This window comes from Heloderma suspectum, chromosome 4 (genome assembly GCF_057233095.1).
Source record: "Heloderma suspectum isolate Gila_16-S chromosome 4, 16-S_ref, whole genome shotgun sequence".
Taxonomy (NCBI): domain Eukaryota; kingdom Metazoa; phylum Chordata; class Lepidosauria; order Squamata; family Helodermatidae; genus Heloderma; species Heloderma suspectum.
Genome location: NC_139461.1, coordinates 271,549,848 through 271,676,530, shown reverse-complemented (window position 1 = coordinate 271,676,530; position 126,683 = coordinate 271,549,848). Strand labels below are relative to the sequence as shown.

The window sequence follows — 126,683 nt, the reverse complement described above, 5'->3', positions numbered from 1 at the left end:
CATGGTGGGTTGCAGCGCATGCCATGCGACTTTTGAGTATTCAAGCCATGACGTCTAAACCCGGTGAGGGTGGTTTATTGACAAGCTATGAATATGACAAGCTATGAATATCCGAAATGGCCACCCACACGTGCTGCAGTCCACCATGGCTTAAATATGCCAGGGTGGGCTGCTTGATCGTGCAACCTGGCCCACTGTGTGATCTATATGCAGATGCTTGACAGTCTGCTCCAACTTTGGGCAGCATAAATCTTAGGTGGTTGCAAAGATCACTTCCCCCCCTCCCCCCAAAAAAAACTTGTGCTAGCCTGGTAAAAGTCTGAACCAGGACTGTGGGAAAACTAAAGATGTCTCTCTGCCATGTTCTGTCTATTTCAGCCTTCCCTAACCTGGTGTCCTCCAGATGTGTTGGACAACAACTCCCATCATTCCCAGCCAGCATGCCCAATGGCCATGGTGATTGGGAATAATGGGATTTGTAGTCCAACACATCTGGAGGGCATCAGGTTGGCGACTGCCGGTTTATTTCATCAAGACTGAGCCTGACCCTAACTCCATACAAATGCCTGTGCATTTTCTTTCCTCGGTACTGTGATGCCTCGTTATAGATTGGTCTGTGTGGAATCATGCTGTCCAGTTCAGAACCACAACTACATAAATCAAGTATTTCTTTCCCCACACCCCGATTTTGGTGAAACCCAGAGTGACTTTAGTCTCTGTACTCTGAATTACAACTTACAATGTTCTAAACCTAGCTGAGCATTTGGTTCTGACTCGAGACAGATTCATAGCTTTGTTTTGTCTGTAGGCTCTAGTCTGAAACTTGATATCAAGTAAAAGGATCCAAGTTTGGGAGCAATTTTGCAATACTGTGATGAAATTAAATCTCAGTTTGAGGAGTTGTCAGGAAGCATCTATTTTACCTTAAGGAGTTGACGAAAGTATTTTGTAAATCTTGCTTGGGTGCTCTAAATTTCAATAATGGGTTTGAAAATGTCTTCGTGCGGAGGAAAAAGTGTTTTGACCTTTAAGGGGAAATAGACTTTAATAGTAGTTAAAAATACAGCAACTCCTGAAATGGAGCAAAACCCCTCCAGTTCAGTTAAAGCCTTTCTACTGCCATTGCTGAAAAATGCCCTACACATTATGAAGAGCATGACTGAGCTTGTCTCTGGGCACTTCCATACTAGAGCTCTTTAGTGCTGTTCATGCATTCCTTCTCCAGAATCAGCTGGAAACAGAACTAAAATGGTGGCTCCATTCCTCATAAAAATCTGGCAATGCCCATCTCCATTGACAAGATCTTACTATGAGTATTTGTAAATGCACTGTGGTCAGCAAAGGTCCCACTCCTTCCTGCATCTGTCCCTTTAATTAGTAGCTTCCCTTTACCTATTTCTTAAAATGTTTTCTGCTTCTTGGCTTCTGCCACTGTAACTCCTTACAGTTAGAACAATTGTTCATTAGGTCCCCCTTCCCCAGATCAAAGTCAGTATGGTGATTAGGGTGTCAGACTAGGACGTGGAGAGATGGGAGTTCAAATCCCTATGCAGCCATGAAACTCACTAGGTGATCTTCAGCCAGTCGTCCTTTTTCAGCCGAACCTATCACAAGGTTTTGGGGAGGATTAAATGGCAGGGGTGGGGCAGAGAGCAAGGGTGGCCCTAGCATAAGGCAGGGTGTGGCAACTGTCTCAGGCAGCAGATATGGGATGGCAGCAGCAAGATGTTCAAGGAGAGAACAGAGAACTTGCAGCCTACTCTGTGTCCCCTAAGCTAGCCTGCTGCCTTCAAGTTCAGCGGAGAACATTATCCCGTTGTTAGTGTTGAAGACAGTTTCATCTGCCAGTCCAGTCAGCTTTTGTACATGGAATGGGACAGGGCACCATCTTGCCCTTTGCCTCAGGCAGCAAAATGTCTTGGGCTGGCCCTGGCGGAGAGAGAACCATGTATGCCACCCTGAGCTTTTACAAAGGGTGGAATGCAAATGCAGCAATTAAATGAGTGCAATAATAAAAATGAATGAACAGTTAAGGAAGATGAAGGGCCAGTTCAGGAAAACTGGCCATGTGAATGAACATGAAGAAATAATTACAATAGCAGAAACTGTTTCAAAAGAAAGGGGTAAGGAAAATAATTAAAGGAGCAGGAACTTTCAATGAATATAAAGTTAAGGGCTGGAGTGATTTAAATTACTAGCATATGGCTGAGCGTTATCCTGCAGTATGCTTTAGAACAAGAAAGGGCTTGTAATCACGCACTGTCCAGATACACAGGAGCTCTGTATCTTCTCATGGAAACTTCCCAAAATATTGTTATTGGCCATAATTTAAATGAGCAAGGGTAGATGGCAAGGGTAGATGGCAGCACCCCTTCATGGATCACTGCCTTGTTGTGGTGAAGGGGCTTGCGTAACTCAATGAAGCCATAAGCTATGCCGTGCAGGGCCACCCAAGACGGACAGGTCATGGCAGAGAGTTCTGACAAAATGTGGTCCACTGGAGAAGGAAATGGCAACCCACTCCAGTATTCTTGCCAAGAAAACCCCATGGAATGTATCACAAGGCTAAAAGAGATGACGCCGGAAGATGAGCCCCTCAGGTCGGAAGGTGTCCAATATGCTACTGGGGAAGAGCAGAGGGTATTTCCAAGTAGCGCCAGAAAGAGTGAAGCGGCTGGGCCAAAGCCGAAAGGACACTCAGCTGTGGATGTGTCTGGTGGTGAAAAGAAAATCCGATGCTGTAAAGAACAATATTGTTTAGGAACCTGGAATGTCAGATCAATGAATCAAGGTAAGCTGGAGGTGGTCAAACATGAGATGGCAAGATTGAACATCGACATCTTGGGAATCAGCGAACTAAAATGGACAGGCATGGGCGAATTTAATTCAGGTGACTATCATAGGTCAAATCAGTCCATCCTAAAGGAAATCAACCCTGACTGCTCATTGGAAGGACAGATAATGAAGCTGAAGCTCCAATATTTTGGCCACCTAATGCGAAGAGAAAACTCCCTGGAAAAGACCCTGATGCTGGGAAAGACTGAAGGCAAAAGGAGAAGGGGACGGCAGAGGATGAGATGGCTAGATAGCATCACGGATGCAATGAATATGAACTTGAGCACGCTCCGGGAGAGAGCGCAGGACAGGAAGGCCTGGCGTGCTATGGTCCATGGGGTCACGAAGAGTCGGACACGACTGAACGACTGAACAACAACAACAACAGATGGCAGCAACCCTCCCCCTGCCCACTGACTCACATTCAGGAGCGAGAGATGGGCACGGGGCTCTGTAATCCCCTCTTCTCCAGTATTGCTATCAACTCAGGTTTGGGCAGCACCTCCCTGTAATGCAAACAGCCCTCTCCTGGTCCCAATTTAAAAAGGATGCTGAGTTGGCTGAAGTTGCTCAAACCTCCCCCCACAACACACACACATGGCATCCTAAACAGCTTCCTTTTTGAAAACCTGCCACTTGGGTGATAATGTTAACACACCAGAGATCTGTGGTTTTGGCAGGTGCTGTGCTGGTATGGGAACGCTAAAACACGTAGCAGCTGAAACTTCAAGCAACAGCACAGGTGAGCATTTTTTTGTCCTACTGTTGCCGTGTTTACATCAGGCCTTAAGGTGAGCAGCTGAGGTGTGTAATATAGTTAAGTATTCTGTCCATGCCTCAGTTGCTGATCACACTGTGGAGGAGAACGGGTGGGTGGGTTAAAAAGCTCTTTCCCGGAGTCTTTCCCCTGCCAGTGTCACGTTTCCGTTGGGCCCCCTCTTTCCTGATGCACTCTCACACACAAATAGAGAGGCCTCAGTCTCAGTCCTTTAATTCATTATCAACAGGTTCATTACAGATGCAAATCCTCGAAGACTCTCAAGCTACACAGGAATGCCTCCAGGGGATTCAAATGGGAACTTCAAATGGAAGTTTGAAGTGAGGCTTGCTGGCTAGACTAACTTAGGGAGGGATGTCCCGCCCTTCCAGTGATGCTTCCCTATGTCGCCTCTCACGCATAGCTAACCGGGTTGACCGTCTGAGCTCCGCCCCTGACGTTTCCCTCTTAGCTCTGCGCCGCACTCCAGCATCTCTTAGGTCACAGCCCCCACCTCCTCCTCCTCCTCCTCCTCCTCCTCCTCCCAGCTTCTCACAGAGGGGGGCAATGGGGGTGGGGCTTCAGGCCCGGCCATCTGGGAGTTAGTATCCCAAGAAGCATGCCTACCCATATCTGAACTGGCTTGGGAAAATGCTTCCCTGGTTCTGGCTGTTCCTCTTCTGAATCTGAGCTGCTATCTATCTCCCTGTGCTCAGAATCAATCCTGACATCCAGCATGGAAGCTGCTGTGCTGCAGCTTCTTACTGCCCCTCTGGGACAATATGAGAAGCTCCAGCTCATGTGGGAAGACCTACGGTAGGTCTCCTCCACGCATCACCCACAATTTCTCAGGCAACACAGATGGGATGAGCCGCACTGTGCCCCCCCTTGAGACCCTCGCATGTCTCTGTTGTCCTGTGTGTTGCCCCAGCCTTAGGCATCAAACTCTTAATTTAGAGGTGCCAAGACAGTGATACATCAGATCCAAAGGTTTACCCACAAGGAGACTTTATCGGGTAACGTACAGCACACAGGCGTACCCAATGGTTGGATCAGACAGCTTCTCTGAGCCACGAGCCATTGGGTCCAGTGGGTTTTATACCATACATGTCGGCAATGAGGCAGCTCGACACTAGCAAGCGCCCCTGGCGTTCATTCCCAGCACAGGCTAGAAGCATTTGGTTCTCAAGCACAGCCCCCTGCAGCTCAGCATAAACACACAGCTTCACTTCTCAGGCACGGCCTGATGAGGCTTTCCACTCATTAGCGAGGGATGCGCTGAGGAGGCTGTTAGCCTCTTGACTCATCTGCACATGCTCAGAGGCTTACTGGCATGGGAATTGCACCAATAATGAACTTAAGCAAGCATCATGGGTCTCTAGGCCCCTCTAACACTACAAATGACTTAGCTACGCTCCCGGGGCCAATACATCCTGACATCATGGGAATAAGCTCTACTTCAGAGGCTCCTTTGCTGGCAGGGTAATATAAAGAACAGGGCTGCCAGTGGGTGCATAATAAGAGTGAGGGGAGTATCTTTTGGGTGAGGGGTATGCATGGGATTGAGGGGGCCTCTGACCAATGGACTGAGCTACTAGACAGCCTGTTGTCTATATGTTAAATAGTTAGGAATTAAAAGACTCCGGAGGGCTTGTTTCTTTTTTAGGGTCTGTCTTAGTGCTGGAGTGCTAGCTTAAGTGGATAGAAGACCCTCCTAGCCACTGCCACCTCCTGTGCTTCCACACACAGAGCCAGGTTGCACACTTGGTCCTCAGAACCAGTTGCAAGCCTCTGTCCAGATGAGCTGGCTTCCTACCCACAGCACTTCTGACTTGCCTGAATTAAGTTTCAGCTGCTTCACCTTCATGGATCCTAAAACCGACTCGAGAGTTCCATAGCCTCCCTGGGATTTGTAGATGGAAAAGAGAGGTAGAGCTGCATATTGCCCACATGGTGGTGGTACCACAGCTCAAGCCTCCATGTGACTTTCCCCAGCAGCTTCACATAGATATGAAGCAGCATGGAGCCTTGAGGCACCTCAGTGCCAAAGACAATGGGGGCAGATCAGAAGTCTCTAAGCACATCTTTCTGGGCTCATCCCTATAGGAAGACTGTGGCCACTCATTACTGTGTCTCTCGGGCCAGCCAGGTGACCCAGAACACTCGCATGACATTGGTCAATGATACTGAAAGCCTCCGAGAGTTTCAGGAGAACCAAGAGGGTTACTCCCCACATCAGTTCCCCAATGTAAGGCATCCACCTGGGTGATCAAGGCTGTTTCCTTCCCAAAACAAAGCCTAATACCAGATTGGAATGGATCCAAATAGTATTCTCCAGACCACCCAGATTTTAGAGGCCACCTGCTCTAACTTCTTGCTCCAAAATGGAAGATTGGAGACTGGTCAGTAATTAGGGTCCAGGCTAAGAGGTTTCTGTTTTGTTGCCTTAAAGGTGGCAACAATGAGTCCCTCTCCCAAGGAAGCATTTACTATTTCTGAGATCCATACCTCCAGCCCAGCTCTGGCAGATTTCAACAGCCAAGAAGGGCAAGTGTCTAGTCTAGAGCATGTGTGGTAGGCTTCAGTCCTCAAAAGTAGCCTGTCCATATCCTCAGGTCACACAAACAAAAAAGTATCCATAACAGAACCACACAGTGTCCTAGCTGCTTCCATCTATGGCTCTATCAAGTTGGCATGGATGTGAGAAGTTTTACCTGCAAAATGTAATGCAAATGGGTCACAGTGGGCCTTCAAGGCTTCTACCACCTGAACCCTAGGACCTGCATTAAATATGTCTCTTGCCACCTGAAAAAGCTCTGCTGATTGTCATTGTGCAAACACAGTGGTGGCAGAGAAGTAAGATTTCTTCACTGCCTCTGAATAAGCCCAAAGATGGGTTCTCAATTGTATGTCGTCATATGTGTGACAAGTCTTCTGCCAGTCCAAGCATGTCATCTTCAGTTGTCAGTCCAAGTGTGTCATATTCAGCTCCTCAGAATATCAAGGAGCTGACATGGCTATACAGCTTGGTCAAGGATGTTCAGGAGTGATTGTATTGATATCCTGCGTCATTCCCACATTTCAAGAGCCGACAAGAGCCTCAGCAGGACTGACAGCTAAAACTGCAGGAAAATCTCCTAGGGTGTCAGAAAACCTTCCCGATACATCTGGGGGAGGATGATAGAAATTGGTCCTCCACCCATTACAGGGAGCCTGAAGGTCAAACTAATAATTTGTTTATAACTATGAAGTCATCATCTCTAGTCCATTACAGAAAACCAGGTCAGACATACGCACTTCCACATCTGTTGGGCCCGATATATCTTGAGATGGACCCACAGTTATAATGGGGGCCATGAAGTCCCGAACTGCTCCAAACAAGGAAGCCTTGGAATGAATGTTGAAGTCCTGCAAGGCCATCCACACCACATCCAAGACTACCTCCATCACTTGTATGACGGTGGTTGGGGAGCCTGTTGAGCAATGGGGTGGATGGTGCACTAATAGATTCTCAATCCTGTCTTATATTTCTTTAAAACAAAAATGTAATCTGTAAAAATGGCCCTAAAGCAATTTTGTTAGGCTAGAATAGAAGCGGATTCACGTGTGTGAGGATATTGCTTGAGTCCATCATTTCACAGCTTGAATGAAGACAAATGAAGCTGTGCCCACCTGTAATGATGCCGATGCTTTTGTGGAAGATGAATGAGGTGTGCAGGACAGCTCTGCACTGATGCTATGAGAATAAGGTATGGTCCCATTGCACCTGATTATTGTAACAAAAACACATGGCTTTTGTGCATGGAGGAGAAAGGCAGGACGTCTGAATTAGGGTGTTTGGACCAGAGCATCCATTTGTGAAAATAGTTCTCCCAGACATTGCCTTAGCATTCTTCTCTTTCTTAACTTTCCTTTGTAATTTTAGTAAGTGGAAAGCAAACATTCTTGACACTTGATCTGCATTAGGTGGTGACTTGGGAACCATCTGTGAAGATACTCAACTGCCTTGAAAGCAAGGCCAGCTTGCAGCACCCAAACGTACTGCCACTACCTCTGGATTCGCCTGAACTCCTGAGCACACGGAACTCAAAGAGTTGTAGGTTAATTTTCAAGCTGGGAGGGGGTAACTATGAGTGAACTCGCCAGTCATCACTGAGTGAGTTCAACCTATTTTCCCCTTATGTCCCTTGGTCAAAATGTATAGTGTGAAAGGGCCACCTGGCACACAGCCACAGGGCCAAGGGGAGGGATCCTTGGGTTGTCAAAAGAAAAGTAAACAGTCAAAACACAGGTCCAAAATTAAGAAGCTTTGCTAGGATTAGGCAAGGCCAGCAGCAGTGGTCAGCATCATTGGGCACTTGCCAATGGCCCATGATCTCAGGAGGGCCCACTGCAGACCCTGCTTTCAGATTCCATCAATGGCTACTAGTCCTGATGGCTATATGCTACCTCCGGTACCAGAGGAAGTGAGCCTATGTACACCAGTTGCTGGGGAACATGGGGGGGGGGAGGGCATTGTTGCGCTCATGCCCTGCTTGTGGGTTTTCCGTGGGCAGCTGGTTGGCCACTGTGTGAACAGAATGCTGGACTAGATGGACCCTTGGTCTGATCCAGCATGGCTCTTCTTATGTTCTCCTGACCTGCCTGTGGCAGTCTGAAAGCAACAGTCCAGAGGCGAGCCTGTGGGGCCTTGGTGGGGGAAGTCCCCTTCCTTCCAGGCAGTGTCAGGTGGTGACGTACTCCTGGCATATAATCCATGGGCATCTGGAAAAGCCACTGGACATCCCCAGTGCCAGCAGGGACTCAACGTACTCTCCAGTGAGGAAAGGTGTGGCTACAGCAGCTCTTCAAAATGCCACCAATCAGCTGGCAGCTGATGTGAAACAAGCAGCAAGAAAAATAGAGAGGACAAAGATGGCAAGGCAAGGAGTGCGGAGGGACAAGATTGCAAGTGCATTCGTTCACCCCGGCCACTGGGGCAACTGCAGCCTTTTCCCCTCAATGAGTGCAAGGCCAGGGAAGGTGGCGAGGGGAGAAGTGTGTGTGAGCACAGCCTTTGAGCATTCTGATCCTAATCAATCAAATCCCCTTGAGAAAGGAAAGGGCAGGGGGAGGAGTAACAGATATTAAAACTACAGGGTGACTCATCTTGTCTGGACAGCACATTTCCTGGCTGACATGGAGAAACCACTTTTACATACCTGAAGACAGAAGTGAGAGCAGCCCATAGAAATCAATGGAGAAATCCATGATGGTAATGTAGGTATGATGGGACACCAATGTCCTGTTTCCCCCACTCAGGTAGCAAAATAGAAAGGAGCAACTGCTCTTTCCCATTTTGGTCTTATTAAATCTAAAACATTTCTTTTTATATTTTCAACTGGTTAGCCTTCCTAATTTAAGTGCCAAGGCAAATGCAGTTTATTGGCAGTTTCCAAGCAAAATATAAAGTGCTGGTTCTTACCTTTAAGGCCTTACATGCTTTAGGTTCAAGGTACTTTGGGGAGCACCTTCTCCCTTACGTCCCAGTCCGCCATCTAAAGTCCTCTGAGGGCTCTCTGCTGCAGCTGCCTAATTTGAGACTGGCAGCCACACGCAAGAGGAACTTTTCCTTCGCTGCCCCTCAGGTATGGAATGACCTGCCGGTTGAAATGCGCCTGCTGACCTCGTTGAAGGTTATTAAGCAGGAAGGCCTTCCCTTTTCAGAACTCTTGTTCCTCTTGCTGACTCTTGTATACTGTTTTCAAGCTGTGTTGTTTTTCTTGTTGGATTTTTGTGGTTAAATCATTTTTAACTTTGTGCGCCACCTACAGTATTCATATACAGGCTGGTTATAAATTGAATAAATAAATAATTCCCAAATTGCAGGTTGGAAGGTCAGTGCCGACTCCAGGACTTTGGGGGCCATGGGCAAGACATCCTCAGCAGGGCCCCTCCCTCAGTGAGTCTACCTTCTCACTGCCATTTTCACAAGCTGCTATCACTCCTCATCCTCTCTCTCATCATGGCTACCAATTGCTTGCTTGACAGGCAGAGAGCCATGGAGTGAGTAGGCAGTGGCATCTACTGCTCCTCCTTCTCACCACCGCAGTTGTCTGGGCCAGAGCAAGAGGCAGGTAAAGAAGCAGGTTGCAATAATGAAGAGGAGGAGCAAGTCCAGGAGGTTCTTATCAGTGGACCCCTGCTGGGTTATGCACTCCCAGCAGGTGCCAGACCATGCCTCCCTTCGATGCTGGCCCTGCATTCATTCATTCATTCATTCATTCATTCATTCATTCATTCATTCTATGACCCTATCAGTCACCAACTCTCCTACTTGCAGTGGAAAGCAGAACTCTAGATATGATGCCCAGCAAGCAGAGGATGGAGGACAAGTCTAGAGAAGGAATGTTTGGATGACAGGATTGGAGAAGGAACTTATGCCAAAAAAAAAGTTGTGGCCACCTCCTCTCCTTCTGCATTGTGGGATTTAAAATAAGTTACAGATACAGGAATTCCCATAAAATACTTCTTTGCTAGCAATCAGGCATATTTTTTGCTGTAGTTATTTGGTATCTATTTTTAGTTATTGTGATGGTTCTTCTAATCTAGTCTCTCTCTTTTCACTCTCACCCCCCGCCCCTGTAACTTTATGTGCCTCTCTTTTCTTTTTGTTATAATGCAGCTAACATCTGTTTGGAAAATGCTGCCCAACTTCATCTGCTTGAAATCATGTCTAATATGGGATACATGTGATGTTTTTAAATTTGGAAGATGAAATCCTGCTACAGTCTCACCTGCTCCCCACCTTTCCTGCTTTAAAAATATCAAGTCTTCTTGGAGAGGCAGAACATCTTGAGAAAATGAGGTCCAAGTCTTACAACTTTGGTTATGCAAGTGGTTACCTTCCCCTCCCCTCTGCTCCTTAAGCCCCCTTTTCCTATCTCATTCACTTCCCACAAGGAGAATCTGCCTTGTCTCTCAGCTTTCCTGAAATAAAAACTGGGATAGGTCTTGCTACCTTTCTTGATAGGTGGGGATGACTGAGCAGGTGTAGATGTGATTGTACAAGGAATGGAGTAATCATGAAAACAAGGCAAGCCTGGAAGAGACAACTGAGTGGGGCCTTGCATCAGGTCGGACCGACCATTAAAAGGTAAAGGTAAAGGTGTCCCCAACCAGTTGTGTCCAACTCTAGGGTGCAGTGCTCATCCCCGTTTCTAAGCCGAAGAGCCAGCGCTGTCCGAAGACGCTTCCGTGGTCATGTGGCCGGCATGACTGAACACCAAGGTGCATGGAACGCTGTTACCTTTCCCGCCGAAGCGGTACCTATTTATCTACTTCCAATTTCTTGCTTTCGAACTGCTAGGTTGGCAGAAGCTGGGACTGAAGACAGGAGCTCACTCCGTCACGCAGCACTTGGGTCTCGAACTGTTGTCCTGTTGACCTTCTGGTCTGCAATTCAGCGTCTTAACCACTAAGCCACTGCGACCCCTTAGTCGCCACCGCGACTAAGCCACCGCGACCGACCATTACTCATTCTTAAATGGCCATAGCACGACTTCAACTTGTGCCCTTGCTATGTGAGGGGGAAGAGAGCAAACTAGAGGAACACCTTGGATATGCAATAACACAATTCAGTACTTGTGTCTTCCATTCAGAAATCCCCTGTACCAAGGCATAGATACTCTATGCTTATGGACCTGAGTTTCAGAGAAATGAATCTCTCCAGGAAGGAAGCAGGAGGGAGAAATAACAAGGCAAAGTGTTGATGAGAAGCATGTGCATTGGTTAGGGGTCATCAGGAGGAGGTGACAGTCTCTCAGTGCTTTTTAAGTAATGGTGTAATCTTAGTTAAAAGGATCAGACTGTGTTTAATTTTCAGATGAAACGGTGGTATTTTCCAACAGCCGCACCAGTGATAAAGCGGTAAGTAAGGGGGATGCAAAACTGGCAAATGTAGTTCAATGTACATAAGAGTAAAGTGATTACTGTTGGGGCAAAAAATCCTAACTTCACATATATGCCGATGGGGTTTGGTGGGCGGTGACTGACCAGGAAAGTGTCCTGCTCTAAACTGAGTCCTGGTTCTTTGCTAAACAAATTCAGGGATGTATACAATAGTGTAGTCAATTTAGCAGGCAAATGGTCAAGCACAGTTTTACCAGACACAGAGGGGGTTTTCCAGAGTGAGGTAGAAGTCCAGAGATCAGCAGCACGGAGGACCAAACGCAAATCCAAATCCTTGGATTTAGATGGAAACAAGGTAGAGTTGGTTCTCATCAGCATACTGGTGATTCCGAACCCCAAAATTCCAGATAACCTCTCCTTGTGGGTTCATATATATATGTTAAATAGCATGGAGGACAAGATGGAACTCTGAGAGACACCTCAGACCAAGGGCCACACCATCGAACAGAAATCCCTTAGCACTACCTTCTGAAGTTCCCCTGACAAGGATTAGAGTCACCATAAAACAATACCTCCCAGCCCCATCTCAGACAGATGCCTTAGAAGGATATAGTGGTCGATAGTATTGAAAGCCACTGAGACGTCCAGCAGAACCAAGGGGGATACACTCCTCACTGGTCCAGTTCCCAGCATAGATTGTCCATCAAGGCAATCAAAGCAGTCTCTACCCCATAACCAGGGCTGAAGCCAGATCGAAATGGATTTAAATAATCCATCTCATCCAGAAACCACCGGAGCTGAGAAACCACCACATGCCCCAGAATCTTGGCCAAGAAGGGAATACTGGAGATCAGCAGGACATTATCCAATATGGTGGGGTTTAGGGAGGGTTCTTTGAGCGGAGGTCTTACCACTGCCTCCTTTAGGCAAGCTGTAAAGAGAGATTCACCACTATCCTTACCCACTCAGCCCATTGACCAGATAATATGTTATTATCATATGGGATTCAGAGCAGGGTACTCACGCATTGCACAGACAAGCCTGGGTCCATTTTATAAGAAACAAAACTTGTTTCTGGTTTGGCACTTTGGATGCTCATGGCAGGCCAACTTAATAGGTCTGTATTTAGAAAAGTGCTGCAATTAACTACAAGTAGATTTTAACAGCGGTAGACATTCTATCTAAATGATATGGCTGGCCTCTGGCCTAAAAGATACGACTGGTAGGTAAGTATACAAATCCTTTAAATGCAGGTACAGAATTATCATGGAGAAATTTTTGAAATAAATTTACGAGCAGCCTCTTAAAAGAAAAACAAGTTCATCACTTTGTCACCAATCATGACGTCAAAGTAGGCCCTATAGAGCAGTTTGACAGTGTTCAAATAAAAAAATGTGGAGGTATTTTGCAGCTCTTCAGCAAAGGAGATCATTACCTTGTCGTGGTGCTGGAGCTTGAGCACCTCAATGACATCATGAGCTAAACCGTGAAGGGACACCCAAGACAGGACGGTCATGGCAGGGAGGTCAGACTAAATACGATCCCTGGGGAAGGAAATGGCAACCCACCCCAGTATTCTTGCCATGAAAACTAAATGGATCAGTACAACCAGAGATATGTTGGTATACCATCGGAAGATGGGACTCCCAGGTCAGAAGATGGTCAAAATGCTACTGGGGAGGAACAGAGGATAAGTTCAACTAGCCCCAGATGTGATGACTCAGCTAGCTCAAAGCCGAAAGGACGGCTAGCAGCCGATGGTGCTGGTGGTGAACGACGAATCCGATGTTCTAAAGATCAACACACCATAGGAACCTGGAATGTAAGATCTATGAGCCAGGGCAAATTGGATGTGGTTATTGGGGAGATGTCAAGATGAAATATAGACATTTTGGGTGTCAGTGAACTGAAATGGACTGGAATGGGCCACTTCACATCAAATGACCACCAGATCTACTACTGTGGACAAGAGGACTACAGAAGAAATGGAGTAGCCTTCATAATTAATAATAAAGTGGCTAAAGCAGTGCTTGGATACAATCCAAAAAATGACAGAATGATCTCAATTCATGATCTCAATTCAAATTCAGGGTAAGCCATTTAACATCACAGTGATCCAAATATACACCCCAACCACAGATGCTGAAGAAGCAGAAGTAGATCAGTTCTATGAGGATCTGCAGCACCTACTGGATAGTATGCCAAAAAAAGATGTTATTTTCATTACAGGGGACTGGAATGTTAAGGTGGGTAGTCAAACGACACCTGGAATTACAGGCAAGCATGGTCTGGGAGAACAAAATGAAGCAGGACATAGGCTGATAGAATTTTGCCAAGACAACTCACTGCGCATAACAAACACTCTCTTCCAACAACCTAAGAGACGACTTTATACATGGACTTCACCAGACGGTCGACACCGAAATCAGATTGACTATATCCTTTGTAGCCAAAGGGGGCGGACATCTATGCAGTCAGTAAAAACAAGACCTGGAGCTGATTGTAGTTCAGATCACGAACTTCTTCTTGCACAATTTAGAATCAGAATAAAGAGAATAGGGAAGACCCACAGATCAGTTAGATATGAGCTCACTAATGTTCCTCATGAATATGCAGTGGAGGTGAAGAATAGATTTAAGGGACTAGATTTAGTAGATAGGGTCCCGGAAGAACTATGGACAGAAGTTCGCAACATTGTTCAGGAGGCGGCAACAAAAAACGTCCCAAAGAAAAAGAAAACCAAGAAGGCAAGATGGCTGTCTGCTGAGACACTGGAAGCAACCCAAGAAAGAAGGAAAGCAAAAAGCAACAGTGATAGGGGGAGATATGCCCAATTAAATGCAAAATTCCAGAGGGTAGCCAGAAGAGATAAGGAATTATTTTTAAACAAGCAATGTGCGGAAGCGGAAGAAGATAATAGAATAGGAAGGACAAGAGACCTCTTCCAGAAAATTAGAAACGTCGGAGGTAAATTCCAGGCAAAAATGGGTATGGTCAAAAACAAAGATGGCAAGGACCTAACAGAAGCAGAAGAGATCAAGAAAAGGTGGCAAGAATATACAGAAGATCTGTATAGGAAGGATAATAATATTGGGGATAGATTTGATGGTGTGGTCAGTGAGCTAGAGCCAGACATCCTGAAGAGTGAGGTTGAATGGGCCTTAAGAAGCATTGCTAATAACAAGGCAGCAGGAGATGATGGCATTCCAGCTGAACTGCTCTTGCAAGATGATGCATGCCATATGCCTGCAAATTTGGAAAACACAAGAATGGCCAACACATTGGAAAAAATCAACTTATATCCCCATAACAAAAAAGGGAAGCACCAAAGAATGTTCAAACTATCGAACAGTGGCACTTATTATACAAAACCAGCCAAGGAATTGTAGATGGCAACAGTATGAAAGGAAACAAGGAAGGTAAGGTGATGTGCAGTTTTACGTGTAATCCTATACATGTCCACCCAGAGGAAAGGCCCACTGAATTCAATGGAATTTACTTCCAGCACTATGTTTCCACAAAAACAGAAGGAGAAGCTAATCAAAGAGTACCGGATTTTTTAAAAGAAATTGGCTTTGCTGTGAGCAGGGCTCCACGAGCAGACTCTCTGGACCAGTAAAAATCGCTTCACAGAACATACTTCCTGGTGGGGATGGGGGTTGGAGTGAATGTCTTCTGACTAGCAGGGGCTGCTCAACTAATAAGAGAGGCTTCCCCCCACTCCCCCCCTTTCTCCTTTTCCCTGAAAGTCCAGTTGCACCTGCATTTCAGGAGCAAGCCTCATTAAGCACAATGGGAGTTACTTCTGAGTAGACACACATATGCTTGTGCTGGGAAAGGGGTGGGGAGAACACAAAGACAGAAACCAGCCCCCATTTTAACCCGCAGGGCCTCATTGACCACAACGGGAGTTACTTCTGAAGAGACGCTAATGGGTTTGTTGTGGGAAAGAGACAGAAATGCCAGCCCCCATTTTAACGCACAGGATCTCTATAAGGAAGCTGTGAAGCAGTTCCCAAAGCAATGAATCGGAGGCTCCAGTTCACACTTAATCGCACTTCAAGAATTGGGCTTTAAAATGTGCCATGTCAATTCAGGGGGATCTTTGTAATTTCTGTGATCATTCAGAGGGCGAGCCTCATTCAGCACAATGGGAGGAAACACCCCTTGACTGGGGTCACAGTGACAGGCACACCCCTGGGCAGGGCTAGCATACCTGAGCTAAATGTGGGGCTTGGGGCATACAACAACCATACCGGGGAGAACCCGACTTAAGGAAAAGAATCGGACTTTAAGCAGTCTCAGGAAATCTGGTTTTCCCCTGACAAGCTCCGGGGTGGCTGCTGGATGGCCATGACGTCATCTATCCCTAACAACCTCAACGCATAGCCGGCTTGGAGTAAATCACTGGTGGAAACACCCCCTGGTAAGTGTATATAGGATTGCAGATTAAGAAACAAGTGCTGAAGGATGATGGGGTCGTATCCAACTGTGTCTGTCTTGCCAACGGAATGCACACTGTTGGCAGAATTCAATCCCTCTCTCCCTTATAGTTCTGGGCACATGTCTGAAATCTGCTCTGGAGGGTCGGGGGACTGTCTGGAGCAGATTTGGGAGTAAGTGGGGGCTACAGGGGGATGAGGGGAAGGGAAGTACCATTGCATTAGTGGACGTCTGCTTGTAGGACATTGAATTTTGCCCAGAGACAATGCAGAGGGGCTAAATGAATTATTTTAATTGGCCTTCACTGTGGGGGATCTTGGAAAGATATCTGCATCTGCATGGTTCGGGAGAAGTTCATCTGAGTAGCTATGATAAACAGAGGTGACCAAAAAAAAGAGGTTTCAGAGCTCATTGACAAATTACAAATTAGAAAGTCACTAAGGCCAAACAGTATTGATTTGCCAGTCCTTCAGCAATTTCACAAAAATATGCAACTTCATTAAAATCAATCTCCTCAGCAGAGGATTGGGAGGTAGGCACTATGATACCAATAGTTAAAAAAGGGATTATGGTAGAATCTGAGAAATTATGGATTTGACACTCTAATTCCTGTCCCAGGTAAATCATTAGAAAGCATGATTTAAGCTATAATTGTTAAACACATAGAAGAATAAGGCTTGCTGAGCATGAATCAGCATGGCTTCTGTAAAGGAACATCCTGCCTCACCAACCTGTTTTGTATTTTGAGCATATCAGTAACCTTGTAGACGGGCGTAGTCCAGTTGACATTATATACATCGGCTTCCAACAAGCTTTTGATAATGTCTGTCAGTAGAGGCTCCTAAGTAAGCCTGGCAGTCATGGGATAAGCAAGAGGCAAGAGCATAAAGAAGGAGGAAGTAGGTCAGTAGCTCTGATACCTAAGAGTATCAGTCTAGCATTAGAAGGAAGGTCAGCACAGACCAGAGGACAGTCTAGGAAGCTTGGAGATACTCTATGTATTTCCTTTCCATGCAGACACATCGGCCTTTTTCTTTTCTTTTTTAAGCTGGCTGAGTTTCACCCACACTTCCAACAGGTTCTGCCTCTGGTTACTTTTGGGGTGATGCATTTCCCTACTGAGTGTTGGGAGAATGCAGTATCCCTACTATAGAAGCACAGCCATAGGATTTCTCATCTCTTGCAACAAATGAGTAACTATTACACAGTTACATTTAAAAAACAAACAAAAATAAACTGGAAAGAAATCCAGATTTGAATGCTATGATTCCATGTTGTTCTGTTTATTCAAGGGTAATTCTTATCTATGACAGATGGAGATATCACATCTAGTTAATCTGTGACTGAACCAGTGATGACTGTAATAAAATACAACGTGCATCAAGGTTTCGGAGGAGGTTGTATATGTGATACCTGGATCCATGACTTTTGTTCTAATACAATCAATCTGAGTGTATCTCATCTATATGTGTCATGAGTCTGCACTGTAGATTCTACCACCACAAAAAATATTTTTGTATCTATGCCCTTATTCTCAGTTAATTGGTAAATAGCCATCCAAATCAGTCACTAGAGAAACACAATTTCTAGAAACTAACCGATGTTGGGGAAAGGGGTGATGCAATGAGAGAGACTGCCATTTTAACTTCTTGTGGTAACACTTGGCACCTGGCTACTGTGGTAATGAGAACTAGGTGAGAAGATTAATCTTATTGAGGCTGCCTTTTCCTTCCCAAGGACCTTCCACATTTTATAAATGGTTTCCATCTGCAGGATGATTGGGGAATTGGCCAGTTTTCTTCCAAGATCAAAGGATATTTCAAGATCAAAAGAAGCTTCTTGTTATATGTGAATACACACTTTCTGTTTCTTTGGTTTGGGTTGAATTGGAAAGATTTGTGGCCCTAGTTGGGGTGGTGGCAGTGAATAAACGCTTCCAGTAAATAAACATTTTGAAATGGGTCTGTGCTACACCCATTCCTACAGTATCTGAAATTATATCAGTGGGAGCTGGTGGCTCTGATTTCGGTGGGACTGTAAATCCATTCTGGGTTTCGGTCAGAACCAGCCAGAACTCTGAAGTACCTATCCAAGGTGCTGAGTCCTAGCCCCAACATAGGTTCAGCATCTTGAATAGCTCCTTCAGAGTTCTGGCTAGTTCTGACTGAAACCCAGAATGGATTCACAGCCCCACCAAAATTGGAGCCATCAGCCTCTACTGAATTATAACACTATATAGACAAACTTGAGGTGCTTCCAGACAGAGGGCTTGAGGTGCTACCAATCAACAGGCATTGTGCAGCTTTTCCATCTTTTCCTCAACAGATTTTCTGTGGTAAGAGAAAAGACAAAAGCAGTGGTGGGAAAGCACAGGAGGGCTATCAATTGAAGACATCGTCATCTGGAACCCATATACAATTCCATGTTTGGGGTAGAGAGATTGCACTATAATAGCCTCATCTGGAAGCACCCTTGGCCAGGACACAGGATATGGTATGGGTCACACAAGCTACATACGGCCTTTCAACATGGGACATTTTCATGCAAAAATAGGCACATTTTTGTCAAGACCTAGAAGGGTAATAGATATAAATGTTTCCCCCCTTTTACAGATTAATATGCAACATATTAGTGTGTACTCTTTCACAATGTGTTGGTGTGTGGTCTAGTATTTAGAAGGCTTAGTTATTTGCATTCATATCAGTTATTAGACCATAGTGTTGCCTCAGTGACCCTAGATTCTTAATAGCTTATAGAACAGCCTTTTCCAACCGGGTGCCCTCCAGATATGTTTCAGTAACCCCACCCGGTAGCATGGCTGATGGATACTGGGAGTTGTAGTCCAACACATCTGGAGTGCACCAGGTTGGCGAAGGCTGTTGTAGTACTTAAGAACATCTGAACATAGGAAGAGCGATGCTGGACCAGACCAAGGGTCCATCTAGTCCAGTATTCTGTTCACACAGTGGCCAACCAGCTGTTGAATGGGAATCCACAAGCAGAACACAAGTGCAACAGCACCCTCCCGCCCATGTTCCCCAGCAACTGTTGTACATAGGCATACCACCTCTGATGCTGGAGCTAGCACAAAGCCATCAGGACTAGTAGCCATGGATAGACTTCTCCAGGAATTTGTGTAACCTCCTTTTAAAGCCATCCAAATTGGTGGCCATCACTACATCTTGGGGTAGTGAATTCCATAATTTAATTATGCACGGTGTGAAGAATTACTTGCTTTTATCTGCCTGAATCTCCCACCAACCAGCTTCATGGAATGACCCCAGGTTCTACTATTATGAGAAAGGGAGAAAAAGGTCTCCCTATCCACATTCTCCACACCATGCATAATTTTGTAGACATCTATTATGCTGCCCCTTACCCTCCTTTTTTCCAAGCTAAACAATCCCACCTGTTGTAACCTTCCCTCATAGGGGAAATGCTCCAGTCCCTTGATCATTTTAGTTGCCCTTTTCTGCACTTTTTCCAGCTCTATAGCATCTTTTTTTAGGTGTGGTGACCAGACCTGTACACATTATTCTAAGTGTGGTTGCACCAAAGTTTTGTATAAAGGCAGTAAGGTATCGGCAGTTTTATTATCAATTCCTTTTCTAATTATGTCGAACATGGAGTTTGCCTTTTTTAGAGTGGCCACACACTGGGTTGACATTTTCATTGAACTGTCCACCATAACCACAGGTTCTCTTTCTTGGTTGATCTCCGCTAGCTCAGATCCCATCAGGTTATATTTGAAGTTGGGATTTTTTGCCTCAACATTCATCACTTTAGATTTGCATACATTGAACCGCATTTGTCATTTGGATGCCCATTCTCCCAGTTTGGAGAGAGCCTTTTGGAGCTCCTCACAATTCCTTTCTTAAAAAACACACACACCACCCTAAATAGTTTGGCGTCATCAGCAAACTTGGCCACTTCACTGCTTACTCCTAGTTCCAGATCATTTATGAACAAGTTGAAAAGCATTGGTCACAATACAGATCCCTGTGGGACCCCACTGTTCATATCCCTCCATTGGGAGCATTCACCATTTATTCCTACTCTTTGCTTTCTTGGTTACTAGGGTGGTTTTTAACTTTGAAAACCTTAAGTTCCATGCCTCTTTAATAGGGTAATGGGGATCTTACGGGATTTTCAATCAGACCGAGATTGCTTCAAGATGAGGCTTTTATTGTATGTTTGCCTTGCCCCATTCATGGAATTTTACTGTGAGTCCAGACATCATCATCCAATCGTAACTCTCCTGCATTTCCCCAGCACTTCTTCTGTCTTTGACTTCTACTTTTACCACTGACAACTCATTAGAGAGGGAAAGACAGAATAGCTGCATAATGTATTTTGATTGGATAGGATCCATCTGTCTGGAAGCACCCTAAAAGTCGTCACAACACTTTCTCATTTTATTACTCCTTTTCATGTGTCTTTCATGAACTGAAAAATGGAGATGGACCTATCTTCACAGAGTGCTCTGTGTCAGATTAATCCAATAGAATTAGGATCCAGCACCTTTCTACTGCCAAAGTCAACACCCTGAGTACATCACAACATTAACAAACTGGCCATGACTTGTGCTAACAGAATCCCTGCCAAAATCCCTTTCATCAGAATCTATCTATTTTCCGCAGTTGTTCTTCAGTGGCTGTGTACTTCAATTTACGAACTTTCTCTACCATCGTGGAAAGTGACAGGCATGCCTTCCCAATTCAATATCCTTTTAAACACAAGAAGCATTCTTTTTGGATAAATGCTTTATTGGTTTCCATACTCTGTAAATGATCACACAATATGAGCCATTGCTGAGAAGTTAAACAAGGTATAAGATGGTTTCACAGTGCTGACTGTATATTATCTTTTGTGCTATTAATTGCCATGATAATGTTCAACAGAAAACATAACAAAAATGTATCCTACTGAGACAACATCTTGCATGCTGTTGTATCTAAATAACTGTAAAATAGCAGTAGCAACAGAAAACCATATGGGTGAATGGAAAAAGAGGCATAATTACTCCTTGATTTATTTCAGTGTTGTAACAAATTAATTAAAAAAGAGCCAAACAAGATGTGAGGTCATTTGGGTGAAAACAATGAATGTGTACAGCTTTAAAAAAATTAAAATGGCCAGTACTGGGAGGGAGAGCAGAACTGGGGTCATGGCAGGCTGGGAAGTTTTGTTTTTCACCACTTTGAAATCAACTTTGAAATCAACTTTTGTCATCAACTTTGGTGATGTTCCTCATCACCACTTTGGTTCCAATGAAATTGGCCCTCTGAAACATCCAATGTGAGCTTCCCTCCAGGGTTAACTGCAGGTTTGGGGGGGGGGATTTTTGTTGGGAGCATGGTGCAGGTGAAAGGGTTAAACCCCCTTCCTGTGCACCATGGAGGGATGTTGGAAAAATCCACGATGGATTTTTCCAACATCTGTATTTTGAATTTTGAAGTCTGTATTTATTGCAGTAATCTGAATGCACATGAAAAGGGGATATTGGCCAGGGCGAATCAATGGGGTGGGTTTAAAACTTCTCATACCCACCTGTTCTCTCCTACAAATCCATCATCTCCCCTACAAATGGCCCTCCTGGCCATTTCCCCTTCAGTTGGGCTTACTTCCCATTTTGGAGCCCAGCTGGGGAAAGACACAATTAAAAACAGCTGGGAAAGGCATTTGCAGGAGGAAATTGGCTAGTGGGGAAAGGTGTGAGCAGCCTCTTTCACTTGCTGATTATTTCCTGCAAGTGCCCTAGCCCTTTTATTTGCTTTATGAGACCAACATGAGTTTGAGGACTCTTAAGATGTTCTCCCTTAAGATGGAATGTCAAGACTCTACCATCAGGGTAGTACATTGATTTCATTTTTATTGTAGCATTCAGCAGTCTTATGACATGTTAAAGATATTTAAGTCCCATTGATTTCAACAGGAGAGAGAACTAGGTTCTTAAATATCTCCATTGAAACTGGTGGCACTTTAAAGATCTTGCTTTTGACTGGCTGGTGCCCATAGTCGAATGACTTTTATTCTAACACAGGATTTCTTCTTTTCAGTGTTCATCACTATCATTTGTCTACTTCTTCATCTAAAGGAGGGGGATGGAATCTTTTTGTATTTTTTCTTGTCAAGGGCCACATTCCCTCAAGGGGAGGGGTGCATGCCTGCACTGGGTTGAAGCCAGTGATGGGTGGGGCCAGATCTAAGGTTAGTGGAGCCACTTCTCTTTCACCCTCTTCTCTCTCTTTCTCCCTCCCTCCCTCTTCCTCCACACCTAGCAGTCACCCAGGGGAGAGGCATCTTGCCAGAGGTCTGAACTGATTACTTGCAGAGGGTCTTTAAAAATTAGACAGAGGGCTCACATATGGACCTAAGACTGCACATTGTGCAACCCTGACCTAAAGATTCCCATGTTTCTTCTTGTCTTTCCTAATCATCTCTATACAACTGTCCAATTTCCTTCATTTTAATGTGATAATCTTATTACTTTTTTCAAAGAAGTGCAACTGGCAGATGAGCCCTCACAGCTGGGTTTTTAAGATGTTTGCTGAACAAACCTTGTTACAAGGTTTTGCTGTTTTTAAGCTCCAGTCAATTTTAAAAAACAGATTGCCGCTGTTTTGCAGAATTAAATAAAAGCCCCCCCTTTGTATGCCTGCAAATAATCAGACTCATTGGGTTGGGGCCAAGTTGGTTCATTTTTGCTCTGTCAGCACATTTATATTACAGCCAACAGGGTGAACAGTCTGCATTAAGAATCGAAATTCTATTTTTGGAGAATATTATTGCAAATTTGGAAATAACCTAACTGCTTCAACCCTCATATCTGAATTGCATTGGCTGAACCTAACCTTCTTTATGGTATGGACAATTCCTTCTCATCTCTTTCTTCCTAAGCAAATTAATTACAGATTCTCAACCCTGTAGTCCTGATTAAAAGTAAGAGTTATGAGCATTCTAACAGAATCCAACCTTGAAAGATGTATGGCAACTCATACAACATGTTAAGGGAGAGGAACGTGCGTTGGGGTTTTGTCTGTCACTGCTTAGACTCTCTCTTGGATTTTCTTTCTCCTAACTTCATAGAAGGTTGAACTGAGAGACCTGCCATTCACTCCTTGTTAACATCTGGCCTTTCTCTTGAATGCTGCCCTTTCTTTGGGAGGGGAAATAAAGAGCAAAGGTGCAAAAACCAATGTTTCCAGGCCCACTTCACAGAGTGCATTTACAGGGCGTCTTTGTTCACTTTGTTCTCAAAGTGTGAGGACATTTCTCTCTAAGGAAGCCCAGGTTTGCAAGTTATTCCTAGCAGGCCTCAGAAAGCCAAGTCCTAACTAATGTGCTTCCACACAGCCATGGAAACACATTACAGAAAAGCAGTTCCCATATGCCTGGGGGTGGGGTGGGGTGGGGTGGGTTGAAGGGCACCTGAGCACATTCCAACTGGATGTAGACATTCTACACATTAGACAGAATGAGGTGGTAGAATTTTGGATTGTCAGTACGCTATGAAAAATCTCTTCCATGCTGGCTAACTACGTAACTTAAAAGTGTTCTCACTATTTTGTGATGTTTTGATTGGTTCTAAAGATGGTATTTGGGGATATTTTTCTGTAGATCAGTGTCTGCTTTTTGTAATAAAAAACATTATTTTTTTTTTAAAAAGAGGAAGCATTCAAAATATGACCTCCCACAGCAAACTGAAGTGATACAGTTCAGAATGCTACCATCTTCGTCTACTGCCTCATAAGAATCTAGGAAGAGCCCTGCTGGATTGGAACAGAAATGAATCTGATCTAGTAGGGCTGGCCTGAGACTTTTTGCTACCGGAGGTAGAGCAGCAAATGTCCCCACCCCAGTCAAGAGGCATGGTACCTGAAGCTAGTCAACACTCATGCCACCAATACTCTCAATAAACACTTTCAATAAAAATTTGAGGAGGAGAAGGCACCAATGAGAAAGAAAAGGGAGACTTCTACAGCATACTGGCAATGTGTAGACCCAATGCATTTTGGTGAAGACTCTTTGTCATAAATCAAAGCAACCTTTTCTATTACTTGTGTTCTGTATTCTTTGTTGCAAAGTCATACAGGTAGTATAGAAGGCTGCCTTAGCCCTATTCAGGTGTTCTGAACCTGAATAGGGCAAACACGTGAGAAGCGCTCCAGTCCCACCCTTCTCCTTTGTCATGTTCGTCATAATCAAATCATAGAGGGTGACTGTCTGAAGATGAAAGCCTCCTCTATTTGTGGAGGCTCTCTATGCAAACCAGAAAAATGGATTTTCCAGCATTCTTGCTCACATGGAGACCCTCCAGGGATTCAGGCTTCAGACAGTCACCCTCCACAAGTTGAGGGCAACACATGAAACAAAGGAGAGGGGTGGGGTTGGAGCACTCCTTCTCACCTGTTTAGCCTGTTCAAGTTCAGAATCCCTGAATAGGGCTTTTGCTGTGCCTCAAATGAGGACAGCCCTACCATTAGTCAGAGTGACACAGCTGCCTCAGGTAGCTGATTTTGAGTGTCATGAAAGGGCAACAAATAATTATTTGTGCGTTGGATCCAGAGTACTGCTTAGCAGAGTTCTGCTCATGCTTGAGGAAGGGGGCAGAGAGGCAAGGTTCACAATTCCGCCTATCTCCCTGCAGCCCCAGTGTCTCCTGTAAAGCTGCTCTGGAAGGCTGGGGAATCTTTGGACCAGCATGACAGGTGACACAGGTGGCTGCAGGGGGGAGGGAAAATTGGTGAATATTGCCTCCCCATCCACTTCCTTCAGTGGGCAGCCTCCACTAGATCCTGGTGTCTTCCATGAATAGAAGAAGCCCTTCCGTTCAAGGACTGGATAATCTGAATCCAATTCATAGTTTTTACTGCCACGGAGAAGAGCTTTTTGTGGGATTTTCTGCCTCATGTGCCCAAATAACTTGACTGGCCTTGGGTACTATGCACCTTCTCTTGTGGGGAGTGCCATTTGCTGTCCTGCCCTCAGGCAGCAAAATGTCTTGGGTTGGCCCTGCTAATAAACTATGCATTTCTAGTACACTACAGTTTCCTACAGTCTTTTTTCTTCTGTAATAAATCTAATTTCTTTTACATATATATATGCCATGAACATTTTCTCTTCACTTTTTGGCAGTCTCATACTTGCTTTTTAAAATTTATTAATTTATTAAATTTATTTATTACATTTATATCCCGCCTTTTTTCCTCCTTAAGGAACCCAAGGCGGCGTACATAGCCCTCCTCCTCCTCCTGCATGTTATCCTCACAACAACAACCCTATGAGGTGGGTTGGGCTGAGAGTCTGTGACTGGCCCAAAGTCACCCAGTGAGCTTCCATGGCTGAGTGGGGACTAGAACCCGGATCTCCCGACGCCCAGCACAACACTAAGCAATCTTATTTTCCCCAGTTATCTTCAGCCTGTTGTATGAACTTTCCATAGAGTTTTTTCTAATCTTTATGTTCTGTATGACTTTTTTTTCCTTCTAGAAATGTTCCCTTCCCCACCCCCTGTTTAATCCCCCCCCCCATCTTTGTCATTCTGCATTGGGCTATTTATTTATTAAAGCATTGATGTCTTAACTTGAAGTAAACTTTAAATACTTTTCCTTATTACTGCTTTTGCTTAATTTTCCACTTTCTTGTTATAAGAACAATATTGCTTATGCTTTCCTGGACGGCTCATAGATTTTTCACTTTTTTAATGGTGTATTTCTACAGTGCTTCCTTCTGCTTCCCTTCACTATACTTCTATATTATTGATACTTTTCTCTGTTGGACAATCTATATATATTTACTTTTTTTGGATTCCCCCACCCTTCCACTGATTACATGGTTTTCCATATTTCTCTATGGGTTACTGCTTGTTATATTACTTTGCTGCTGTTTTGTTCCTCAGTCTCAGAAATTTGTCTATGGTTCAGCCTGTTATACTCCTTTCTCCCACAGGTCTATAACAATTTTGGACAGCTGCAGTTTTTCAGACCCATGGGGCTCCTTCACATGGAGCTTTTATCCTGCGACTGAGATTGCTCCTTCACAGAAGTTTGCAGGCTCTTTACATGATGCCGTGACCCTCCAGGGCATGTCCTGCACTAAATGCCCTTTGTTCTGTTTTTAAATAGATCGCAGATAATGAACCATCGAATTACCCGCTTGTGTTCTGCTTGAGTTTCCTCCGTGAAAAGAGGAAAAGCGGCAAGAAGAGGAGCGAGACCAATGAAAGAGAATGGAAGACTCACATATGGGGAGAAAGGGAGTGGGGAAAGGAAGTGCATGTAAAGGGAGTCAGTTGTGATCCTGCATTTAAAACGGAAGCCGAAAGACCTGTTTTAAATGCAGGATTTTAGGCTGGTATAGAGATGCCCATGGCCACAGTGAACCATAGCCAACTGTCTCCCAGATTCTAGTTCCTGCACCTGCGTAATCACGGTCATGTTCTGTTTGTATGGAACAGCTTAGCTCATATGTGACTCTTTTGAAGAAGTATTTTCTGTCCCCCCCTCCTTTTTTTTTTTTACAAAGTAAAAGTAATATTTTCTGCATTCTTGAGCAGTCCTCCAACCATGCAGAAAGTTCTACCTTGTCTGTAGGTGGCTCTGTTTCACCACCCTGCTGATTGGCATGGGACCATCAAGTTCACTAATGGTATAGGACAAGTGGAGGCTGGCAAAAAAATCTCTAGTGCCAACATGAATGCTCCTGTCCAAGGCTCTAGCCACAGCAGAAAAAGAGCATTATTCAGGGGCTCACTGGGGGTGGGAGGGTGGAGAGGGGAGGCTTCATGAGAAACATTTTTCTTTCCCACTCTCCTGAAACCTTTCCTCACTGTGTTATGAAGTGCTAAAGGGCTTAGATTTAGGACTTCAATATATTTATATCCTGCCTTTCTTCCAACACATAACTCAAGGTGGCACACGTGGGTTTCCCAGGCAGGCTGCAGCCATTAGTTGCATGATCAAAGTGAATACAAAGCAGGTGTGGGGCCACACACTGAACCCCATCTTTGAGGCCTCATAGGTCCTTCCAGCCCCTCATGCGTCGAGGGATAAAGGTGTTGAAGAATAACTTCAGCAGTGGGGAGCCTACAGAGATAGAAAAAGCCCCCCCCCAACAGAAGTTATCCCTCCACACTTGGGGGGCCAGGAGGAGCCACACGACCTCAGGGGTACAGCTAAATGTATGGTCCCACAGCCTCTTTGTACTTACATTGACCAACTGCATGACTAACACCTGCATAAGACTTATATAGATACTGTGTGTATATGTCTAGGTTTCTGGAGAGTGGGAAATGGGAAAGGTAATCCTTTTTCCTTTCTTTCCTTCTGAAGCCTCTTGAAATAGTTCAAAGATGGAGGGGGGTGGCTGAGCCCATGGAATGCATCCATCCAAACCTAATCTCCTGCTCCATGTTACTATAAATTGTTACAGTCTCAAGCAGGCACATGCTCTCCCTTTCCTTTTTTCCAACTGACACCCTCAACATTCCATAGTTCCTGGAAGTCACTGAGATTATGTCCTCGTCTTATCTTTTGGGGTTTTCCGCAATTGTGCTTTTTCTTCTATTTTACAAACAAATATACTTCTGCATATCTATGGAGTCCCCTGAGTATGTAGAAAAAAATCTACCTTATTTTTGGGCTGTCCTGTTTTGTTTCCAAACAGCTACTTGAGTTTGATGTTAGAGGAATGATTACGGTACTGCTCTAAACATGGAGGTTTCATGACTGATAATTATTGATAAAGTCTTCTTCCATATCTTGTGGCTGTAGATTCTATAAGCTTATGTTATACCTCATTTTGCAATATGTCTAGAATGGCTCTTGAGCATAACGTGTGTGTGTGTGTGCGTGCGTGCGTATTCCTTCTTAATTATGTAGTGCTTTTTCTGTTCAGAGTGCTTCACATATATTTTTCAGTGATCCTTATAATAACCCTGTATTATTACTTCCATATTACAGATTTGGGGTGGGAAGCCTGACTGCCATATAGTGGCTTGCCTAAGGTGAGAGTTCTATCTATATAGGAGTTCTGTGAAAACACAGGTACGGAATATACATTTTATTGGGTGCAGAGTTTAGCATCCTAATATTCTGAACTTTCATTTTTAAAAACAAATGTCTAAGCTTCGTGGCTGCAAATATAAGCTTGAAGATGGGGAGGCAACGTCCAGTGAAATCTGCAAAGTCAGGGGGCACTCAGTAAGATTTGTAATGATTGGGGTCGGGGATGAGTCTTCAGAATACTGCAGGGCTCCTTGTTGCTACCCAGACTAGCCAAAAAAATAAAATAAAAATGCAACAACTCTTGTTGGGATAGAGTTTGAATTAATTTGGTACAGAATTTTTTTAAAAAATATATATATATATATACACATACATACATACACACACACACACACACACACACACATTTAGCACACCCCTTGGCTAAAGCTAGTGATGGAGAATAACCTTGTTGCAGTGGGTTTTTTTTTTAAATGGAGAAATGTGTTTTAGGCTTTATTGCAGGGGTGGAGAACCTCTGGCCTACGGGCCACGCATGGCCCACCAGGCCAGCCCACTGGCCTCTACCCAAGCCCTGCCCACTCTCCTCAATCCTGCTGCCACAGTCTTGTTTTCCACGCTTCTCAGTTGAGCAGCACTGGGATGGGGGGAGATCAGAGAAGAGGCTTTCATCCCTCAGCATGGAAGCTAAGCAATCTGGCAATGCAGGAAGAGATAACTCTTCTTGCATCACCAGGTCGTCCTGCCCCCTACACAGCTCTGATTTGGGGAGAGAGAAGTTAGAGAGAGAGAGAATAGAGAGAGAGCAAGAGAAAGGGACACAGAAAGAGAAGGGGGCAGAGATAGAGAATGTTGCTTTGGCCATACCTACCACAGGCATGCAGCCCCCAGAAGTGTATGCAGAAATGTTTCTAGCCCTTGGACTAGAAACAGTTCCCTGCTTTGCTTTTTCCACTACCTTAGATAAGAGAGGTAACTATATAGAACTGAGCAATAACTTGTCTGACATGCTCTATATCATTTTGTTAGGTCTTTTTATTGTTACAGACCAACCTGACTACTTTTCTGGAATGTGACTTTTGTAGTCAATGGCCCGTATTTCTCGTTCAGATCTGTAAAGTGTGGTAAACTGCCATTTCTGAAGGGGGTCATAAATCCTTTTTAACATGCAAGCTGCTTCCCTTTACCTCTCTTGTAAATACCCTTTCAGCCTGTCAGCCTCTACCTCACTTCCTCCCATTTCCTGTCATGCTTGCTATGGCAGTGGCTTTCTGGTTTATGACAGCATTAACCCCATGATATATATCCCATAATTCATGCAGTTTTGGAGGGAGTCAAAGCCTGCCAGCCAGCTTCAAAGGCTCTTGGCTTCCTTTGAAATATACATGGGACAAATAGGCCTAGAAGCTACACCGAGGAGTCTAATGAGAGACAAGGTCCCAGTTTAGGTTTAGGTATAGCAGTTTGGGTTCCCCATTCGGCAGTAGCAGACTGTCTGAAATAGTCGGCAGTAACAAAAGGCACAGAAATCACAGCAGGGACGAGATGGTGGCTTGCAGCTTGCCCAGGTAGCCACACAGTTTGGAGCAGGCGATGGTCTTGTTCGGGGAGGCTTTTTCTGTTGGGCCTTTTTCTGAGGAGAAAAACACACACCAAAAAGATGAAAAGCTTAATCGATCCTGGAAATGCAAAAGCATAGTGTGGCCACTTATAGTGTGGTGATATGAGGCCATAGTGTGGCGAGGTGGAAGCCATCTGGTGGATTATTGTAGGGCAGCTAGAGAGAAAAGAGATTTGAAAACACAATCTGAGTCATAGACCAAGACCATGATGCCTTTCCATGACTGAATCCTCTTCCTGGGCTCTTAACTCTGGAGGACAAGGGGTTGGAATCCTCTAAGGATGAGGGTACATGGTCTTGGTCTATGACTCAGATTGTGTTTTCAAATCTCTTTTCTCTCTAGCTGCCCTACAATAATCCACCAGATGGCTTCCAGTCTCTGCTACATTATACATGTCTGTGGGGCTTTGGTCTGTCTCTAGCGAACTTCATCAAGCCCTGTAGGCTTCAAGCAACCATTACAGAACACTTACACTTTATCTTAAGTACCAAGTGTTTGGCTGTGATCACACACCAGATCTGATCCAGCTAGTTGTGCTAACCTTCCACTGAAATCAATAGGATAAGTTAGTCATTATTAACTTAAATAATTTCAATGGGACTTAAGCATGGCTGCTTTTATTTCGATCATAGCTAGCTACTATAATTAGTGTGAGAGAGAATTTTATTTGGATCACATTTTTAAGAAAACTGACCTAATTCTCATTTCCTGGAGTAATATGAGGATTGGATCACAATTATCCTTCGGATTGTTCACTTCTCTTAATTTATGCATTGTACCTCTCAGCTCAAAAATTGTGTACAAAAATACATATATTAAGGAAAGTTGCATGTAAAATGTGTATATTGGAAACACATACAGAAATGGGTAAATTACGGAGAGTTGCATACAAAAATAAACGTGAATGTTTGGTTGTCCTTTAATTGCAAACTAATGAGGAAATTGGACAGAACGGACTTATGATTAAATTCTAGCAAAACTGACACAGACCAGAAATGAACCAATTCACCCATCCTTAACTATAATGAACATTGGAAATATCTCCTGTGCTCGGGTAGACATTGAGCAGTTACCTCCCTCCTGTACTGTTTCTCATACTCAATAGCAGGGCTTCAGTGGGTGTGTTGTAACCCTCAACTGGATCATATTGTGTAGGATCCTAAACAACTGGAAATGCAAGTTTCTGGAAGGGGCAGGTCGGACCTCCCAGAAATGAGCATTTCTGGTCGTTTTGGGGCCTACCCCTAGAAGCATATGTCACCAGTGCTGGTCGTAGGGGCTGCACGTGCACCCGGATTGGCTGTGCTGGCTGCCAGTGGTAGGGCACCATTGGACCATATCCATTGTGACCTAAGGTGGGTTGCACTACCTCCACTTTCTTCTTGGAGAGACTGTAAGAGAGAGGGTGCAAGATGGGCATATATGAACAAATTAAAAGTGGGGTCCATGTTTGGGTTCTATGTTAGTGAGGATTCTGGGTCAGAATTTTTTTTAAAGATTAATGGCAATTGTCTCAGAAAAATAATTTATGAGAACTGAGTAAAGGAGACTATTATTGATCCTAGATATTTGAACACCTGACATTGCTACTGAGATGTTGCAGCCATAGGGCAGAACTACACCTTGCAATCACTTGAACTTAATTTAGTCACGACTAACTTAAGTCCCATTGGGTAAAATCCAATGTACATCCTAGTTAGAGTAGACCCAATTAAATGAATGGGACTTAATCTAACATAAGTCCCATTAATTTCAATGGGTATACTATAAGTAGGGCTTATATTGAATTCTACCCATTGATTTTTAATGAGCTTGTTCTGCATGTGACTAAATCTAGATCCAAACTGTTACGTATAGTTCCGTGAATCCTTCTGGGGACTTTTGAAAACTACAGTTCAACCACTGAAGCTGTAATGTGAAGAGAAAGAGTGTGTCTTAACCCTTTTCCCTTACACTGTTTTTGTGACAGAAAGTGCTTCCCTCAAGTTATTTTACCACACTGGGAAAAGGATACTAGGGCCCATATCTTTCCCCCAGTTGGTTTAAAAGCAGCTGGGGTTGAGGTGGATTTCCACCAAAAAATAGAGTGAAGAAAAAACACTGAAAATGTTTGTTTGTTTGTTTATTTAAAGGATTAATAACCTGCCTTTCAAAACCTTTCCCAAGTTCAGTCACACAATGCAGCAAAAAGAATCATGAAACACTAAAATACACATAAAACCAACTTATAGAACTAAAACATCAGTAGCAAAATAGCATTAAAAAGAACATCAGAAATCAAACTTACATTTGAAATGCCTGGGCAAATTAAAAAAAAGTGACCACTCACCACAAAGTAGGTGCTAGCTAGGCTTCTCAGGGGAAAGCACTTGAAACTGTAGCCTCAATGGCTGAATTGTTGTTGTTTTTTAAATTCCACCCTCAAAGATTCAAAGAACTGCACCTAATGTGGAGTTCTGCCCTGTGTTACCACTTTGAAGCGGACACTGCTGTTGCATAGTGTTGCAGACTAACATTATGGGTGTATCTACCCTACTGACTTAAACTTGAAATACTTTTGAACACAATCTTATGCATGTTTAGACAGAAAAAAATCCCACAAGTCCCAGTATTCCCCAGACAGCTATATTGGCTGAGAAATGTTGGAAGTTGTAGGACATTTTTCTTGCCTAAATATGCATAGATTGCACCCTTACAATGGCAGCTCCTTCTCTCCAAGAAACCCTGTGATTTGTAGTGAGGGGATGTGTGGCGATTTCCAATGAAGAATTCCTCACCAAATCACAATTCCCAGAATTCTTCAGGGAAGTCATGACAGTTAAACTCATCTAAGTCAAATATAAGCTGGTACTGCAGATATGCCCTATTAACAACAGAAGTGTAAAAGTTAAGAGGTCCTACAAATCGTTGTTGCTGACAACTTGAACTACTTTAATCATGCTGGCATTTTGAGAACCATCACTTACCTTCATAGATTTCTTTATTTCAGCTTCTTTCCTGCTGAGCTTCAGGGATGTTTTGGTTAAATCTTTAGAGAACAAAGACAAAGAAAGTCATAGACATGGCTTCCATTTTTTTTAAACAAAGAAAGCATCAAGGCTGTGTCACATGCATCTGTGGGTAAAGTTTAGTTTAGCCCCAATAACTGGGATTAATTAGATGTTACAAGAGACATGGAGCTGCTGAGACTGCTGATCTCTTTTGCTCAATTCCCATCTCAGCCTTTCCCCAACCTGATGTCCTTCGGATGTTTTGGACTACAACCAGGGATGTATGGACTGTGTAAAATCCATTCTGTCTATGTTTCACTGATTATCAGGTGCCTTTCATTCCATTGTCCGCCCGTCCACAGAATCGTTTCCCCCATTTCTGAATCTGTGCAAATTTGCACATACGAAAATGCACCAATTCCCCCCAAATGCTTATTTTCACACTTTAGCCTATAGGCTAAAGTGTGAAATGTGTATTTTTGGCTGGCTCTTTTTATTTTGCATATTTTTCAATGCTGAAAGTTGCGCAAAATTTGGGAAAGTTAGAAAACCGGCCTGCGAGTCTGCCTGACAGACAAAAAACTGGTCTGCTGCAGAATCTGTGGGTGGGATTCATGAAAATCCAAACTCATTTGGTTGCATTGTGGATTTCTCCAACATCCTTAACTACAGCTGCAGCCACTGTTCATTATGAACCAAGTCTAATATTTACACTCCACCTGGGTATGAAGTGATATGGAACTGATCCTTCCAAGTTTCAGCCATTCCAGGCAGATATGATTTAGGGTGAAGCCGTATGTCAGAGATGGGGAATCTCAGGCCTGTGGGCCAAGTCCAGCCCACCTGACATCCCAATCCACACCTCTGAGGTTCCCCAGGTGGGCATGCCGCTCCCCCTGGCCCCACCCCCTTTCCCCCAACTGGTGATTGTCACCAATTGTTTGGTGGTTTCCCGGCTTTTGCCATTTTTTCTCCCCATTCTAATAGGTACCCCTCCTAGGGCATAGTTTCTGGAAGTAAATACATACGGGAGGGGGTGCTGAACTCTTCCCCAGCTATGCTCTCCCCCCTGAAACCACTTCTTCCTAACTGCTTTCTAGGCCAAAAATAACCTCAGTCTCACCGGAAGGAAAATGACTGGGAAGAAGTGGTTCTCTTTGGGGGTAGGGGAGAAGTTCCCTCTTCCCTACTCAGGTGCACTTTAAATGCACTTTCATTTTATAAGAACTGGGTACAGCCTATGGCAGGTCATCTAGTTTGTCCCTCAGTAATCTCATGTAATTACATGTGACCTCATGTAGCATAACAGATAATACCCCTTTTGTGTTTTAAAAACAGGCACTGCAGAGCCTTGGTCTGCTTGCTCCTTTTTTCTCGTGGGAGGATGTAATTGGAAAGGCCTGTCAAAAGACAGCTCAAGCTTTCTGTCAGCGCTGATTTCAGCACTTTCATGAACATTTGTTCTTACCTTGCACCTTTTCATCTTCTGAAATATGTTTACAGCTTCTAAGCCTTCGATTGCATCCTGATTTGCTTCACATGCTCTCTGTAACTGATGATCAACCAAGAGCAGAGTAACTTTTTCTAAGTAAGCCTGATGACCATTAATCAATGCTGATAGAAAGTGTGAAGTATCTTTTCACAGGTCTTTTCAATTTCATCCTCCAGGCATTTCCCATACATCTTACACATACCTTTGCTTCTAATATAAGCAAGTTCAGTTAGAGAAAGCAGTCCTATGGATCCTAGACAGTGTCTGGGGGCCATAGGGTAGTTCAGATTCCTGGATCCAAGGTTGGAGACAGCGCTCCAACTTCGAACCCAGGAGTCCAAGCTCCCCAACCCCTCCCCCTCGCAGATGGTGTGGAAAGAACTGTGCCAGAGTCCTCAGAGAGGAGGGAAAGGAGGCGGTTTTGTGGGTGGGGAGGGGACTGGGAAGGCCAGCTTATGAAGACTCCTCCGGCCTCCCCAGCCTCCTTCCCTCCCACTCTGCAGAGCCCCAGCTAGATGGGTGAAAAAGCCCATTTAGCAAAAATGTAGAGCAGGAAGATCACCTCCACTGTCCTCCTACTCTGCACAGGATGCCTGTCACAGCCTCCCAGTTCGGAGGCTGACGGGCGTCCTGACACGATTACACCCTTTTACCCTTCTGTAGCCTAGTGAGTTATGTTTTTTTTTTTAAATAAAGACACTTAAAATATATACATATATGTATATACAGGACTAAGCCAGGGGTGGGCAAACTGTGGTCTTATGCAACCTAATTTCATAGGGCCTTTCGCCCTCTGCACATGATCAGTTCAGACCTCTGGCAAGCGCAATCTGTCCCTCTCTTGGAAGAATGAAGGAAGCAGGGCAGTGGGGGAGGGGGAGGGGGGAGATGGGAATGTCAAAAAGGGAGAGAGAAAAGGGATGGCCATGTCCAATTTTGCTCTGGCTCTGCCCACTGCTGGCATGAATCCCCCAACATGTTGCTCCCTGCCTAGACTGCATTTGGAGATAATATCATAGAATCATAGAATAGTAGGGTTGGAAGGGGCCTACAAGGCCATCGAGTCCAACCCCCTGCTCAATGCAGGAATCCAAGTCAGAGCATCCCTGACAGATGGCTGTCCAGCCTCATCTTGAATGCCTCCAGTGTGCGAGAGCCCACCACCTCCCTAGGTCATTGGTTCCATTGTCGTATTGCTCTAACAGTCAGGAAGTTTTTCCTGATGTTCAGCCGGAATCTGGCTTCCTGTCACTTGAGCCCATTATTCCGTGTCCTGCACTCTGGGATGATCAAGAAGAGATCCTGGCCTTCTTCTCTGTGACAACCTTTCAAGTACTTGAAGAGTGCTATCATATCTCCCCTCAGTCTTCTCTTCTCAAGGCTAAACATCCCCAGTTCTTTCAGTCTCTCTTCATAGGGCTTTGTTTCCAGTCCTCTGACCATCTTTGTTGCCCTCCTCTGAACCCTCTCCAGTTTGTCTGCATCCTTCTTAAAGTGTGTTGCCCAGAACTGGACAAAGTACTCCAGATGAGGCCTAACCAGTGCTAAGTAGAGGGGAACTAGTACTTCCTGGGATTTGGAAGCTATGCTTCTATTAATGCAGCCGAAAATAGCATTTGCCCTTTTTGCAGCCACATCACATTGTTGGCTCATATTCAGCTTGTGATCGACAACAATTCCAAGATCTTTCTCGCTTGTAGTGTTGTTGAGCCACGTATCCCCATCTTGTAACTGTGCATTTGGTTTCTTTTTCCTACGTGCAGAACTTGGCATTTATCCCTATTAAATGTCATTCTGTTGTTTTCTGCCCAGCGCTCCAGTCTATCCAGATCACTTTGAATTTTGTTTCTGTCTTCCAAAGTATTAGCTATCCCACCCAATTTGGTGTCATCTGCAAATCTGATCAGCATTCCCTGCACCTCCTCCTCCAAGTCATTCATAAAAATGTTGAAGAGCACTGGGCCCAGGACTGAGCCCTGCAGTACCCCACTTGTTACCTCTCCCCAGTTTTAGAAGGTCCCATTGATAAGCACTCTTTGAATCCAATTCTGTAGCCAACTGTGGATCCACCAGATCGTTGTTTCATCTAGCCCACTTTGAGCTAGTTTGCTCATCAGGATATCATGGCGCACTTTATCAACTTCAGGTCAGTTATGAAACCCATATTTTGCTTAAATGCTGGATTTACTTTACTCTCAATTTGATTTAATTGGTTATTTATGAACAGCAAATGTATTCCCATTAATCGTAGCATGCCTATGAAGTGCCTTTATAAAAATTAGCCTTGATGTTTTGATTGACTCATCTCGTAGCTCGGTGATGTGGTGAAGTTCATATGGGTTCAGTTTGAGTAGCACTGGAAAGCTTTATGCTTCTTTTAAAAATGACAGAGGCATGAGTGAGATTGTCGTGGTTTGGGCTGCAAGTACTAGGGATGGACGGACTCACCCTATCCGCACTTGCTGGATGCTCACTGAACCGCCACTTCCTGCCCGGCAGCCTGCCTGCCGCCTCTGGATGGCTGGACGAGCATCCAGTGAGCTCTGTCTGGCTGCCCAGTCCCCTAGCGAGCCACCATTTTGTGTAAAAATGGTGGCTCGTTATTCTGTGTAAAAGGTCTCTTACACAAATGGCGGCTGTAAAGTTGTCATTTACTCAGTATTAGAGGTGTGACTGGTCCAGTCATGCCTCTAATCTTGCGTAAAGGGCGACTTGCTAGGGGACCTGGCAGCTGCGTGGAGCTCACCAGGCCATCCAGCGGCTCACGCGATGAGTGGGGGTGGGCAGCCAAGCGGTGTCTGCAGACCCCAGTCCAGCAAGCTGAACCGGGGGGTGGAGGGAGTCCATCGGACTCCACCCCTGTGTTGGGTGCCTGTGACATCCCTATCATAGAAAAAAGGCTGTTGATTTTAGAAATCAACTGAGTTTGTCATGTGTTCCTTTCTTTCGCTGCTTAACCCAAATGGCTAGTATTTAAACCAAAACAAAACAAAGTGGAAGGGCTGGATTCAATACTAGGTTAAATATACTTTAGAACTGTTGTCCAGGTAAACTGGCAGCCCTGCTATGTTTTAATGATCTACAGATATTTTTGTGAGGAGCCTGAACCTATCCTGCTCTGTCCTTGGCACTTTTAAAAATCCTTCACGCTCAGTCCTATGGATCTTGTTTCCTTAGTATATGACATCATATGAAGCAGTGTCCAGGTTCCTATTATTGACTCATATTTCAATTATTTCAGTGTCTGTATTCCATCTTTCCATCTAAAAGGAAATGCAAAGCAGCTAACATACCAAAACAATAATTTCAAACACAGCAACCAATAATATAAGTCAATAACATTTCAATTCAATACTTAAGGGGGAAAAATTCAATTAATAAACATAATAGAAAATGCATAAACATTAAAGCAATACATCACTGCAGTACAATACATTTCAATAATAACAAGGGGCAGACATACTTTGGTTAAAAATACACACTTTCATCAGCCAGTATACCAAAATATTAGATATACCATTAAAGGTCAATCTTATGGTCCTGGGATGGGGCCATTAGATGCTATGGACCTCTCCTTCCACAGGTGGAGAGGAAGGTCTGTCCATGGAGGTCCTCTTGATGTCATCCAACAATGGGGAGATTTGAGGGTGTGTCAGGGGTGGCTGAGGATTCACAGGATCCTTGGCTCCCTCATTCCCCTAACAGAGCAGGAAACTACACCAGCTCAAGAGCTGATGAGGGAAATTCCCTCCCATCTTCCTCTCTGGGTGGCGCGAGCTAGCAGGGCTTAGGAAGTGGTGGTTCCTCCACCAACGAGCCTCCTCCCCAGCTTAGGAGTGCTCCGTACAGCAGGCTAACCCAGCCCAGAGCCATAAGGAAATAAAGTGAAGAAGCAAGTTATCACAGGACTCTTCAACTGAGCACGCACACACTAATAAGGCAAAAGTGGGAGCCACCATACTCCCAAGCCCCTATGTCAAACCTGCCCTTGCATAACAGATTTAAAACAGAGGCAGACAAAAGCCCAGGGAGCTCTTCCACATCTGCTATGAGCAGGGAGGGGTATTTACTTGTATAACATCTTTTCTGTGCATGCAGGCAGAGGAGGCCGTGTGGCATATAGGTTACAGAAACGAGGCTCCATGTTCTTTTTATCTAGGCCTTTGTGATACAGGTCTTCCTTTCACTATGTTTATAATGGGAACACATTGTATTTTCCCATTAGAGCTGTTTTAAATATAGAAATGGTTGAATTAAAGCACTGGAACAAAATGAAAATGGCCACCTTGAAACAATTAGTTTACTGTTCAAATCTTTTACTGTGAAAAAAATTCTGCCGTGATTTAAAGCCTCTGTTGACGAGAGAAAATAAAATTGTCAAAATCATTAGATTTGTGTCTAGTTTTCTTGAAACCCTTTCATTTTTTTCCTCTTAGGGCAGAACTAGATTGGAGGTGCAATGAATATGAACCTGAGCACACTCCGGGAGAGTGCGCAGGACAGGAAGGCCTGGCGTGCTATGGTCCATGGGGTCACGAAGAGTCGGACACGACTGAACGACTGAACAACAACAACAACAACAACAACAACAAGACTGGAGGTAGTTGTGTGATAGCTGTCCAAACCTGCAGCCTTCATCTCCTCCTCCTGTTCCTCTCTGTCCATTAACAAGTAGCAAAATAAAACTCATGATGTGGACCCTACTCCATTTCATAGGATGCCACTGGTGGAAGGGAAACTCAGAAGTATGACAACGTTATGTCACACTTTTTGGGAATGGACGGAGAGGAGGAGATGCGTGGCTTCTACTTTCAGCAGTAGTTATGTGGCTCCAAGTTCTCCCCTTAGGGTGTCCCTACATTAAGCAACCCCCCCACAAAAAAACACATCCTTTCCGGAGCTTCCTGCTTTCGGTTTCTTTGCAGGATTAGGAAGGGCTCCTTTCCACGGCAGCCACCTGGCTTGAACTGAGGGAGTGCCTCCCTCCCTCCCTGGCATGTGTGCAAAGGAGGGGGTGGGGAGTCTTGTTTTCGTAGCTTAACTTCTGCTGTACTGTCTTCTCGCAGCCCCAGGAAACCTCTGACGTACTTCTGAGTAGACATAAAATGTAAGCTTGTGCTGCCAGTCTGCAGTCCTTGGCACACTTATGTGGGAGTAAGCTGCATTGAACTCAATGGGACTTACTTCTGAGTAGCCATAAGATCACCCTATAAGTCTGCAGCCCTCGGCACACTTACTTTGGAGTAAGTCCCACTGAACTTAATAGGGTGCTCTGAAAAACAGTGGACATTGCTTCTGAGCTTGGTGGGGTGGGGATCAGATGCGTCTCCCTTCCTTGCAGGGAGGCATTTTACCCGCTTCTCCCTCCAACTGAGAAATGCAGAGGCAGGAGTCGCAATCTGCAGGCGATTCTTGCTCTCTCGCCTGTCCAACCTGCTCGGGTCTCCTTCTGTGCAACCCCGCTCCCATCATCCTCAGTGCCTTCGTCATCCTGACTGCGCCCCCAACAACTGAAAACAAACGGCCACAGCAGCAGACACAGCAGTTTCTTCTGCTATTGGAGAATTTCACGGGGAGGTTATGGTGCCCCTGTTCTGTGGGCTGGGAAAAATACCACATTTTTTGTGTTTGGGGAAAACACGAGATAGGCTGGGGGAAATGGTGGGAGGCGCCTTGGATGTTAGCAATGTCATGTAATGAGCCCACAAACGTCGGAGAGAGAGCCATCTCAGTAGCAGGATAAAAGCTCCATATGATGACCCCCCTAAAATTCCAAATGGTTGATTTTTACTGACCTACTATAGAGATGGGTTGGAGATCTGGGAACTTGATTTTGTTATTATTTGCCATACTGTTGTCCATGTTCTGCTTTTCCTCTAATATCATGTAAGAATAGCTGACCGTAAGCAAAGTGCAGCACAGAAGGAAGCCAAGGAGAAGATTCCTATATTCCATTCTGGGGGTGGGGGAGAAAGAAAATACATCTTATGGTTTGTATCACAGATATCTGAAGAAAAAAGGGCAGTGCATATAAAGGTGGAGTTATTTTTTTTCATACATTCTGTAAGTAAGTTCTACTACATTGCAGCTTAAAAAGACCTCAAACCAACCCAATCACCTTGTGTTGAAATTAAGTTGCAATGTCCCTAATATCCAATGTTTGGAGATGTTAGGTTATAGCTATGGAATGATCTGCAGTAACTTTGCAATCAAATAACTCTGCATCATATTTGAGGACTGGTACATATTAGAAGAAATACAGTTGAAATCTCTTGCTTATGCTTTGTGGAACATTTCATGGTGAAAAACAACATTTTCCCCAAGAAAAAGACTTGGAGGAAGGTTCCAAGAACAAGTGAACTCTATTGACCACCTCTGCTAAGAAAAAGACTGTAATTTGGTGTAACATTCAAATGTTACGCTAAATTAATACTTTTTATGAAATGTGCCTCCTTTGATTCATTCATTTATTATTTATTAATGTTAAAACCACACCACACTGAACATAATGTATATGTTACTCCAGAAACAGAGTTTTTTTAAAAAATGAATCAGAACAATAGTCAATACATATAATTGTTCCATTCTTTCTCCATCTAGCCCTTTACGCAATACACAACACCAGAACAAATCTTACATACTGTAATCCATATGCATTACTTGGTAACGATCAATCACATTTAAGTGTGCAGAAGCCCCCTGAAATCAAAGCGCTCAAGTGCATTTCATTCTGTGCAACATTGTGGCCATTAATTTGTTATAGAAACACCATGCCAAATTAATTAAATAGAACAAAATATCTCAGCCAAACCCTTTTGTTTTGCAAACATACCATAAATGACATATCTCAGGAAAATCAGAGTACTATTCATTATTCATATTATTCAATTACTCCAGATGACCGTGATATCTAAATACATATGGTTTAATAGTTACCTTCTCTGGAGCTGTTCATTCCAATGCATTTGTAAAGAGCAATCAGTCTGTTCATTGGTGTTCAGCATTAATCTTAAAACTTGCTGATAAAACAAAATAACAAAATAAAAAACACTACAGAGCAAAGTTTGACCAGTAGACTCCCTTCTAGGAAGCATGCAGTGTAAGTCCGTGCTTCAGCCTCATTACCAACATAAAACTCTTTTTGGTCTGTTTTTATACATCTTGGAAAATTCTCTGGCAAAATGCCACATGTTAAAATAGACCATAGCCTGGACCAGCTGATTGGTCCTGTTGAGGCCTTATCTATTTTTTTTTTTTAATGCACTAGTTATTAAACAAAGTGTCAAATTAAATTAATTGTGCAAATCCCTAATTCAGGCTCACCTGAATGAGTTGAACTCTTGCTGAAAACCATTTGGTCATGCACAGTGTCTAAGCCATCTCTGTGAGTTAGCTGGTTGTGTTAGCATTTTAAAAACTTTAGAACAACAGGTTTACCATAACCAAAATAAACGAACAACTGCTTCAGGCAGAAGGAATTAGTTATTTTTGAATGAAGGAGGGAATGTTCTTCCCCCCCTTTTCTGCTTTGCAGTTACCTGCAGTTACATGGTATTGATCTCAGATTTTGTATTATGTAACAATTACTGGTTCCGTGTAGGAATTCAAACATCAGGCTAATTTTCTTTTAGTAAGGGCCATAATGATTGTTTATATTTTCTCCTACCGAAGAAAACCAGATTGGTCAAGATGCATTTGGGACATTGGTATTGTATACACGTACAGCATTGGATTTGGAAATTGTTATTGTGACAAGGGCTGCTGTTACGTTAAAAAAAACAACACCCTGTCCTCCTGTTATGGAGCCTTTCCATCCGGCTCCCAGATGCTGACCACACGGTGGCTGAGAGGGGAAGTTTTTAATTTTCAAGATTCCATAGAGATCAATGAAACAGCACCATCTAGTGTCTGTTTTAATAGCGTAACAATCAGACTTAAATAGTTCATTATTTCCAAATCTTGTTGAGATTGAATAACCCGGAAATATCTCTGTATGTGTTCTGGAGGTTGATGACATTATGAAAAGGACCCACAACCTTCTGCGAGTGAGCACTCTCACTAGCAGGATAGACGCTCCATGTGAAGAAGCCCTGTGTACAGCTTATGTATGTGATGTATTGATCGGCGTTTTTTGACTGCTAGTCAGCTGTTTTAATTTTGTGTGAGATATTAGTATTTATATTAAAATTTTGTTATATGTTTGTTATAAGTTATTTTTGTTATATATACATATCTTTCCTTCAACCTATTATTTTTTTGTGATTGTAAGTGGTGAAGGACAGAACCAGTTTATTGGTATATCAATTTGCTTTAAGTCAAAGATGCACAGATCAGTTTAGAAAGACCAATGTGTTGGGTAAACTGGTCTAAAACAGCCTGACCCTGCGATAAGGTCTGAGCATGACAGTTTGACCTTGGCCTGCAGTTTAAATTATATAAAGATGTATGAGCTGAAGGCTAAATAGAACATATGCATCCAGAGCAGTGCTAAGTTATCCATTAGACAGGTAGAACATTTGTTCTGGATGCTAGTGCTGGAAAGGGTGGCAGGTAGGCAGTTCTCCGGTGCATCTTCTGCTGCCCCCAGGCATGGCAAGGATGCTCATGTACTTCTTCTGCCTTCCAGAATTCCGGTTGGCATTTTGCTAAGTCGGAGTACAGTGTTCATTGGGAAGTTTATCTCAGTATGGATGACTTAATCACCTCTTATCTAGGATGACAATTCCCCTGAGAAGGCTGAGAAGCCGCAAATCACTGAGATTACATTCTGGCTGAGCAAAGACTTGAACTTGAGTCTTGCACACGCAGACCAAACTGACCACATTAGGCACAACAGTTCACTGTTTCCTGCCATACATCCATTTGAAGTCTTAGAGACTTCAAAATGCTTTGTATATTAAAAGGGGATATAAATGTGATAAATATTAATTCCTGTGCTAATTAAGGGGACAGCAACATCAGGGAGCGTTATGGGAATGTTATTGTGTTGCATCATGTGCAGAGATGTCTACCTCTAATATAGCTTGCTAATGAGTGCTGATGGCTAGAAGACATATTCCTTTGATAAATACCGATGACTGGTAGCTGCAAGCTATTGGGCACACCTACCAGCTGCATTAATGTAGCTAGAAGGAAAGCTTGAAGTTAGAATGCAGCTAGTGAAGGAGACCAAACCTTGAATACCCACAGCTAGCTGTGGTATTCCAAGCACATGCTGTTTGCTTTGTGGGGGAACTAATTTGTTGTGAACCACCCAGAGAGCTTCAGCTGCTGGTCGGTATCGAAATGTAATAAATAAATGAATGAATGCTGCTTTAAAGAGTAGCACTGTATGTCTGGGTGTTTGCCTGCTAGCCCACACTCACCTTGCATGTGTGTGTAAAAATATAGAGAGATTACAAAAAAGCAGCAAGTCCCCAGATTCTCTCCTCATAAATGTCCTATAAATGGCTGTCACCCTGAAACACCCTACCAACTGGGGAAGTGGGAAGCTGAGATTCACTAGTAATGGAAATGCCAACCCTATGAGTGGGAGAGTGTGTCGTGCTTGGGGTATGAGGAGAACAGGTCATTGTGCAGCCTACGCCAATGTCTAGGTTGGCTACTTATTAAAACTTTGTGCTTTAACAGGCTCCAATAAAACACTCGTGCAAATTAAAATGAAGAAATTAAGGTACAGACATATTCTTTGGAACAATAACATACAGTCAATTTTCAAGCCTTTCTGTTTGCTTGCTTGCTTGCTTGCTTTCTTTCTTTCTTTCTTTCTTTCTTTCTTTCTTTCTTTCTTTCAGTTATATCCCACCTTCTTTTAAGGAACCCAAGGTGGTGTACATAATCCTCTTCCTCCTAAATTTACAACCATTTAGGCCTTTTAAGAGAGATGCTTAAGGAATCTGATCTTTGTGAGCTCCAATACAAACTGACCTTATCCGCACCTCCAGGACCAGTGCACAAGTTAGTTACCTGTCTGCTTTCACACATCTGGAATGTTCTGACATAATTCTCAGTTCAAAGAAGTATCAAAATGTGTTTTAAATGTGTATTTTGAAAGAAAATATGTCTAGAAATGTGTATTTAGGGAGGAAAACATGTTCAGAAATGTGTTTTTAAATATCTACTCAAATGTGAATTTTCATGCAGATATTGTGTCTGTGTGTGTTTGTGTGTGTATAAAATTACAGATTAACGCAGAAATGGGTTAGAATAGATTTATGAGTGAACACATGTGAAAGTGACCTGGACCAACTCATCCATCCCCAGATTATTTTAATTTGAGGTTTCACCCTGCATGTAAGATTCTATCATTTTAATACAGTTGACTTCATATGGGACATTTTAGTCCTATTTTACAACAGGGAATTGCCACTGAAACAATGCCTGCTGCTGCTTTGATATCTACACCTCACTATCATCAGCTTAATGTCTGTAAATAGGGCTGAGGGAACAAGGGATGTTTGAGCATGCCCAAATTCTCTGAACTTCACTTTGGAGGTCAGTTCGACTCACTCCTGTTTTCATTTGTAACATGTTTTTTTGGTTTGTTCCAACAGGAAAAGTGAAGATTTCAAATGGGAGAAGTGCATACTTCTGAAAAATGTGCGCAGAAATGTGTATTTTTTGAATGCAGTTACAAGTTCTGGAATGTGAGAACATTTTTTGAAAAAATGCATTCTCATTTGGGGTTGGGAACAGAGCAAGTTCAGATTATTTGCAAAACGAAACACAATTCTTGTACCTGGGGACTGGAAACAAAGCCCTATGAGGAGAGACTGAAAGAACTGGGCATGTTTAGCCTTGAGAAGACTGAGGGGAGATAGGATAGTGCTCTTCAAGTACTTGAAAGGTGGTCACAGAGAGGAATGCCAGGATCTCTTCTTGATCATCCCAGAGTTCAGGACACGGCATAATGGGCTCAAGTTACAGGAAGCCAGATTCCGGCTGAACATCAGGAAAAACTTCCTGAGTGTTAGAGCAATACGACAATGGAACCAATGACCCAGGGAGGTGGTGGGCTCTCCCACACTGGAGCGATTCAAGATGAAGCTGGACAGCCATCTGTCAAGGATACTTTGACTTAGATTCCTGCATTGAGCAGGGGGTTGGACTTGATGGTCTTATAGGCCCCTTCCAACCTTACTATTCTATGATTCTGTGACCTCTGTATCTGTAAATTCATGACAATAACAAGCTCCAAGGGCTGCCATATAGTGTTAGAAAAAGACAATGCCTGCAAAATGGGGTCCGAGTTCAAGGCCTGCCGCCTTGAAAGAGGCTGTAGTGCACCCTCTCCTGAAGAGGACCTACCTGGACCCAGAGGTATGTGATAACTATCACCCCATCGCTAATATCCCCTTTTGGGGAACGGTGCTTGAGCATGTGGTGGTTGGGCAGCTTCAGATGTTCTTGGAGGAAATTGATTATTTCAGTCTGGTTTCAGGCCAGGGTACGGCACTGAAATGGCCTTGATTGCTCTGACTGACCTATAGGGATGGCCGCAAAATCTGCCACGGACTCAAATGAGGCCGAATTCCAGTGACTTTGGCCCCCCAGAGTCCATGGCGGAACAAATTTACTTACCCCTGCCACCCTGGATGCAACAGGCCAAATCTCCCCTCCCGGCCGATTCTGTTCCGCTGTCCTGAGCAGAACCAGGAAGTGATTGGATGCAAATGGTATCCACTATGCCATTTACCTCCCCGTTTCTTCTCGTGATAGGCTACGCATCTTTATTTACATACTTACATAGCCTATCACGTGAAAAAACAGGGACACAAACGACGTAGTGGACACCATTTGTGTCCCTGTTTTTTTTCTTCACATGATAGGCTACGTAAATATCTATGCAAATAAAGATGCGTAGCCTATCGCGAGAAGAAACGGGGACGCAAATGGCGTAGCAGACGCCATTTGCATCCGGATCACTTCCTCTTTCCACTCAGACAGCGATACGGACTGCAATGGCAGCCGTATTGCTTGTGGAACGGAGCTGGCTGGTGGCTCTGCAGACTTGCCACGGAGTGGAGCCGGCCAGCAAGGATTCCGAAGGGGAGGAGCGGATCGCCTCCCCCCCCCCCCCGTGGACCCCCGGCAGACTGGAGGTGAGGGATTTCGTACATCCCTACTGACCTACTCTGTGTGAAAGACGGGGAGTGCTACCCTGTTGATTTTCCTGGATCTCTCAGCAGCTTTTGACACCATTGATCATGGTGCCTTACTGGATCGGCTCTGCAGGATGGGAGTTGGGGGCACTGTGCTGCAGTGGTTCCACTCCTACTTGCAGGGCCGATTCCAGGGAGTGGTATTGGGGGATTCCTGTTCTACCCCATGGCAATTAAGCTGTGGGGTGCCACAGGGTTCTGTTCGTTCCCCCATGCTGTTCAACATCTATATGAAGCTGTTGGGAGAGGTCATTAGGAGTTTCAGGGTGGAGTGTCACCAGAGTAGTGATGATACTCAGCTGATGATACTCAGCTCTATTTCTCCTTGTCGTTGGAATCGGCTGAGGCAGTGAAGGTGATGGACCAGTGTCTGGAGGCTATAATGGGCCAGATAAGGGCCAATAAACTGAAGCTGAATCTTGATAAGATGGAAGCTCTGTGGATTGGTGGTTCCCGAGTCCAGGAATTGGGTAAGCGACCTGTCCTGGACGGGGTTGCACTCCCCCTGAAGGAGCAGGTGTGTAGCTTGGGAGTACTCCTAGATCCATCCCTGTCACTGGAGCCCCAGGTGGACTCCGTGGCCTGGAGTACTGGGGGCCAGCTTCAGCTGATCCACCAGCTACAGCTTTTCCTGGACAGGGATAACCTAGCCACAGTAGTACACACACTGGTAACTTCCCGATTAGACTACTGTAATGCACTTTATGTGGGGCTGCCCTTGAAGATGACTCGGAAGTTGCAGCTAGTGCAAAATGCAGCAGCTAGATTGCTGACTGGAACACCTCATAAAAACCATATAACACTAGTTTTAAAGGAATTGCACTGGCTGCCAATACACTTCTGGTCGGAATTCAAGGTTCTGGTGATGACATTTAAAGCCCTAAGAGGCTTGGGACCTTGATATTTGAGAGAGCACCTCCCCCTATATATTCCTGCCCAAGGACTGAGATCTGTTGGAGGGGCCCTCCTCTGCATCCCACCAGTGCGAGACATATACTATGGTGGGATGTGGGAGGGGGCCTTCTCTGTTGTGGCACCCCAGTTGTGGAATGCCCTCCCCTTGAAGGCCTAATTGGCGCAGACATTGGTTTAATTTCATCGCTAAGTAAAAACATGGCCTTTTTACCAAAGCTTTTGAGGGCTAAATGCATTCCCTAAAGTAGCACGCAATTTAAACTATTTTATTGTTTTAGATTTTAATTGGTATTAGCTTGTTTAATGTTTAATATGTTTTAGCTGTTTACATTATTGTATTATAGTGTTTAAATTGATTTTATTTGTATGCCACCCTGAGATCTTAATGATATAGGGCGGGATACCAATGTTTTAAATAAAATAAATAAATAAATAAATAAGTAAGTAAGTTGGCCATCGTAGGGATTCAAAAGTTCAGGCCAATTCAAAAGTTCAGGCCAATGTCATTTCAAAAATCAAACATGATGTAGCCTTGTACAGATTCTCTTCAGCTACATATGTATGTGGATATATTGTGTGGTGGCTATATTGTGCTGACTAGTAGGATTTACATCCTAATCTTGACAGTTATCATAAACACAGGGTGAAAGGAAATCAGTGGAGAAGCGGAATACTTGTTTCAAATTTCTTAGGGAGTTTTTCTGCTGCCTCCCACAAGGCCTGCAAAAGGGCTGTGAACAGATGCTAAGGTAGAAAGGAAGTTTTGTTCACAGGAATGTTAATGCTTTTTTCTGTACAAGCTGAAATTATGCATGTCAAAGAGCTGCAGTCATTATCCTGGACTGGGTATAAGAACATAAGAAGAGCTGGATCAAACCAAGGGTCCATCTAGGCCACCATTGTGTTCACACAGTGTCCAACCAGCTGTTGACCAGGGACCCACAAGCAGGGCATGAGTGCAACAGCACCCTCCCACCCATGTTCCCCAGCAACTTGTTTATATAGGCTCACTGCCTCTGGCACTGGAAGTAGCACATAGCCATCAAGACTAGTAGCCCCTGCCCTGATAGCCTTTTCCTCCAGGAATTTGTCTAACCCCCTTTTAAAGCCATCCAAACTGGTGGCCATCACTACTTCCTGTGGTAGCGAATTCCACAGTTTAACTATGCACTATTTGAAGAAGTACTTCCTTTTATCTGTCCTGAATCTCCCACCAATCAGCTTCATAGGATGACCCTGGGTTCTAGTATTTTGAGCAAGGGAGAAAAATGTCTCCATATCCACGTTCTCCACACCATGCATAATTTGGTAGACTTCTAACATGTCTCCCCTTATCCTCCTCTTTCCCAAGCTAAAGAATCCCAGCTGGTGTAACCTTCCCTCATAGGAGAGATGCTCCAGCCCCTTGATCATTTTAGTTGCCCTTTTCTGCACTTTTCCAGCTCTACAACATCTTTTTTAGGTGTGGTGACCAGAACTGTACACAGTATTCCAAGTGTGGTTGCACCATAGATTTGTATAGGGGCAGTATGATGTTGGCAGTTTTATTCTCAGTCCCTTTTCTAATTATGCCTAACATGGAGTTTGCCTTTTTTTCAGCGGCTGCACACTGGGTTGACATCTTCATTGAGCTGTCCATCACAACTCCAAGATCTCTGTCTTGGTCAGTTACCACTAGCTCAGATCCTATCAGGCTATACTTGAAGTTGGGATTTTTTTGCCCCAACGTGCATCACTTTACACTTGCTTACACTGAACCGCATTTGCCATTTAGTTGCCCATTCTCCCAGTTTGGAGAGATCCTTTTGGAGCTCTCCAGAATCCCTTTTTGTTTTAACCACCCTAAATAATTTGGTGTCATCCGCAAACTTGGCCACTTCACTGCTCACTCCTAATTCCAGATAATTTATGAACAGGTTGAAAAGCATTGGTCCTAATACAGATCTCTGTGGGAACCCGTGGGTATGATGTGTAGGGCACAGAATACAGAAGGCCAAAAGCCCTCTTTGGGCATTCAATCCACACAATCACATTTCTGCTTGTCCTGCCCCCCTCATCCACATGTGTGTGTGGGGATGTATGTTGAAGGAAGTAGGAGGTACATCAGTAGGCTCCACCCATGATGTGGAGCCCTGAATGAATCAGGATTCCACATAATGGGGAGAGATTACACATGTACAGCAGGCTCCCCTTTACAGACATTTCCTTCCACCACTCAGGTGGTAGAAGGGTGGGGCCAACAGGGACATGATGGTGGGGGTGGAACCAGCATGCACAGCCCCACTCTCTAGTCCATGCAGTTAATTGTGTGGACTGAACACCTGATTAAGGCTATGGGAATCAAAAAATCAGTCAAGTTCATTGATTTCAAATCAGACCTCACTCTCTTCCTGGTAATTCGATCAGAACCTCTGCTGGTTTTCTGACTGGGCCAACCTGATCAATGGAATTGGTGAAGGAATCATTTGCAAGGCACCTGTTTGCGTGCCAAGCTCCTCATCTAGTCAGAGAGATTTGCTCAGAAATTTGCTTCCATGGACATACGCTTCTTAGCAAGACTGGGGCATGAACCAAGTGTCTTTTTGCAGCTAACTAAAAACACACAAGATACAGGAATGCTAAAAGAATGCGTGTTCATTTATACAGATTTATGCATACAGGTATGTGTAAATGTAGCACTGAGGCAATCTCATCTGTAGATTGTAACAGCTGGTATTTGGTTGTTCTAAGAACAATAGCAATGTGCCAGACAAGCCATCAGTCTGCTCCCTTAAGCATTTAGTTTAGTTAAAAAAAAGACAGCCACATATTATGATCAAACCATTGTTTAGGAGGCTTAGCCATAATCACCATGGTGTAACTTTTCATGACCAAATAACCAATATCAAAATTTTCTGAACATACCCAATCCAATTACTTGAATTGGACCTGGAAGCAAAATGGATGTCAAGCAGTTGATACAGAGAGCTATAATAGTGTGGCCTTAAAGTTTATAGGTGTTTGTGATGGGGTGAAATTCATGGAGAGAAGGATCATGGATAGATGGATGTAGGAGTAAGACACTCTCCAAACTACATTAGCACATGTATGTTGGGATTAGTGGGCTAAATCCAATGTTATGCTTGTGCAATAGGACTTTCCCTGCCACTTCTTCCCCCTCCAACCCCCACTCCCAACTCTGCTCTGGAGATCCCCCAACCCTCTGGAGCAGATATGGGGGACTGCAGGTGAGAGGGGAAATTCTACCTGCTGGTGGAAGGACACCATTGGATACAACCCATAATCAATAAAACAAGTTTTAAAAATGAAGCCTCTGGCAATGTTTGGCTTAATTGTGCTAATACCGCAGATAGATGAGTTAAGCCAGTGTTGTCAGATGTGTAAGAATTCACATATATATACAAGGTGCTAAAGCACTGGTTATTGTAAAAAGCTTGCGTACAGTTCTGTTCAATGATTTAAAAAACCCTGCCAGTTTAAGACCATAGTTAAGGCTATCTCATGTTGACTCAAGCTCCACAAAACTGGGAAACTGGAAGTTTAGGCTGATGCCTTAACAGACGTGCCCCATGATCAGTGATGATGTTGTGTAATGTCACAAATTGTGCTTCCTTACAACTTACCCTCTATGCCCCCACATTTTTCCTGGGTCTTTCAGGCCAAATCCAGATGGGGAGGATGGAGCGCCTGGGACCAGCAAAGATGCCCCATGTTGTCATGGCCTTGTATTGCTTTATGAAGCATCTGAGCCTTACTGTTGTTTTTTAAAAAAATCTTTTTATTTTTATAATTATTTATTACATTTCTATACTGCCCAATAGCTGAAGCTCTCTGGATGGTTCACAAGCTCTCCGGGCAATTATTTGCAACACAACAATAACAACTGTTTGTTGTTGAGCCTGTTTTGTTAGAGGAATGCTCTTGTAAGTTGACCCACGCCCGTTTGTTGCTTACTTCAGTAGCTGGCAAGATGGGTTAAGCAGTGAGAGAGAGCCCTCTTCTATCAGTAAGGCTAGATGCTTCATAATGCAGTACGGGACCAAGACAACGTGAAGCCTCCTTGTTGACCAAGGAAAAGTGTGGGTGTGTAGAGGGTAAGGTGTAAGCAAGGACAATTTGTGACATTGCACAGCATCATCACTGATCAGGGAACACATCAGTTAAATAGAACAGAGTAATGTGATGTTTTCCCCCTTTTATATTACACTTCCTGTCGGCAAATCAGGCTTCTCAAGAATATCAGTATCTGGCAGCAGCGCAAACACAATGGATTCTTGATGTAGGCAGATATTTTCTTGCCTTCTGGTGACACATGCTTGCTTGCTCTTTACACACATTTGAATTAGTTTCAATCAGCATCGTCTTCAATGATGGCCTCTAGCAGTAGAGGAGATGCATGGAATATTTGTACTAATTTTATAATACTTTGTAATACTTACAACATAAGCCTGGGGAGAATCTTTAAACTTGTATGCAAAAGCTAGAAACATTTCTTCAGTTGTGCCAAAAGGACAGTGAGTTACAAGCATATGAATCAAATCAAGTCGGCACTATTACTTAGGGTCGAAGTAGGTGACATGCTGAATGTACTCTCTGTGTCTCAAATCTGGACTGGGACTATGATGCAGGGAAAGGCTTAAAAAAATAGGATGGAGATAATATGTTCCAGTTTACAACAGGATTGCTGTTTTCGTAATATGGTCATGAAACCTGGTGGAAGTTTATCTGACAGCAATATTAACAATCTCAGATGTGGAACTAGTAACTTTAAATTGCACCGGTCAATTTTCAACATGACAACTGGCAGTTTACTGTAACAGATTGTTCCATGCAAAAGATAGGAATGGAAATCTCATAAAACTTTATGCACTAAAATTCACAGTAGTGCACAGATCAATATTCCATGCAAGGGAATAGCTTATTCAGCATAAAATGTGTGTAACATGGGCATAAAAGTCTCTCTACTAGGCCAAATTTTTCCTTACAGTATAACTATAATTGCATTGTGTCAAAACCAGCAACAAACTGAGCCAATCTGTAATACACTGCATTACAATCTTATACAATGCAATATTGCTTCTTCATAATGCTAAGCGGTTATTGCAGTCACCACCACATTGACATAATCCAGTACACAGTAGTCCACTTTTAGTGCATTCGCATTTCACTGACCCATCGTCCTCCTCCTGGTCACCTTGGGAGGCCTTCTTGGCATTACAACATAAGAGCTTGACACAGAAGGCCATTGCTTCTGGAAGAGTTGTTCATAAAGATGGCCAGCAACCACTGTCTTACAACAGCCCCATTCACTTGGACAAAGTAAGTGTGGACACAAGCCTAAAGCTTGTCCCCAGATATGTCTAGTTTGATAGGCTGCCCTTTTGGAATGCTGAAGGAGTGCTTGCTTGGATGGGTTGGTAAATCAGCAGTGCTTTCCCTCTCACTGTCATGCCCCCAGTGGAGGAATCTTCCTCACAGGAGGAGCTAGAGCTCCCAGAGATCAAGAGGACTCCATATCAGCCAATGTCAGAAGCCCAGGAGGAGCCTGGGCCCTCGGGGGAGATGGCCACAGGTCCACCCCAGCAAGAAGCAAGGGGCTTTGCCTCTGAGGCAGAGGCTGAGCAACCCCCTGGCCTACATGAGTGTCATTGCCTCTAGAGGTAGGCCAGTAGAGCTCCCTTGAGAAGGAGTGTTTGCTTGCAGAGAGGGACTCCTTAAGAGGAAACAACTCAAGAGTAGGACTCTTGCCAGAGGGCTATAAAGAACTACAGCTGAGCCCTGCATGGGGCTCAGGGGACTCTGGCGACATACTTAGCCAGTGCTTGAAACAATGCCATCCTGTTCAGCTTCTTGCTATGCAAACACATGCACACAGTTAATTGCAATGGAGGAGTCAATTAAGCAGGCCAAGAGCAAAGCAGAATTTTTACTGGCAAATAAGTATTGTTGAGAGATAAGTCAGGAATGTAGTCAAGGTCAAGTGCATAGGATAGCAGGCAAGTATAATCAGAATCCAGAGGCAGTGTCAAGCAGAGGTCCAAGGTCGATAATATAGAGGTCCAAGCACGAGTCAAGGTCATGGAAACAAGGCATTAGGAGCTGAAGAAACAGCATTGTTACTAGGCTGGCTAGGCTGAAACTGAAGGCTTATATTGTCAGGGCTTCCTGGGCCCTATCCAGGGCTCAGCTGTAGTTTATTTGATTATATGTTTGATGAGATATGAATTTTCCTCTGGAGGGAATTCAATTTGGCAGCCATTTTATTGCCACACTGACATTGGAGCCATCAGCCTCCACTGATTAGAACCCCTTCCCTAAAAGTTACAATGTCAAAGACATGAGAGCAAAGGAGATGTGTTGATTTTTACTATTAGTCTGGGCAAGATGGACATTTTGCATAACAACTGAAGAGGAATCCTGCTGGATCAGACCAAAGCTACATCTATCTAGTCCACAATATTGCTTTCCATGCTGGCCAGCCACATGCCTCCTGGAACCCCTTATGCAGGGCATGAAAGCCATAGACCTCTCCTGCTAGTGCTCCCTAGCAATCAATATTCTGCCTCTAGATCTAGAGGTTTCACATGGTCACTATGTCATTGATCGATCCATCCTCCATGAATTTGTCCAATCTCCTTTTAAAGCCATCCAAGCTAGAGGCCATCATTGAAGACCATGCTGACTGAAACTAATTCAAATGTATATAAAGAGCAAACAAGCATGTGTCACCAGAAGGCAAGAAAACATCATCTATCTACATCAAGAATTCATTGTGTTTGCGCTGCTGCCAGATACTGATATTCTTGAGAAGCCTGATTTACCGATGGGAAATGTAATATACAAGGGGGAAAACATCACATTACTCTGCAGGAATTGTGGTGGTGGGAGGAATGATTTATGGTATTATGTGGATGTAAATCACACCCTTTAAATGCTCAGGGCTGCTCACAAAATAAAATTAAGAGCACAATAAAACACTCAAAAACATAAGACACTAAAGATGAAAAGCAGTGGGATCCAAAATTTAAAACATCAGTGTAAGAACCTTAAGAAGATAAAGTGGTTTAGTTTTATGAAAAATAAAAAGGTCTTCACCTGGTGCTAAAATTATACCAACATAGGGGCCAAGTGAGTTTCCCGGGTGAAAACTTTCTACAACCAGGGCACCAGTACTGAGAAGGTCCTTTTCCCAGTTGTTGTTGTTCAGTCGTTCAGTCGTGTCCGACTCTTCGTGACCCCATGGACCATAGCACACCAGGCCTTCCTGTCCTGCGCACTCTCCCGGGAGCGTGCTCAGGTTCATATTCATTGCATCGGTGATGCTATCTAGCCATCTCATCCTCTGCCGTCCCCTTCTCCTTTTGCCTTCAGTCTTTCCCAGCATCAGGGTCTTTTCCAGAGAGTTTTCTCTTCGCATTAGGTGGCCAAAATATTTGAGCTTCAGCTTCAGTATCTGTCCTTCCAATGAGCACTCAGGGTTGATTTCCTTTAGGATGGACTGATTTGACCTCCTTGCAGTCCAGGGGACTCGTAAGAGTCTTCTCCAGCACCACAGTTCGAAAGCATCAATTCTTCGGCGCTCAGCCTTCCTTATAGTCCAGCTCTCACAGCCATACATTACTACTGGGAAAACCATAGCTTTGATTAGACGGACCTTTGTTGGCAAGGTGATGTCTCTCCTTCTTACTATGCTGTCTAGGTTTGCCATAGCTTTCCTCCCAAGGAGCAAGCGTCTTTTAATTTCATGGCTACAGTCACCGTCTGCGGTGATCTTGGAGCCCAAGAAAGTAAAATCTGTCACTGCTTCCATTTCTTCCCCTTCTATATGCCAGGAAGTGATAGGGCCAGATGCCATGATCTTAGTTTTTTTAATGTTGATTTTCAAACCAGCTTTTGCACTCTCCTCTTTCACCCTCAACAAGAGGCTCTTTAGATCCTCTTCACTTTCTGCCATTAGGGTGGTATCGTCTGCATATCGGAGGTTGTTGATAATTCTCCCGGCAATCTTAATTCCGACCTGTGATTCATCCAACCCGGCATTTCCCATGATGTACTCTGCATATAAGTTAAATAAGCAGGGTGACAATATGCAGCCTTGTCGTACTCCTTTCCCAATTTTGAACCACTCGGTTGTTCCATGTCCGGTTCTTACTGTTGCTTCTTGACCCTCATACAGGTTTCTCAGGAGACAGGTAAGGTGGTCTGGTACTCCCATCACTTTAAGAATTTGCCACAGTTCGTTGTGATCCACACAATCAAAGGCTTTAGCGTAGTCAATGAAGCAGAAATAGACGTTTTTCTGGAATTCTCTTGCTTTCTCCATGATGCAGCGAATGTTGGCGATTTGATCTCTAGTTCCTCTGCCTCTTCGAAACCCAGCTTGTACTTCCGGTAGTTCTCGGTTTGCATACTGCTGAAGCCTAGCTTGTAGGATTTTGAGCATCACCTTGCTGGCATGTGAAATGAGCGCAATTGTGCGGTAGTTTGAACACTCTTTGGCATTGCCCTTCTTTGGAATTGGAATGTAAACTGACCTTTTCCAGTCTTGCGGCCATTACTGAGTGTTCCAGATTTGTTGGCATATTGAATGCAGCACTTTAACAGCATCATCTTTTAGGATTTTAAATAGCTCAGCTGGAATACTGTCATCTCCGCTAGCTTTGTTGTTACTAATGCTTCCTAAGGCCCACTTGACTTCACTCTCGAGGATGTCCGGCTCAAGTTGTGTGACCGCACTATCATGGCTATCAAGGACATTACTATCATGGCTATCAGGGACATTAAGATCTTTCCTGTATAGTTCTTCTGTGTATTCTTGCCACCTCTTCTTAATCTCATCTGCTTCTGTGAGGTCCCTGCCTTCTTTGTCCTTTATCATGCCTGTCTTTGCACAAAACGTTCCCTTGAGATCTCCAATTTTCTTGAAGAGATCTCGAGTCTTTCCCATTCTGTTGTTTTCCTCGATTTCCTTGCATTGTTCATTTAAGAAGGCCTTCTTGTCTCTCCTTGCTATTCTCTGGAACTCTGCATTCAGTTGGATATATCTTTCCCTTTCTCCCTTGATTTTTGCTTCCCTTCTTTCCTCAGCTACTTGTAAAGCCTCATCAGACAGCCACTTTGCTTTCTTGCATTTCTTTTTCTTTGGGATGGATTGAGTTGCTGCCTCCTGAACAATGTTACGGACCTCCGTCCATAGTTCCTCAGGCACTCTGTCTATCAGGTCTAATCCCTGAAATCTATTCCTCACCTCCACTGTATATTCATAAGGGATATGATTTAGGTCATACCTGAATGGTTTAGTCGTTTTCCCTACGTTCTTCAATTTCAGCTGAAATTTTGCAAGAAGCAGCTCATGATCTGAGCCACAGTCAGCTCCAGGTCTTGTTTTTACTGACTGTATGGAGCTTCTCCATCTTTGGCTGCAAAGGACATAATCAATCTGATTTCGATATTGACCATCTGGTGATGTCCATGTGTAGAGTCGTCTCTTGTGCTGTTGGAAAAGAGTGTTTGCTATGATCAGCGTGTTCTCTTGGCAAAACTCTATTAACTTTTGTCCTGCTTCATTTTGTACCCCAAGGCCATGCCTGCCTGTTATCCCGGTGATTTCTTGACTTCCTACTTTAGCATTCCAGTCCCCTATGATGAAGAGGACATCTTTTTTTGGTGTTAGTTCTAGAAGGTGTTGGAGGTCTTCATAGAACCGATCAACCTCAGCTTCTTCGGCATCAGTGGTTGGGGCATAGACTTGAATTACTGTGATGTTGAATGGTTTGCCTTGGATTCGTACTGAGATCATTCTATCATTTTTAAGATTGTACCTCAGTACTGCTTTTCCCACCCTTTTGTTGACTATGAGTGCTACTCCATTTCTTCTAAGGGATTCGTGGCCACAATAGTAGATATGATGGTCACATGAATTAAATTCGCCCATTCCTATCCATTTTAGTTCGCTGATTCCCAAGATGTCGATGTTCAATATTGCCATCTCATGTTTGACCACCTCCAGCTTACCTTGATTCATTGATCTAACATTCCAGGTTCCTAAACAATATTGATCTTTACAGCATCGGATTTTCTTTTCACCACCAGACACATCCACAGCTGAGTGTCCTTTCGGGTTTGGCCCAGCCGCTTCACTCTTTCTGGCGCTACTTGGAAATACCCTCTGCTCTTCCCCAGTAGTATATTGGACACCTTCCGACCTGAGGGGCTCATCTTCCGGCGTCATCTCTTTTAGCCTTGTGATACGTTCCATGGGGTTTTCTTGGCAAGAATACTGGAGTGGGTTGCCATTTCCTTCTCCAGTGGACCACATTTTGTCAGAACTCTCTGCCATGACCTGTCCATCTTGGGTGGCCCTGCACGGCATAGCTTATGGCTTCACTGAGTTACGCAAGCCCCTTTGCCACAACAAGGCAGTGATCCATGAAGGGGCTTTTCCCAGTAGTCACCTACAAATCTTCCAAAGGTTGTTAGAGTAGTATTTTGATGGCAGACCAATTCTTAAAAGAAGGTAGCCTTCACATCACTTTGAACATTCACTGGTGCATTACTATGGCTGAGCAAAAGTGGCCTCCCCAAATTCTCCATTCTGTTTATAGGCAGACATATTGGGAGTGGGCGTTTCGCTGAATATTCTCGTGGGGTGGGTGGAGAGATGAATTTTCCCAACAGTTTGGATAGGGGTGAAAAAGCAAACTCTCGGAAAATTTCTCAAAATAATCTCTTCTGAAAAATGTAAACTCACTTAAGACTGAATAAAACCCTGTTGTGACTGGTAGATGGAGATAGCAATGAGGAACTAAGAAAGGAGGATTGGAAGGAGTAGGGCCCAGGCAGCCCATTGCTTCCTTCAATATGATTAAAATACCAAACAATATTAGAACTGGATACACAGTTGTATATAAAACTCTCCGCCCTATTTGTGAAAGGCGAAATTGGGGAGGCCATTTTGCTGAATATTTTCCACAGAAGGACTGAAATTCTCCAATTTATTTATTTATTAAATTTATTAATCGCCCATCTGACTGGTCACCCAGCCACTCTGGGCGATGTACAACCCACCATAAACAATTTAAAACAATAAAATTTTACCATAATTTTTTTTTTAAAATACCCTAACCCACCCCAAATGCCTGCCTGAACAACCACGTTTTTAATGCACGACGGAAGCTCATTAAAGATGCGCTTTGTTCAGGAGGCGCTCAAATTGTTCAGGAGGCGCTCAAAAAAGAAAAAGTTAAAATATTTGTCAGAAATTTATCAGCCCTGATTCATACATAGAGTTGCAGGGAGGGATCGCATAACTTGATGGCTGTATGCCTATCAGCAGGGGAATGGAACACAGTTGCCCACAGACAAGGTAGTCGCATCTGCATTCTTGGGGGCTTCCCAGGTACACAGAAAAATATTCATCTGTAAATATTTTCAAAGACCTCATCCCCAGAAGACAGCCTGATAGTCATTCACCCAGATTATTTTTCTTTCCCTTTCTATCCCTCTTCTAACTACTGGAGCTATGGATGAGAAAACTATCTGGGCCCCAAAGTTCTTGAGTTTACTTCTCAAAGCTTCAAAGTCTGACGTGATTTCTCCGTAGCTCCGCTTGGCTATGAAGAAATCACATGGATGAGAAGAAAGGGATACCTGTCAGTGGGCTTTATGAGTGCAGGCAACTTTTCAGTCACGTCTCTAATCCGTCCTCCTAGGAGACAACATACCTGGCGAGTCCACGGGTCTTCGCAACATACTTGGGTCTCGATCCCATGCAGCAAGGAGTCTCCCACTACTACCACTCTTCTCTTCTTCTTGTTGTAGGCCTGGGTTTCATCACCTCTGTTTGATTGACCTTCAGCCTCTTGCTCACTCTCATGTAGGTTCCCCTGTGATTCTTGCTCTACAGGCTGCCCTCCAGTCTCATCCGCAAGTACCTGGAATCGGTTCCACAGCTTCACTGCTTCCACTGGTGCAGAGTGGCGTCTAGTTCTTCTTCTCCTAACTGTCACCCTTTTCCAAGGAGTATCTTCTACTTTTCTTCCCCTCAGCATTTCCCACTTCTGCCTCATCTTGCTGTTGCTCTTCAAGCTTCTGGTCTTCCCTTTGCTGCTGTAGTTCTCCCAGTCTGTCCAAGAACTCTTCGTGTTCTCTTATTCCCTGGAGGGTCGACAGTCGCCGCTCCAGTCCACTTACTTTTTCTTCCAGCAGCGTGATCAACTTGCACTTGTTGCAGGTGTAGGCCATGTTTTTCTCAGGCAAGAAAACAAACATTGCACACATCTTGCAGGTCACCACCACTGGAGAGTTTTGTCCTTCCATAGCCTCTATTCCCTTTTTGTGTCTAGCTTTGTGATTATTCTTGACTAGCCTGTGCCTGCTCCTCTACTCAGTAGAGGTTAAAAGCAGAGTCCCACTGGTGTGGAAGTGTGTGTTACAAGACAAATAAATGAAAGAAAAAGTTAGTTAAAAAAGAAAAAAAAATGTTAGGGGCCTCCCCCTTGACCTCCCCTGCCGAACTCCCCTGGCCAACTCCTGTTTGCTCCCCCTGTTTGCTCATTCTGGTCGCTCTCTCTCTGGGAGCTCACTTGCTTCTGTAGTCCCTGGACCAGCTGGAGCAGCTTGCTCTGCTCTGCTCAGCTGGGAGGCGGGAAACAGACAGCAAAATAAATGAAAATAATGTATTTAGGTTCTTCAACAGTTTGGAGATAAAAGGGACCTTCAGAAATATTAATGCTCAATTAGATAGGCAGGTTTCAAATGTTCTATCTGTGGGAAATACTTTTGACCTCAACTTGACTACACAGAAATTCCTAAATACTGCAGAGAATTCTGGGGTATATTCCGAAGGTCACACTCGTATATGGTGCCAGGCAGGCCTGTTGGAACTTACCATGACTCTGCACATATGCAAGAACACAGTCAGGACTCCCTTCCAGCTGGGCATAGCAACAGAGGCTGCCTTTCACTGAAGACTGTCTCCATTGTTGGTCTTCCCCCTGGGAGAAGCCCTGCCTGATAAGCTTCCAAGGAAACGCAGGATACCCTAGAGCACATTTTGAAAAGCACTGCTCTTGAGCATTGGAAATCGTTCCAACGCATAATTTGCTAACATACAGTTTTAAACAAACTACGTCAACTTTTGAAAGTAGACCTCCCTCTTGATAGGCACTATGCTCTTTACCTCATTCAGGACTGGGTGGAAGGAAAGGCCATTTTTGCAGAAGAGCAGTCTGGTTTTAGGAAAGGACTATCTACCCTGGGTAACTGTTATATTTTACACCATCTCATAACTAAGTATTCCGTTAAGGGTGGACAGCTTTTTGCAGCTTTCATAGATTTAAGTGAAGCTTCTGATTGCATAAACAGATGCCGTCTTTGAGAAAAGTTGGCAAATACAAATATAGATTTGAGGCTTTTATGATTAATAAAAGCACTTTACTTAGAAACCTATTTTAAGGTGAGAACAGGTTCAAATTTTGCCATTACAGATCTCATTCCATAAAGGAGTCCATCAAGGTTGCATCTTACCACCATTTCTTTTCAATTTTTATATTAATGACATGGTGGCATTTTTACATAATCACAGTTATCATATGCCCCAAATTTTAAACAGAGAAGTAAACATATTATTGTATGCTGATGACATGATTTTATATTCAACGTCTCATGTGGGCCTGAGAAGACTCCTGAGACAGCCCAGTCTATAGTGTAAAGAAAATGACCTACTCATCAATAATAATAAATCTAAAGTGGTAGTATTTGGAAAAAAGAGAAAAAATCATAGATGGTTGAAAGAGTTAGAGCAGGCAAAACCCTACTGTTGTTTCAGTATTCATTTCTCAGCATCAGGATCCTGGGCGCTACAAATAAAGAAAAATGAATTGAAAACAGTTGCTAGTTTACAGTCCTTAAATAGACTATTGAATCATAGTTAGCCAGGTACATTAAGCCCAACTTTAAAAATTTTCAAAGCAAAAGTAATACATATGCTAATCTATGGTGCAGAAATTTGGGGCTTTGCAGATCTTATGAAAACTGAAAGTGTTCAAAGTTGCTTTCTGCCCCTGATTCTGCGGGTTTCCAGATCTACCCCAGCATATTTAATGACACCTGAAATGGGCATCGAAAAGATCTCTGGATTGATATATGTAAGGAAGGTAAATTATTGGTGCAGAATAACTAACTTAACAGAAGAAGGACTTCCTAAGATCTGTTTGGAGGAACAGAGATTATTTGTGCATGGAAAGTTTTGGTTGCAAAAACTCTTTAATTTCTTTCCCCAAATTTTGGATTCTCTGACCAGGCACTAAATCCAAGGTTGGAAGCTAGCAGCAATATTTTAAAACAAAGAGTGTTTGATGTAGGAGCACAAACTGATATAATAGCTCTTACATCATCAGAAACTGTGAAATGGTTAGCTAGTACAAAACAACTGCACTGATATGAGAAATATTTGTCAGTTCCGATGAAAATGGAATATCGGAAAGCTTTTACAAATTTAAGATATGAACAAATGGATACTATGATGAAATGGGGTAGATTTCATGGTATACCAGTAGAAGATAGGTTGAGTGTTTGTGGAGGGCTTAGCTCATTATGTAACTGAGTGTCAATTATATAGAGACATAAGAGAAAGTTATTTAGAGCCTCCCCTAAAGAAAGTGAAATACAGGGGTGTAAAAGAGAAATTGAGTTATTTATTACAGTTGACCAACCCGTACGTAATTCAGAGGGTCGTGGTATTTGCAGTGAAAGTCACTAGATGTAGAGCAAAGTTTTTGGATACTATCAGTGTGAATTGTTATAAAGATTCAGAGATATGAATGTAAGATGATTGAATTATTATTATTATAATTATATTTATAGCCCACCTTTTCCCCAATACTGGGAGTCAAGGTGGCTTTACAACATTAAAAACTTTTACAATTAAAACATATAAATAAAAATATACAAAAGTTAAAAATATAAACTCATCAATGATATTAAAATTGTATAATATATCAGTATTTTAAAAGACAGCAACAACATAAACCACAGTATCAATCCATCATATTCTCACAGGTCCAGGCTATCTATCCCCAAAGGCCTGCTGGAACAAAAAAGGTTTTGCCTGCCTACAGAAACACACCAAGGAGGGTGCCACTCTCGCCTCCCTGGGGAGAGGGTTCCAGAGCCTTGGGGCGGCCACCAAGAAAGCCCATTCCCACATTCCCACCAGGTGAGCCTGTGATACTAAAGGTTCCTTTATGCCATATTATTGTTGCATATCCACCCTATTTTAACTTTAGTAAAGACTTGATATGTATCTTACAGTTTTGTTGTTTTAACTTCATGTGCAATTTTGTTGTTATTGTATAATAGCATTTTAAATTTTAAGTTTGTATCTTTTGCAATGATCTTTGGATCGTGCAATAAATGCATTACTTACTACTTTACCTCATTCACCAGCTTCACTCTCAGCAGCTTTTTAAAGTTTTGCTGTAGGACTCAGCCCTGGAACCGGTCTTGAACTAGATTTGCCAAGTGAGATTTGCATCTCTCTTTAACATCATTGTAGCTGCAAAAGGATACAACTGCAGCATCTCACAGTTCATTTTCTCTTCCCCCACACTTGCTGGAGTAAGCGAGACTTTTGTTTTGCCCTAAATTATGTGGGAGGTGAGATTGGGCAACAGGACTAGAGGAGAAATGGCGTCCCCCTTTTCAGCTGCAGATTTGTTAAAAGACTTTGGACTTTGCCTCCCCAGCCCAGTAGCTCCCACTGTTGCTTTAATTTGCCAAGTCAACAGACATCTAATGAAATGTGTGAAATAATGTTCAAATGCTTGGAAAGAAGCCCCATTCAGACTTCAAGAGTGATTACTGGGATCTTTGGATGGAAAGATTCCAGCAAATGGTCCACAGCTTCAGAATTCCCCCTACAGGTTCATCGAAACCCATTTTGGGGCGAATTGATGGAAGACATTTTTCTTATTTGAGTATCTGAATATCGGGTCATTTGAACAGTGTTGTTCAGTACATTTTATCTTCATATGCTTTATATTTTAAAATATTTTGCAATACCATAAACTACCCTGGGCCAGGGAAGCAATACATAGCCATAATTAAAAGCAATGTTTTGCTAACCAAAAGAAGCCACCTATATAAAGAAGCAGAGTCCTGTGGCACTTAGTAGATTTATTGTGGCATAAGCTTTCATGGACTAGAGCCCGCTTTATCAGCTGCTTGAAAACACTCTCCTCCATTGTCAGATAGATAGATACATAGATAGATGTAGGGATGGCCAAATCAATTTTAATTTTCCTCAGTATCTCATTTTTCCAGTCTTAAATTCAATTCATCCTGAGCTGGGGTGTGTGTATTGTTGTTTAAAGTTAAATTTGCATGTATTTTTCTATACATTTTTGCCTTACGTACACATTTTTGCAAGCAATTTTCCTAAGCCTTTATTTGTAGGCTTTGTTGGTTTAAGTGGGAGAGAATTCTGAATATGCTTAACTCTCCCTTTGACTTCAATGGGACATTTACTAGATTTCCCCCCATCCAACATGGCTACCTAGTTTTAACTTTTGGTAAGACTTCATTTGAATTCCAGACATAGAGAAAACTGTATTCACAACTGGGTGTCATTTTATGCATATACTTATGTCAATTTTATTTAAATAAATCACATTCTTTTCCATAGGACTAGTTCAAATTGCACTATTATTTTCCTTTTTAATTTTTTAATTGAATTAAACATGACCTCTGTCCAAGGATATAAGATTACAATGTTCATTCTAATACCTAATAAATGGTGTGCGCTCATCTATCAATGACACTGGCCCCATCACTTCCTGGCATATAGAAGGGGAAGAAATGGAAGCAGTGACAGATTTTATTTTCTTGGGCTCCAAGATCACCGCAGACGGTGACTGTAGCCATGAAATTAAAAGACGCTTGCTCCTTGGGAGGAAAGCTATGGCCAACCTAGACAGCATAGTAAGAAGCAGAGACATCACCTTGCCGACAAAGGTCTGCATAATCAAAGCTATGGTTTTCCCAGTAGTAACGTATGGCTGTGAGAGCTGGACTATAAGGAAGGCTGAGCGCTGAAGAATCGATGCTTTCGAACTGTGGTGCTGAAGAAGACTCTTACAAGTCCCCTGGACTGCAAGGAGGTCAAATCAGTCCATCCTAAAGGAAATCAAGCCTGAGTGCTCATTGGAAGGACAGATACTGAAGCTGAAGCTCAAATATTTTGGCCACCTAATGCAAAGAGAAAAGTCACTGGAAAAGACGCTGATGCTAGGAAAGATTGAAGGCAAAAGGAGAAGAGGACGGCAGAGGATGAGATGGCTAGATAGTGTCACCGATGCAATGAATATGAACCTGAGCACACTCCGGGAGAGAGCGGAGGACAGGAAGGCCTGGCGTGCTATGGTCCATGGGGTCACGAAGAGTCGGACACGACTTAATGACTGAACAACAACAACAACAAGTTAATTTCTTCTTCAAATGTTCAACACTTTGTCCATTTATGCTATTTTTCCTTATTTTTTCACAATGAATTACATCCAAGTTCTTGAACTAATAGTCTGCATAAGCCTTCAAACTGCTTTCATTGTTTTCCCAGGACAAATAATACATTTTTCTATGGGGAAAAAAAACACATCATTACTCACTATATAAAGTAACATATTTTGATTTTTTGCAGACCGTTTACCATTTTTCCTCTATTTTGGAAACTTTGTTTTCTCCTTCCTGCCAAAAACTGCAGGAGGAGAAGAAACAATTTAAGATGGCAGAAAAAGTATAGTTTAAATAATTGCAAACATTATCTTACCTTTTTAAACAACAAGAAGTCATCTGTTGGAGCGAAAGGCAAATCCTATGGAACCGTATAGACTATTTCAAAATGCTAATATTTCCTCTCCTCTCAACAGCCAAGCAAACAAAAAACACAAAATAATATTGTCCCTGATGGCTGAAACTGTTACTCAGTTTTTATTAACTTCCCCTGTAAATACTCAGACATAGGAATAATAATTCTTGATATCTCAAACAAGAACATTTCTACCCAAAGGTTCAAAAATACATTATCTACAGTAAACTCTCATTGATCTGAAGATATGCAGAAATGTGCTGAAAGCATCAGGAAAGTTATTAATGAATTAGAATTTCCTTTTCTATAGAACAACTTTAAACTTGATATAGATAAAAGGAAAGAAAGACATATGTGCATTCAGGGATTAATAAAACAGAAACCACTGTATTAAAAGAGAAAATAAATAATGAATTTCATTGAACTGGAAACCAAAATTCACAATGTTAATATGCAATACAATTATTCTAAGAATATGGAAGAATTCCATTAATACAGAATATTATGTTGCCATTAATACAGAATATAAGAACAAAAGAAAACTGGGTAGGGAAGGAAAAGTCACTGCTGTCATCATGAGGTAACATTGTCACCTTCAGAATAAATAAATAAATTTAATGCTCAATATATACAGCCTCCATCTCAACAACTCCTAAAAATGCAGATACTAAATGTATGCAGCTGAAATACAAAAACAAAAAAAACACACAAACTAACAAGGACATAACAAAGCAAAGGAAACACAAAGCCAAAGGAAAGCTTGGAAGTTGCGAGAAACAAAAGTGGTAACAAGGTTAATGAAGCAAGGCATTATGCAACATAATCAAAGATAACAAATATTTGTTTTAAATGTAAAAAGAAGAGAAAATAGAATAAAATATCTGACTTTTAAGAAGATTTGACTAGTTAGTTATTGGTTTTGATTTCTTGATCTTAAAAGCCAACGTTTTTGGTTTAGATGGAGGAAGAAAACAGAAACGTTTTGTTGCTATTTCAACCTAAAATGCAAACATATTTCCAGGATGGTGTTAGAATGCAGAGAAGGAATGATTGGTAGAGAAATTAGTTAATTTAATCCTACCTAAGTAGCAAGTGGCTATTGCATTCATCACTCACTAGTGCAAATCAGAGCAGCTTTTCTCTTCGTCCAGGTCTGTACTCTGAACAGAGTACAGGCAATGCTCCTAGAGTTTTTGCTACCAACCTCCTCTGGGACTGCTGAAAAGCATTTCTTTTGTGTTCTCTAACCTCCTTGAAGAAACCTACGCAGAATCTGTTGCAGCCAGCTCCATCAGCGTACCTGCTATGGCTCATTTCTTTACCCAGTCCTAAAATTTACTGTATATGGTCAGGTATTTATTCTTCCTCCTTCCTCTCACTCTGCTGTTTTTCTGACCATATTCAAAATATATATAGAAGCTCCCCCCCCCCCCGCAGTTTGCAAACAGAAAAAGAGCATTCTTGAGTTTGATCCTGTGTCATTTTGATTCATGGAAAACATTCTGTTGACTTCAATGGGAAAGTCACCAGCTGCAAACCAGACACAAATATTTAAAAGGTGCGTTAGTGAAATGTTCAGCCCTGAAGTCCTTGAGTAAGGACCTATTCCTGTCTAATGCCTAGGAAGCAAACTGTTATAGGCTTAGATTTAATAATTTGCAGCCACCACTTATACATTTTACAACTGTGCTATTTGCTGCTTCTATGTTGGTTTACTGACACTTCATGGTATTTATTACAACTTATCTTCTTAAGTATTGAGCCAAAAATTGGACCTTCCAAGGTCCCATTTGCAGGCAGCAAAATTGGGCCGGTGTTTTGACAATTTCTTGGGAGGTGTCAGGGCAAATTCTAGAAATATTAAGGAGCCGGAGTGTTTACCACAACAAGCTGTAGTGGCAGCTTTTTCCCCACCTTGTTTTTCAAAACAAAACAGAGGCTACCACCACCACAAGCAGAGATGGCCCCACTATCATAGGAACATAGGAAGCTGCCTTATGCTGGCCTGGTTCACACGTAGTAACAATCTATGGGTAACAAACTGTGGGTTGTTGAGAAGACAAGCGAGAGAGCCTGCCCGCTCCCACTGCAATAACCCTGGGATGCTTCGTCATCCAAACCCAGAACTTTGGGTTGTTGAGGAACAAACAACCCAGAGTTCGAACCATGGTCCCTGGGTTGTTTACTGCAGGAATGGGTGAGCCTGTGGGAAACAGCATGCAAGCTCAATCCCACTTGTTTTCTCAACAACCCATGATTTATTAACCATGAGTTGTTATAGCGTGCGAACCATGGCCCTTGGTCTATCTAGCCCAATATTGTCCACACTGAGTGGCAGTATCTGTCCAGGATTTCAGGCAGGAATTTTTCCTGCATGACCAGGAGATGCTGGAGAGTGAACCTGGGACCATCTGCATGCTAAGCAGGTGCTCTATCACTGAGCTATGGTTCTTCCCTATATCAGCAGTCCCTATATCATCATCCCTCACAATGCCTCACTTGGAATGACACTATGTCATGATGTAGCATTAGTCCAGAGGCATTGTTGGGGGGAAGGATGGAAGCCCCCACTTCCATTCACCCAGCAAAGCTTCTACAATCCTTCCCATCCACCCCCTGAAAATTCCTAGATTTCTTTCTCCCTTTCGCCATTTTTGAAAAAATAAAATAAAATTCTGAAACAGAACTCTTGGCTCAGTTATAATAACTTAGACGTTTCTTGTGGATTTAGCTAGATACAGCTGAATGATGTCCGAGTATGCAGGGCTGGCTTCAGAGGGTAGAGAAGTCAGGCATTTGCTATGGGCCAGACACCAGCAAATACCCCACCACGCCCACAAAATGGCTATTTTCACTTTGCAAGGAGCATGCACACAAATCAGAGGCAGCATGGTAGAATTCATGGTCTGCCCCTTCTCTCTGGGAGGATGAGCCTGGAATCTGGACTGTATCATCAGCATCTGCCTGGGGTGAGAAGACTCTCCCATACATACCCCCACACATCCCTATTAAAATCATATATTTGTGTGAATTTTAACTGTAAGCCATTTATATTGTAGTAAAATAAAAGGCAAGCCTCACCTCTTCAAGGTTAAGGTGTCCACTAAGGGTGGTTTTCTTATTCAGGCCCTCGCAAAACCTGAGGAGTACTGAAAGAATATTACTTGCTCATCCATGTATATTTGTAGCCTGATAGCCCTCCTTTTTGATTTGAAAGCCAATTTTGGAGGGTGCAAGTAACAGTGAGAAATGGCAAGGAAGAAGAGAGCGCTTAACCCTTTCCCCACCAGCTGGGTTTTTTTTTTGCTCCAAATTGCCCTATAGCTTCTCCCCTCTGCTAGCCCTCAAGCAGAGAAAAAGCTGCTAATTTCTTTTTATCATGACATTTTAATTTATTTCAAAATAAATTTAACAAAATAAAGGCAACAAAAAAGACGAATGTACATAATAATAATAAATGAAAATCACTAAAGAAACCAAGGAATTCACTAATTACAAATCTTAGTCTATAACTGGTATGCTTTTGGAACATCCACAGTAAAACAGCCTAAATAGGAGCTCAATGCTTAATGAAAGTAAAAATACAAGCTATACAACATATAAAAGGAGTGTGTGCAAGTGTATGGTGTTTTGTGTGTATTAATCAGAAAAAAATATAGGCAACTGTACATGGTTGGAAGTTTATCAGATGTTTGGGCTAATTTCTATTGGAATAATGGCAGACAGGGATAAGGTTAAGAACCTCTTGTCCCTGCTGCTTCTCTGCACCTGCATCTTGCAGAAACAGCTTTAAAAAATAAAATATAAAGGATCACTAGGCTAGAGTAAAATGGAGTAACTGTGTGGCCCTATGTCACTCTACTGACCATGATCCTCTCTCCACTCTTTTAAGGGCCCATGTCACTTACAGAAAAGGGGGGCTGGTTTCTGTTGTGTTTTCAGAATTGGTGGCCATAATTTTCACACCTGCCTCTTGGCATAACAGTCAAAGTGCTTTCTATATGAACAGCTTTCAGCTTTATAGATGCAAGTCTGCATCACCTTCTTCAGAACCCTCTCTGTTCCCTGCGCTTCTCCCTCCCTTTTAATTCTGAACATTCCCCCACCTCTCTTAACAAAGCGTTCTATGCAAATATAAACTTTTTAACACCAGCTGGAACAAATAAAAAGGTGGTGGCCAACATCCACAGAACGAAGCAACTAGTTTCATGTGTCTCAGAAAGTATGAAAATGTGTTTGTTTGAAAAGCAGCCTGATATGCCATACTGCAAACTGCTTTTGAAAGCAAGAGATCTTTCAGAAGTAGTTTCTGATATGGCATGGGGGTGGTGGGCTGCTGTTCAAAGAAAAAAAAAATACAGAGAACTCCCAAGTCCTTGAGAACACGACATCCTATTTGTAACAAAGTGGGAAACTGTGGTCTAATTTCGGTTTATTGACAGGATCTGAAACCACTCAGACACGCAAAGGGAGGGTGGAAGGAGAGAGGTGACGGAGGAGCGCATGGGACAGATCCGTGTTCCAGGTTCCCTGAACAATGGTTGGTGAAGCTAGGATTGTTACTCCCAAACCAATCCATTTTCTTTCTGCATGTATGTTGAGCCTAATCTGAAGTGCTGAGAAAGGCCAAGTGTAAGGACCCATCAACTCACATCATCCCATCTTCTCTGCCCCAGATAAGCATCCCTTATTTATATAAAAGAACTTCTACCCAGCCCTTCTAGGGCAAACACATTGCTCAAGGCAGCTTAAAATTCTGATCACAACAACATAATCCTAAACTACAATATCAAACAAAAGGCAATGCAAAGGAGGCAGGCATAACCAATAAAGCTGGTCTAACTTGCTCTTCAAGCAAGACTATCTCAGTGGGGCTTCCGCAGTGGACTCAAGTAAGCAGTGGTCCATGAGGATAATAAATAAATAAGCAAATAAATATTACTGGATAACCTCTTGCTTAATTCGCCCTTTCTTAGGTCCTAATGTATGCAGTGCCAATGCAAAATGAAGAAAAAAGCAAAGAATACAGATAATAGTATTTTTGCTCTTCTTTTTTCTGCCAGTTTATAAACTTTGCCAAGTCTTTCAGTAATGCCTCTTAAATTTTTCATAACTTGCACAAAACCACACCATTTTTGGCATAATATACAGACACAGCTAGTTTAAAAAATACAATAAAATAAAAACACAAGGCCCCAAAGGCTGGCAATAAAGGCAATGGAGTAAGCCAAACCCCTTCATGGATCACTGCCTTGTTGTGGCGAAGGGGCTTGCGTAACTCAGTGAAGCCATAAGCTATGCCGTGCAGGGCCACCCAAGACGGACAGGTCATGGCAGAGAGTTCTGACAAAATGTGGTCCACTGGAGAAGGAAATGGCAACCCACTCCAGTATTCTTGCCAAGAAAACCCCATGGAACGTATCACAAGGCTAAAAGAGATGACGCCGGAAGATGAGCCCCTCAGGTCGGAAGGTGTCCAATATGCTACTGGGGAAGAGCAGAGGGTATTTCCAAGTAGCGCCAGAAAGAGTGAAGCGGCTGGGCCAAACCCGAAAGGACACTCAGCTGTGGACGTGTCTGGTGGTGAAAAGAAAATCCGTTGCTGTAAAGAACAATATTGTTTAGGAACCTGGAATGTCAGATCAATGAATCAAGGTAAGCTGGAGGTGGTCAAACATGAGATGGCAAGATTGAACATCGACATCTTGGGAATCAGCGAACTAAAATGGACAGGCATGGGCGAATTTAATTCAGGTGACCATCATATCTACTATTGTGGGCAAGAATCCCTTAGAAGAAATGGAGTAGCACTCATAGTCAACAAAAGGGTGGGAAAAGCAGTACTGGGGTACAATCTTAAAAATGATAGAATGATCTCAGTACGAATCCAAGGCAAACCATTCAACATCACAGTAATTCAAGTCTATGCCCCAACCACTGAGGCCGAAGAAGCTGAGGTTGATCGGTTCTATGAAGACCTCCAACACCTTCTAGAACTAACACCAAAAAAAGATGTCCTCTTCATCATAGGGGATTGGAATGCTAAAGTAGGAAGTCAAGAAATCACCGGGATAACAGGCAGGCATGGCCTTGGTGTACAAAATGAAGCAGGACAAAAGCTAATAGAGTTTTGCCAAGAGAACATGCTGATCATAGCAAACACTCTTTTCCAACAGCACAAGAGGCGACTCTACACATGGACGTCACCAGATGGTCAATATCGAAATCAGATTGATTATGTCCTTTGCAGCCAAAGATGGAGAAGCTCCATACAGTCAGTAAAAACAAGACCTGGAGCTGACTGTGGCTCAGATCATGAGCTGCTTCTTGCAAAATTTCGGCTTAAATTGAAGAACGTCGGGAAAACCACTAAACCGTTCAGGTATGACCTAAATCATATCCCTGATGAATATACAGTGGAGGTGAGGAATAGATTTCAGGGATTAGACCTGATAGACAGAGTGCCTGAGGAACTATGGACGGAGGTCCGTAACATTGTTCAGGAGGCAGCAACTCAATCCATCCCAAAGAAAAAGAAATGCAAGAAAGCAAAGTGGCTGTCTGATGAGGCTTTACAAGTAGCTCACGAAAGAAGGGAAGCGAAAAGCAAGGGAGAAAGGGGAAGATATATCCAACTGAATGCAGAGTTCCAGAGAATAGCAAGGAAAGACAAGAAGGCCTTCTTAAATGAACAATGCAAAGAAATCGAGGAAAACAACAGAATGGGAAAGACTAGAGATCTTTTCAAGAACATCGGAGATCTCAAGGGAACGTTTTGTGCAAAGACAGGCATGATAAAGGACAAAGAAGGCAGGGACCTAACAGAAGCAGATGAGATTAAGAAGAGGTGGCAAGAATACACAGAAGAACTATACAGGAAAGATCTTAATGTCCTTGATAGCCATGATAGTAATGTCCTTGATAGCCATGATAGTGCGGTCACTCAACTTGAGCCGGACATCCTCGAGAGTGAAGTCAAGTGGGCCTTAGGAAGCATTAGTAACAACAAAGCTAGTGGAGATGACAGTATTCCAGCTGAGCTATTTAAAATCCTAAAAGATGATGCTGTTAAAGTGCTGCATTCAATATGCCAACAAATCTGGAACACTCAACAGTGGCCACAAGACTGGAAAAGGTCAGTTTACATTCCAATTCCAAAGAAGGGCAACGCCAAAGAGTGTTCAAACTACTGCACAATTGCGCTCATTTCACATGCCAGCAAGGTGATGCTCAAAATCCTACAAGCTAGGCTTCAGCAGTATGCGAACCGAGAACTACCGGAAGCTGGGTTTAGAAGAGGCAGAGGAACTAGAGATCAAATCGCCAACATTCGCTGCATCATGGAGAAAGCAAGAGAATTCCAGAAAAACGTCTATTTCTGCTTCATTGACTACGCTAAAGCCTTTGATTGTGTGGATCACAACAAACTGTGGCAAATTCTTAAAGTGATGGGTGTACCAGACCACCTTACCTGTCTCCTGAGAAACCTGTACGAGGGTCAAGAAGCAACAGTAAGAACCAGACATGGAACAACCGATTGGTTCAAAATTGGGAAAGGAGTACGACAAGGCTGCATATTGTCACCTTGCTTATTTAACTTATATGCAGAGTACATCATGAGAAATGCCGGGTTGGATGAATCAGAGGTCGGAATTAAGATTGCCGGGAGAATTATCAACAACCTCCGATGTGCAGACGATACCACCCTAATCGCAGAAAGCGAAGAGGATCTAAAGAGCCTCTTGTTGAGGGTGAAAGAGGAGAATGCAAAAGCTGGTTTGAAACTCAACATTAAAAAAACGAAGATCATGGCATCTGGCCCCATCACTTCCTGGCATATAGAAGGGGAAGAAATGGAAGCAGTGACAGATTTTATTTTCTTGGGCTCCAAGATCACCGCAAGACGGTGACTGTAGCCATGAAATTAAAAGACGCTTGCTCCTTGGGAGGAAAGCTATGGCCAACCTAGACAGCATAGTAAGAAGCAGAGACATCACCTTGCCGACAAACGTCTGCATAATCAAAGCTATGGTTTTCCCAGTAGTAACGTATGGCTGTGAGAGCTGGACTATAAGGAAGGCTGAGCGCTGAAGAATCGATGCTTTCGAACTGTGGTGCTGAAGAAGACTCTTACAAGTCCCCTGGACTGCAAGGAGGTCAAATCAGTCCATCCTAAAGGAAATCAAGCCTGAGTGCTCATTGGAAGGACAGATACTGAAGCTGAAGCTCAAATATTTTGGCCACCTAATGCAAAGAGAAAAGTCACTGGAAAAGACGCTGATGCTAGGAAAGATTGAAGGCAAAAGGAGAAGAGGACGGCAGAGGATGAGATGGCTAGATAGTGTCACCGATGCAATGAATATGAACCTGAGCACACTCCGGGAGAGAGCGGAGGACAGGAAGGCCTGGCGTGCTATGGTCCATGGGGTCACGAAGAGTCGGACACGACTTAATGACTGAACAACAACAACAACAAGTTAATTTCTTCTTCAAATGTTCAACACTTTGTCCATTTATGCTATTTTTCCTTATTTTTTCACAATGAATTACATCCAAGTTCTTGAACTAATAGTCTGCATAAGCCTTCAAACTGCTTTCATTGTTTTCCCAGGACAAATAATACATTTTTCTATGGGGAAAAAAAACACATCATTACTCACTATATAAAGTAACATATTTTGATTTTTTGCAGACCGTTTACCATTTTTCCTCTATTTTGGAAACTTTGTTTTCTCCTTCCTGCCAAAAACTGCAGGAGGAGAAGAAACAATTTAAGATGGCAGAAAAAGTATAGTTTAAATAATTGCAAACATTATCTTACCTTTTTAAACAACAAGAAGTCATCTGTTGGAGCGAAAGGCAAATCCTATGGAACCGTATAGACTATTTCAAAATGCTAATATTTCCTCTCCTCTCAACAGCCAAGCAAACAAAAAACACAAAATAATATTGTCCCTGATGGCTGAAACTGTTACTCAGTTTTTATTAACTTCCCCTGTAAATACTCAGACATAGGAATAATAATTCTTGATATCTCAAACAAGAACATTTCTACCCAAAGGTTCAAAAATACATTATCTACAGTAAACTCTCATTGATCTGAAGATATGCAGAAATGTGCTGAAAGCATCAGGAAAGTTATTAATGAATTAGAATTTCCTTTTCTATAGAACAACTTTAAACTTGATATAGATAAAAGGAAAGAAAGACATATGTGCATTCAGGGATTAATAAAACAGAAACCACTGTATTAAAAGAGAAAATAAATAATGAATTTCATTGAACTGGAAACCAAAATTCACAATGTTAATATGCAATACAATTATTCTAAGAATATGGAAGAATTCCATTAATACAGAATATTATGTTGCCATTAATACAGAATATAAGAACAAAAGAAAACTGGGTAGGGAAGGAAAAGTCACTGCTGTCATCATGAGGTAACATTGTCACCTTCAGAATAAATAAATAAATTTAATGCTCAATATATACAGCCTCCATCTCAACAACTCCTAAAAATGCAGATACTAAATGTATGCAGCTGAAATACAAAAACAAAAAAAACACACAAACTAACAAGGACATAACAAAGCAAAGGAAACACAAAGCCAAAGGAAAGCTTGGAAGTTGCGAGAAACAAAAGTGGTAACAAGGTTAATGAAGCAAGGCATTATGCAACATAATCAAAGATAACAAATATTTGTTTTAAATGTAAAAAGAAGAGAAAATAGAATAAAATATCTGACTTTTAAGAAGATTTGACTAGTTAGTTATTGGTTTTGATTTCTTGATCTTAAAAGCCAACGTTTTTGGTTTAGATGGAGGAAGAAAACAGAAACGTTTTGTTGCTATTTCAACCTAAAATGCAAACATATTTCCAGGATGGTGTTAGAATGCAGAGAAGGAATGATTGGTAGAGAAATTAGTTAATTTAATCCTACCTAAGTAGCAAGTGGCTATTGCATTCATCACTCACTAGTGCAAATCAGAGCAGCTTTTCTCTTCGTCCAGGTCTGTACTCTGAACAGAGTACAGGCAATGCTCCTAGAGTTTTTGCTACCAACCTCCTCTGGGACTGCTGAAAAGCATTTCTTTTGTGTTCTCTAACCTCCTTGAAGAAACCTACGCAGAATCTGTTGCAGCCAGCTCCATCAGCGTACCTGCTATGGCTCATTTCTTTACCCAGTCCTAAAATTTACTGTATATGGTCAGGTATTTATTCTTCCTCCTTCCTCTCACTCTGCTGTTTTTCTGACCATATTCAAAATATATATAGAAGCTCCCCCCCCCCCCCGCAGTTTGCAAACAGAAAAAGAGCATTCTTGAGTTTGATCCTGTGTCATTTTGATTCATGGAAAACATTCTGTTGACTTCAATGAGAAAGTCACCAGCTGCAAACCAGACACAAATATTTAAAAGGTGCGTTAGTGAAATGTTCAGCCCTGAAGTCCTTGAGTAAGGACCTATTCCTGTCTAATGCCTAGGAAGCAAACTGTTATAGGCTTAGATTTAATAATTTGCAGCCACCACTTATACATTTTACAACTGTGCTATTTGCTGCTTCTATGTTGGTTTACTGACACTTCATGGTATTTATTACAACTTATCTTCTTAAGCATTGAGCCAAAAATTGGACCTTCCAAGGTCCCATTTGCAGGCAGCAAAATTGGGCCGGTGTTTTGACAATTTCTTGGGAGGTGTCAGGGCAAATTCTAGAAATATTAAGGAGCCGGAGTGTTTACCACAACAAGCTGTAGTGGCAGCTTTTTCCCCACCTTGTTTTTCAAAACAAAACAGAGGCTACCACCACCACAAGCAGAGATGGCCCCACTATCATAGGAACATAGGAAGCTGCCTAATGCTGGCCTGGTTCACACGTAGTAACAATCTATGGGTAACAAACTGTGGGTTGTTGAGAAGACAAGCGAGAGTGCCTGCCCGCTCCCACTGCAATAACCCTGGGATGCTTCGTCATCCAACCCAGAACTTTGGGTTGTTGAGGAACAAACAACCCAGAGTTCGAACCATGGTCCCTGGGTTGTTTACTGCAGGAATGGGTGAGCCTGTGGGAAACAGCATGCAAGCTCAATCCCACTTGTTTTCTCAACAACCCATTATTTATTAACCATGAGTTGTTATAGCGTGCGAACCATGGCCCTTGGTCTATCTAGCCCAATATTGTCCACACTGAGTGGCAGTATCTGTCCAGGATTTCAGGCAGGAATTTTTCCTGCATGACCAGGAGATGCTGGAGAGTGAACCTGGGACCATCTGCATGCTAAGCAGGTGCTCTATCACTGAGCTATGGTTCTTCCCTATATCAGCAGTCCCTATATCATCATCCCTCACAATGCCTCACTTGGAATGACACTATGTCATGATGTAGCATTAGTCCAGAGGCATTGTTGGGGGGAAGGATGGAAGCCCCCACTTCCATTCACCCAGCAAAGCTTCTACAATCCTTCTCATCCACCCCCTGAAAATTCCTAGATTTCTTTCTCCCTTTCGCCATTTTTGAAAAAATAAAATAAAATTCTGAAACAGAACTCTTGGCTCAGTTATAATAACTTAGACGTTTCTTGTGGATTTAGCTAGATACAGCTGAATGATGTCCGAGTATGCAGGGCTGGCTTCAGAGGGTAGAGAAGTCAGGCATTTGCTATGGGCCAGACACCAGCAAATACCCCACCACGCCCACAAAATGGCTATTTTCACTTTGCAAGGAGCATGCACACAAATCAGAGGCAGCATGGTAGAATTCATGGTCTGCCCCTTCTCTCTGGGAGGATGAGCCTGGAATCTGGACTGTATCATCAGCATCTGCCTGGGGTGAGAAGACTCTCCCATACATACCCCCACACATCCCTATTAAAATCATATATTTGTGTGAATTTTAACTGTAAGCCATTTATATTGTAGTAAAATAAAAGGCAAGCCTCACCTCTTCAAGGTTAAGGTGTCCACTAAGGGTGGTTTTCTTATTCAGGCCCTCGCAAAACCTGAGGAGTACTGAAAGAATATTACTTGCTCATCCATGTATATTTGTAGCCTGATAGCCCTCCTTTTTGATTTGAAAGCCAATTTTGGAGGGTGCAAGTAACAGTGAGAAATGGCAAGGAAGAAGAGAGCGCTTAACCCTTTCCCCACCAGCTGGGTTTTTTTTTTGCTCCAAATTGCCCCATAGCTTCTCCCCTCTGCTAGCCCTCAAGCAGAGAAAAAGCTGCTAATTTCTTTTTATCATGACATTTTAATTTATTTCAAAATAAATTTAACAAAATAAAGGCAACAAAAAAGACGAATGTACATAATAATAATAAATGAAAATCACTAAAGAAACCAAGGAATTCACTAATTACAAATCTTAGTCTATAACTGGTATGCTTTTGGAACATCTACAGTAAAACAGCCTAAATAGGAGCTCAATGCTTAATGAAAGTAAAAATACAAGCTATACAACATATAAAAGGAGTGTGTGCAAGTGTATGGTGTTTTGTGTGTATTAATCAGAAAAAAATATAGGCAACTGTACATGGTTGGAAGTTTATCAGATGTTTGGGCTAATTTCTATTGGAATAATGGCAGACAGGGATAAGGTTAAGAACCTCTTGTCCCTGCTGCTTCTCTGCACCTGCATCTTGCAGAAACAGCTTTAAAAAATAAAATATAAAGGATCACTAGGCTAGAGTAAAATGGAGTAACTGTGTGGCCCTATGTCACTCTACTGACCATGATCCTCTCTCCACTCTTTTAAGGGCCCATGTCACTTACAGAAAAGGGGGGCTGGTTTCTGTTGTGTTTTCAGAATTGGTGGCCATAATTTTCACACCTGCCTCTTGGCATAACAGTCAAAGTGCTTTCTATTTGAACAGCTTTCAGCTTTATAGATGCAAGTCTGCATCACCTTCTTCAGAACCCTCTCTGTTCCCTGCGCTTCTCCCTCCCTTTTAATTCTGAACATTCCCCCACCTCTCTTAACAAAGCGTTCTATGCAAATATAAACTTTTTAACACCAGCTGGAACAAATAAAAAGGTGGTGGCCAACATCCACAGAACGAAGCAACTAGTTTCATGTGTCTCAGAAAGTATGAAAATGTGTTTGTTTGAAAAGCAGCCTGATATGCCATACTGCAAACTGCTTTTGAAAGCAAGAGATCTTTCAGAAGTAGTTTCTGATATGGCATGGGGGTGGTGGGCTGCTGTTCAAAGAAAAAGAAAAATACAGAGAACTCCCAAGTCCTTGAGAACACGACATCCTATTTGTAACAAAGTGGGAAACTGTGGTCTAATTTCGGTTTATTGACAGGATCTGAAACCACTCAGACACGCAAAGGGAGGGTGGAAGGAGAGAGGTGACGGAGGAGTGCATGGGACAGATCCGTGTTCCAGGTTCCCTGAACAATGGTTGGTGAAGCTAGGATTGTTACGCCCAAACCAATCCATTTTCTTTCTGCATGTATGTTGAGCCTAATCTGAAGTGCTGAGAAAGGCCAAGTGTAAGGACCCATCAACTCACATCATCCCATCTTCTCTGCCCCAGATAAGCATCCCTTATTTATATAAAAGAACTTCTACCCAGCCCTTCTAGGGCAAACACATTGCTCAAGGCAGCTTAAAATTCTGATCACAACAACATAATCCTAAACTACAATATCAAACAAAAGGCAATGCAAAGGAGGCAGGCATAACCAATAAAGCTGGTCTAACTTGCTCTTCAAGCAAGACTATCTCAGTGGGGCTTCCGCAGTGGACTCAAGTAAGCAGTGGTCCATGAGGATAATAAATAAATAAGCAAATAAATATTACTGGATAACCTCTTGCTTAATTCGCCCTTTCTTAGGTCCTAATGTATGCAGTGCCAATGCAAAATGAAGAAAAAAGCAAAGAATACAGATAATAGTATTTTTGCTCTTCTTTTTTCTGCCAGTTTATAAACTTTGCCAAGTCTTTCAGTAATGCCTCTTAAATTTTTCATAACTTGCACAAAACCACACCATTTTTGGCATAATATACAGACACAGCTAGTTTAAAAAATACAATAAAATAAAAACACAAGGCCCCAAAGGCTGGCAATAAAGGCAATGGAGTAAGCCAAAGAAACGGGTGATATTGGGATGGTGTGAACATGGTTTCACAAGATGGGAAACAATTGCAATAGAATAGGGTGTGGGTTATGAAGTCACAGCGGGGCTGCTCTGGACAGGGAGAATATTTCCTCTTGCAACTGCAGATCTTCTTGGGCCCTGAATGCAAAATGAGAAATTGGCCTCCGCCATTTTGCCCCCACATTCACAGGTGAAAAATTTTGGATGGGCCTTTTGGACATTGAGGGGGGAGGAGCTTTCCTCTGTTTTTCTTGAGCCATTCTTTTGAGGCCGCTGCAAACAGCAATGGAGCTCTTTCTTGTGGCCACCCACTCAGAGTGCCAGTCTTGTGGGCCCTAACAAATGTCTGACTTCGACACACTCTGGAGCTGGTCCTGCCATCAAGATGTGAATCTTATACTGTTTCCTAGTTTAGTGCTGACACTGCTGTCAAGAGCAAGGCCTGGCAATGTTCACAATTTTCCCCACAGCATTCCAACTGTAACACTGTGCACCAGGGGAAAATGTAATTCTTCCCTCAGAAGAATGAAATTTTCTCCAGGGCTGGCGTCAAGTTGCCAAAGCCCTCTCCCTGGTAGGGGACCCACAGCCAACTGCCTCAACACCCTGGCCCTGCTGATCCTGTTCTTTGCTGTCATCATCTATCTTTGTGTCCTCTCCTTTAAAGTGGGTTGATCAGCAAGCAGTGACAGCAGCAAGAAGAAACAACACCAGCTACCGCTGCTGCCAGCTTGCTTGATCCCCTCCCCCTCTAGATAGTGACTTGGTTCACATGTCATGATAAGCCACCATAGGTTAATTAACCTGTGGGGCTCCAAGATGAATGCTGGATGCCATTTTAAATATGCATGCTGTAGTGAGGTGTGCCGCAGCTTGACATGTCATGTGAACCTGGACATCATGGATTATTTGAGGGTTAAACAGCCCTTGGCTAACTCTAGAGCAACGCTTGGGTTCGCATGACGCAACAAGCCATGGCGTGCCCCCGGTGCAGCTTGCATATTCAAAATGGTGGCCAGCCCACATCTCGGAGCCCCACAGGTTAATTAGCCCACAGCAGCTTATCATGATGTACAAACCAACCCACCACGTGTGGGGGACTGGGCCATTTCCTTGCTGCTGCTAACATAGCCACTTGTACTAAAAAGAGGACGAGAGAGAAAAAGATTTGCATGAAATTTGCACGTACTACTTTATATGCATAGATACAAATTTAGAAATAATAACTATCGTAATAACTATAATAAATACAATACATCTCACCCTAGTAGAGAAGATTCTGACAAGATGATTTGTATGCCTGCTCAGTCTGCTGTTCAGGTGCTAACTATTGATGGGCAACCTTAAGCTCAAGACCCCCATTTCCCTTCTTATGTTTCTTTTTCTTTAAACTGGACTTGGACAGAATAGCTCTTCAAATGGAGGATGCCTTCAAATAGAGGACTGTCCTCTGTAAAGGAGGACACATGGGGCCAATCTACATTGCACCCACCATCGCAATGAATTTGGTGTCCTGTCAGGTTAAACGCTTTCGCATTAAAACGTGATTATTCACACTCACCCATTTTCCCCATTGCAGTGCTTCATCGAATGCGCAAGTTTGGTTCACACTTGAGCGCTGTGCTGTTTTCCTGCGCGCTTGTCTGATCTCGGATGCTAAGCGGGATCGGCCCTGGTCAGTAGTTGGATGGCGACCGCCTGGGAATCAGGCTTTCTGCACTGAGCAGGGGGTTGTTGTATCCCTTCAAATGAGACTAAGTTTTATTCCCTCCTATCCCCTGCTCTGGAAGTGTTTTTTTTTTTAAATTAAGGCGTTATCCTCACAGAATCGGGGCTTCTCCGTGATGTTTTGTTTTTCTAATTCAGGCATGATCTTCGAAGCTTCGAAGTTGTGAAGCTTCACAACTTCGAAGCTTCGAAGATCATGCCTCAATTTAAAAAACTTTAAGTTGTGGGGACTTCTGGTTGGAACCAATATCACTCTGGCAGCTTCCCACGGGCTCACCGTGGGAGCTTCTCAAACAGCTTTTTAAAAGGTTGAAAAACCTTTTCATCTCCCCCTGGAACTAAAAGGGGGGGGGGCAAGGCAGCATTCTGGATAACATCTTGGAGAAAAGTACCCCCCACGAGATAGTTGGGGGGGCTGGATTCCAGGATTATCTCCCCAGAGCTTTACCAATGCAAAAAGCTGTTCTGAAACTCCTATCTCATAGGAGAAAACAGGGCTGATGTGTTCCATAATAATACATGCTTTAAGAAATATCAGCAAATCCTGAGGGATGATTTAAGAAATATTAACAATATTTGAGAACATCTGAGGATCTGCAAGATCTGTTTGAGAGAAACATGACTACACCAAGGAGAAGAAAGGGGCTGGCATCACTGCCAACTCCCCCCATACCTCCTGTGTCAAAAGTTTCGAAAACAGAAGATATAGGGGAATTATTTACTCTGATAAAGACTTTATCTTTGCAATTTGCGGAGCAAGCCAGAAGGTTGGATTTAATCCAAAATTCCATCACCACCTTGCAAGGAGCTGTGGATCTAACTAATGCGTCATGGCAAAAAATGGAGATGAAACTTAATGAGCTAGAAGACTGAGTGGCAGGGAATGAAACTACGACACAAGTTTGTTTTAAAAATGTCTCTGACACAATTTCTCAGCTGGAGGCCTTCACGCAAAGATCCAATGTATGTATTATTGGGATTAAAAATCTGTCTAATGAGGTAAAATTGCCTATTTTTGTGGATAAACTTTTGCATGAGATACTCCTTATCCCATCTGATTATTTACTTGATATTGAGCAGGCATTTCATGTGCCAAATGCTAAAGGGACTGATTATATGATCATAGTCCAATTTGCAAAAGTCTCCACAAAGAATTATATATTGCGTTTGGCAAGAAAGGGTAGAAGCCTTTCCTGGAAACAAGATAGAGTTATGTTATTTCCAGACTACATCAAAGAGGTGGCAAATAAAAGAAGGCAATTTACTGAAGTGAAAAATATGGCAAAACAAATGAACTTACAATATTACTTAAAATATCCTGCTACACTGTGTATTGTGTCTGAAGGTCAGATGAAGAAGTTTCTAAATCATGAAATGGCGGAGGCATGGCTGAATGTAAAAATACGTGAGATTTCTGTTACAACCCCATGAACTGGAATCTTTAAACAAGCTTTGTTAACTGTTTGTGTTTAGTCTACATGATCCAGGTTAGGTCAGAAGATAAATGATTATACATATATTCATTTATTCTCTTTTATCTTTCTCTTGCTTTTCTTTTTGTTCTTGCTTTTCTTTTTCTTTTTATTTCAAAATAGATATGATATGCTGTATTTACATTTATTGCTTGAGGGTGTATTTTGCATATGTACTTATATATCTAGTATAAAATATAGTACGATTGTTGAAGGTTTATTTTAAGTTTTATTATTATACAACACTAGATTTCATTATTATTATTAATATTAATATAGGCTACTGGGAATGAACTGTAGGCCTGTTTCTTTGATATAAGATTGATGATATGATATTGAAATGTAAGGTTGTTTATTAAACTGTAAGATTGTTAAGGTATAGATATAGTTTTTAAAATAGAATGGCATCAAAGGCTGGGGGGAATTGGCCTGTTTGATCATTTGGCCCTCGTCAAAATGGCCCCCAATTGCTGTAATCAGAAAAACAAAAATATCAAGAGGAAGGCCAAGTACAGATATTCTCCACTACTCTACAACCTTTCAGCAGATCACTTGAATGATGCTCACAGAACACCGGTGGTCCATGTACCACAGTTTGGGGATTGAGTGGCTTTCATAATATAGCATTTTGTGCCATCTACTAATTTTTCCCTAAAAATTTGGTATTTACATGGATCCTTCTCAGTGACCTGGCCTAGGCCCATGCTTTTCATAATGTTAATGTTCTTAAAATATTAGCCATGTATGTGCTTTCATTGGTAGAACAAATAAAAGTTTAAGTGATCTGCCAAGACTTCCAGAAATTTCCAAGTTGTAGTGGTGGTGAAGTTGAGAAATGCTGATTTAATGTGCATGTTTAAGTAGGCAATTACAGATATGACAGATCCATCAGTGTGGCTATATCATCTCAAGTCTTGTTCATCACAGTGCTTTTCAGTGAAGTAGTTCTCACATTCTAGTACCAGATGTTGGGTCCCTGTTTGGGAGGGGGCAACAGAAGCAGCTCCTCTCATTACTGCCCCAAAGCCTACATCTATGTGGGCCTGTTGTTTGCCTCTGTTGGACCTTGTGGAAGAGGTAATGGAGGACAAAGTATCAAACAGGTAACACTGTATATCAAATAGCCCTATTTTGCTATAATTTAAAACACACTCACATGCACAAATGAGAGGAAACCAGGAATAAAGCCTCTACTTCACTGAAAGTATAGAAATAGACACTGGGGCAATTAAGGGAGCAATCCTATCAGGATAGGCAGCCACCTCTGAACTTGGAGACAACTGTCTATCCAATGCAGGGAGGGCGGAATGCGGAGGGGATCTTCTCTGCCACGGACTCATTTTATGGCTTTTGAAAACTCACCTTCAACTTCAGAACTGACGATATTATGTTCTGTCATAGAATTTAGTTACCATATAACCCTGACAATAAAGACCCAATTCACTGTATTTTGAGAATGTCTGTAACAAAGATTGTCAAAAACTTTTGCCCATTAAGAATGTCATACAAACAATCATGAGTGCTACTAGTCTTAGATTCTGGGGGTTCCAAGATTCTGTTTTGGAGAGGAATTTACACAACACAGGGCTCAGCACAAATTTACAATCCATTATATAATTGTGGGATTGTCTTGCAACAGTGGTAAAATGAAGAGCAGATGAATATTGTATGTGACCCACTGTTTCTGGATGCTTTGCAAAAATGGAGGAACTCACACCTTTAAAAAAAAAATGAATTGATCAGAGAGTTTTTGCTGGGGTTCAACCTTCATGAGCTCATTTATGGTCAAGTAAGTTGCTTGAACACTTAATATCAAGAGACTGTAGTCAAGCACCTTAGGAGACAAGGCAAGCAAAAGAATATAGGTCTGTATTCCATCATGTGCAACAGCTACTGTGGGACTTGCTCCATGATGCAGTTAGAGATGGATCTGTACATGCAAGCATGTGGCTCACAGACTTGTTGTTTAACTCTCCGGGCTATTTTAAGTTGTTCTCTTCCACTACACAATATTGAGGGTTTTTTAAATTAAAGTATAAAGCCTATCTAGTCCAGCATTCTGTTCCCACAGTTGCCAATCAAATGCCTGTGAGAAGTCCACAAGCAGGACATGAGTGTAACAGCACCCTCCTGCTCATGTTTACTGTTGATCTTAATGAGCTCAATAGGACTTACTACTGAGTAGACATCCATAGGATTGTGCTGTAAATCTGTTTTAACGTTACCAATGTAAGGTATCATTAGAACAATACTGCTAAGCTGATTACTTTAAATTCACACATGGAGAGATAGTTAAAAACCTTTACCTAATATATATTCCCATGATGATTTTTCCCTGTTTTGCTTTTCAGTTTTTCCATATAAAATGAAAAAAACCAGGAATGGATCTAAAATCAGTTCATACAGTTTACAGATTACAATCTTGTGATATTTGTGTGTCATTGCACCATAGTTTTATCACAGCTCCTTCAAACCTAAGTATGTCAAAGCTGTAACCTCACACCTGTCCCCCCCCCGCCTCAAAATGTCATTATTGACTTAGATAAATCTAAATGTCATTTATTGGGAAAAAATCTTAGTAGCATAAATATATGTAGACATTATGCAAGAGTTTTGGAACTTTACCCTGGATCAGTATGTGCCAACAGAGCCCTTCCTGCTTCCATAGAAAACAAATGATTCTTCCAGAATATGGTTTCAATTATTCCTTCTCTTTTTTTCTAGGATTTGTCAAGACTAGGGAAGGGTGAGAAATTTGTTCTGTCTGAACTCATGCATATTTACCAGATTTGCACCTGAGGAACCCATGAGCGAACTGGAACAGAGTTGTGCACTTTCACGAATTTAGTGCTACAGTTCTCCGCTAAAAAACAAAATGCACACAAAAATGCACACATCAGTGAAAACAGCACTAAAATGTGCACAGTTGTGAAAAAAAATGCACAGAAATGCATTACAATAGAAAAAATAGTTTGCAAAAACATGTACATAAGCAAAAGTGCACACAAAATGCATACATTAGGAAAAAGGGCACACAAAAATGTGTACATTAGAAGTATGTATATGAATTTTCATTTGACCTTGAAAAAATCATACACTGATGTAGGATTGGGCTGAACTGAACTAAAGGTTCAAAAAATGAGAAATGGAACGGAACCAAAATTGACAGATTCGCCCATCCCTAGGCAAGACTGAGATCTGGAAAGGCAGGAGCTTTCTTATCTCAGCATGCAGTACTGCTGCGAGCCACATCAAACTTAGGAGAGACTGAGTAGAAAATATATGTAAATAATGCTTTACCTCATAGTAGAGGGTTTTTTTGATCCCATGAATGAGGCTTAGGCAGTGACCATCCATGTATGCAAAGCGACTGAAAGGTAGCAATCGTTATTGTTGCTACTGTCAAATATGTAACAGTGTAGTATTGTTTAAGATTCATTTATCTGAAATGTATGGTCCATAGCCTTTAAGAAGGCCCAGGGGAAAAAAAAACCCTTCAGGCCTGGAGAAAAAGTTGGAATTCAGGGAGGGGAGACTGCATGGTCTGTTATGATGTTAGGTATACTGCAGTAGCTAAGGTTCTGAACTAAGAATTAGGTCCTACGTAATTATCAGGAAGTCCCTTGTTTGAATCTTGACTCTGCTATGAACTCACTAGGGAGCCTTAGGCAAGGTTTTGCCCCCCTGCCAGCCTTAGTCCGCACCCTCACCCCCTGTCCACAAGATGGGGGATAATATTACTGACTTACCAGACAGGATTGTTGTGATGCTGGGGATCCATTGTGCCCACCGATACCTCTCTCGGTGCCCACCAGGCTCTATCCCCATCCTGATTTTAATTTTATTATTATTTTAACTGGGAGGCTGGCATTGTACAAAGTGAACTGCCATCTTCCAGCATCATCTTTACTTGGGTACAAAAGAGTGGTTTTGTGTTTTGGAGGCCAGACTCCATCTCTGCTTTGTATTTATGTTCTTGGGTGAGTTACCTTTCTTTCAGCCTCACCAGTTTGTCTTCTGGGAAATGAGTGTTTTGTGACCAGGTACGCCCATCATGGTAGCCATTTTGTGAGAGTACCCACAACAAGTTATCAAAACTCCAAATGTGCCCACCAGCCCCAAAAGGGCGAGGGCCCCCTATTGTAAGGATTACAACTGGATAATAAGTGCTTTGGACACATGAAAGCTCTATATAAAAGTATGGGTGCACGAAAGCCACTTACCTGGTCTCGCAGCTTGCTTCGCGGTGGGGGGGAGGTGCTTCACTGCTCCCCCCGAAGTTCAGGCCGGGGAGGAGGTGCCTCGCCTCGCCCAGCCGCGAAATAAAAAGTTAAAAAAAAAACAACGCCCCCGTGATAGGCTACGTGACGATTAATGTAGCCTATCACAGCTAGATCTGCAAAGTCAGCCGTGATAGGCTACATTAATCGTCACGTAGCCTATCACGGGTGACTTAAAAAAAAAAAGCGCGTACGCAAATGGCGGCCCCCATAGGGAGCCGCCATTCGCATTCCTTATTTGGTCGCTGTAGTCTACGTAAAGATTTACGTAGACTACGGCGAAAATAAGGGCAACGCAAATAGTGTTGCCCTTATTTTCGCTGTAATCTACATAATCTTTACGTAGACTACAGCGACCAAATAAGGAACGTGAATGGCGGCTCCCTATGGGGGCCGCCATTAGCCGTACGCACTTTTTTTTTTAAAGTCACCCGTGATAGGCTACGTGATGATTTACGTAGCCTATCACGGCTGACTTTGCAAATCTAGCTGTGATAGGCTACGTTAATCGTCACGTAGCCTATCACGGGGGCGTTTTTTTTTTTTTTACTTTTCTTGGAATGGCGGCGGCGGCAGCCGGTCTAAAGACTGGCTGCCGCCTCTGCCCCTGTCGAAGACCTGCCGAACCGCTGCCGGGACCCGCCGCTGGGAGGGACATTCGGGAAAGGTAAGTCCCATCCCGGGGGGGGGGTGCGGGGGGCAGGGGGGGTGAGGAGAATTTCTCCCCGAAACTACTTTGGGGGGCCGAATACGTTGGCACTCGGCCCCCCGAAGTTTCAGGGAGAAATTCTCCCCCATCCCTATAAGTATTCAGCTTTTTTTTAAAAATTAAGGCGTTATCTTCGAAGAATCGAGGCTTCTCCGCGATTTTTTTTTTCTAATTCAGGCATGATCTTCGAATTTTCGAAGATCATCCCTGAATTAGAAAAAAAAAATAGCAGAGAAGCCACGATTCTTCAAAGATAATGCCTTAGTTAAAAAAGAAAAAAAGCCGAAGGGAGTAAAACTTATTCTCATTTGAAGGGATAGAACAACCCCCTGCTCAGTGCAGGAAGCCTGATTCCCAGGTGGTCGCCCATCCAACTACTGACCGGGGCCGACCCTGCTTGGCTTCCGAGATCAGACAAGCACACGCACATCCAGCCCTTTGCTTGTTGCTGAGGAAACATTGAGTGCTGAGGAAGCTATGCAATCAGTAGCCGGAAGACGACATGGGGCCGTCAAGAGCTGTGAGCGTGGTGGGCATGGAATCAGCAGAAACAAGAAGAGTTTCTGAACCTCCAATGAGAGCCTCCGTCTTTAAGAGCAGGAAAACAGCACAGCGCTCGAGTGTGAACCGAGCTCGTGCATTTGATGAAGCACCGCAACAGGGAAAATGGGTGAGTGTGGATAATCACGTTTTAATGCGAGAGCGTTTAACCTGACAGGACACTGAATTCATTGCAATGACGGGCGCAATGTAGATCGGCCCTAAGTAGTAAGAGACTTCAGATTCAGAGACTGGAATATGTTCTTTCCTCCACAACAGCGGCCTGTTCATTTTGTCTTTAGGAATTACAATGAACGACAAATCATACCTGCTGCTTACAGGGTCTTAAAACTTACAGCATTAGATTAGGTTTAATATTAGAAATCAACTTCTCCAAATGAGTACTTTCTTGAGGAAAAGAGTTATTTTAAGAAATATGATGATTCTCTGAAATCACCATTTGTCACTATGCTGAATCCCTAATTCCAAATGCACAAAGCCTGAAATCATTGGGATTTTCTTCCATGCAAAGTTCTAGGGTAAATCTGTACATCTAAGAATGGAAAGATCCCTCTTCTGTCAAAACTGAGCAAGTTTTACCTAGACTACATTGATGTGTGAACAGAATTTTACACATTGATACAGGCTAACTGAATTCTTTTTTATTATCTTCAGCAGCAAACATTTAGTTTGGATTTTTGGATGAAGGAACACGTTTAAAGCACCACATAAAGTCAGTGTTGAATATGTCCATCATAGAAAATTCAACAATCATAAATCCACAAACATAATTGCCACATACCTTTGTGTTGTGCTGGGTACTATATGGCTTCTCTCCTTTTCTTCGTGCAAACAGGCAGCTAAGCATCTGATGGTGGTCTTGTTTATATTGCCTATCAGACACAAGCAGGCAGGGGCGGTGCCCTCAAAGTATTATTCCACCCACCCCTTGAATTCGTGTATACAGTATAGCTGCTGCCTTCACCCCATGAATTTTGGAGAACTTTTGCAATAGCAGATTTCAGAATGTTTTTATCTGCTTCAAACAGCAAAAAACCCAGAGGGTATGAAGGGCACCTTTCAGAGAAAGAAAACAATTGAAATAAATACCTTCCCTTTCTCATGATGGAATGCAACCTGCTGCCCCGTTATTGAAAATGTATGCATTCCCCATGATTCCCTGCAGTATATCAGGGTAGGCTCACGGCATTTTGTTGCCTGAGGCGAAAGGATGGTGCCCCCCCCCCAAGTCCTCATACAGCGTGCAACCAGACTGACGGCTGAATCTTACTTCTAGACATCCTCCGCTGCACCAGAGAGAGGCAAGCACCCAGTGGCTGCTGCCTGAGGGAGCTGCCTCATTCTGCCGGCCTTGCATGATATTTTGCCACTTAGTGAACAGCTTAACACTTTGAGGGGAAAGAACCACAGCTACATGTGGCCTATCCTGTCAATGATTAATAATTCACTTGCATAATTCTATTGCATACAGGAAAGCCAAAGAGATTACTAGACTAATGCTTTATAACCTCTCTTTGCAGAACACAAACTTCAGTTTTCCAAGTGGGCAAATGGAAATTTAACCAAGGATGTTCTGCTTCCAGGTCAAAGATGCAGATGCAGGAAAGAGGGGGCTGTGGCTCTGTGGTAGAGCACCTGCTTTGCATGCAGAAGGTCCCAGGTTCAATCCCCAGCATCTCCAGGTAGGGCTGGAAAAACTCCTGCCTGAAACCCTGGAGAATCAGTGACAAAATACTGGGCTAGATGGACCAAGGGTGTGACTCAGTATAAGGCGGCTTCCTATGTTCCTAAAACGCCATTTCAAGTAATGTAAGAATTAATTGTAAGCTCTGCTTGTGTAAAGTAGAATCCAGATTATAAATTAGCACTGCTTACTGTTTATCTGCTTGATATTTACCTCTGGAATTTGTTTTTGTTATATGTATGTTTATCACGGAAGTTCCTTTTATAATGTATTGTTAAAGTTTTGTATTGGGATCAGGGAGCTCCATTAGGCTTGCCAAAAGGTAAAAAAGAAGATCTTACAGAGCAGTCTTGTCTTTTTCTCAAGAATGGCACAGTTCTGAAATAAAAAGGTGTTTAACTAACCCCTTGGTCAGTGGAGGCATTTTTTATGTTTTGAGTTCAGTCTCTTTCTTCCTCACTTCAACTCCTCTGGTTTGAATCAGCATATGGCTGTCGTCGAACTTTGTCAGAAACAGCTTGAAGTGCTTGGCAATTATCTGATACCTCTGCTAAGTACTTCTCCCTCCACAGTGGCTGGAATTTCCACCTGGAATTTTCTTGGGAGGTGTTATTTCCCAAGCATCTCTTCTACCATGCTGGGTTGCACAATTTCCAAGTAAACAGTGTAGGGGAAGATGCACTTTCACAGTTTAGGCTGTTAGTAGCTGCATACCCTCAGCTTATTTCTAAGGGTGGGGACTGCTGTGGGTGATGTACCCAAAAATCTTTGTTAGAGATGTGAAGGCCTAGAAAAAAAACAGGAAAAAAGCGGCGGGGGGGGGGGAGTTTTTTCCTGAAGGACCAGTTTTGGTCCCTCCCCCACCCCAAATTGGAAAAATTGAACAGCTTTGGATTGTGAAATATTCTCTTGAATTTAAGATAAGGTGTTTATATATTGTTACCCAAAATGATTTCTAAAAACTATGTAGTAAGAAGATTTTTATAGAAAGACTAGAGATGTAAAATGTCTGGAAATAGCAAATACTTATATACTGCTTAGGGAGCAATCCTATGGTCCCTAGACAGCGTTGGGGGTGGGGGCACTGGATTGTTTGGAGGTTGGAAACAGGGCTCTGACCTCAGAGCCCACAAACCACGCTCCCTGCCCCCTCCCCACCAGCGCAGTTCTAGCTACATCTTTGTGCTCGGAAACAGAGTGCAGAGATGGGAAAAGGGGGCGCTCCTGGAAATGGGGAGGAGACTAGGGCATCGGCCATACAATATTTCCTATGGCTGCCTCAGCCTCCTTCCCTTCCCCTCCGAAGTGCGGCTGCTAGATAAGCGAAATCACTGGTCTAGCAGAAATGCAGGATGGCTGGAGAGCGGAGGCAAAGATTCTCTGTGCTCTCCAGCCACCCTGCACTGGATACTCAGCAGCCTCTGAGTTCAGAGGCTGCTGACTATCTTCATAGGATTGCACCCTTAATTTACCAAAGGCAGAATCTAATACTGTCTGTCTGCTAGCAGAGCTTGCTACGGATTCTGGTCCCTGTGTGGCCAGCCTGCCTATTCCGTTCCGCAAGCATTTCTGCTTGTTTCAGGTTTTGCCCTGGAAGCACTAAACTATCGTTCCGCAAGTGGTAGGGGCTGGTTGCAGAATGGACCTGGCATTGTTGGCTGCATGTGGACCAGAATTGGCAGCCAGCTCCTCTTGCAGATGGCCAGCATTGATTCTGCCCCAGAATCCCAACGCAGTTATTAGTGGCAAATGTTATTTCAATCCTTTCTCTAAGATTCCTGGCATAGTTATTTCTTCCATTTCTCATTAAAATTATTGATCTAATGTATCTTTTCCTGACAGACATTTAGGATGCTCTAAGACATACTCAATTTCCCAAAATGTGAATAGAGTCACCATATCATAATATGGAAGAAAATGTTCATTCTTGACAGTTTGGGTTTTGTTCTACAAGTGTTTTGGGGCTTGTTCCAGTTAGATGCTGTAGCAGTCAATTAATGCAATTCTAATCTAAAACCCACATGTGAAAAAACACTGTAGATTATCCTGACACAGTTACCAGATGTGATGGAACAGCATGTGGGTTATCCCACCTATGTTTTTTTAAAATTAACTTTGAGGCTTGGGCCTGTAGAACTCACTGCCACAGTTTTAATAAGGTTCTCAGACTGCACCACTAGGGAACGCTGCTTTCAGCTATAAAACCTTTTAACTGCTACCACTAGGATAAATCCTCTCTACCTAAAATAAACTCAGTAGCCTGGCTCCTTTAGTGCAGGCATGGGATTGACACTACCACTAGAGAGAGAACATTTTAAAATGAACAGAAAATATGTTCATTAATGGAAATTATTTATAAAAGTGAATAAAACGTCACTCTTCAAATACTAGATTGAGATTGCTAAAAACTTGTTAAATTAAATATGGTTGCTTACCATTCCTAATAGGTGACAGAGTTTTTCCCAGCTAAATAAGATATTTATTTATTTTTATTTATTTATTTCATTTCTATACCACCCAATAGCCGAAGCTCTCTGGGCGGTTCACAAAAACTAAAACCAAACAACACACAATAAAACAATTTAAAATATATGGAACATTAAAACACAATATAACAATACAACCACAATAAAACCTAGCAGCAGTACAGGAGTTTAAAATACAGATTTAAAACAGCAAAGATAAAAATTTAGAAAGCTAAAATGCCTGGGAAAATAAAAAGGTCTTCACCTGGCGCCGAAAGGAGTACAATGTAGGCGCCAGGCGAACCTCACTAGGGAGCTCATTCCAGAGCCGGGGTGCCACAACAGAAAAAGCCCTCCTCCTAGTAGCCACCCGCCTCACTTCCTTTGGCAGGGGCTCACGGAGAAGGGCCTCTGATGATGACCTTAAGGTCCGGGCAGGCACATATGGGAGTAGGCGATCCTTCAGGTAACCTGGCCCCAAGCCGTTAAGGGCTTTGAATGTTAACACCAGCACTTTGAATCAGGCCCGGATATCAAAAGCTTTTCTTTCAGATCAGATTTCCCTAAGCTTCATCTCACAAAGAGAAACAGGTTTCAGAATTTCCCTAAACTTCCTTAAAAACTAGATGCTGTAGATCAGTCTTCTTCTGTTTCCAGTTTATCCTGCTTCTTCTGGCTTCTAGGATGATTTAGATGTTTCAGTGACTACCTGCTGAAATTCCCTCTGGTCAGATGTGAAACAGGAACTTAAAATATATTATGTACATGGTTTGCTCATAAAATTATCATGTTTGGTATATTAAATTTAAAAGTATAATTTATTCAGAAAATAATTACAAATTTGTTGAGTTTACTTGCAAACATTTTTAAATATAATAATTTTATGAGCAAATCTAGTTATACAAAATATAACTTTAGGAACATAAAGGCTGCTTTATCTTCCTAAAGTAGCCCTTCCCCAACCTGGTGCCCTCCAGATGTTTTGGACTACAGTGCCCAGCATTCCATACAGTGCCCATTGGCAATGCTACCTGAGACTGATGGGAGCTGAAGTCCAAAATATCTGGAGGGCACCAGGTTGGGGAAGGCTGCCCTAAAGCAACAAATTGAGCTTAAATCTGCAAAAAGCACTAAAAAAAAAAAGCATTACTTATTTTTCCATTTTCCTCCAAATTTCCATTTTCCCATTGAAAACCCCCAGGGGGTGAAATGGGTTTTTCTCCATGGCTTCAAAAATTTCTAGAAATTTTACATCTTGACTTTGTATAGAAACCTGTCTCTATTGTCCAGGCATTCACAATGACCATATAAGTAGTGAACAGCCCAGGGAGCTTTGGCTATTGGGCGGTATAGGAATGAAATAAATAAAATAAAATAAATGATAGTCTAAGAAGAATTAGACTCACAAGATAGGAATAATGTAGCATTCTGACAGATGAAGCTGAAGCAAGTATGAACTAAAATTAGTGCTATGCCCAAATTTTCTTCCACATTTTTTAAACCAACCATTCTCAATCGATTTGATAGAGAAGAAATTGCCTTTGAAAAGAATTTCAAAGAGAAGAACATTTTGGAGAAATTGTCATGGATTGGTATCCAACCCATGAGAATCTCTCTGAAATTTTCTTGTGCTTACCTTACTTATGAGGTGGCCAAGGAGTGCGTGCAATTGTACCATCATCTCTCCAGCAGACTGTAGCTTCCTCAGCTTCCTGCACTTCAATTAAAGCCCAGGGGAAGTCATCATGAGGTAATTCCTCCCATGAGGCTTTTTCAGATCACAAAGCACAGGAAGTTTCGGTTTTGGAGTCTTCAGAGAAATGTAGAGATGTGTAGTAGAAAGGCTTCAGAGAAATGTAGAGATGTGTAACAGACAACCGACCCAAAAGGATACCATGGTTGATGGTATCAAAAGCTGCTGAGACAGCCAAGTTACCAGAATCTCTTGTATATTGCCTGGGGAGCAGAGCAGAGGGCTGGACTGAAAGGTAGGCATGTTGGTTCCCCCCCTCCGCCCATACCAACCATGTCCAAGGTCACTATAAAGTCTCAGAAGTGGACTGCTCTCCTCACAAAACCACCTGTAGAAACCAACCACACCCAAGGGTCACTACACTCACTGAGGGCACCCCCAAACCCTGGAGTCAAGGAGAGGGTGTGTGGGCAGCAATCACAGGGAGCAGCAGAATCCCTTAACTGCCTGACCTGGAAACTTTTATCGGAGTCAGGTAGTACAACATGACCCTTTTGGTCCTATTGCTGATGAGGGGGTTCCTCATTGTAGTTCCCTCCTTTGACCAGAACTTGGTGCCTACATTTGATATTCCATTCCTGTGTGAGAAAGCATGAGTAATGTATGACGGTAGGGATTCAGGAGGGGCTGCAAACAGGGGAGATAGGGGAAGTGGCACTCAGTGTATGGAACTGAGCATCATGCATGAAAGCCACTTTTAAACATTTTCTGTATCCGTACTGGATTTGGACACCCCTGATTCATAGCAATTTTATTTATTTATTTATTTATTTCATTTCTATACCGCCCAATAGCCGAAGCTCTCTAGAAGCAATCTAGCCATTGGAATTTGGTGATCTTTTGGCAAGCAAGAACTGCTTACTTGAGAGGTATTCTTTCTACCTCTTCACCTGCAGAATTCAGCCTTCCTCAATCTGGAGCCCTCCAAATGTTTTGGACTACAACTCCCTTCATGTTTAACCATTGGCCATGCTGGCTGAGCCCCTTCAACCACAGTCATTTGGTGGTTTCCTGTTTTTTTTATGCAGTTTTTCCCCATTCTAAAAGTTTGAAATGCCTCTCCTAAAGTAGATACTGGCAGTAGGAGTTTTAAGCTAAGTGTCAGGGTTCCACTTATGACCTGGACCCCCTGAGCAACTCCTCAAGGATCTCTTGCTTCCTTAAGAGTCCCACCTTCCTTTCTTCTACCTTCCCCTTTCCAGTAACGTGGGGTTTAGGCTGTAGGCATGGGGTGATTGACACTCTAGACACAACAGTTTACTGGTAAATTTAAAGCTAGCAAATCACAACTAAAGGTATTTACACAATAGAGCTGAGTGATACAAAGGGCATTAAGATAAAAGTTAGAAAATGAAAGCTCCTTTACCCTAGCTGTACATAGACTTCTCCAGGCTGTTTCTTCCTGCTCCCTCTTCAGGCTCTGCTCTTACTGCTCTGATCTTTCTGACTCTCTTTTTATACCCTTCTCCCTCAAAACTGAAAGTACTGTTTCAACCTGAAGAAATGAAACTTAACTGGGGAAATGAAACTACTCCTCTGAGGGATACTTCCTCCCAACAAAAAAACCCCAGGCCTCTAGGCCTGACCTTTTTACTTGCCTCTGTAGGTCTCAAAACTTCACACTAAGCTATGCAGGTATTTTGGCCCCAACACCTTTTCCGTCACCACTGGGATGTGCCCCCAAAAGCTTCTCCTGAGATAGAATTCAGCTCTTGGACTGAAAGAGGTTCTGCACTCCTACTATAGGTTTCAGCAGCCTTGCAGCTCTGTCAGTCGAAAACCCTGGAATAAGCCCCAGAGCTACCCGAGAGCATATTTAGGGAGGGAAGCCCATGACTTCCCTCCCTAAATAAGATAGCACTGTGCCAGATTTTTCAATCTGTTTATTTTTGACCATTTGTTGGGGGCGGGGTGAAAAGATATTTCACCTGAAAATTTGTAGAAAGAGGTGAGAAGTTTGGAGAAATTTCTCAGGGTGCAGGGCTTCAGTGCTTACCTTACTGTCAAGAGGTGGCTAAGGAGAGTGGGGGTGCTCTTTCTTTTACCATTTCACCCCAGTTCTGTCCTTGCAGCCTCTCCAGCTGCTTCAGCTTCTTGGAAAGCCCCTTGGAGGACATAGCCAGGCCTTCCTCCCTTGGGGCTTCCTTGTGCTGCTGCCTGCAAGTGCCTGAAAGATGAGAGAGGCATTTTTGGTTTTGCTTTGTTGTTATTAAAAGCCCTTTTAACAACAACAAAATGAAAACTAATAGGAAAAATAATAACTCTTCGCTCAGCTTTCAGGCACTCAGGCAGCAATTGCACTGGAAAGCCCAAAGGCAGGAAGTCCTGCTGAAGTCAACTAGGGGGCTCTCGAGGAAGCTCAAGCAGCCAGAAAGGCTGCAAAGACTGAAAGGGGAGGAAATGTAAAAAGTAAAAGAAATTTTAAAAAAGAATAGTAAAAGAAAGAGTACATGCACACACCCCTCAGCCACCTCCTTACGGTAAGGTAAGCGCTGAAGCCCTGCACCCTGAGAAATTTCTCCGAAATTCTCAGCAACCCAATGAAAGAGGCAGAAAAATGACTGCCTCCTTTGTAGGGAAACAAAGCGGCTGAGAAAGAACAGGTGGGTTTTGGTGCAGTTCTAAAATAAGAGGCAGTGATCTACATAATCTTGGTTTGGGGGTTGATAGACTCCTGAGATTCTGTGTCCTGAAGGCTGAAGAAAAGGAACAGTGACATAGCAACACTAAACGTGCCTGCTTGCTTGGAGTTAGGCAAATATCTTGGCAAATTGTATGAAGGGTGGAGATCTGTGGATACTGCCAAGTAGGGATGGAGAAATCCGTCTATTTCCAATCTTTGTCAGTTTGCTTGTATTCAATCACAAGTCTGTTCTTCCTGATTTCTGCACCAGTCTTTTAAAAAATGAAATGCATGGGAAAAAATGCATTAAAATTTGCATTTATTTCCTTATGCAACTTTTCCTAATATATTCATTTTAATGCAATTTTTGAGTTAAGGACTGTGTTACAAAATTTGGAGAAGTGTGCAGTCCAAAGCATAACCGTTTTGATATGCATATTAATGTGGGAAGTGCAAATTAGGCCAATTTGCTTAAGAATGTAGACCAAGTGAAGTTCTCCCTGCTCCCTAATGTCAAGCTAAATATAACTGCTGGAAGCAATACCCTGCAGTTTCCTAGGAAGTCAAGAAATCACCGGGATAACAGGCAGGCATGGCCTTGGGGTACAAAATGAAGCAGGACAAAAGCTAATCGAGTTTTGCCAAGAGAACACGCTGATCATAACAAACACTCTTTTCCAACAGCACAAGAGGCGACTCTACACATGGACATCACCAGATGGTCAATATCGAAATCAGATTGATTATGTCCTTTGCAGCCAAAGATGGAGAAGCTCTATACAGTCAGTAAAAACAAGACCTGGAGCTGACTGTGGCTCAGATCATGAGCTGCTTCTTGCAAAATTTCAGCTTAAAGTGAAGAACGTAGGGAAAACCACTAAACCATTCCGGTATGACCTCAATCATATCCCTTATGAATATACAGTGGAAGTGAGGAATAGATTTCAGGGATTAGACCTGATAGACAGAGTGCCTGAGGAACTATGGACGGAGGTCCGTAACATTGTTCAGGAGGCAGCAACTCAATCCATCCCAAAGAAAAAGAAATGCAAAAAATCCAAGTGGCTGTCTGATGAGGCTTTACAAGTAGCTGAGGAAAGAAGGGAAGCGAAAAGCAAGGGAGAAAGGGAAAGATATATCCAACTGAATGCAGAGTTCCAGAGAATAGCAAGGAGAGACAAGAAGGCCTTCTTAAATGAACAATGCAAAGAAATCGAGGAAAACAACAGAATGGGAAAGACTAGAGATCTTTTCAAATTGGAGATCTCAAGGGAACGTTTTGTGCAAAGACGGGCATGATAAAGGACAAAGAAGGCAGGGACCTAACAGAAGCAGGTGAGATTAAGAAGAGGTGGAAAGAATACAAAGAAGAACTATACAGGAAGGATCTGAATGTCCCTGATAGCCATGATAGTGCGGTCACTGAACTTGAGCCGGACATCCTTGAGAGTGAAGTCAAGTGGGCCTTAGGAAGCATTAGTACCAACAAAGCTAGTGGAGATGACAGTATTCCAGCCGAGCTATTTAAAATCCTAAAAGATGCTGCTGTTAAAGTGCTGCATTCAATATGCCAACAAATTTGGAACACTCAACAATGGCCGCAAGACTGGAAAAGGTCAGTTTACATTCCAATTCCAAAGAAGGGCAACGCCAAAGAGTGTTCAAACTACCGCACAATTGCGCTCATTTCACATGCCAGCAAGGTGATGCTCGAAATCCTACAAGCTAGGCTACAGCAGTATGCAAACCGAGAACTACCGGAAGTACAAGCTGGGTTTCGAAGAGGCAGAAGAACTAGAGATCAAATCGCCAACATTCGCTGGATCATGGAGAAAGCAAGAGAATTCCAGAAAAACGTCTCTTTCTGCTTCATTGATTACGCTAAAGCCTTTGATTGTGTGGATCACAACAAAATGTGGCAAATTCTTAAAGTGATGGGAGTACCAGACCACCTTACCTGTCTCCTGAGAAACCTGTACCAGGGTCAAGAAGGAACAGTAAGAACCAGACATGGAACAACCGAGTGGTTCAAAATTGGGAAAGGAGTACGACAAGGCTGCATATTGTCACCCTGCTTATTTAACTTATATGCAGAGTACATCATGAGAAACGCTGGGTTGGATGAATCACAGGTCGGAATTAAGATTGCAGGGAGAATTATCAACAACCTCAGATATGCAGACAATACCACCCTAATGGCAGAAAGTGAAGAGGATCTAAAGAGCCTCTTGTTGAAGGTGAAAGAGGAGAATGCAAAAGCTGGTTTGAAACTCAACATTAAAAAAACGAAGATCATGGCATCTGGCCCCATCACTTCCTGGCATATAGAAGGGGAAGAAATGGAAGCAGTGACAGATTTTACTTTCTTGGGCTCCAAGATCACCGCAGACGGTGACTGTAGCCATGAAATTAAAAGACGCTTGCTCCTTGGGAAGAAAGCTATGGCAAACCTAGACAGCATAGTAAGAAGCAGAGACATCACCTTGCCGACAAAGGTCCGTCTAATCAAAGCTATGGTTTTCCCAGTAGTAATGTATGGCTGTGAGAGCTGGACTATAAGGAAGGCTGAGCGCCGAAGAATTGATGCTTTCGAACTGTGGTGCTGGAGAAGACTCTTACGAGTCCCCTGGACTGCAAGGAGGTCAAATCAGTCAATCCTAGAAGAAATCAACCCTGAGTGCTCATTGGAAGGACAGATACTGAAGCTGAAGCTCAAATATTTTGGCCACCTAATGCGAAGAGAAAACTCTCTGGAAAAGACCCTGATGCTGGGAAAGACTGAAGGCAAAAGGAGAAGGGGACGACAGAGGATGAGATGGCTAGATAGCATCACCGATGCAATGAATATGAACTTGAGCACACTCCGGGAGAGAGCGCAGGACAGGAAGGCCTGGCGTGCTATGGTCCATGGGGTCACGAAGAGTCGGACACGACTGAACGACTGAATAACAACAACCTATATTTAACTGATGGGAGCTGTTTATTCCTTTTTTATTGATGTGTTCTTAATTTATTTGTTTTTATGTTTTAATTATGATTCTGTATTGTATTACTGTTATTTATGTATTTGTTTTTCTGTATTTGATACATTTACATTCCATCTTTTCTTCCAAGAATGTTTATTCAGGGGCAAGCAACAGGCGTGCTCCCCCCCCCCCCCAGCAAGGCAGCTGTGTTCAATGCATGTTTTCTCAGAAGTGAAAAGGAACCTGGAACTCGGCACAGGTTTTTTTTTTGCCAAACTTACAGCAGCTAAGAGAGAACTGACAGAAGCTCAGACACAAATACATTGTTTTAGCAGAGCAGAATGTCCATGCCCTACTCATCATCTCTTTCCTCTCCATTCTCTATCTTCCCTGCCAGTTTTGAACTTTCTTAAGAGAAACTTACATCAGCTCTGAGAGGAGATAAGGCAGAAAATACAGCAATTTAGCAGATTGGAACCTCCATTCCCCCACCCTCTCCCTAAGCTCTTTTTAAATTAATACAGGAGCTGAGTGAGGTGAAGCAACCTTCAGTGAAATGTACAAGAAGAGGGTATTTTGTTTTCCCAGTAACAAATGACCTGGGGGCAGGAGAACCTGATCATCTCCCCTCACCCCCTTGCTCTGTCTTTAAACCTTCCCACTCCGCCACCACACAGAGGCTAAAGGAGCAATCCTCTGTGATCGACAGTCGCCTCTGACCCCGGGGGTGACCCCCTATCCAGTGCAGGGCGTGAGGAGTGGATATCCTCCTCGCTCCCGCTGTGCCCTGCTTTTGCAACTAGACAGACGATTTCAGCTGTCTAGCTGTGGGACCTCGGGGCGTGGGAAGCAGTGGCTGGACGACACGTAGGATGTATCGTACCGGCATTTCCGACCTCCCCACCCTGTCCCGCCCCCCAGGAATGCCCTGTTTTCATTGCTCTACACTGCTCTTATGAGTGTGGAGCCGATCCATGCTGCCTACGAGGTGGCGTGGGAGGTGTGTGTTGGTTCTCCAGGAACTGACCTATCCTATGGCCGTCTAGCTGCTGACTAGCAGCCATAATTTCATTGGGATTTTTTTTAGCCTCTACAGGGTGAGTGTGAGGGTGGGGGGAGTAGCTGAGTGGGAAGGTTTAAGATTCCCCTACCTTGGGGGGTGGGGTGGCAATCCAGATCAGGCTCCTGTGCATTTAACACTAAGGTTAAAAAAGGCAGAAATTGAGTTTTTTCCTCTTTTTTAGGTAGGTAGGTAGGTAGGTAGGTGGAATTTTGGGGAACAAAGGGACTGGGTGGGAAGGTTTAAAGCTCTCCTAGGATCCAGATTTGGCCCCTGCACATTTACACTTAAGCAAAAACAACTACAACCAGAAGTAGTTTACACCTACTAACCAGAAGTACAACTACAACTAGAAGTAGTTTACACCTACTAACCAGAAGTACAACTACAACTAGAAGTAGTTTACACCTACTAACCAGAAGTACAACTACAACCAGAAGTAGTTTACACCTACTAACCAGAAGTACAACTACAACTAGAAGTAGTTTACAACTACTAACCAGAAGTACAACTACAACTAGAAGTAGTTTACACCTACTAACCAGAAGTACAACTACAACTAGAAGTAGTTTACAACTACTAACCAGAAGTACAACTACTAACCAGAAGTAGTTTACACCTACTAACCAGAAGTACAACTACAACCAGAAGTAGTTTACACCTACTAACCAGAAGTACAACTACAACCAGAAGTAGTTTACACCTACTAACCAGAAGTACAACTACAACTAGAAGTAGTTTACACCTACTAACCAGAAGTACAACTACTAACCAGAAGTAGTTTACACCTACTAACCAGAAGTACAACAACAACCAGAAGTAGTTTACACCTACTAACCAGAAGTACAACAACAACCAGAAGTAGTTTACACCTACTAACCAGAAGTACAACTACAACTAGAAGTAGTTTACAACTACTAACCAGAAGTACAACTACAACTAGAAGTAGTTTACAACTACTAACCAGAAGTACAACTACTAACCAGAAGTAGTTTACACCTACTAACCAGAAGTACAACTACAACTAGAAGTAGTTTACAACTACTAACCAGAAGTACAACTACTAACCAGAAGTAGTTTACACCTACTAACCAGAAGTACAACTACAACTAGAAGTAGTTTACAACTACTAACCAGAAGTACAACTACTAACCAGAAGTAGTTTACACCTACTAACCAGAAGTACAACTACAACTAGAAGTAGTTTACACCTACTAACCAGAAGTACAACTACAACCAGAAGTAGTTTACACCTACTAACCAGAAGTACAACTACAACCAGAAGTAGTTTACACCTAATAAATGGAGGGACACTTGGCTCTCTTTTCATTATGATCCATGCTGCCTGCTGCATTCAAGTGGTTCCTGCTCTGGTTTGCTGGCCTCTCCCTCCACTACCCACAGCAGTTCTAACTGGCCTGTGTGGCCTTACCGCTGCCCATTCTTTGTTCGGATTGGCTAGGCGCTGCTGGGTCCTGCACATTCTCTGTTTTCCCCCAAACTTCCTGCCAGATATGGGGTGGGGGGAGCACCTGGTAAAGTTACCCTGCAGCCCAAGCCACTTCCATGTTTCCCCCGGCTGCTGGGGAGGTTCTGTGCTTTCATGCTGTGCAAGCACAGGCAGTAGAACAAAGTGGTGCCCTCATACTGAGGCCAGTTGAAGCAGAAGTGACACAGGGGAAGGGAATTCATGGAGAAAGGGGATGCACACACACTGGTTTGTCTTTAAGAGCTCCTTCACACAGAGCTTTTATCCTGCTATTGAGATTGCTCACTCGTGGAAGTTTACAGGCCCCTTTCATCATGTTGTTGACCTCCAGGGCACATCCCGAGGTATTTCCTGGTTATTCCATCTCAGATAGATCAGGAACTAATGAACCATTTTTTAAACTCCGACTGTAATGTGATTAAAATGGCCACTAGATGGTGCTGTTTCATTGAGTCCTATGGAACCTTGAAAATTAAAAGCTTCCCCTCTCAGCAATCACGCGGTTGCTGTCTGGGAGCCTGTGCTAAACGTGGAAAGGCTTCAGAACAGGAGGACTGTGGGGGTTTTCTTTAGTGTGAAGGCAGCCTAAACTTTCTCTTTCTTTCTCTCCACAGGGGCAGAGTGGAGCAGAGACCCCCATGACCCATGATTCCCACTGCCACAGTGGGACTTAGGTTAGTCATGATTAATGTAAGTCCCATTAATTTCAAGTGGATCTACTCCAAGTATGACTAAGTCTGGATCCAACCCTAATAAATAAATAACTCAACAGCAACAGAGGTCTTCTGCCTCACATGAAGACCGCTGCATCTGCTGTAGAGGCTAAGGACCCACCATCACCACTAAAAAACAATCCATAATGGGGGGAAAATTGTTTTTCTCGTGGATTCATCAGCAAATATTCTTCTTAGCAAGCAATCTCAAAGTAAAGAGGATGTTGGGACAGAGTATTCCATTTTGATTGTTTTTAAGGGGGAAGGGGCTTGCTTTGCACCTACCACTGCTGTATTTCACTACAAACACGTTATATATCAGGTAGAGTTATAGAAAAGACAAGCAGTTGCTAGTCCAGAAGTAATGAAATAGGGAGTGTTTTGGGGCGGAGATGCTTGCCAGGCCTTTTGAAAAAAGGACTGTAGCCTTTTCTGAGCAGTTAAGCAAAGACTCTGCCTGCAACTTGAGTAGGTGCCATTTGACATTGTGGGGCTTATTTCTGAGTAAAGCTGCACTGATTTGGGCTGTGCAAGCATAGGTTTGTGCTTGCTAGTCCACTGTGTCTAGAAACAAAACTTAACTGGAGAAGGCTGAAGGTTTTAATTTCCCTCCTATGTTGGATGGTAGATGCCACCTCCCTTCATTCTCTTCCCATCTTCTCCACAGGCCATATCTCCTGGTGCAATTGAGATTAAGTTTGCTTGTCCTCATTGAGTAAGGCAGCTAGAACTACTTCTGCTGCAACTGGAAATGGTCCTAGGCTCTCTGCAAGGAAGGGGCAGAGCAGCATGCACTGATTAAAAGCCAGCCATGGATATCCAGGCTCTGGTAATAGTTGGGTTAGATTGCTGCAATGAGTTGTTTGTGGGGCTGCCCTTGAAAAGGCTATAGAACATTTGTTGTTGTTGTTCAGTTGTGTCCGACTCTTCGTGACCCCATGGACTATAGCATGCCAGGCCTTCCTGTCCTGCGCTCTCTCCTGGAGCGTGCTCAAGTCCATATTCATTGCATCAGTGATGCTATCTAGCCATCTCATCCTCTGCTGTCCTCTTCTCCTTTTGCCTTCAGTCTTTCCCAGCATCAGGGTCTTTTCCAGAGAGTTTTCTCTTTGCATTAGGTGGCCAAAATATTTGAGCTTCAGCTTCAGTATCTGTCCTTCCAATGAGCACTCAGGGTTGATTTCCTTTAGGATGGACTGATTTGACCACCTTGCAGTCCAGGGGACTCGTAAGAGTCTTCTCCAGCACCACAGTTCGAAAGCATCAATTCTTCGGCGCTCAGCCTTCCTTATAGTCCAGCTCTCACAGCCATACGTTACTACTGGGAAAACCATAGCTTTGATTATGTGGACCTTTGTTGGCAAGGTGATGTCTCTGCTTCTTACTATGCTGTCTAGGTTTGCCATAGCTTTCCTCCCAAGGAGCAAGCGTCTTTTAATTTCATGGCTACAGTCACCGTCTGCGGTGATCTTGGAGCCCAAGAAAATAAAATCTGTCACTGCTTCCATTTCTTCCCCTTCTATATACCAGGAAGTGATGGGCCAGATGCCGTGATCTTAGTTTTTTTAATGTTGAGTTTCAAACCAGCTTTTGCACTCTCCTCTTTCACCTTCAACAAGAGGCTCTTTAGATCCTCTTCGCTTTCTGCCATTAGGGTGGTATCATCTGCGTATCTGAGGTTGTTGATAATTCTCCCGGCAAACTTAATTCCAACCTGTGATTCATCCAACCCGGCGTTTCTCATGATGTACTCTGCATATAAGTTAAATAAGCAGGGCGACAATATGCAGCTTTGTCGTACTCCTTTCCCAATTTTGAACCAATCGGTTGTTCCATGTCCGGTTCTTACTGTTGCTTCTTGACCCTCATACAGGTTTCTCAGGAAGGTAAGGTGGTCTGGTACTCCCATCTCTTTCAGAATTTGCCAGAGTTCGTTGTGATCCACACAGTCAAAGGCTTTAGCATAGTCAATGAAGCAGAAATAGATGTTTTTCTGGAATTCTCTTGCTTTCTCCATGATCCAGCGAAAGTTGGTGATTTGATCTCTAGTTCCTCTGCCTCTTCGAAACCCAGCTTGTACTTCCGGTAGTTCTTGGTTCGCATACTGCTGAAGCCTAGCTTGTAGGATTTTGAGCATCAACTTGCTGGCATGTGAAATGAGCACAATTGTATGGTAGTTTGAACACTCTTTGGCGTTGCCCTTCTTTGGAATTGGAATGTAAACTGACCTTTTCCAGTCTTGTGGCCACTGTTAAGTGTTCCAAATTTGTTGGCATATTGAGTGCAGCACTTTAACAGCATCATCTTTTAGGATTTTAAATAGCTCAGCTGGAAGACTGTCATCTCCGCTAGCTTTGTTGTTACTAATGCTTCCTAAGGCCCACTTGACTTCACTCTCTAGGATGTCCGGCTCAAGTTCAGTGACCGCACTATCATGGCTATCAGGGACATTCAGATCTTTCCTGTATAGTTCTTCTGTGTATTCTTGCCACCTCTTCTTAATCTCATCTGCTTCTGTTAGGTCCCTGCCTTCTTTGTCCTTTATCATGCCTGTCTTTGCACAAAACGTTCCCTTGAGATCTCCGATTCTCTTGAAGTCTTTCCCATTCTGTTGTTTTCCTCGATTTCTTTGCATTGTTCATTTAAGAAGGCCTTCTTGTCTCTCCTTGCTATTCTCTGGAACTCTGCATTCGTTGGATATATCTTCCCCTTTCTCCCTTGCTTTTCACTTCCCTTCTTTCCTCAGCTACTTGTCAAGCCTCATCAGACAGCCACCTGGCTTTCTTGCATTTCTTTTTCTTTGGGATGGATTGAGTTGCTGCCTCCTGAACAATGTTACGGACCTCCGTCCATAGTTCCTCAGGCACTCTATCTATCAGGTCTAATCCCTGAAATCTATTCCTCACCTCCACTGTATATTCATCAGGGATATGATTGAGGTCATACCGGAATGGTTTAGTGGTTTTCCCTACGTTCTCCAATTTAAGCCGAAATTTTGCAAGAAGCAGCTCATGATCTGAGCCACAGTCAGTTCCAGGTCTTGTTTTTACTGACTGTATAGAGCTTCTCCATCTTTGGCTGCAAAGGACATAATCAATCTGATTTCGATATTGACCATCTGGTGATGTCCATGTGTAGAGTCGCCTCTTGTGCTGTTGGAAAAGAGTGTTTGCTATGATCAGCGTGTTCTCTTGGCAAAACTCGATTAGCCTTTGTCCTGCTTCATTTTGTACACCAAGGCCATGCTTGCCTGTTATCCTGGTGATTTCTTGACTTCCTACTTTAGCATTCCAATCCCTTATGATGAAGAGGACATCTTTTTTTGGTGTGAGTTCTAGAAGGTGTTGTAGGTCTTCATAGAACCGATCAACCTCAGCTTCTTCGGCCTCAGTGGTTGGGGCATAGACTTGAATTACTGTGATGTTGAATGGTTTGCCTTGGATTCATACCGAGATCTTTCTTATCGTTTTTAAGATTGTACCCCAGTACTGCTTTTCCCACCCTTTCGTTGACTATGAGTGCTACTCCATTTCTTCTAAGGGATTCTTGCCCACAGTAGTAGATATGATGGTCACCTGAATTAAATTTGCCCATGCTTGTCCATTTTAGTTCGCTGATTCCCAAGATGTCAATGTTCAATCTTGCCATCTCATGTTTGACCACTTCCAGCTTACCTTGATTCATTGATCTTACATTCCAGGTTCCTAAACAATATTGTTCTTTATAGCATCGGATTTTCTTTTCACCACCAGACACATCCACAGCTGAGTGTCCTTTCGGCTTTGGCCCAGCCGCTTCACTCCGCTTCACTCAAATGCTCTTCCCCAGTAGTATATTGAACACCTTCCAACCTGAGTGGCTCATCTTCTGGCATCATATCTTTTAGCCTTGTGATATGTTCCATGGGGTTTTCTTGGCAAGAATACTGGAGTAGGTTGCCATTTCCTTCTCCAGTGGACTACATTTTTTCAGAACTCTCCGCCATGACCTGTCTGTCTTGGGTGGCCCTGCACGGCATAGCTTATGGCTTCACTGAGTTACACAAGCCCCTTCGCCACAACAAGGCAGTGATCCATGAAGGGGATAGAACATTTAATCAGTGCCAAATGGGGTGACTAACTTATTTGACTAGAACTAGCCACATGGAACATATCCTCTTCACAGTTTTTCTGGTTGTATGTGTGTGTATGTGTACACATACACACACACACACACACACTTGTTTATTTTAACCTGGTTTTAGGCTTCTTTTGTTCTTTTATGTTCTACTAGGATTCTTTGCTTTGGGTAGTTTTGACAGGTGCTTTATGATGTTTTCTTCTTTAAATTTACAAATTGCCTTTCAGCCAGGAAGCTTCGAAGACTGAAAGGAAGATAAGAAATACTTTAAATACATATACACATACAATCAAATGAGTGTGTGTGTGGATTTAGAAACTAGCTGGCTTCTCATATGCATGTAGTAGAAGCCAAGAAGCCAATAGTCATGATTTTCCTGGGACAATGAATCACCCCTAATTGTCAACAGATATTCATGACACCGCCAGATGATTTGGGCCAGTTAGAGGGTAAGGAGCACATCTGGCGCTTGCAAAAAGCTCTCGAACATCATTCGCAAGGGCAGAAGCCCCATGGTTTATACTAACAAAGCTGTTAAGAGGGATTAGAAAGAGGACCTGGCAGGCTGGAGGGAGAAGTAGTTTGGTGGCGAAGCCTTATATACCATTGTGGTTTCTGCCTTATCTCGGTGAGATAAAAATATTCCACTTACTTCATGCACTTACTGGCCTGTGATTTTCTTTGTGTGGTGGTAGTGTGTGTATATGATATCAATCCATTATATTGATGTTTGTGGTGAACTCCATGTGGAAGCCAAGACAGTACACACAGTAATAACTTTAGGGCCCAATCCTATGTCCCCTAGACAGTGTCTGGGGGACATAGGATTTTCCAGTTTCTGGGTTCTGAGGTCGGAACCAGGGCTCTGACCTCAGAGTCGAGAAACTATGATCCCTGGCCCCTGATAGCCAGTGCAGTTCTCTCTGCGCCGGCTACATCTCCCAGCACGGTGACGGGGAAAATGGGGTGGTCCTGGGGGTGGTCCTGGGGGTGGCACCCCCCCACGTAAGCCATGTTATGCAGCTTCCTATGCTCCCTGGCTAGACAGGCAAAATTGCCTGTCTAGTCAAAAATGCAAGGCAGCCAGAGCACAGAGGCGAGGATTGCCTCTGTGCTCCAACTGCCCTGCATTGGATAGTCATCATCCTCTGAGTTCGGAGGCTGACAACTGTCTCCATAGGATTGTGCCCTTAAGCAGCAAGAGCTTTAACCTAAAATATGCTGATATTTGGGGGTGTTGGCCCCACCCCTGCGGCCCCCGAGAGCTTCTCCAAAATCGAATTTTGAACTGAAAGAGGGTCAACACCCCTGCTTTAAAAGAATTATGCCAGTGAGGCAGTTGTATTTGTTTATTATTTAGGTCTATATCCTGCCCTATCAGGACTGCAATCCTATACACACTTACTTAGGAATAAGCCCCACTGCCATGCATATGCTACTACACAGTAGTTTTCTTTAAAATATTTAAAATACCATAAAATGGCTAATACATTAAAATAAACTTTAAAATTCCAGCAACTCTATAAAAGCAGCATCCAATATAAAACTGATCAACAAAGCTTTAGAAGCTCAACTGAAGTTTAAAAGCCTGGGAAAATTAACCTGAATGGTGGGAGATTCAGGACAGACAAAAAGAAGTACTTCTTAACACAGGACATAGATAAAACTATAGAATTTGCTACGGTAAGATGTAGTGATGGCCACTGACTTGGATAGTTCTACAAGGGGAATAGACAGATTTATGGAGGAGAAAGCTAACAATGGTTACTAGTCATGATGGCTATGGATTATCTTCAGTATTACAGGCAGTGTTCCTCTTTATACCAGTTGCTGGGGAACATGAGCTGGGGGGTACTGTTGCACTTGTGCTTGTGAGCTTCCCATATGCATCTGGTTGGCTGTTGTGGGAACAGAATGCTGAAGCAGATAGGCCTTGGATATTATTGTTTAGTTTTATGGCTCTTAAGTTCTTACGTTCAAATGAAAAGTTCTCTGCCTAGTACCAGAAAGACGTCAGAGCAGGCACCAGGCAAGCACTAGGCGAGCCATTCCCAAGCTGGGGCTCTACCACTGAAAAGGCCCTCTCTCCAGTAGCCAGTTGCTACTTGTTAGGGAACCCAGGAAAGAGTGGCTCATGAGCATATCAAAGTATGGGCAGACAGGCAATTCTTCTCACTTCTGTGTGGAGCGCTTGCGTCATATTTTAGATCACGGTTGGGGAATGTGTGACCCTCCAACTCCCATCAGGCCCAGCCACCATGGCCAATCGGCAGGGATGATGGGAGTTGTAGTACTGCAGCATCGGAGTGCCACAGGTTCTCTGCCCTTATGTTAGATTAGAGCTTCTAGGGTACTCACTGATGGCTCTAATCAAATTTGATAAATACTGGAAACTAGCTTTTTAGGTTTATGGATTGCTCTATATGTTATATTTTCAAAACCATAAGGCTTCTGACTGCTTGCTGCTTTAACAGTGCTGCCTTTTAATAATATTGTTAGATGTAAAATATACAGTTTGGTGCATCTGCATCCAGTCAGATGGTATGCTCTGCCATTTTCCCCTTAGTTTCTTTTCAGATAATGGTTGTTTATTAATGTAAAAAGAAAAATACTAGCATATATAAGCCTTTTCCTTCCCATTCTTTAAAGTGGACCTGCTTGTCCCGACTACATGGGTAATCTAACAGTGGGAGTAATGGCAATATATATGGTAATAGGTTTTTGTGTGTGTGTGCCATCGCTTCCATATGTTCTCCTAGGAGTGGATTAGATTCTTTGTGTATGCTTTTTAAAAGCATTGTACATTGTATCTGGACCCATGGACAGTCCAGTTTGCCTTGGATAAAGAATATTAATTGTCTTACTTTTATGGCTTCATAATATTTTTGAATATTGGGTATGCCCAGGCCTTCCTGTTTCACTCCCTTATATAGCATGCCTTTACTAAATCTTGCTCACTTTCCCTTATGTATTAAGTCATTGAATACATATTTGCCATATCTGCAGGGTTTTGTCAGGAATAATTACTGGATGTACTTGGAATAGGAATGATAGCTTCAGAAACAGGGACAACTATGCTCCCAAGCCATGAAAGGTTGATTTTGCCCCATATTTTGATTTCTTGCTGAAGTTTAATTTTCTTAGGGAGCAATCCTATGTGGATTGGTGGTCGCCTTTGAGCCCGGGGGCAACCGCCTGTCCAGTGCAGGGCGGGAGGAGTGGTGAGGAGCAAATCTCCTCCTCGCTCCCCCTGCCCTGCTTTCGTGGCTAGACAGCCAATTTCGGCTGTCTAGCTGTGGGACCTCGGAGGACCTTGGAGCGTAGGAAGTGGTGGCCAGACGACACATAGGATGTGTTGTACCGGCATTTCTGACCTCCCCGCCCTGGCCCACCCCCGTGAACGCCCATTTTTGCTGCTCTGTGCTGTTCTTCTGAGCATGGACCATGGGGCCAATCCACACTGCCTGTGAGGCGGTGCAGGTGGGGGTTGGTTTTCCAGGAACCGACATCAGAGTGCGGGCTCCGAGGTCAGTCCCGGGAACTGACCTATCCTATGGCTATCTAGTCTCTGACTAGTGGCCATAGGATCGCACCCTTAATTTGGCTAAGTTAGGGGAATATTTATTAGAGCTGTGCACAAAGGGCTTCTCAAAATTCTCCAGCCTATTTGAAATTGGGGGGACAATTTCACCAAACTTCTCCTAGGGGAGGAGAAATTCTCCAGCAGTTTCTCACAAGGAGGGCTCACTACTGGCAGGGGTTGTGGCACAGGTTCTTTTTTCCTAAGGGTTTTTTTGGTTTACAGCACTGCTTCTGTAGGTGGCAACGGCATCAACTGTGTTGAAGCTTCCTCTTTTCTGAGACAGAATTTTGGATTTCTTTTGGTGGTATTTTTGAGCTTACCTAATTACTGTGAGGTGGCCGAGGGTGCTGTGTTTATTTTCTCTCTCTATTACACAGCTTTCCATTGCTGTGCAGCATCCCAGACCACTTGTACTTTCTGAACAGAAAAGGCTCCATGGGAGGCATTGCCTCACGATGTCTTCCTCATGATGGCTTTAACTGAGGTGAGGGAAGCCAAGGAGGCTACAGGCTGCCACAGAGATTATTGTACAGTGACAGACAGGACACTCATGCACACTCCTCAGCCACCAAGTGAGATAAGCCAAAGAACCCCAAACCCAAATTTCTCCTCCTCTGAATTTCTTTTCAAAAGCATTTTTTTTTCTCTATCAAATTGAAAGAGAATGATAAGAAAAAAATGTGGGACACATTTTCAGCAGAACACTAATATTTACTCACAAGTATTTTAATTTATGGCTTGGGGACAGCTTAGAGATTTTTCTACCTGGCTGTTGGGTTCCTGGGGGTAATTTGGATTTGGAATAATGCATTTTTAATCCTGCCACAACTCCACAGTGTAGTAGTTCTTGTTTAACTTTGGGTATAGATGTAAGCAGATCCAGATGTGCGTGGATCTGGATGTGAGTCATCTGCAAATAAGCTGATAATACTTTGTTCCTCTAAACATCAAGAGCCTATATTTTCCATTGGCTTTTAATGCCATTGAACAGGGGTTTTACCGGTTTTTTCTTCTCAAAGACTTGTATATGTCCCCAAAGCCTACTTTCTTACTATATAACCCAGTTAGATTAAAATAAAGGTAGGGCCAGTCTGAATTGTTTTGCTGTTTGCCATTGGGTTGAACAGGGTTGTTGTTGTTGTTGTTTAGTCGTTCAGTCGTGTCCGACTCTTCGTCACCCCATGGACCATAGCACGCCAGGCCTTCCTGTCCTGCGCTCTCTCACGGAGAGTGCTGAAGTCCATATTCATTGCATCAGTGATGCTATCTAGCCATCTCATCCTCTGCCGTCCCCATCTCCTTTTGCCTTCAGTCTTTCCCAGCATCAGGGTCTTTTCCAGAGAGTTTTCTCTTCGTTGAACAGGGTACCATCTCTCAAAACTGATGTAGTACAGTAAATACCATACACACCAGCATTGACAAATGAAGAAAACAGGGACATCCTAGGGTAATTTTACCATATTTATGCTCTCATCATTGCCTTTATTCTCTCATCATTGCCTGGGCTTCCATTCTCCACTGACATATTGCTGAAGGCAACACTTGCTCAAAATATGTAGTATGAATACTGTAGAAGTAAGACCATCCATACCATTAGAGAATGATAATTTCTGTGTATATTGTTGTAGGCCAGCCTTCCTCAACCTGGTGCCCTCCAGATGTAGCAGACTACAACTCCATCATCCCAGACCACTGGTCATGTTGACTGGAGCTGATGGGAGTTGTAGTCTAAAGCATTTGGAGGGCATCAGGTTTGGAAAGGCTATTGCAGACATACACAAGACTCAAATCCAAGATATTTCAGTGATACAAAGTTCAACTTGATATCCAAATGTGCTGGTGCTAGTCTTTAGTATTGTGACTGAGTGAGAATAAATATAACACACTTTCTGTTGTTTACTACAAAATGTATGGTTTCTTATTTCAGCTCCCCCAACCCCTGTTCCTGTTTCTCAGATGGCAAAAATGAAGACAAATGCGCAACGTATTTTTCAGTTCACACTCTCTAGTATTGGGTATATTCGTAATTTTGACTGTACAAAACTAACACATTTATGCTGTTGAGGCTGCAATTCCATTTGTGCTTACCTGACAGTAAGCTCTGCTAAAGTGAGTGGGTCTTCCTTCTGAGAAAGCATGCATACGATTGTTCAGTAAATATCATAAATAGCAAATAGTAGAAATCTATGTTATAAATGATACATTTAGCATGCAATCCTATGGGGATAGGTGGCTGCCTCTGAACTCAAGAGGCGAACGCCTATCCAATGCAGGGCAGGAGAAGCGTAGAGGGGATTGTCCCCTCTGTGCTTCAGCCGCCCTGCATTTGCGGCTAGACAGCTGATTTTGGCTGTCTAGTCATGGGAAGGCAGAGCAGGGGAGGAGGCTGCTGGGGGAGGAGGATGTGTCGTACCAGCATTTCCGCCTTCCCCGCCCCAGAACGCCCCATTTTGGCCTCTCCATGCTCCTCTTCCGAGTGTGGGGCTGTTCCGTGCTGCCTGTGAGGCAGCGCGGGGGGGTGGGGAAGGTCGGTTCTCTGTGAACCGACATCGGAGCGCAGGCTCTGAGGTCGGTTCCTGGAAACCCATGTATCCTATGGCCATCTAGCTGCTGACTAGTGGCCATAGGATTGCTCCCTTACTGTTGTTAAAACAATAAATAAATTTAGGTTTGATAAGTAAATAACAGAGTGGACCAGTGGATCTCCTGCCTAGGATGGCGGTGCCCTACTTTACAGAGGACAGTCCCCTATTTGAAGGTCTGCCCAAGGTCTGCCCTCTATTTTGAAGGCATTCTCTATTTGAATAGCTGTCCAGTCCAAGTCTGGTTTAAAGATAAAGAACCATCAGAAGGAAAAGCAAGGCCTTGAATTTGCCCATCAACAGCATCTGATCGGCAAACTAACAAGGCACTCAGATCACCTAATTGCAGTCTTCCACGCTATGGTGAGATGTACTGTATTTCTATTTAAATTACAATAATAATGTATATATATATTTGCATGTACACATAAAATTAGCATATGCAAATTTATGCAAATTAGCACCCTCTTCCCCCCCCCTTTTGGTGATGCATTTCCTCTTTTCTGGCAATTCATAAGCGGCCACTGTACTCCTGTCAGATCCCAAGCTTTGCTGGCTCACACCGGCAAAGGCAGAAGGGGTGTGTGTGTCATCAGGTTTTTCAGCAGATGTTCATTTTTACAGACAGTTTCTTGGGAACAGCAATGGGAGAATGCTATTGCATTCATGTCCTGCTTGTGGGCTTCCCATAGGCATTTAGTTACCTGCTGTGGGAACAGAATGCTGATCTTTGATCTGATTCGGCATGGCTCTTCTCATGTTCTTCATTTCCCCCTAACTGACAGCAATGGGGGTTGGGGGTTGGAATTAGCTACATCAGCTCCAGGGGGATTGGAGTGGCTTTGGATTGCCATCTAGATTATCTACTTGCAGTAGGACTTTCTGCTGGCTACTGCTAGTGGCAAAACTGGCAGCAGTAGCTTTCTGTTCAGGCCCAATCTACACAGGGAATCTACTGTGGTGAGACTACACCTCACACATCGGCATGACACATGTCGTTACCCACAATCTGTATCAGTCCCGAGGTTCGTTTGGTTTTTTTGCCATAAAAACTGCATTTTCACAAAGTCCTCTTGTGGCGGATTTCCCATTTACCGTGACTTCCCTGCCTTTTGGGACTCTGTGTCCTAAAATTGTGATACTACTCTGGGGGGGAGGAGGAGTGGCTTCAGCACTGCGAGGATGAATGGAAAGTTGTGTCAGCGAAGGGTGGACCCAACAGGAGGGGGATGAGTTAACCCGTCCTGTCAGCTTCACCTTCCGCTAACCAAGATCAGTTTGTTTTTTTAATAGTGTTTGCTAATGTGTACCTCCAGAGATGTGAATATGTGAATACCACACACACATTTCTGCCCTGCCCTGCCCTGCCCTGCCCTGTGAACTGAAGAGTTAATGCAATGAGGCTTACTCCTGAGAAAGTGAGCACATTGTTTTGGGGATAACTTAAAAAAAAATGTCTCCACTACTTCGCATTGTTGCACTGTGAATAGGCTTAATGAATGTAAAAAAGAAGGAAGGAAACATGTTGATGTCCCTAGATGGAGAGAAGTTATTGACCCATACCTGCAATGCTGCTTCCCCTCCCCCTGCCTTTGAAAGAAATGAAAAGACATTTCAAATTTTAAGCCTCCTGGATTCTTCCCTTTGTCCTTTTTATATGTTCGCCTCAAGGAACAACTAGCTGAAGATGCACCAATAAACATGCCTGCTCAGAACTATATCACATTCTCTTCGATGAGGCTTACTCCTGAGAAAGTGAGCACATTGCTTTTGGGATGACTTTTTTTAAAAAAAATCTCTACTCCTTCACATCATCGCACCTGCGAATAAGCTTAATGAATGCAAAAAAAAAAAAAAGGAAGGAAGGAACCTTGTTATGTCCCAAGACTCTGCCTACATAGTCAAATTAATTTGGTTTAAGGTTATGTTTGCCACACAAAAGTGAGATTCATATCAAGTCTACACTGGATTAATTGGCTATGTGCGCCACGGGAGGAGTAGATGCGAATTCAAAAAAATGCGTTTTTAAACTGCATCAGCGTTGGAAGATGCCTCCCATGTAGACTGGGCCCAGCTGTGTGCAGTGGTAACTTCCACCATGACGGAGCCTCCTCGCTGGCAATACTCCACACTCACAGCAAATCCACAGCAGAATTACAACAAACAACGTTATGATCATCATCCACTTCCTCTTTTCTGGCCATTCATAAGTGGCCACCCTTCTCCCGTCATATCTCAAGCTCTGTCAATCACACCAGCCAAGTTAGAGCAGGGGGCGGGGGGGCGGTGTCATCAAAATTAAAACTAGTCACAAGTAGATTGACAGTTCGTCCACAAAAGGAATAGTATTACTATTATTATAAGACTTGAACTGCCGCTCCTTTATGTTTCTATTAATTCTTAATTGGTTTTATAGCTTTATGACTTATAGTTTAGGAAACAACTGTGTATCACTGAACTGCTCAACTTGTTCCAGTTTCTAATATGATACTGCCCTCTTGTGTGCACAGTTTTATTATTTTGACATCATAATAATCTTGGGGATGTCAATTATTCTTCACATCTCTCAGTGGCAACAAGTGCATTCAGTCCTAATAAGGCATTTAACAAGCTCAGCAAAAAGTGTTTTGAACATTGAGAATATTTGAACAAAATGCCTTTTCTTCTCTATTCCCTAGTGAGACAGTTCTGCGTTGCTGGTTCCTTATAAGGCCGTTGGCTAACTTTGTAGAATGAAATGATCTGCCAGGAGCGCCCTAGCGGCCTCTTTCAGTAGACTCCAATAGCCAACTCAAGACACAGACGAAAGGATTCTTTTCAAGGCTTTAATCCTTTTACAACTTAATGACTCTTTCAGATGCTAATCACCAGCGACTAAGCAAGGAACAGCAGAGTAGCCTATGCTCCAAGTAGGCAGTTGATCCCCGTTTGAAGGAGAATCACTTGAAGACCCTGAACTTATGGGCTAGGGAGAGATCCTCCCTCTTTCCCTTGGGTCCACGGGAGGCAGCTGTTGCTTGCGCGCCAAACGGGCACTACGCCTCCTTTCCGCGCCCTCCATCGCTCATCGCTCCCTGCGTCTGCATCGAGCAAGCCCCGTTCCCGCACTTTCTCACTGCTAGGATCACTATCCCAGGAATGCTGGCAGGAGGAATCTCTGCCAGCTGCTGTGCCTGTGAGGGATGAGCTGGCTCTTCTCCCATGGATTGCTGATCCTCCTCAGAATCAGAACTGCTCTGGGGTTCTCTCGGCTCAGTTTCCACCCTGATATGATCACAGTGACTGCCTGGGGAATTGGAGTCAAGTCTTAGAGCTCCACTTTATTGAAAATGGTATTTCGCACATTGTAAATAATTTTACCTAACCATAGCAATGTGGGCTAAATTTTATGAGATAGCATCTGAGGCCCAGAGAATGCATTCCTTATGTCCATTGTTCACAATTTCCAGAAAAAGAAAGGAAACCAACAGTTGCTTTAAAATATGTATTTTTTAGTTGTAAAAAGATTATGTACCACAACTTTTCATCACATATGGGACCTTCAGGGCAGCTCACACAAACCCTAACATCTAAGAAACAGGACAATAAAAATCAATTAAGCACTCAAGCAGCAAATGCACAGCAGATCAATGACAAAGAGCAACCAGCGCAAAGCCACAGTCTAAACTGGCTCTGAGCACATTTTCATGGAACGTATGTCTAAATAAGATTATTTCAAGCTGATACCAAAATGCAGTCAAATGAAGAAAGGGCTTGAATATACTATTCTGAGGCTTGAAAGTTTGATCATTGTAACCAATGGAAATTGTTAGAAACACCCACTTCTGGTGTTTCCATAGAGAACAACATATACTGGAGCCAGACAATCTTTTTCAGAGAGTTTGGGGTAGTTCGCTAAAACCATGTTGCACATATGCATGCGTGCACACAGATGTACCTTTTATAGGCTACATTTTAAAATATGTGTGATAAAATACATTGCAGCCTTCCCCAACCTGGTGCCCTCCAGATGTTTTGGACTACAATTTCCAGCATTCCTGACCATTGGCCATGTTGCCTGGGAGTTGAAGTCTAAAATATCTGGTGGGCACAAGGTTGGGGGAGGCTGATACACTGAATAACAAAACGATGACTAATAAGAAATACAGTTGTTCGTAATTAGTAATGGCTGTATGGAAAATCCATGTTTAGAGGCAATATGTCTTTGAATAGTAGTTGTGGGACAATAGTAGGAAAGAACTATGGCCTTCCTGCCCTGCTTGTATGCTTCCCCTAGGCATCTGGTTGGCCACTGTGGGAAATATGACGTTAGACTAGATAGGCCATTCGTGTGATCCAGCAGGGCTGCTCTTAGGTTTCTGTTTTTACATTCTTATGTAATAGTTGTATGGTAGTCTTGTTTCAAATGTGACAGTGTACACCAGGGGAAGGCGATGTGGTACCCATGGTCACCATTGTGTCCTGCACACCTTTCTTGGCAGCTGCCAAGATGTCCTACCCCTTCCACTTAAAAAAAAACAATTAATACAGTTTCTTCCCAGCAGCTGGGAGTGCAGTGAAATAGGTTTATGTTGGTGCTGAAAACTGTGGGGATTCAAAGGAGTTGTTTAATGTGTTGGGGCTCAGACCCCACCTCTGCCTCTTTTGGGCAGGTTACTTGTCCTTTGCCATACCTCCCATGGCTGCAATTTTGTGGTGATGCCCAGGACAGTTTCTCAAATTGCCAAATGTGTCCATGGCCCAAAAGGTTTGCCTACCCCTGGTGTATATTTTATTTATTTTATTACATTTCTATATCGCCCCATAGTCTAAACTCTCTGGGCGGTTTACAGAAGTTAAAACATTAAAATACAATATAAAAAGTTTTAAATCCATTTACATAAAATCAGACAGACAATATACACAAACAACATACAGTCAGGGCCAGAAATATTGGAACAAGGATAACTGTTTTGGCAGTTGGCCTCTGTACACCGCCACATTGAAGTTGAAAGGAAACACACCCAGATGGGAGTGAAGTCAGGACTTTCAGCTGTAATTCAAGGGGTTGACAAAAGTGGGGCACTAACCATTCAGGAAGTACAGCCAGTGACATACACCCCCCCCCCATTGTTGGTGGCTCATAAGTAATGGAACAAATCAACATCATTTCAAACTTAAGGATCGCCTTTAATACCTGGATGAAAATCCTTTGCAGTCAATGACTGCCTGAAGTCTGGAACCCGTGGACATGACCAAATTCTGAGTTTCCTCCCTCGAGATGCTTTGCCAGGCCTTTACTGCAGCTGCCTTCAGCTGCTGCTTGTTTGTGGGTCTTTCTGCCTTCAGTCTTGTCTTCAGTAAGTGAAAAGCATGCTCCATTGGGTGGAGATCAGGTGACTGACTTGGCCAGTGAAGAACATCCCACTTATTTGCCTTCAGAAACTCTTGAGTAGCTTTTGCTGTATGTTTTGGGTCATTATCCATCTGCAATATGAAGCGGCGTCCTATCAGTCTGGCAGCATTTGGCTGAATGTGAGCAGAAAGTATAGCCCTATACACTTCAGAATTCATCCTGCTGCTTTTATCAGCAGTCATGTCATCAATAAACACCAGTGACCCGGTTCCATTGGCAGCCATACATGCCCATGCCATAACACTGCCTCCACCATGTTTGACAGATGATGTGGTATGCTTTGGATCATGAGCTGTTCCTTTCCTTCTCCATAATTTGCTCTTCCCATCATTCTGGTACAAGTTAATCTTGGTTTCATCAGTCCAAAGAATCTTATTCCAGAACTGGGCAGACTTTTTGAGGTGTTTGCTGGCAAAGGCTAATCTGGCCTGTCTGTTCTTGAGCATTACCAGTGGTTTGCATCTTGTTGTGAAGCCTCTGTATTTACATTCATAAAGCCATCTCTTGACTGTAGATGTTGACAGTGACATGCCTACCTCCGCAAGAGCGTTCTTGACCTGGCTAGATGTTGTGAAAGGGTTCCTCTTCACCATGAGCAGAATTCTGCGGTCATCCACTTGAGTTGTCTTCTGTGGTCTTCCAGGCCTTTTGCTGTTGCTAGGCTTGCCAGTTAACTCCTTCTTTTTCAGGATGTTCCAAACTGTTGTGTTGGCCACTCCCAATGTTTTTGCTATCTCTCTGATGGGTTTATTTTGTTTCCTCCGCCTAATGATGGCCTCCTTCACTTGCATGGACACCTCTCTGGACCTCATGTTGGGAGTTCCAGTGAACAGCTACCAAATGCAAATGTAACACTCAGAACCACCTCCAGGCCTTTTATCTGCTTGATTGGTCAAGGGGTACCCAGGAAACAGGCCACACCTGGCCATGCAGCTGCTTGTCAGTCATTCATTCCATTACTTATGACCCACCAACGATGGGTGTGTGTGTATGCCACTGGCTGTACTTCCTGAATGGTTAGTGCCCCACTTTTGTCAAACCCCTTCAATTACAGCTGAAAGTCCTGACTTCGCTCCCATCTGGATGTGTTTCCTTTCAACTTCCATGTGGTGGTGTACAGAGGCCAACTGCCAAAACAGTTATCCTTGTTCCAATATTTCTGGCCCTGACTGTATAACTAAAAACAACGTTGAACAGTCAGTCATAACTAAAGACACATCCAGGACTGATTAAAACTCATCATGTGCTGCCAAATGCCTGGGAAAAGAGGTAGGTCTTAACCTAGTGCCAAAAAGATAACAGTGTTGGCTCCAGGTGGACCTCATCAGGGAGCTTGTTCTACAGATGGGGGCCACCACTGAGAAGGCCCTCTCCCTCATTGCTGCCTTCCGAGCTTCCCTTGGAGGAGGCACTTTGAGAAGGACCTTAGATGCTGAACTTGCTGGTAGGTACTGGTAGGTTCATTTTGGGAGGGATGTGCTGTCAGGTATTGATAAGGAATGTCAACACAAAAAGAGATCTACACATCAACTAACAAAAAGAATGAAAACAAAATCTAAGAATGAATACAAATTGCTCCTAAGGAAGAAAATAGCTACATTTCAAACCCTGCTTTGGATGGATCTAGCTCAGGCATTGGAGCTTTAATTATGCAAAATTTTGGCAATAATCAATTCTGGTATGAGGCCTAATAGAACAGACTTAGTTCCAAATGTTCCACAACATGAATGGGTGAGTTATTTCCATGCTATTTTAAAAAAATGCAGCCCCAACATAAATAGCTTAGAACCTTGCTTTGAGTTAGAAAACTTAGATATATGGTCACCAGTTGCTGAAACCAAAATAGCAGATATATATCAGCATTACCCAAGGGCAAGGCTCCAGAAGAAGATAGAATTTGGAAGGAAGTATTTAAGGAGAACTTAAAATTGGTGGATGCCCTTATTATGACAGAGTTTTTATTATGTTAACCTGACAGGAACTATCCCAGTTGGCTGGAACCAAAGTATAATTATTCCTATGTATAAAAAGGGTCAAGATCTTCTCCGTCAAATTATAGGCCAATCAGCTTGATAGACATAGATCCCAAAATATATGCTAGGTACCTGTTAGATAAACTTGAGAATTGGGCAACAGAGAATAACATTTCCATGGGGAAAAGGCAGGATTTATGAAATGATATTCCATCTGGACATATGCTTTTTGTTGAGCACCTAGTGTACAAATATACTAGACTTAGTAAGGAATGATTATATGCAGCATTTGTAGAGCTGAAAGCTGCTTTTGACAGTATTGATTGTGAGCTTTTGTGGTTTAAACTATCTAGTATTAACATTTACCAGTGCCCCGTTTCTTGTTTGAGTACTTTATACTAACACCTCCCCGAGGGTGAGATTATCTTCCTTTTCTCATGGGATCAATTCCAGCTGATAGAGGGGTGATACACGGATGTGTTTGGGCACCTGTTCTTTTCAATTTTTTCATCAATAACATTGTTCAGTATCTGAACAATGACATTTTCCCTCTCCATTAATTATGGGAAATAAAGTCTCTGTCTTTGTGCAGACAAAATGCTCCATCTCTCTTACACCCTAATTGGGTTTAGAAGGTTTGGGGCTAATCTGGAAGTATATTGTCAAGTCAACAAATTAACAGTTAAGTATTGAAAGACAAACGTGAATGTCTGGTGGCTTAAAAGAACACAGGGCAGGATCTAATGCAGCCGCTGCACCGCTGCTCATTCCGTTGCACTCACACAACCCATCGTGAGCACCACAGGAACTGGTGCTTCCAAAAGGAACCCTTGAACTGAGAGATAATGTTCATTTCTGGTATGGGACAGGTAAGCGGTGCTCCTTTCTGTGAGATCCATTGACTTGCACCATTCTGGAAATGAGCATTTTTACTCATTTCTGACTGCTTCAGGAACTGTACTAGTGGCAGGTCCCACTAGCACCAGTACCCATAAATGTTACCCATACGGTACATTATGGGATACTGCTCCTAAATGGCACATAGGCTGAAATAAGATAGAGCAGGTGCCCACACTCTGCTATTTGGGCATATTATTTGCTGCCCTGTGTTCATTGCAACCCATCAGGGATGCAAAACTCAAGGCCAAACAGGTTATGAGCAGGATCCTTAAATATTGGTATACTGCTGGAGGTATATAGGTGTTTCCTATCCTGAATTTAATAAAATTAAACATTCATACCCAAATAGTGTGTGGATCAGAGAAGTGGAGTTTTCAAGTCTTAGATAAGTTAGATTATATCCAGACCAGAATCTTAAAAACCACCTTGGAGACTCTCAGATACACCCCAACAGAGTTACTTCAGTTAGAAATGGGATCTCAGGCACATACCATGATGACTCTTAATTTTTTATTAAAACGTAAGGGAATTTGAGAGCATCACTTAGCAAAATTATGTTATCTGGAACAACTAGGCTTGAATTCATTAAGGGGGAACTTGGTATCAGAGTATGATGTGTTTACTACAGAAATTTGGTTTTTCAGAGACGGTCACAGTGGTAATCTCTGGATGCTTTGCAGTAGATTGGCCAAGATTTATGACTCTCAATTATTTAACAACAGCAATAACAAAATGACTCCACTTCACACACCCACCACCCTAAATTACACCGCTGAAATGAAGACTGCTTGGGTGGGTTAGCAAGCATGGTTTTTCATGTGGAAGGACTGTGAACTCCATTCATGTTCTGGTACTCAAAACAAATTCATGACCTCAGAATTCCTTAATTCTATATGTATATCATTTGCATCAGGTTCCAGTTGGTGAATCTCAGGGTTCTAGTAAAACAAAAAACAAAACTTGAAGTCTGCCATCTACTGGTTTAAAGAGTTGAGAACGTTAATTTTTTCCAAAAGTAAAGAAGTGCCGCCTTGTGTTTTCTCCCCCCAATATTAAATGCAGGGCTCGTTTATCTTTTTATTTAAATGTAAAAAGACAGTTCAAAATGGGAGAACGAAAACAGATTATGCTTACAAACTGTGAACATATGCTGCATTTCTATTTTTACATGTCTCCCATGAAACTTAAGCAATGTAGAAAAACTTCACAAGGCGTAGCATCATTATACTCGTAGCTGGCTCCCTACTTCAGGCTTCATCCCATATATTCTAGCTATAAATACATACAGAATCTCAGAGAAAACAGAGAAATCTCTCCAAGGCAACAATCTGTAAATGCAATAAAACGTATTTTGCTATCCAGATAGTATCATTTCACTGGAAAGCTTGTAATGTTTATGGAATAAATAAGACCAAAATAATTAAATGGAATGTTTATTCACATTTAGGCAGCAATCCTATGACCACTAGACAGTAGCTAGATGGCCATATGATACCTTGTTTTCTGGGAACCGACCTCCCCCCCATGTCCACGCTGCCTCGGAGGTAGGGATGTCAGAGAATTCCACCACGGACTGAAATGGGATCGTATTCCCTTCAGTCCGTGCCATGGAATCCTCTGCGGAACAGCACCACGAGGTCCTGTGGAGCCAGCCGTCATGCGGCTTTTCTGTTGTCGTTCGCAAGGAGTCATGGAATTTTTGTAAATCAAAACGCAGTATAGTAATATTAAGATAATAAATATGTAAGGTTTAAAAAAAAAAATGAATTGTGCTTGCTGTCTTGTTTGTGGGTGTTCTTTTTAAATTGAAATCCTCCTTCTCTGTTGGGGAGTTTTCTTTCAGCCAAAACACTTCCTCTTCCTAGGGGCTTCCCAAAAGAAGGCTATCTTAGGTGTGCCTGAGAGATAAACTATTTGTTTAAAGCAACGGTGTTTTAAAGAAAGAAAAAGGTCCTGGAGCCCTGCACGATGTATTATTCTCCCTGCTAAGCCCCAGGACCGGCACGGTCATTTTAAACGGTTTTGTCTTTCTTTAAAACAGCGTTGCTTTAAACAAATAGTTTATCTCTCAGGCACACCTAAGACAGCCTTCTTTTGGGAAGCCCCTACAAGGAAGAGGAAGTGTTTTGGCTGAAAGAAATTACTGCCCATCAGTGCAGGGGGGAAAAATACGCAAATATTTATGAAAAATAGTGATTCTTATGGAAGTTATGCAGACTCACGGAGACGGCTGGGCACAGGAATTACGTTTGTCGGTACAAATTTATCTACGTAATTTTAGGAATGGAAAAAAAAGAGGAGAATTCTGGAGGCTTGTGAGCAGCGGAATGGAGCACTGGATGCAAACTGCGGAAGTCAGGTGGCACGGAAGGTACACAATTCGTACATCCCTACTCGGAGGCAGCACAGAACAGTCCCAACCTCCACGCTTGCAAGAGGAACGCAGAGCGGACGAAAAGGGGCATGTCTGGGGGCGTTCTGGGAGGGCAGGCAGAAATGCCAGTACGACACAACCAATATGTCGTCCAGCAGCATCCTCTCCTGCTCGCCCCCACCCCCGCAGCTAGACAGCCAAAATCAGCTGCCTAGCAGAAAATGCAGGGCAGGAGGAGTGTGGAGGGAACAAACCCGTCCGTGCTTCTCCTGCCCTTCATTGGATAGGTGGTCGCCTCCAAGTTCGGAGGCGGCTGCCTATCTGAATAGGATTGCACCCTTAAGAGGTCCTCACATATCTAAGGGCCAAACTAGAAGAGATAGCTGCCTGTGGGAGCTTTCCTCTCATTGTGGATAGAAAGCACAAGGTGGGGGGAGATTCTGATCAGGACGAAGGCAGGGGAAAGCCCCCCCCATCATGGTTCCAAGAGAGCTCTCCCCCACAGGTGTTTTTGCAAGAAAAAGCAACTGCACATAGGGATGTACGAAAATCACTTACCTTTCAGGGATTATGCTGATGGTGTGGGGGGAGGCGTTCCGTCCCTCCCCCCGGAATCCTCACTGGGGGGGGAGGTGTTCCGTTCCTCCCTCCCCGGAATCCTGGCCTGCTGGCTGTGCTCCGCAGCGATTCTGCGGAGCCGCTGGCCAGCTCCACCAGCAGCCGGACATCCAGCCGCTGGCTAGCAGGGACGCAAATGGCGGCGGCTGTAGCCGCTGCCGTTTGCGTCCCTGCAGTCAGCCGTGATAGGCTATGTAAATCTTTACGTAGCCTATCACGGTTGAGTAAAAACAAAAAACGCGCATACGCAAATGGCAGTGCCCATGGCTGCCGCCATTTGCGTTTCTTATTTTGGCACGTCTTAGTCTACATAAACATTTACGTAGACGCTACGCTATTTGCGTTCCCCTTATTTTCGCCATCTTAGTCTACGTAAATGTTTACGTAGACTAAGATGTGCTAAAATAACGCAAATGGCAGCGGCCACGGGTGCCGCCATTTGCGTACACGCGCTGTTGTTTTTTTAAGTCAGCCGTGATAGGCTACGTAAAGATTTACATAGCCTATCACGGTGTTTTTTTTAAATCTAGCCGTGATAGGCTACGTAAATCTTTACGTAGCCTATCACTTTTTTTGTTTTTGTTTTAACTTTAGTCTGCCACCAGGAAGATCTGCCCCAGGTAAGTCTCGTCGCGGGGGGGTGGCGGGGGGGTGACGGGGGGGGTGGCAGACTGTTCTGCCACTGATTTCGGGGGGCCGAATGCGCTGGCATTCGGCCTCCCCGAGATCCGTGGCGGAATTCTCTGACATCCCTAACTGCACAGGACCAAACTAGGTGACAAATATGTATAGTTTGGCCCTAAGAGGCACAAGTATATAATGCAATGCTATTGTTGCAAGTGCTATTGTTAGCACCAAGTGTTAGGTTACTGGAAGTTCTGTTGAATTAACTATCGAGTACAGCATTGAAGTCAGTAGACATAATGGTATTTAATTGCTGGATGTTCTTGAGTTTCCTGAAGATATAACCTTGGGTCTTTGAAGGCAAAAAGCAAGCAATAGTATCTCACGGCATGTTGGTGTTGGTGAATGGAGGTAAGCAGAATCAATGAGATTCCTCCCCCTCACATGTTTGCAGATAATTCAGGTAACACACAGATAGCATCCCTCTAGGAAAATTTCAGGGTCGGACCTTTCCATGCCTTTAGGAAATCCCTGCCCCTATGGAGGTTTTGAACAGCAGCAATTTAAAAGAAAATTGACTTTGCAGCAAGGCACCTTCTTTTGGGGCTGGGATGGCCTTCAGTTTTGCAGTTGAGTGTAGAGCCATGTTCAGCGTGCCAACTTTGCATTAGTCCACCAATAGGATCAAATGAAGAAGTTAGCTGTTCTTTGATGGGAACTGAGTGGCACCGAAATCTAAGATTTAACATCTTTCCAAACTGTTTAAATGGCATAATAATATCTCCTGTGCTTTACAACTCTGCCTAGGTAAGTGATTGGGGTCATGGCTTCTCGGAGCTGCCATATTGTTTAAGCCAGGCCTTGACCTAACCAAAAGCACCTCCAGCCAGAATATTAGAAAGGTTTTTTTAAAACACACACACACACAAAACCACAACCATTTGCACTTTGAGCAGATCATGCTTTAGGGCATTTGTAACATCTAGTAGGAGAGTAGCTACTCTCCCTCTGCAGGTGTCTTTAGGGAACACAAGAACTAGCAGCTATCACGCTGGTGATACCTTTCATTTGTATTTGGCTGTAATCTTTTTAGATATTCATTCAGTGTAGATCAAAGTAGGCAACCTTTTGGGGCCAAGGACACATTTGGCCATTTGAGAAACTGTCCTGGGCACCATCACAAAATGGCTCCCGTGGGAGGTGTGGCAAAGGACAAGCAACCTGCCCAAGGCAGAGGTAGAAGCTGAGGCCCAAGGTACTAAACAACTCTTTTGAACCCACAGTTTTCAGAACCAAGAGAAACATATTTCACAGCAATCCCAGCTACTGGTAAGAAAATGTGTTAATTTTCAAAAAGAAGTGGGAGGGGTAGGGCAACCTGGCAGGTGCCAAGAAAAGTGCCCTGGGGTGCATTGTTGCTCGTGGGCACTATGTTACCTACCTCTGGTGTAGATAGAACACACTGGGAGGATTGGGATTGTGGTAGCAGGGACTGCCACATGCATATTCACTTGAAGGTCAGAATCCTGTCTACATGTGTACAACTATACACACCTAGGATTATCTTTGTATAATTGCGAACCCTGAAAAAGCAGGGTTTCTTTTTCCTTAAAATTTTATTATTTTATTGAGACAAAGATTTCTCCAGAAAAGGAAAGTAACAGTGTAATAATAATGAAACTACTTCAATAACTAGTGATGGCTGAACTGACCCTGAGTGAATTTGTTATTTTCTCAGAAAGTAATGAATTCATACATGTGAGCTTGGAAAGAGTTCTCCTTTAATACAAAATCGCGTACTGTGTATATGTGTTTTTGCGAATGCGCAATATCAAGGTGTACCTGAGAGCTGTAGTTTGCAATCGTGTAGTGCGGCATGATGTTATGGATCACCACGTTAGGTGCCCCCTTTCTAACTGGTCGTTTTCATGTGG

The 126,683-nt window shown here is 43.1% G+C and overlaps 1 protein-coding gene across 6 annotated transcripts; it reads right to left on the bottom strand.

The window, feature by feature from the left end:
- Positions 1 to 21,280: 21,280 nt before the first annotated feature.
- ASIP (agouti signaling protein) lies at positions 21,281 to 88,699 on the bottom strand. 6 transcript variants are annotated; one of them, XM_084853866.1, is made up of 6 exons: positions 88,610 to 88,650; positions 85,063 to 85,141; positions 80,640 to 80,820; positions 39,833 to 39,993; positions 32,522 to 32,583; positions 21,281 to 29,566 (listed from the first exon to the last, which is right to left on the bottom strand). In XM_084853866.1, the coding sequence occupies exons 3-6, from the start codon at positions 80,663 to 80,665 to the stop codon at positions 29,384 to 29,386; spliced, it is 432 nt and encodes a 143-aa protein (XP_084709992.1). In that variant the 5' UTR covers positions 80,666 to 80,820; positions 85,063 to 85,141; positions 88,610 to 88,650; the 3' UTR covers positions 21,281 to 29,383. The 6 variants fall into 6 exon arrangements, with proteins under 6 accessions (XP_084709992.1, XP_084709988.1, XP_084709991.1 ...); XM_084853862.1 differs by lacking the exons at positions 80,640 to 80,820; positions 85,063 to 85,141 and adding an exon at positions 40,974 to 41,056 and having other exon boundaries at positions 88,610 to 88,699; XM_084853865.1 differs by lacking the exons at positions 80,640 to 80,820; positions 85,063 to 85,141; positions 88,610 to 88,650 and adding exons at positions 40,974 to 41,056; positions 66,277 to 70,311.
- Positions 88,700 to 126,683: the final 37,984 nt, after the last annotated feature.

Excerpts from the sequence above, each read along its gene's own strand:
- ASIP (XM_084853861.1), bottom strand. The coding sequence starts at position 41,131 with ATGCTTCCTAGAAGGGAGTCTACTGGTCAAACTTTGCTCTGTAGTGTT. Across the intron at positions 39,994-40,973 it reads AATGAACAGCTCCAGAGAAG|AATGGAATATAGGAATCTTC; the intron begins GTAACTATTAAA and ends CCCCACCCCCAG. Across the intron at positions 29,567-32,521 it reads AAATAAAGAAATCTATGAAG|AAAAAGGCCCAACAGAAAAA; the intron begins GTAAGTGATGGT and ends TTTTCTCCTCAG.